The sequence below is a fragment of the Oncorhynchus nerka genome, linkage group LG23 (genome assembly GCF_034236695.1).
Source record: "Oncorhynchus nerka isolate Pitt River linkage group LG23, Oner_Uvic_2.0, whole genome shotgun sequence".
Lineage (NCBI taxonomy): Eukaryota > Metazoa > Chordata > Actinopteri > Salmoniformes > Salmonidae > Oncorhynchus > Oncorhynchus nerka.
Genome location: NC_088418.1, coordinates 46,069,005 through 46,190,900, shown reverse-complemented (window position 1 = coordinate 46,190,900; position 121,896 = coordinate 46,069,005). Strand labels below are relative to the sequence as shown.

The following is a 121,896-nucleotide window of genomic DNA, read 5'->3' as shown; positions in this document are numbered from 1 at the left end:
AGACCTATATCTATCCTACCCTGCCTTTCTAAGGTCTTCGAAAGCCAAGTCAACAAACAGATTACCGACCATTTTGAATCCCACCGCACCTTCTCCGCAATGCAATCTGGTTTCAGAGCTGGTCATGGGTGCACCTCAGCCACGCTCAAGGTCCTAAACGATATCTTAACCGCCATCGATAAGAAACAATACTGTGCAGCCGTATTTATTGACCTGGCCAAGGCTTTCGACTCTGCCAATCACCGCATCCTCATCGGCAGACTCGATAGCCTTGGTTTCTCAAATTATTGCCTCGCCTGGTTCACCAACTACTTCTCTGATAGAGTTAAGTGTGTCAAATCGGAGGACCTGTTGTCCGGGCCTCTGGCAGTTTCTATGGGGGTGCCACAGGGTTCAATTCTTGGACCGACTCTCTTCTCTGTATACATCAATGATGTCACTCTTGCTGCTGGTGAGTCTCTGATCCACCTCTACGCAGTTGACATCATTCTGTATACTTCTGGCCCTTCTTTGGACACTGTGTTTAAACAACCCTCCAGACAAGCTTCAATGGCATACAACTCTCCTTCCGTGGCCTCCAATTGCTCTTAAATACAAGTAAAACTAAATGCATGCTCTTCAACCGATCACTGCCTACACCTGCCCGCCCGTCCAACATCATTACTCTGGACGGTTCTGACTTAGAATATGTGGACAACTACAAATACCTAGGTGTCTGGTTAGACTGTAAACTCTCCTTCCAGACATCAAACATCTCCAATCCAAAGTTAAATCTAGAATTGGCTTCCTATTTTGCAACAAAGCATCCTTCACTCATGCTGCCAAACATACCCTTGTAAAACTGACCATCCTACCGATCCGACTTTGGCAATGTAATTTACAAAATAGCCTCCAATACCCTACTCAATAAATTGGATGCATTCTTTCCCAGTGCCATCCGTTTTGTCACCAAAACCCCATATACTACCCACCACTGCGACCTGTACGCTCTCGTTGGCTGGCCCTCGCTTCATACTTGTCGCCAAACCCACTGGCTCATCTACGAGACCCTGCTAGGTAAAGTCCCCCCTTATCTCAGCTCGCTGGTCACCATAGCAGCACTCACCTGTAGCACACGCTCCAGCATATATATCTCTCTGGTTACCCCCAAAACCAATTCATCCTTTGGCCGCCTCTCCTTCCAGTTCTCTGCTGCCAATGACTGAAACGAACTACAAAAATCTCTGAAACTGGAAACACTTATCTCCCTCACTAGCTTTAAGCACCAGCTGTCAGAGCAGCTCACAGATTACTGCACCTGTACATAGCCCATCTATAATTTAGACCAAACAACTACCTCTCCCCTACTGTATTTATTTTGTTTTGCTCCTTTGCACCCCATTATTTCTATCTCTACTTTGCACATTCTTCCACTGCAAATCTACCATTCCAGTGTTTTACTTGCTATATTGTATTTATTTGTATTGTATTTACTTCGCCACCAAATAAATAAATAAAAATTAAGATTTCCCTGAACTGGAACTAAGGGGCCTAGCCTAAGCCAACTTACTTTTAGCCAGTAGGGGCTCCTGAGCAGTGCAGCGGTCTAATGTACTGTATCTCAAGGGTCATTTTTCCTCTAAAGTAATAATGGAAATGACAATCTTTTCAAAATGATCGTTGTGTTCAGCCAAGACTTTCCTTCGAAATGGCTCTGCATGTTTTGACCTGAGACTTTTGCGTATATGTTTAGTTTCCACCAAAAGTTTGTCCATTTCATGTTACATCCAAAAATCTGCCTTTTTTGAGTATACATTCCCCCCAAGGGGTACTATAGACACACATACATCCAAAGTACAATTTATATTTTGTGTGCATTGTGCCCCCCAACCCCTCTTTTATGCTGCTGCCAATCTCTGTTTATCATATATGCATAGTCACTTTAACTATACATTCATGTACATACTACCTCAATTAGCCCGACTAACCGGTGCACATTGGCTACCCGGACTATCTGCATTGTGTCCCGCCACCCACCACTTGCCAACCCCTCTTTCACGTTACTGCTACTCTCTGTTTATCATATATGCATAGTCAATTTAACCATATCTACATGTACATACAACCTCAATTATCCTGACTAACTGGTGCCTGTATATAGCCTCGCTACTGTAATAGTCTCGCTACTGTATATAGCCTTGCTATTGTTATAGCCTCGCTACTGTATATAGCCTTGCTATTGTTATAGCCTCGCTACTGTATATAGCTTTGCTATTGTTATAGCCTTGCTACTGTATATAGCCTCGCTAATGTTATAGTCTCGCTACTGTATATAGCCTTGCTATTGTTATAGCCTCGCTACTGTTACAGTCTCGCTACTGTATATAGCCTTGCTATTGTTATTGTCAGGGTTTACCAGAATTGGACCCAGAAGCAGACCAGGACAAGGTGAGTATAAAGATGGTGAATATTTATTAATCAATGAGAACGTGGAGGTAGATAGTTCCGGGTGGAGGAGCGGGCAGCGGAGGTGGGTTGATGGGAGTGGATAGGCAGATCCAATGGATAACAACACACTGGCGACGAGCAGACAGGGATGGGGTATGGGTTCCGGGTGAATGGCTGTAGACAAAACAAACGGCGGTAAGTTAAAGGCAAGCAAGATGTACAAAACAATAAAACAAAACAAACTCTATAAACTGGAGGCTGGTTCGTGGGCACAACATACTGTTCATGGCTACGATCCGGCAGGGAATGGATGTCAGGTCAGAGCTTTTGAAGGGGAGAGGTGATGATCAGGACAGGTGTGCAGATTACTGATGGGATACAGGTGCGGGTGAACATCGATCTCCCAACAAGCTAATTCGCCCGGCAACCAGACAGGGTGCGTTCCAGGACACCGGAAACACACTCCAGGACAGAAACACAGGCAAACACAGACTCAGGAAGCTGGATTCGTGACAGTTATAGCCTCGCTACTGTATATAGCCTCGCTACTGTTATTTTTCACTGTCTTTTTACTGTTGTTTTTTATTTCTTTACTTGTCTATTGTTCACCTATTACCTATTTTTTACTTAAAAATTGAACTGTTGGCTAGGGCCTGTAAGTAAGCATTTCACTGTTGTATTCGGTGCACGTGACAAATAAACTTTAATTTGATTTGTCTTTTCTACAAGACATTAAAGTTGTGATTTTGCATTAAAATGTAATGTCCAAAACGCTGGAATCGCCCTTATTATTAAATTGATTGGACACATGCATTCAGTTAAAATATGTTTATTTCCTTAATGATTTAATTCGGTGCTGTCACATTTCATCAATTTCTTCTTTTGTCCCTCTTCTTTTGTTCCTTATTTAGCAACCCTAAAGAATATATCAGTTCCAACTCTAAGGACACAAAGAGACAAAGTAAGATTAATGATTTGTTATGAAATGCAGTGCAATTAATCATGGACAATATTAATTCATACACATTGCCTACTCAGACTAATAGGTGGGAAAATTAACTTTGTGGAATAAGCATATTATAGGAATTTCATGTCAAAAGATAAGAAATCTTCAGAAATTCGAGAAAGACATACACATGGTCAATAGATTAGACACACAAGCTAAACATCATACATTAATTGAATTCATACAGTACACCATCCTGTTATTCATTGAGGGTACTATCTCACCTTGTGGCCTCCCAGTCTTGAACGCGAGATGGCTCTGACGACCGCAGGATCCAGGTGGTTTTAATCATCTCTTGGTTATTCTCATTGAAATACTGCCCCGTGAAAGCGGAACAGGACCCTGTGAGGGGCAAAGAGAGAAAGAGGATGACAGAGAAAGAGAATCAGAATAACAGAGAAGGAATCAAAGACTGGTTGGTAAAGTAGGGGTATAGCTTTAAAACACCGAAGTGCATTATGGGTAACACAGTAAATTAACTTTTGTTTTTGATGCTATTGTTCTGTGAGCAACGCTCTATTATTTTGTCATTCAGACTACCTGACATGGTGTACAAGTTTAATAAATGTGAACTACTTCAGTGGAATTCCAGACCAGCTCGGAAGATAAGAACCCCAAATGTGGGAATTACTCTAGAGCACCGTCCCGACCACGGTCTGGAGGCGAGGAAGGAAAGATAATGACACTGTTGAAATTATTTGGCTGAGGCTGCGCGATTCAATGGCAACACCCCGTTCCATCCCCCTGGATGCCTCTTCCCCAGAGCTAAACAACCGCTCTGCACATGTTAATAATCTACTTTATGCACACTTTTTTTTACGCACCCATCACGTTTTCACTGTTAATCGTGAATGATGACTCTTCACATTCTACCAGTGAAACGTCCATGCAGTATCTGCATACTAACCATTTGATCTCAATCCGTTTCATGGGAATATAAATTGAGATCTTCTTGAATTATGTAGTGTTTTTTCGTGAGCAGATGGTGTTAACCTATACCCTACCATGTTTTGCCTAGTGTCACGCCCTGTTCAATATTGGCGGCATGAGAGAAAAATGTGACCGTTTGCACAATCATCCTAAAATGTCATGAGAAATGAGGTAGTTTTTCTTAACAGAAACATTATCTCGTGTTATTATAGTTGGTTATGTTTTATGTAGAATACTAATGAATCATTATGTGATCTAACTTTATTAAAGAGCACCCTGCAGGCTCTGACATGTCGATCAAGCAGCGGGGCGGTAAGTAAGAACGTTTTTGTGCAAAGTAGAGAATCCCGCAAAAGCGCAGAAGATTCAGTCGTTAGCTATCGGGAAGAGGCGTCCAGAGGATTCAGCCAAACAGCTACACCCATGGTTGTTATTCATTGTAGTAGTATTGGTGCTGACAGTGATATGTATAGAATAGTCTACTTCTAATTTGACTTCTGTTTTGTATCTCAAAATAAATAATTATTTTCTTAAATGGTAAAGACGTAGGCACATACCAATAATTCCCCATGAAATGCAGAAGGCGATGGTTGGCATTTGTGGTTCCTTTATGTTGTAGAAGCCCACCAATGGTTCATTGAGTTCTTTAGTGACATGCGGATGTTCTCCCACATTTGATTTGTACGTCCCACTGAGCGCCGAATTGGTTGGCTCAAACTTTAGAGTCATTATAGACCCCAGCTCATTCTCCCATTCTCCTGATAGGTGTTCAATCTTTGTAACCTACAATTATGGCAGTAAGAGCATTTATGGATGTTACAGCTGTTGAGATATAAGCAAATAGTTCCTTTCCAAAACGCTATATATCCATTTCCAGAAATGTTGGTAAATGAGCTTTTATTGTGAACTTATGAAAGAGATTGGTATTTATTTAAAAAAATCTTTTGAAATCATTTGTTTGAAATCGCTTGATGGTTTAATTTCAGAGAGACAAATAATTATGTTTTTTGATTTGCTCTAAACTTCTGCCTCACTATCAGATAAAATAAATAACTGTACAAATGATACATTTGTGACACCAATATGTATTTTTTTTAAGAAAAAAGATCAATTCAGTAGTATGAGATCTGTGTGTAAAACATTCACATTTGACATTTGAGTTATTTAACAGATGCTCTTATCTAGAGCGACTTACAGTTCATATTCAGTTCAAGGTAAAACTATACATTTAAAAAAATGTTAAGATATGTGGTTGTCTCATCAAGCTATCACAGTCAAATATACAGTATACAAACATTATATTCCAACTAAACAATGGATACATAGAGCTTTGCAAAAAAAATATCTACAATCTATGCATACAAAATCTGAGAACAGTAATATTTTACACACACACACACACACACAACGGTACCCATAAGCAATCATTTCTGGTGAAAAAACACAAATGTAATACATTTGAGCATATCGCGCTTTGAAAATACCCTTCAAATATTGAAACTATCAATTGCAGAATGGAAATCTTTTGAGCAATCCGTACAACTAACCTTATTTTATCCAGAATTATTTGTAGCAACGTTTAATCACCTCTTTCAATTTAATCAACACCTTTGCAAGATAATTGGATGGAATTTTATATTTACCTCGGCCATTGCGGAATTTTAGGAGGGAACAATGCTGAGCTAAATGGAAGAAACAAAATAACATTGTTAGGGTCACCTCAGCTACTTCTTATTTCTCACATCTTCTGGGTTAGTTTATATTGAAGGAAGAGTCAAACTTACCGTATCTGATGAGGAGTATCAGTGTAAATCACCCTAAATCTGTATCAATAAGTGCTCAATGAGCTGGCCTTTTTATTATGACTGTAGTGCCCTGAGGGTAACTGCTCTATGGCTACACTTCCCTGACACTCTTAGCTGAGGGAGGTCCTAGATAAGGAAACTGGCACTACTGAACCTTTTGAACACATTACTATGCCAACTGAAATGAACCAATAACCTGTTAGATCACATTCTTTACTGTTTTTCTCGATTGCTTCAACACTGTGAATGAAACTGTGTGTGAAGGAGAGTCTCCTTCAATATAGACATTGGACTCTTCTAAATATTTATGCAAGTATTTATTCAAGGGTGAGGTGAGTTTATTTGTTTGTGTTTCAGTCATTCACCATTGTGGCCAAAGATGGCACCTCGCTTCTAGTCCTTAGGAAACTTTGCAGTATTTTGTTTTTTTAATGTATTATTTCTTACATTGTTAGTCCGGAAATTTTTAAGTGTTATTACATACAGCTGGGAAGAACTATTGCATATCAGAGAGACGTCAACTTACCAGCACTTCGACCAGGAATACGACTTTTCTGAAGCAGATCTTATATCCGCACCACCCAGGGCATTTGAACAGATCCCAGAGGCCGACCCAAAACAACGCCGCTAGAGAAGAGGTAGGCGGAGCGGTCTTCTGGTCAGACTTCGGAGGCGTGCACACCACCCACCCCTTCCGAGTATATTACTCGCAAATGTCCAGTTCAGTTGACGAAATTAGGGCAAGGGTTGCTTTCCATGGCTCTCTCGGGATATGCTGTCGGAGTCGTTAAAGCCATCTGGATTCTCGGTGCATCTCGCTGACAGGAATAAACATCTCTCTGGGAAGAAGGAGGGCGGGGGTGTATGTTTCATGATTAATGGTGTAATTGTAACAAAATACAGGAACTCAAGTCCTTTTGTTCACCTGACCTATAATTCCTCACAATCAAATGCCGACTATCTCCCAAGAGAATTATCTTCCGTTATTGTCACAGCCGTGTATATCCCCCCTCAAGCCGATACCACAACGGCCCTCAAGGAACTTCACTAGACTTTATGCAAATTGGAAACCATATATTCTGAGGCTGCATTTATTGTAGCTGGGGACTTTAATAAAGCAAATTTGAGACCAAGGCTACCACTGTTACTCTAACTTCCACAATGCGTACTAGGCCCTCCCCCGCCCTCCTTTCGGCAAATCTGACCATGACTCCATTTGGCTCCTCCCTTCCTATAGACAGAAACTCAAACAGGAAGCACCCGTGCTAAGGACTATTCAAAACTGGCCTGACCAATCAGAATCCACGCTTCAAGATTGTTTTGATCACGTGGACTGGGATATGTTCCTGGTAGCCTCAGAGAATACTGCTGATCCGGTGAGTGAGTTTATAAGTGTATAGGAGATAAGTGTAAGTATATAGAAGATGATGTACCCACTGTGACTATTAAAACCTACCCTAACCGGAAACCGTGGATAGATGGATAGCATTCACTTCTGTCATCATGAAGTATGTTGAGACTAGTCAAGGATCATATCACCTCCACCTTACCTGTCACCAAAGACCAACTTCAATTTGCTTACCGCCCCAAAAGGTCCACAGACGATGCAATTGCCATCGCACTGCACGCTGCCCTATACCATCTGTACAAGAGGAATACCTATGTAAGAATGCTGTTCATTGACTATAGCTCAGCATTCAATACCATAGTACCCTCCAAGCTCATGATTAAGAGTGAGGCCCTGGGTCTCAACCCCACCCTGTGCAATTGAGTCCTGGACTTCCTGATGGGCCGCCCCAGGTGGAGAAGGTAGGAAACAACATCTCTACTTTGCTGATCCTCAACATTGGGGGCACCACAAGGGTGCGTGCTTAGCCCGCTCCTGTACTCCCTGTTCACCCATGACTGCGTGGCCATTCACACCTCCAACTCAGTCAAGTTTTCAGATGACAGCCTACAGGGAAGAGGTGAGGACTCTTGGAGTGTGGTGTCAGGAAAATAACCTCTCACTCAACATCAACAAAACAAAGGAGATGATCTTGGACTTCAATTGATGGGACAGCAGTAGAGAAGGTGGAATGTTTTATGTTCCTCGGCATACACATCACGGACAAACTGAAATGGTCCACCCAATCAGACAGTGTGGTGAAGAAGGCATGACAGCGCCTCTTTAACCTCAGGAGGCTAAAGAAATTTGGCTTGTCACCGAAAACTTTTACAGATGCATAAAGGAGAGCATCCTGTCGGGCTGTATCACCACCTGGTACGGCAACTGCTCTGCCCACAACCGCAGAGTGGTGCGGTCTGCACAACGTATCACCGGGGGCAAACTACCTTCCCTCCAGGACACCTAAAGCACCCGATGTCACAGGAAGGCCAAAAAGATCATCAAGGACAACAACCACCCGAGCCACTGCCTGTTCACCCCGCTATCATCCAGAAGGTGAGGTCAGTACAGGTGCATCAAAGCTGGGACCGAGAGACTGAAAAACAGCTTCTATCTCAAGGCCAACAGACTGTTAAACAGCCATCACTAGCACAGAGAGGATACTGCCTACAGACACTAGTCACTTTAATAATGTTTACATATCTTGCATTACTCTTCCCATATGTATATACTGTATTGCATATACAATATAGTATATATTGCATATACAATACAGTATCCGTGCCGCTCTGTCATTGCTCATCCACATATTTATATATTCCTTTACTTAGATGTGTATGTATTAGGTATCTGTTGTGGAATTGTTAGATATTACTTGTTAGATATTGCTACACTGTCTGACCTGGAAGCATAAGCATTTCACTACACTCAGAATAACATCTAATAACCATGTGTATGTGACCAATAAAATTTGATTTGATATTAACTTCGATATAATGGGATCATTTGTCACGAAAAGATGCTCGACTATGCATATAATTGACAGCTATGGAAAGAAAACAGTCTGACGTTTCCAAAACTGCAAAGATATTGTCTGTGAGTGCCACAGAACTGATGTTACAGAAAAAAACAGATAAAAATACAATCAGGAAGTGCCGCATTTTATGAAACCGCCTCATGGCAATGACTCCTTATATGGCTGTGGAGGAGCTAGGAGTCAGCTTACCTTTTCCACGTTTTCCCCAAGGTGTCTGCAGCATTGTGACGTATTTGTAGGCATATCATTGGAAGATTGACCATAAGAGACTACATTTACCAGCTGGTCGCTTGGTGTCCTCCGTCGCAATTATTGCATATTCTCCAGCTGCAGTACTTTTCCGTTTTCTACTGAGGAGAAACCAAACTGCCACGAATGATTTATCATTGAATATATATGTGAAAAACACCTTGAGGATTGATTCTAAACAACGTTTGCCATGTTTCTGTCGATATTATGGAGTTCATTTGGAAAAAAGTTTGGCGTTGTAGTGACTGAATTTTCGTTTTTTTTCTCTTATCCAAACGTGATGAACAAAACGGAGCGATTTCTCCTACACAAATAATATTTTTGGAAAAAATGAACATTTGCTATCTAACTGAGAGTCTCCTCATTGAAAACATCCGAAGTTCTTCAAAGGTAAAATATTTTATTTGAAGGCTTTTCTTGTTTTTGTGAAAATGTTGCCTGCTGAATGCTAGGCTTAATGCTATGCTAGGCTATCAATACTCTTACACAAATGCTTGTGTAGCTATGGTTGAAAAGCATATTTTGAAAATCTGAGATGACAGTGTTGTTAACAAAAGGCTAATCTTGTGAGTGAATATATTTCTTTCATTTAATTTGTGATTTTCATGAATAGTTAACGTTGCGTTATGGTAATGAACTTGAGGCTATGATTACGCTCCCGGATATGGGATTGCTCGACGCTAGAGGTTAAAGCGCTTTCAATCAGTATCGCCTCATGCATTATGATTCCAAGATGGCATAGCAGTTCAGACGTCTTTTGTCCTCGTCTTGGCCCGTGTATATATACATATATAACTTTTTTCACAAAGCTTTTTATATATATATTTTTAAATTTTCCATAAACTCATCTTCAAAACACTTTCCTGTAACCCGCCTCACCAATTTATATTTATAAAAAAAGTATTATTTACCTCAAATCTGTAATCCTCCAAGAAGCTAGCCAGAAGCTAGCCATGAGCTAGCCAGAAGCTAATCCAGAAGCTAATCAGCTTCTTTACTGGCTAATCGTTAGTATTCAGCTAACCACGGTTTGTGGTCATCAGCTATCCTTTAGCTCGAAAATCTATCGCCAGTTTTGTACGGCGCAGCGCGGCTCGGAACGGAACATACCGGACCAATTTTTCTCTCCATGTCCCTGGATTTCAACCGCTAACTCTGGACATTTATATCTGGATCTCACAGCTAGCTAGCTGCTATCCGTGTGAATATCGGCTTTCGTCGATTCCGGAGCAAACTTCAATTATTCCGGAGCTAGCCAGCTGAAGAGTTCCATCAATCACTCCTGGGCTACAATCACCTATCCGGACCCGTTTTACTGCCTACCCGGAGCCCCACCGGGCCTTCACAACTGGACTGCCGACGTTATCTACCCGAAGGAGTTATCCGGCTGGCTCCTCCATCGCGACGTTACCTGAACGCCCGTCTGCGGCCCGCTAACCGTTAGCTGTCTTATCGGCTGCTATCTGAATAGACAATCGGACAATTTATTTATTTATTTTTATTATTATTATGATTATTTTTCTTCTTGGGCCTCTATAACTATATATAGTTTTTTTTGTTGTTGTGTGATTTGGATTAATCCCCTCTACCACACGGAACCCCACTAATCTACTGACGCAAGAGGTGGCTAATAACAGACCTCCATCCTATGCTAGCTTGCTACCGATGTCCTAGCTAGCTGTCTAAATCGCCGTGACCCCCAACCAACCTCTCTACTCACTGGACCCTTTTGATCACTCGACTAAGCATGCCTCTCCTTAATGTCAATATGCCTTTTTCATTGCTGTTCTGGTTAGTGTTTATTGGCTTATTTCACTGTAGAGCCTCTAGTCCTGCTCACTATACCTTATCCAACCTATTAGTTCCACCACCCACACATGCAATGACATCTCCTGGTTTCAATGATGTTTCTATAGACAATATCTCTTCATCACTTAATACCTAGGTTTACCTCCACTGTATTCACATCCTACCATACCTTTGTCTGTACATTATACCTTGATGCTATTTTATTGCCCCCAGAAACCTCCTTTTACTCTCTGTTCCAGACGTTCTAGACGACCAATTCTTATTGCTTTTAGCCGTACCCTTATACTACTCCTCCTCTGTTCCTCTGGCGATGTAGAGGTGAATCCAGGCCCTGCAATGCCTAGCTCCACTCCTATTCCCCAGGCGCTCTCTTTTGACGACTTCTGTAACCGTAATAGCCTTGGTTTCATGCATGTTAACATTAGAAGCCTCCTCCCTAAGTTTGTTCTATTCACTGCTTTAGCACACTCTGCCAACCCGGATGTTCTAGCTGTGTCTGAATCCGGCCTCAGGAAGACTACCAAAAATTCTGAAATTTTAATCCCAAACTACAACATTTTCAGACAAGATAGAATTGCCAAAGTGGGCGGTGTTGCAATCTACTGCAAAGATAGCTTGCAGACTTCTGTCCTACTATCCAGGTCTGTACACAAACAATTTGAACTTCTACTTTTAAAAATCCACCTCTCTAAAAACAAGTCTCTCACCGTTGCCGCCTGCTATAGACCACCCTCTGCCCCCAGCTGTGCTCTGGACACCATATGTGAACTGATTGCCCCCCATCTATCTTCAGAGCTCGTGCTGCTAGGCGACCTAAACTGGAACATGCTTAACACCCCAGCCATCCTACATGATACTTGATGCCCTCAATCTCACACAAATGATCAATGAACCTACCAGGTACCTCCCCAAAGCCTTAAACACGGGCACCCTCATAGATATCATCCTAACCAACTTCCCCTCTAAATACACCTCTGCTGTCTTCAACCAAGATCTCAGCAATCACTGCCTCATTGCCTGCATCCGTAATGGGTCAGCGGTCAAACAACCTCCACTCATCACTGTCAAACGCTCCCTGAAACACTTCAGCGAGCAGGCTTTTCTAATCGACCTGGCCAGGGTATCCTGGAAGGATATAGAACTCATCCCGTCAGTAGAGGATGCCCGGATATTTTTTTAAATGCCTTCCTAACCATCTTAAATAAACATGCCCCATTCAAGAAATTTATAACCAGGAACAGATATAGCCCTTGGTTCTCCCCAGACCTGACTGCCCTTAACCAACACAAACATCCTATGGCGTTCTGCATTAGCATCAAACAGCCCCCGTGATATGCAGCTGTTCAGGGAAGCTAGAATCCATTATACACAGGCAGTTAGAAAAGCCAAGGCTAGCTTTTTCAAGCTAAAATTTGCTTCCTGCAACACTAACTCAAAAAAGTTCTGGGACACTGTAAAGTCCATGGAGAATAAGAACACCTGCCCACTGCACTGAAGATAGGAAACACTGTCACCACTGATAAATCCACCATAATTGAGAATTTCAATAAGCATTTTATACGGCTGGCCATGCTTTCCACCTGGCTACTCCTACCCCGGTCAACAGCACTGCACCCCCCACAGCAACTCGCCCAAGCCTTCCCCATTTCTCCATCTCCCAAATCTGTTCAGCTGATGTTCTGAAAGAGCCTGCAAAATCGGGACCCCTACAAATCAGCCGGGCTAGACAATCTGGACCCTTTCTTTCTAAAAAATATCTGCCGAAATTGTTGCCACCCCTATTACTAGCCTGTTCAACCTCTCTTTCGTATCGTCTGAGATTCCCAAAGATTGGAAAGCAGCTGTGGTCATCCCCCCTCTTCAAAGGGGGGGGGACACTCTTGACCCAAACTGCTACAGACCTATATCTATCCTACCATGCCTTTCTAAGGTCTTCGAAAGCCAAGACAACAAACAGATTACCGACCATTTCGAATCTCACCAATACCTTCTCTGCTATGCAATCTGGTTTCAGAGCTGGTCATGGGTGCACCTCAGCCACGCTCAAGGTCCTAAACGATATCTTAACCGCCATCGATAAGAAACATTACTGTGCAGCCGTATTCATTGATCTGGCCAAGGCTTTCGACTCTGTCAATCACCACATCCTCATCGGCAGACTCGACAGCCTTGGTTTCTCAAATGATTGCCTCGCCTGGTTCACCAACTACTTCTCTGATAGAGTTCAGTGTGTCAAATCGGAGGGTCTGCTGTCCGGACCTCTGGCAGTCTATGGGGGTGCCACAGGGTTCAATTCTTGGACCGACTCTCTTCTCTGTATACATCAATGATGTCGCTCTTGCTGCTGGTGAGTCTCTGATCCACCTCTACGCAGATGACACCATTCTGTATACTTCTGGCCCTTCTTTGGACACTGTGATAACAACCCTCCAGGCAAGCTTCAATGCCATACAACTCTCCTTCCGTGGCCTCCAATTGCTCTTAAATACAAGTAAAACTAAATGCATGCTCTTCAACCGATCGCTGCCTGCACCTGCCGAGCCTGTCCAACATCACTACTCTGGACGGCTCTGACTTAGAATACGTGGACAACTACAAATACCTAGGTGTCTGGTTAGACTGTAAACTCTCCTTCCAGACCCACATCAAACATCTCCAATCCAAAGTTAAATCTAGAATTGGCTTCCTATTTCGCAACAAAGCATCCTTCACTCATGCTGACAAACATACCCTTGTAAAACTGACCATCCTACCAATCATCGACTTCGGCGATGTCATTTACAAAATAGCCTCCAATACCCTACTCAACAAATTGGATGCAGTCTATCACAGTGCAATCCGTTTTGTCACCAAAGCCCCATATACTACCCACCATTGCGACCTGTACGCTCTCATTGGCTGGCCCTCGCTTCATACTCGTCGCCAAACCCACTGGCTCCATGTCATCTACAAGACCCTGCTAGGTAAAGTCCCCCCTTATCTCAGCTCGCTGGTCACCATAGCATCACCCACCTGTAGCACGAGCTCCAGCAGGTATATCTCTCTGGTCACCCCCAAAACCAATTCTTTCTTTGGCCGCCTCTCCTTCCAGTTCTCTGCTGCCAATGACTGGAACGAACTACAAAAATCTCTGAAACTGGAAACACTTATCTCCCTCACTAGCTTTAAGCACCAACTGTCAGAGCAGCTCACAGATGACTGCACCTGTACATAACCCACCTATAATTTAGCCCAAACAACTACCTCTTTCCCTACTGTATTTATTTATTTTGCTCCTTTGCACCCCATTATTTTTATTTCTACTTTGCACATTCTTCCACTGCAAATCTACCATTCCAGTGTTTTATTTGCTATATTGTATTTACTTTGCCACCATGGCCTTTTTTTTGCCTTTACCTCACCTCATTTGCTCACATTGTAAATAGACTTGTTTCTACTGTATTATTGACTGTATTTGTTTTACTCCATGTGTAACTCTGTCGTTGTGTGTCGAACTGCTTTGCTTTATCTTGGCCAGGTCGCAATTGTAAATGAGAACTTGTTCTCAACTTGCCTACCTGGTTAAATAAAGGTGAAATAAAAAAACAAAAAAAATACACACACACACTTGAAGTCGGAAGACTGCATACATTTAGGTTGGAGTCATTAAAATTAATTTATCCAACCACTAACAAACAATATTTTTGGCAAGTTGGTTATGGCATCTACTTTGTGCATGACAAGAGTAATTTTTCCAACAATTGTGTGCATGACAAGAGTAATTTTTTAAATTGTTTACAGACAGATTATTTCACAGTATCACAATTCCAGTGGGTCAGAGGTTTACATACACTAAGTTGACTGTGTATTTACTTCGCCACCATGGCCTTTTTTGCCTTTACCTCCCTTATCTCATCTCATTTGCTCACATTGTATATATACTTGTTTTTCTACTGTATTACTGACTGTATGTTTGTTTTACTCCATGTGTAACTCTGTGTTGTTGGACCTGTCGAACTGCTTTGCTTTATCTTGGCCAGGCCGCAATTGTAGATGAGAACTTGTTCTAAACCTGCCTACCTGGTTAAATAAAGGTGAAATAAAATAAATAAAAATAAAATAGTGACAAACTGTAGCAAGTTTTGATCCTGTATTTTAAGCCTTATCCAGAAATATTGAATTACACTAAAAATGAAAGAAATCACCTGAGGATGGTGGTGGACCATCTGACAGAAAAAGGAAAGGGGACACTTAAAAAGAAAAAGTTAAAATCCAGGCATGGCACATGATTTCACTAAACTCAGGGCCCTAGCTATAGGGAATTACAAAGGGCAGAACAAACCTTGTTCTCAACCATGGCTACTCCTGTCATGGTTTGTGAAATTCTCAATCTTCAACGAAAGTCCATTCAAGTTGAGGATAACACAGCTTCAAAGAACCTTACAGTACAATGATATATGCTGATAGATTTATGTACAATTATTCGCCTGTGTCAAAGAGCAGTGTTCTAAGTGTGGAAGAGCTGTTGGCTCTGGTAAGAATCTTACCTCTGATGTACGGGATTGTAGGTTCGATCCCAGGCTCAGCTCCTGTATGTAGTTGCGTTCACTCTGGGATAGTTAGAAGGCTGTCAGAACTCATGGTGGTAAATACCTGGACTCCCGCCTGTGAAAAGAGAAAAATTTAGAAAAACACCTGGAAAAAGTGGGCACTTAGTTTAAATGAAGACGTGCCTATATTTAAAATTAGTCCATTTGGAAAGTATTCAGACCCCTTCACTTTTCCCACATTTTGTTAAGTTATAGCCTTATTCTAAAACGTATTAAATCGGTTTTTCCCCTCACCAATCTACACATAATACCCCATAATGACAAAGCAAAACTGGTTTGTAATTTTATTTTGCAAATAAATAAAAATAACTGAAATATCACATTTACATAAGTATTCAGATCCTTTACTCGGTACATTGTTGAAGCAGTTTTGGCAGCAATTACAGCCTCGACTCTTCTTGAGTATGACACTACAAGCTTGGCACACCTGTATTTGGGGAGTTTCTCTTATTCTTCTCTGCAGATCCTCTCAAGCTCTGTCAGGTTGGATGGGGAGCGTTGCTGCACAGCTATTTTCAGGTCTCTCTACAGATGGTTGTGGCAGGTTCAAGTCCGGGCTCTGGCTGGGCCACTCAAGGACATTCAGAGGCTTGTCCCGAAGCCACTCCTGAGTTGTCTGGGCTGTGTACTTAGGGTCCTGTTGAAATGTTAACCTTCACCCCATATTGAGAGTTGTACACAAACGGACAAGAGATTTGTTTTGAACCTACATGCACGGCAGGGATTTAACCTGGGAGCCACTGAGACCTTTTACCGGTTCATATGTTTGACATTGACAGTTGTTGAATTGTACTTAAAAAGAGAATGTCAGATTTGAACCCACAATCTTTTGGTTTCAAGCCACTGGTTCCTTCACACTTCTACATGGTTATTTTGTCGCCTTCAAACATATGTTTGGCTTCGAGCTGAGTGACGAAGACATGAAAGTTTCAACAGGAACTGGAGAGGATTCACTATGGAATGGTGAGTCCAGAGTTCCAGAGTGTCTAGATGCTGACTTCAACCCCACTATCCTCTTTACCTGTTCTTCCCTCCTCCTCCTCACTGCAGGGGCAACAAGCACAAAGACTTCCCTCTGCATGCAGAGTACTGAAACCTCAGCGTGGAACTGGAGCTAAAGACAGAGAACGGACACTGACCTGACACCCACATTCCTATACTGTAGTGCCCGTCTTCCTGTCTGTGAAAAACACTGGGAACATACAGTAGTTGTATATAGATTCAACCAATACTTTGACATTGTTCTTGAGATACAGAAAAGTTCAGGAGGCAAACAGAACGTCCACTGATAATGTCAGTGTGTAATGTAATACAGTTGAAGTCGGAAGTTTACATACACCTTAGCCAAATACATTTGAACTCAGTTAACAATTTCTGACATTTAATCCTAGTAAAAATTCCCTATCTTGGGTCAGTTAGGATCACCACTTTATTTTAAGAATGTGAAATGTCAGAATAATAGTAGAGAGAATGATTTTATTTCAGCTTTTATTTATTTAATTTAATTTAATTTAATGGGTCAGAAGTTTACATACACTCAATTAGTATTTGGTAGCATTGCCTTTAAATTGCTTTACTGTTTCGGGTAGCCTTCCATAAGCTTCCCACAATAAGTTGGGTGAATTTTGTCCCATTCCTCCTGACAGAGCTGGTGTAACTGAGTCAGGTTTGTAGGCCTCCTTGCTCGCACACACTTTTTTAGTTCTGCCCACAAATTTCCTAAGGGATTGAGATCAGAGCTTTGTGATGGCCACTCCAATACCTTGACTTTGTTGTCCTTAAGCCATTTTGCCACAACTTTGGAAGTATGCTTGGGGTCATTGTCCATTTGGAAGACCAATTTGCGATCAAGCTTTAACTTCCTGACTGATGTCTTGAGATGTTGCTTCAATATATCCACATCATTTTCCATCCTCATTATGCCATCTATTTTGTGAAGTGCACCAGTCCCTCCTGCAGCAAAGCACCCCCACAACATGATGCTGCCATCCCAACATGGCTTCACGGTTGGGATGGTGTTCTTCGGCTTGTAAGACTCCCCCTTTTTCCTCCAAACATAACAATTGTCATTATGGCCTAACCATTCTATCTTTGTTTCATCAGACCAGAGGACATTTGTCCAAAAAGTAAAATCTTTGTCCCCATGTACAGTTGCAAACCGTAGTCTGGCTTTTTTATGACGGTTTTGGAGCAGTGGCTTCTTCCTTACTGAGAGGCCTTTCAGGTTATGTCAATATAGGACTCGTTTTACTGTGGATATAGATACTTTTGTACCTGTTTCCTCCAGCATCTTCACAAGGTCCTTTGCTGTTGTTCTGGGATTGATTTGCACTTTTCGCACCAAAGTATGTTCATCTCTAAGAGACAGAATGAGTCTCCTTCCTGAACGGTATGACGGCGGTGTGGTCCCATTGTGTTTATACTTGCGTACTAATGATTGTACAGATTAACGTGGTACCTTCAGGCATTTGGAAATTGCTCCCAAAGATGAACCAGACATGTGGTCTACCATTTTTGTTTCTGAGGTCTTGGCTGATTTCTTTTAGATTTTCCCATGATGTCAAGCAAAGAGGCACTGAGTTTGAAGGTAGGCTTTGAAATATATCCACAGGTCAATGTCCAATTTTCCAAGCTGATAAAGGCACAGTCAACTTCTGACCCACTGGAATTGTGATACATTGAATTATCAGGGAAATAATCTGTCTGTTAACAATTGTTGGAAAAAATGACTTGTGTCATGCACAAAGTAGATGTCCTAACCAACTTGCCAAAACTGTAGTTTGTTAACAAGAAATTTGTGGAGTGGTTGAAAAACGAGTTTCAACGACTCCAACCTAAGTGTATGTAAACTTCCGACTTCAACTGTAAGTGCCAAATAGTGTTGCCTTTACTTGTTCAGAGTTTAAACACGTTTATTATAAATGTTGCACAGTTGTAAGTGTACTTACATGTTGGAAAGTGCCTTTCAAATCATGGTGTCCCTGTGCGCCTTGTTCTAATATGAAATTCTATTCATCATTCCTTAGACAACGCTCTTTAGAGATATATCTCAAACAATATATTAACATTGACAATTTACACAGTAAAATGTGATTCATTCCAGAATTTATTGATGTTCTGCACTAAGATGTCATGTATTTCTATATATTTAAACTGATAACCATGATATATGAATATTTTCTTATCAACTGCACAATGACTGGAGCAAAGAATGCTTTATTGGTGAAAAAAAAAGAAAGGTTTTTAAACTTTCACAAAAGAAAACTGGGAATTTCACAAGTCTCAACCTACATCATGAGTCAGTCAATGAGTAGAAGTGCTTTATCCTGTTAGGCAAGGAGTGGGGATGACTATTTCTAGGGAAAATGGCTCCTATGAGTAGGAATTTGATGGAAGGAGTGTCCAACAAAATATCTTAATGCATATAGGTCAATGTACTATTTGGATAAGCTATGTCTATATGCCAATTTTCTACTCGTTGGCTGTTTTTATCCCTGAAACAAAAACCGATGGATTTAAATGAAAAATCTCACAGTTGATATGTAATACTGTACATCACATACACAATGTCCAGGTACCATTGTGATATTTCTGTAACTTACTTCAGTAAGACCAGGTATGACATACCCAGCTCCTATGGTTGAACTATGAATTCCTATGGTTAACATCAATTCTATAAAGTCATATGGGTATTATATGGCCTGTAAATGTGGATGAAAAAGTTTGTGAGAGACCATTGGAGACTCAAATCGAAAGAGACAAACAAACTAGGTCATGTGAGAAGCCACAAACACCCTATTGTGCGTTAACAGATCCTAGGCTCCAGATTTCCTACCAAACCCTCAAGCTTTTTTCAATCCTACCATTACCATTGTGCATTATGCTAGGTTAGCATTCTATAACATAGGTCAGAGTGTATATGTCATGAGAAATACAATACTGAAACACACAGATACTAAATCAGTCAATCGCTAGAAACTAGCTCAAGGATGGCTATTTATGCATATTGTCTTAAAGGGAGAAATAATAATGAATCTAAACAGAGAGAGGACAGACATCTCAACCAAGTCATAGCACCAGATGTAACTTTCCTTAAAATTCAGCATTGAAGGGGTAGTCCTTGTGCTTCATGCTCCTGGATGAAAAGGAAAAATAAACACCATTCAGAGAGACAGTACAGTTTTTCACATGTTCAGAAATCAAATAAACATGAAGTATATTTGCATTCAAAGAAAAGTAACAGCATAACACACATAGCTGTCATCATCACATTAAAATGATGATTTGACTGAAATTTGACTTCATAATACTTATTTAAACAGTTTGAGCCTCTGCAGAGAGAGTGTATACTGTAAAATACAGTACATTGGTCAAAATAAACCACGTAGGGCCTCACCCTGTCATTGGGCAGACTCTCCAGTTCCTGTTGAAGCCCAGAATGGTCTTCATTTCCTCGTCGCTCAACACAAAGTCAAACACCTGCATGGTTCAAAAAGACAATTACCCCACAGCCACACACGTGAACTAAATCAGATGACACACCTCTTCAAATAATGGAGAATTATGGGAGATAATACCTGGAAATTCTCCTGGATACGTGTGGGGGTGATAGACTTGGGAATCACAATCGTGTTCCGTTGGATATGGAAGCGGATCAGGACCTGAAGTGAGGATGACGGAGGGAGGAAAGCGGACATGTAAATGGGATCCCAGGTTAAAGAAAATATCAGTACGGTTCGGGTTGGCTCGATAGTGTGAAAAGGGTATTAGAGTAGGGGCTAGTGGTTAGAGCATTGGGACAGTAACCGAACGGTTGTTAGATCGAATCCCTGAGCTGATAAGGTACAGAATATTTCGTTCTGCCCCTGAACAAGGCAGTTAAAAAAATAAAAAAAATAATAATAATTTGTTTCTGGGGATTATTAGGTGACTGTGATGGTCAGATTGGGAATTCAGCCAGGACACCGGGGTTAACACCCCTACGATAAGTGCCATGGGATCTTTAATGACCTCAGAGAGTCAGGTCACCCGTTTAACGTCCCATCTGAAAGACAGCACCCTACACAGGGCAGTGTTCTGGGGCATTGGAATATTTTTTTAGACCAGAGGAAAGAGTGCCTCCTACTGGCCCTCCAACACCACTTCCAGCAGCATCTGGTCTCTCATCAAGGGACTGACCAGGACCAACACTGCTTAGCTTCAGAAGCAAGCCAGCAGTGGTATGCAGGGTGGTATGCTGCTGACCCACTGTTTCTAGGCCATCATTGTAAATTATAATTTTTTCTTAACTGACTTGCCTAGTTAAATAAAACATTTTAAAAAGACTATTGTACCTGGGCAGAGGTCTTCTTGTGCTTCTCAGCGATGGCCTTGATGTTGGGATCCTCCAGTAGGGAAGGGTCCTCTGGTTTGGCCCTGTTATTGACACAGTGTTACAATCTTTTCACAGGGACAACTGTAAATGGCTGTGTATGTTCAGAATTCATGTACAAGGTGAATGTACATGGACTTTACCAAACATTAGGAACACATTCCTAATATCGAGTTGAAATATTGGATTTAACAAGTGACATCAATAAGGGATCATAGCTTTCACCTGATCAGTCTGTCATGGAAAGGGCAGGTGTTCTTGTTTTGTATACTCAGTGTATTTCTCTCAGGTATCATTAGTTGAAGTATACGCCCTCACCATGGTCTGTCTGGGGAACCCAGGGGGCTGTAGGCTGTCACAGAGATGCCCTTAGAGTGACAGTAGCTGATCAACTTCTCCTGGTTCAGATAGGGGTGGCATTCAACCTGGCAGTAGAAAGAATGTGAGGTTATTCAACTTCACCTACAGTTCTTATTACAACACACGGGATGTACTGTATTATAAGAGAATTAGTGGTGGTATTTTATCTTGAGAAAGATACAGAATTCAATTATATGGTGGATTACAAATAAAAAAAAACATTTATTTTAATTAAGACCCTTTGTGTATTACGGTCAAATAAGCCCAATAAAGATTAGCTGTTTATTCGGGAAGCTGTTCAGTGTGGTGACAATAGAAAGCACAAGGGGGGTCTGTCCACTCAAATAACCAGATAGATATGTACCCGTTAATCACGATGTCTATTGGGATAGATGTGCCTGGAAAACAACAGGAATAGAAGGTCACCAAAGCATCGCTGCCTTGCCTCAGGGAAAGAGGCTGACTATAAAAGGCACTAAACAGGCCTTTATCTGACCAAGCGGTCACTGTGAATAAGACAATGGGGCAGGGATATTGACAATGCGGCCTCTGTCCTTTGAGGGAGGGTTTAAAACAAGCGTTGGGTGATCAGTGTCCTGAAAAGTCTCATTTAGAAGAAGGTTGAGGGATACAAGATACAATTAACGTCACATAAGAATATAGGATCAGCATTGTGTGCTTCACAATGTATTGTGTTGACCCCAGGCGTGCAAGCTTTTTGAGTGACTATCGCCATCAGTAAACACTCATTCAGTAATGAAGGAAAGTCAGTACCTGGTTGTTGGCAGGTTTATACTTGAGGCCTGGCTTGTTCAGGATGAATTCAATCTGGTCTTTGTTAAAGTTGGAGACACCGATAGCCTTGACCAGTCCAGCATCCACCAGCTCCTCCATAGCCTAGTATACAGGACAACATGGCATCCCCATTGTGTGATAAGATTACAATAAACTCAGGGTTGTATTCATTAGGGCACACAACGGAAAACAAAAATGAGCATTTCTTATTGGACCAGGTAGTCCCTGTTTCAGTCCGTTTGGTGTCTAATGAATATAACCCAGTTGAAGTGATGTTCAATTGAAGAGAACTGTAGTGTCCTATAGTGTCTTCGAGGACGCGTCCTCTCGCACTGACTCACCTCCCATGTCTCCAGGAATTTGGAGCCATCGTCGATATTATTTCCATTGCTGTCCGTAGGGAAGAGGTCCTCTCCCGGCTGCGCAACAACGATAGTAATTATAAAAGTCATTAGACACTCCTCTTACAGCACCATACACCTGGGGAATTCAAATCTGGACCTTGAAGCCAGTTCTACTGCTGATTTTCATTCTTCCGCTCGTATCGGGGACTGATTTAGACCTGGACATTAACAGGTAGAACAGAAAACAGCAGTACTCCATACCTAAAGGATTTGATTTGAATACCCCTGCCATGAAACAATGGCGCCTACTGGAGCAAAAAAAGCTATAAGTGTTAAAATGATATTAGTCTCACCTGGAAGCCCATGGGCCAGTGTATCAGGTAAAGATCCAGGTAGTCCAGTTTCAGATCACTGAGAGTCTTCTGACAGCCGTCTTTCACCATAGACTTCCCATGGAATGTGCACCACAGCTGCAAAGAGAACAAGCTTGACTTGCGTAACTACCACCCAATTTCCTCAATTCAATCTAAACCACAAATTCACTAGCCAAGATTTGATCATCTCAATCATATAGCCTTGATATCAAGTTCGTTATTTTAAATAGCATATTAAAAGAGTGGTTCAACTTCTCACTGCAATGCCAGTGGTACAAATTTGAGAGCAGATAACTGTACTGCAGACAGTGAATCTCACCTTGCTGACCACGAACAGTTCCTCTCTCTTCACCACCCCCTCCTTGACCATGACATGAATGCCCTCTCCCACCTCTGTCTCGTTCTGGTAGATGAAGGCCCCATCGATGTGCCTATAGCCTGCAGCTATGGCCGCCTTCACCGCATCAGTTACTTTACCTGGAGGGGACTGGTACAGAGGAGGGAGCAGGAAACAGAATGATTCATTCTTTCAAATGATTCAACTACAACATTATCAAGATCTTCAGTAGCCAAATCGGCAGTTGACGACATGCTTAGGACGCTGAAGGTGCGTTACGGATACGGTGGGGCGTTACTTCGCTCATCGCGCTCTAGCGACTCCTCGACTTTTGTCGTCAGTTTAACAGTATTTCCTCTGACACATTGGTGCGGCTGGCTTCCGGGTTAAGCGGGAGGGTGTTAAGAAGCGCAGTTTGGTGGGTCGTGTTTCGGAGGATGCATGACTTAACCTTCGCCTCCTGAGCTCATTGGGGAGTTGCAGCGGTGAGACATGATTGAAATGGTGAGAAAAAGGGGGTAAAGCACAAAAAAAAAAGAGGCACAGAATAAGTTAGAAGAAAAACAAAAAGAACTGGAGAAACGTAGTCAAGAACGATCATGTGTAATATAAACTGAGTATACTAAGCATTAAGAACATCTTCCTAATAGAGTTGCACCTCAGAACAGCCTCAATTCGTTGGGGATTGACTCTATTATGTGTCGAAAACGTTCCACAGGGATGCTGGCCCATGTTGACTCAAATGTTTCCCACAGCTGTGTCAAGTTGCCTGAATGTCCTTTGAATGGTGGACCATTCTTGATAGACACGGGAAACTGTTGAGAAACCCAGCAGCATTGCAGTTCTTGACACAAGCCGGTGTGCCTGGCACGGACTACCATGCCCCATTCAAAAGGCACTTAAATATTTTGTCTTGGCCATTCACCCTCTGAATGGCAGACATACACAAGACATGTTTCAAGGCTTAAAAATCATTTAACTTATCTCCTCCCCTGCATCTGCACTGATTGAAGTGGATTTAACAAGTAACATCAATAAGGGATGATAGCTTTCACCTGGTCAGAGGAGGTGTTCTTAATGTTTTGAGAACTCAGTGTATTACAAAAAACAAAACTGGATGGAAAAACGCAGCAAATTATTTTAGAATTGTCAACATAAAAAACATGAGCTGGCACACACCCAGAAAAAAGTAGTTTGTGTGGAGGTGCTGACTAAAGGCAAATAAACTATTAACTATCAAAATAAATATAGTCTCAGACTCCACATATAACCCAGTAATTTATTGGGTATTTACCAACGTTTCGGCATCACGGTGCCTTCTTCAGGGCAATGTCATGAGTACTTGAACCAGGTTATGGAGACAAACAGTGCAATTAGTGCAACTAATGACAATAGTGAGGGGTGTGTCATAATGATGACGTTTATTAGAATGAATTAGTGAAACTGTTAAAAAAAAATTTTTTTATGGCATATTAAATTAGGCTATTGTTATCATATAGAAACATAATTGAATATTGTACATAATATTTGCATCAACATACATTGTTTAATTCAATTTCACATATTTAGTTGTTTTGTATTTCATTTCATATTTGTTACATATAATCCTTTTGGTTCAACCTTAATGCATAATAAGCATCATCAACAGGGGGAACATATTAGGTTTATGCTAATAAGCCGTCAAATATATAATACTTGTTCATAAAATAAACGATTGTTTATAAGAAAGGCCTGAGATTAAAGTCAACATTCAGACCACTAGGGGTCAATGTTTTTAGATAGGATATCCAGTAAGCCTCCCATTGTAATAGTAGGATCTCAATGTCACCTCCGGGCTGACGAATCATAAGAGGGTGGTTTACAGAGATACAGTAGGTGGAATGGGCTGAGAGCAGCTGAGGGGTGGGTTCAAAATACCATGATCTATAAATGTTGTGACTGAAAATACTATATACAGTGCATTCAGAATGTATTCAGACCCCTTGACTTTTTCCACATTTTGTTATGTTACAGCCTTACTCTAAAATTGATTAAATAAAAACGTCTACACACAATACCTCATAATGACAAAGCTAAAACAGCTTTTTTGACATTTTTGCAAATGTAAAAAAAAAACTAAAACAGAAATACCTTATTTACGTAAGTATTCAGACCATTTGCTATGAGACTCGAAATTGAGCTCAGGTGTATCCTGTTTCCATTGGCCATCCTTGAGATGTTTCTTCAACTTGATTGGAGTCCACCTGTGGTAAATTTAATTGATTGGGCATGATTTGGAAAGGCACACATCTGTCTATAGAAGGTCACACTGTTGACAGTGCATGTCAGAGCAAAAACCAAGCCATGAGGTTGAAGGAATTGTCCATAGAGCTCCGAGACAGGATTTTGTCAAGGCACAGATCTGGGGGAAAGGTACCAAAACATTTATGCACCATTGAAGGTCACCAAGAGCACAGCGGCCTTCATCATTCTTAAATGGAAGAAGTTTGGATCCACCAAGACTCTTTCCTAGAGCTCGCTGCCCAGCCAAACTGAGCAATCGGGAGAGAAGGACCTTGGTCACGGAGGTGACCAAGAACCCGATGGTCACTCTGACTCTGAGCTCTTGAGTTCCTCTGAGATGGTTGTTCCAGAAGAACAACCATCTCTGCAGCACTCCACCAATCAGGTCTTTATGGTAGAATGGCCAGATGGAAGCCACTCCTCAGTAAAAGGCTCATGGCAGCCTGCTTGGAGTTTGCCAAAAGGAAACCAGATGAGAAACAAGATTCTCTGGTCTAATGAAAACCTGAATGCTAAGCGTCACGTCTGGAGAGAACCTGGCACCATCCTTACAGTGAAGCATGGGGGTGGCAGCATCATGCTGTGGGAATGTTTTTCAGTGGCAGGGATTGAGAGACTAGTCAGGATTGAGGGAAAGATGAACAGAGCAAAGTACAGGGAGATCCTTGATGAAAATCTTCTCCAGAGCACTCAGGACCTCAGACTAGGGCAAAGGTTCACCTTCCAACAGAACAACGACCTGAAGCACACAGTCAAGACAACGCAGGAGTGGCTTCGGGACAAGTCTCTGAATATTCTTGAGTGGCCCAGCCAGAGCCCGGACTTAAACCCAATCAAACATCTCGGGAGAGAACTGAAAATAGCTGTGCAGCGACGCTCCCCATCCAACCTGACAGAGCTTGAGAGGATCTGTAGAGAAGAGTCGGAGAAACTCCACAAATACAGGTGTGCCGAGCTTATAGTGTCATACCCAAGAAGACTCAAGGCTGTAATTGCTGCCAAAGGTGGTTCAACAAAGTACGGAGTAAAGGGTCTGAATATTTATGTAAATGTGATATTTAATTTTTTTATATAAATTAGCAAAAATGTCTAAACTGTTTTTGCTTTGTCATTATGGGGTATTGTGTGTAGAATATTAAGGGGGGAAAAAACATTTATCAATTTTAGAATAAGGTTGTAATGTAACAAAATGTGGAAAAAGCCAAGGGGTGGGTATATATATATATATGTATGTGTAATATCTCTATCGGATGTGTTTAGGTACTATGTATCCAGATGTAATGTGTCAAATAGCAAAATATAGTTATGCAACTACTGTGTAAAAAAAGTTTAATGTACGTAAATTGTACATGTAACAAAAAAGCAGTAAAAACTAAATTATTTTTGTCCTCCAAAGAGGGAACATATATATATATATATATGCAGTAACCTGCAAAATGTCCCTTGTGGATTCAAATGTATACAGACTTGATCACAAGATATTGCACAAAGGGGATGTGTGACTTTTAATGATACAGCTATGAGGAAATGGGTGCAGCCTTTCAACGACAAAATCACAAGACCAAGGCTAAGCAAAGCTTTATTGTAACAGAAACTATGGGGTCTATTGCCTGTTCCTAAAAACGTACAATTTCACATATCTATGGGGTCTATTGCCTGTTCCTAAAAACGTTCACATATCTTGACTAGCTAATATTTTGACAATATAGTAAGGCAGGCTATATAAAAAAAAAATCTAAAATCGAACAAATATCAGTGCTCATTTTATGGAATTGCAGCTGGCTCCTGGTTATTTTTTATCGTCGAGAGCTTTCTAAATAGAGAAAAGTAACGTTAATTGACAATATATTATAGTTCCATAACGGAAGAGAGAAAGCTACGTATTCATATGTCATAAATGCATACCATTCTGTAATTTCCAAAGTTGCTAACTAGCTCAAAGACCAAAGAACTCAAAAAGTTGGACCAAGCTAGCTAGATAGCAGTATAGCTAGCCTACTTGGCAAAATGCAAGTAAAGGGGATTACTTGCTAAATTTAGAACAAACCTTCCACGTCCCGAGACCGATAATGGGCATGTCTGCACCGGTGTTCAATTTCACGGATGTTGCCATCGTCCTCTTTGTTGCAAAATATATCTTTAGATACTTTTTTTGCAATTGCAGACGGTTCTAGTCCAACCTCAAGTGCAGCGACTACGAATGGTACAGCAGCCAGCCCATATTGGTGATCGATTGCTTACGCCTGGAATTCTATATAGCTGAACATCCTGGACAACAGCGCCACCCGGTGCCACCCTCACTCTCTTTATTAATGATTTTTACAATGGCACAGATGAGTCGCTTCATATAAACCTGCAGATGGATTTGAAATGTTTCCAGCATACGAATACGTTCTTTGCAAAACAGAATCCTGAACCAAAATAGTTTAATAGCATTTTCACAAATGGAATAATCATTGCTGCCCCCCCCCACCCCTCATACACCTTGAATTCAACATTTGCATCTTATCAATTTGTTTCTGAAACTTAATCAAAAACGTTTGCTTCACCTCAAGCACTAGAGGGAGACATTACCACACCGTTTAGCTGGCAATCAAACGCTAAAAGGGACAATTGCAAATGTTACGATTTTTTAAAACTTAAAAATACATATACCCATCGAATTCTTGAATAATATAACTTAAATGCCTTGTGAGTTTAGTTAAATTGTCTTACCGCATCAGAACCCAAAATATAAGCATGTTTTTACATTGTTTGTAAACACTATAATTGCCCCAAATATGGTTAAAACTATCACTTTGATTTATGGATGCTCAGTCCTTGCATTCATAGCTCTGTCTATGAATTTGAGAGTGGTCAAATTTCTCCAGCCCCAGCCCCAAATGCACTCCAAGGAAAAACTGAAATTATGCATTTAGTGATACACGCATGAAGTCAAAAGGTTAAATTCTAATATGGTATTGATACTAAGATTTTTATATTTGTGTGAAATGTGAGGAAGAGATGTGGTCAAGCAAGAAAAACAACCATTGCATTGCCATCAATATTCCTATTTTAAAAAATAAGAAAAAGACTAAGATAAAGCCTAAAGCATGTGATTTAGGGGGTAAAATATAGACTAGTCTTTAGTACACTCAACACAAATATAAACGCAACATCTAAAGTGTTGGCCCCGTGTTTCATGACCTGAAATAAAATATCCAGAAAATGTTCCATATGCACAAAAATCTTATTTCTCTCAAATGTTTATACAAATTTAGTTTTGTCCTTTTGTCCTTGTTAATGAGAATTTCTCCTTTGCCAAGATATTCCATCCGTCTGACAGGTGTGGCATATCAAGAAGCTGATTAAACAGCATGGTCATTACACAGGTGCATCTTGTGCTGGGGACAATAAAATACATCTCTAAAACGTGCAGTTTTGTTACACATCACAATGCCACAGATGTCTCACGTTTTGAGGGAGCGTGCAAGTGAAATGCTGACTGCAGAAATGCCCACCAGAGCTATTGCCAGAGCATTTAATGTTCAGCCATCTCCAACGTAATTCTGGAGAATTTGGCAGTACATCCAACCGGCCTAATGACCACAGACCACGTGTAACCACGCCAGGCCAGGACCTCCACATCCGGCTTCTACACCTGCAGGATCGTCTGGGACCAGCCGTCCGGATAGCTGATGAAACTGAGTTTACTTCACCGAAGAATTTCTGCACAAACTCTCAGAAACCGTTTCAGGGAAGCTCATCTGCGTGGTCGTCGTCCTCACCAGGGCCTTGACCTCTCTGCAGTTCGGCATCGTAACCAAATTCAGTGGGAAAATGCTCACCTTCAATAGCCACTGGCAAGCTGAAGAAGTGTGCTCTTCACAGATGAATCCCGGTTTCAACTGTACCGGGCAGATGGCAGACAGCATGTTTGGCATCTTGTGGGTGAGCGGTTTGCCGATGTCAGCGTTGTGAACAGAGTGTACCATGGTGGTGAGGTTCTGGTATGGGCAGACATAAGCTCCGGACAATGAACACAATTGCATTTTATGGATGGCAATTTGAATGCACAGAGATTCCGTGATGAAATCCTGAGGCCCATTGTCGTGCCAATCATCCGTCGGATTCACCTCATGTTTCACCATGATAATGCACGGCCCCATGTCGCAAGGATCTGTACACAATTCCTGAAATCTGAAAATGTGCCAGTTCTTCCATGGCCTGCATACTCACCAGACATGTCACCCATTGAGCATGTTTGGAATGCTGTGGTTCGACGTGTATGACAGCAAGTTCCAGTTCCCGTCAATGTCCAACAACTTTGCACAGCCATAAATAGGGGAGTTGGACAACATTATACAGGCCACAATCAACAACCTGATCAATTCTATGCGAAGGATATGTGTCTCCAGCAGATGCATATCTGTATTCCCAGTCGTGAAATCCATAGACTAGGGCCTAATAAATAAATAAATCAATTAAAATTGACTGATTTCCTTATATGAATTGTAACTCAGTAAAATCTTTGAAATTGTTGCATGTTGCATTTTATATTTTTGTTCAGTGTAATTTGATAACTTCCTATACACTATCTTGAATTTGAACCTGGTTAAAAATTCAAGAAACACAGTATACCATAAGATTTTGTATTTACTTACCCTTTGGTAAGGGCTGGATTCAATCCTTAATGCGGAAGTATCGCGAAAGATCCGTGTAAAAATGTAAAGGTCATTTTTGATTGAGCCAACACATGCATCGTTTACCTTGAATGCAGTCTCCACGAATGCGGAACATTGTCTTTACATTTCAATCAAGCTATAACATGGAACTTCCGTGATATGGATTGACTCCAGCCCTTAATTAACCAGGTTAATCCGGTGTCCCTTCCATGGGACGGTTGAGCTAATGTAGGCTAATGCGATTACCATGGTAAAGACATATCTGATATTGGCAGAAAGCTTAAATTCTTGTTAATCGAACTGCGATGTGCAATTTACAGTAGCTATTGCAGTGAAAGAATACCATGCAATTGTCTGAGGAGAGTGCACCATTTTGAAGATGAAAAGATATTAATAAACAAATTAGGCACATTTAGGCAGTCTTGATACATTTTGAACAGAAATACAATGGTTATTTGGATCAGTCTAAACTTTGCACATACACTGATTTCATCTAGTGGCCAAAATCTAAATTGCACCTGGGCTGGAATAATACATTATGGCCTTTCTCTTGCATTTCAGAGAAAAAAATACAAAAGAACGGTTTTGTTTTCTTTGTATTATCTTTTACCAAATCTATTGTGTTATATTCTACTACATTCCTTTCACATCTCCATAACCTTCAAAGTGATTCCTTTCAAATGGTACCAAGAATATGCATATCCTTGCTTCAGGGCATGAGCTACGGGCAGTTAGATTTGGGTATGTCATTTTAGACTAAAATTGAAAAAGGGGGTAATCCTTATTTTTCTAAAAATCTCTGTCTTGAAACATGTGCAATGTGAATGTGTGGAGCCTACTGTACGTATCGAGTAGTTATTCACCACCATGAAGAATAAGCCAAACCCCAAAAGGCAACCAAAAGAAGAAAAAAAAACACCACTTTTGTCAAAGTCAGACAAAACCTCACAGACCTTTAAATGAGCCGTTCAAAATTCTGAAAAGGACGTAACTGTAAGAAAAAATAAGAAAAGAAACAAGAAACAGAAAAGTTATCAGAGCCGCTGTCTGTGTATCTCACAATGGCTCTCGCTGAAGTTTGTGTCTCTTCTGATCTTCTCCCAGCTGGACTTCTGATTTCCACCCCGTCTCCTCTGATCTGCCTGCAGACATCCGACAGCCTTTTGCCAGCCGGTGAGCTGTCAAAGTACCCCTGGAATCAAACGCCCAGCCATCCCATCTCCATGCTCCGGCATGATCAAAGAGGCACAGGTAAGCCAGACATGGAGCCACATACAATTGCCATCTAAAAAGGTGGAACATTTTCATTTTTTAACGTTTATCTTTTGTGTAACTTGACTAGGCTGAGATGACACGGCTCCTGGAGAACAGAGTCAATGCATCGATCAGAATCAAGGACAAGAAGTTGATCAGTTTTGAAGATAAGAGAGATAAGATCTGACTGTCTCTAGGAAACTTTTGGACAAAAAGTTCAACACTGTAGTGAGTTGTCTGAACACTCGGAAGAATTTGAATTTAAGATGGAATTTTCATCACCTTCCGTCTAAAGCTCATGTTTAAGTCATTCATTAAATACATATATATACTGTCAGTCTCATCCATGTCAAGATATGGCTATATGCTTGATATGAAATACAATATACCTACTATTACCTATGTTAAAGTACAGGCAAGAATATATAGACAAAGAGAAATATGGACAGAGAACACACATGCACACACACACAGGCTATTGACCCAGTATTCCTTTCTGATGCCGCTAGTGATCTACTGATCTCCAAGTCTGGCCTCCCTGATGTGTATGGTTATAATGGGGTCTCTGTGGGCCGGTGGCCATGTTTCCCTTCTTCTCCCTGCTCCCTACCAGAGATCACACACTAAATCTTTGAGTCCTGACCTGTCCTGTGGAGATCAAACAGTATCTCTGTGCTCGGCTCGCCGGACCTCCTCTCTCTCTCTCCGACTCTGTCTGTCTGCCAGGGTGCACTGGGTCATCCCTGTCCACACAGAGGTAATACTGAGTGTCAGCTCCTGCTGAGTTCAACCACATACCATACATTCTGTCTACGGACTAAACACAACATAGGAGATATTGTCATCAGGCTTTTATTAAAAATCTCTACTGCAATCAATGGAAAATGCTTTTTATCAACAAAAAAACATCAAATCAAAATCAAATCATCTACATGATTTTAGTATAGATCTTCACTGGAAATACCAGGAATACTAGCAATCTCAACTGGGTTAAAAGACAATGAACACTAACAAAGCAGTTATCATTGAATTGGGTCTGATCAATGTGAATCAAATTAAAGCAGTGGATTATCATCTTCTGAGAAAAGTTATTTGCAGGAAAACACATAACAATGTAGAAACATAGAAACAGAAACATTGTAGAAAGTCAATGGTTCATGAAATATGAACGTGTCTCTTTCTTTAAGCGTTTGATGGAATTCTGGCTGGACAATCAGACCTTGATGATGATACTTGAGTTCTCAGAAAGAAGAGGAGAGAGGTCATGTAAAGACATGCAACAAGTAGTCTGCACTATCCACCTCACCATCACACAAAATAGCTCCTCTGTCCAGTGGGACACCCACTGCCCCTCTCAGAGCTGGACGACCTTTCACCTCTGCTGGGCACTGAGGCAGACACGAGCCTCTGAGTGTCTGCTTCCATCGTCTGCCCATTCCCTCCCTGTGTGTTTGTAATGCGGTGTGTGTGCGTTCGGAGTGTGTGTGTTTGTGTACGGTCCGTGGAGCATCCATAGTCACGGGCCTCTCCTGGCCACTCTTGGCCCCTCAAACAAGGCAGAGGCTTCAGCTTGATTAATCACTTAGTTCATCCTCTCAGACAGAATACTGCAGGGAGAAAGCAGAGTAATGAAGTGCTTCTCTGATGCCTTGATTTTTTGGGGTTCAATATTGCTTGCTCCCTGTGAATAATCTGAAGATGTTTCTTTTTCGTCAAAACAAGTGCCCACCCATGTCTCCCTCTCGTCAGCCCTAACTGGTGTAAATAAACATAATCAATATAGTACATATTTTGAGAGGGAATCGGAGGCTTTTCCCCTCAAATCACTTCTGAATGGCTGTTCGTCTTTCTAATTATATAGATTATACTGTGTGTGTCAGACATGGGCTCAACAGACGCGGAATAGAAGAGTGCTTTGCCTTTGTACCGGATGGAACAGAGTGTCAGAGTTCCACAAAGGTTGGCAATTACGTTCTCCCATGTGCTTCTTTGTTCATGGGAAGAGGAACTGCACTCGACAGACAGACATGGATAGACTGTCTCAAGAAGAATTGAGGATTGAGGAGTCAAGACTTAGTTGAAAGTCAAGTAACTGTGCAGAGCCGGCGAGTCGAGCAGTAACACTCGTGGCTAGACACATATGCCAATCCCCAGACCCCACTGTAAAACTGGGGTTCAATTCCCACATCCACCTTTCCTACTGTTCTCCTACTTGCCTGCCTCCCTCTGTCTCCTACTTGCCTGCCTCCCTCTGTCACCTACTTGCCTGCCTCCCTCTGTCTCCTACTTGCCTGCCTCCCTCTTTCTCTTACTTGCCTGCCTCCCTCTGTCTCCTACTTGCCTGCCTCCCTCTTTCTCCTACTTGCCTGCCTCCCTCTGTCTCCTACTTGCCTGCCTCCCTCTGTCTCCAACTTGCCTAAATTAAGTGCAAAATGAAAAAAGAATATCAAGTAACCGCTGTCAGTAATTCTCTTTCATGATATCAAATTGTCTCAATAAATGAGTTTTAGTATGAATGTAGGTAATGCATCTGACTTTCAGGACTTCAAATAGCCCCGTTTACTGTAAACAATATTCTGTTGAGAATTTTCACAAACATCCCTCATTGAGGAAATAGATGACACATCAAAAACGGAAAATTCACCTGAAGCTCTTACAAAGAATTGCGCTACTTTCGATCAGCGCTCCAAACGGCTCAAACTCCCTCTGTCCTAACAATTGCAACCCTCTTTGAAAAAGATGCTGTGGAGTGAGGGATGTGACACACATTCAACAGTACACGTAGCGTGATGACTTGTCAAAATCTGTGGGTGATTATTTCTGTCCAAGATATGTCCAACCAAGGATTTGACGCAAGAACTTCCCTTTGCACTCCGCTCCAATAGACACAAAAGAGGAAACAGGGTTTTGGTTAAATATCTAGGGCCTTTTCATTTGCCCATCCAGGGCTGATATCTAAATCTGAAGTTTCACTACTAAACTATAAGACTCAATTGACTTCACCTCCAGACTTGCTACCAACTCCAAACACAGGTAGGCTATTCCATATAAGGGCCAGGTTTCTTACTAATAACCAATAATCACAGATTTATCTGAACAGATATTTCTGATTTATAAATTGTAGCTAGCAAAGTTTTGTAGCAGTAGGCCTGTGTGATTTTCATTTGAATTGAATTTCATGATTTTGGATGATGATGGAATTCTGTCCCTGCAGACTTGTCTGTGTTGCTTGAAGTAGAGGAGGTACATCAAACCACAGATCTAGGATACTACCCTTGAGCATAAGGGAGGATGGAGTATCTGATCCTAGACGAGTGGTTGGATACAAATTCGACCTACTCTGGTCCTATCCATCCCAAACTTCTCCTCTAACCACATCCTGCTTAACAGGAGGTATCTTATTCAGCATGGATTGCTCTTTACAAACACAGGAAACATTTAAACTGTTGACACTTTTAAGTGATGGTTCTGATTGGCTATGCCATGTTGGGGAACTAAAATAACCCTATATGCTTTCTTTATTTAACCAGTTAAGAACAAATTCTTATTTACAATGACAGCCTACCGGGGGAAAAGTTCAGGGGCAAAGAACAGATTTTTATCTTGTCATTTAGGGGATTCGATCTAACAACCTTTCAGTTACTGGCCCAATGCTCTAACCACTAGGCTACCTGCTGCCACAATATAAGTTTCATTCTAAGTCTTTATATGCCCTCATTAAAATGGATGCAGCAATGCTGAGGTTTACTGCCATTTGATTTTCTACAAACAAAGAAAAAAAAAGCCTTCTCGTTTTGTGATTGAGAAGTATCAGGAAAGGAAATAAAAATGTGCAATACTGCATAGCTTTGGAAGTTCACTATTAATTCCTCCGTGCGTATTCGTTGTAAACTCAGCAAAAAAAAAGAAACGTGCGTTCCTGGTGTAACTCGGGCAGTTGTTGTTGCCATGCTGTATCTGTCCTGCAGGTGTGATATTCTGATCCTGCAGGTGTTGTTACACGTGGTCTGCCACTGCGAGGATGATCAACTTTCTGTACTGTCTCCCTGTAGCGCTGTCTTAGGCATATCACAGTCAGTATGGACATTGTAATTTATTGCCCTGGCCACATTTGTAGTCCTCATGCCTCCTTGAAGCATGCCTAAGGCACATTCACGCAGATGAGCAGGGACCCTGGTGTCTTTTGGTGTTTTTAAAAGTCAGTAGAAAGGCCTCTTTAGTGTCCTAAGTTTTCATAACTGTGACCTTAATTGCCTACGGTCTGTAAACTGTTAGTGTCTTAACGACCGTTCCACAGGTGCATGTTCATTAATTGTTTATGGTTCATTGAATAAGCATGGGAAACAGTGTTTAAACCCTTTACAATGAAGATATGTGAAGTTATTTGGATTTTTACGAATTGTCTTTGAAAGACAGGGTCCTGAAAAAGGGACACTTCTTTTTTTTTGCCGAGTTTAGATAGTTGTGTCGCTGCAGCCTTGCAGTTGTTTGTGTTTGTTCTTCTGCCCCGAGAACAGCATGTCTCATGTGCTGTGATTGTTTTTTTGTTTCAGTGAACTTCTAGTGTACACAATGACATTGCAAGAAAAGCCTTCCACGCCCCCCTCTTTTGGGGATTTCCTCTTTTGTTTGGTCACCAGATATTATTCTCAATATGTTTAGAAAAATCTCTTGGACTTCTGTAATTTGTCACGATCATTTGATTTTTATCATGTTATATGGGCATCCTGTTTAGACGGGATATGTATTGCTTTGCACCCAATAGTTTGCACACACACTGGTGAGGGATCGAGGGAAACAGTGTGAGTATTTAAAGGGGCACATGAGTCATTACAGAACGTGTCACTATGACTTAGTGAAAACATTTAAAAAAAAAAAAATGTTTAGAGGACAGAGAGGATTGCAGTGCCCACTGCATATGCGTACTGTGCATTATGGGTGGTGTGTCCACAATGTGAAAAGTGTTGGGTGTGCTGTCAGTGTGTTGTAATTTGTGTGGGAGTAGGCTACTGGATGAGTCAAAGTTCTTTCATGATTCATGTTATACCTAGGCTATTATAGGATTTCTTAATATAATTTAACCCAGCTGGATGGAAACATATAATAGTACTTTTGTGACTGGGTGTGGAGATTCAACAATGCATTCCTATAGGATGGCAAGAGAGGGGAACCACTAGGAGCGTAGGAAATAGACTGCCCTCTTGTGGATCATAGGGGAAAGACAACTTGAGCACGAAGTCAAGTTGAGCATCTTGGACCATCACCATCTTGGTGTTCAGTACTTCAGATATAACACAGATCAGATATTATACTAGTGTTAATGACAGTGGACTAAATAACATTGCCTCGTTAAGAAAAGGATGACTTTGGTTTGAGAGGACGCTACTCTTCTATCAAGTGCTATGTCTGGTGATGGGAGAGCCCTTCAGACACTCACTTTGCCGTAGAGGGGAAAAGAGTGGGCACTTCACTGCTCCACAGAGACTAACCTAAAATGCTGGCAGAAGGTTTGAAGCGAGAGAGAGAGAGAGAGAGAAATAGATCAAATAATGTACACATTGTGTTACGAATCCCTTTTGGCCCGACAGTCTAGGGGGGATGGTAATGAGACCCGTAACATAACTCATGCAAATTATTATTGTGACAAAGTAAAAGTGTGCACGAAATAACCACGACAACAGAAATCTACCGTCAAACTCTAGGTTTATTTATAAACACACGGTAATGGGGGGGAGCAGGAAAAGGGGCTGAGCTGGACCCAAGGAAAGAAACAATAAGTATTCAAAAACACCCCTAAGCTAGACTAGCCTACTTTAACAACAGCTAACTAACTAACCAAAAATACAGTGGGTGGTCCGCCCAGTTCTAACTAGTGTATTTAACAAAGTTCACCTACGGGTAGTGTATGCCCATGGGCGACTTGTCTTGGTTTCCCCCTTTTCCCACCAGCAAACAAACAAACACCATAACCCAAAAACAATACTCACAGGTGATGACAAAGTGCTATGGAGGTGCTTAAACAAAAGAGAGGTTAAGACACAAAGCGAGAGTGAAACACAGAGACCTACAGACATGGCATTTACAGAGAGATTGAGCTAGAGATTGCTACAGAGCAAACAAATGATGGGGTTTTTAAACCATGGGGAAGGAACTGTGATAGGGTAGGAAATAGGAGGAGGTGTGTCTTCTGATTGATGATTGATTGTTGACTGATTGGGGAGTGATGGTTTTCACCTGTGAGGGGAGAAGGAGAGAAAAGACACACACACAGGATACACACACACACAGGATAACTGTATCCGTAACACTCCCACCCTTAAAAGAGCAACCCTAGGGGTTGCGACTACAGTATTTCAATGAATACTCACAACAAAGCAACAACCTTGCAAAACATACAGAAATCATTTTCACACACGAGACAAAGCATCTGCCAACACATTATCAGAACCCTTTTTGTGGCGGATCTCCAAATTATAATTTTGTACAATCAGCACCCAACGCATAAGGCGCTGGTTCTGGTTGTACATTCGGTGGAGAAAAACTAAGGGGTTATGGTCAGTATATACAATCACGGGTAGGGCACTGGAACCAATATATACTTCAAAGTATTGCAGAGCCAACAACAAAGCAAGAGCTTCTTGTTCTATTGTCGCATAGTTTGTTTGACATTTATTAAATTTACGTGAAAAATAACAAACGGGATGATCCACTCCACTCTTGTCCTGCTGCAGTAGAACAGCACCAGCACCTCTGGCACTAGCATCTACCTCAAGTTTGAATGGTTGTTCAAAATCTGGAGCAGCAAGTACAGGTGTACTACATAAGAGTGCTTTCGCTGATTCAAAAGCTCTCTTACAATCAGGGGACGTAGCTAGCTCTCATCTGGTGGTAGGTGCAGGGAATGCAGTTATAGCCAAGACCTTGGCATCAACAGGGCGCACCTGTCCATGGCCAACCTCTTTACCGAGATAGGTAACAGTAGCCTTCCCAAACTCGCACTTTGCCAAGTTCAGGGTTAGAGAAGCAGCTGCCAACCGTTCACATACTACCCTTAGCGAGTCAACATGATCTGACCACTCAGACGAATAAATCACTAGGTCATCAAGGTATGCACTACAATTAGGAACGCCAGCTAATACGGAGTTAACCAGTCGTTGGAAAGTGGCTGGTGCATTTCGCATCCCAAAAGCCATGACTGAGTACTGTAGGAAGTTGTCTGGGGTCACAAAGGCAGAAATCTCAGAAGCACGTGAAGTTAACGGAACCTGCCAGTAACCTTTTAAGAGGTCTAACTTAGTTACATACTTAGCAGCACCAATAGTGTCGATACAGTCGTCCAGTCGGGGTAACGGGAACGAATCTGGCATTGTGACAGAATTTACCTTTCGATAATCCGTACATAACCTGGACGTACCATCAGGTTTAGGAACCAAAATGCAAGGAGAACTCCAAGGGCTTGAACTTGGCTTAGCCAGGTCATTCTCCAACAAATATCTCACCTCATCCCTCATTATCTTCCTCTTGGAAGCGTTGACGATATGGGTGTTGCTTGATAGGTGTAGCATTTCCAACATTAATGTCATGTTCCAACACATTTGTGCGAGTAGGAACGTCATTAAAGAGACATGGAAAACTGTGTAGTAGCCTCACAATATCATCGGCCTGTCCATCCGTTAAATGAACCAGACCGGATTGGATAGACAGCAGCATTTCTGAGTTGGGCAATCTAACACACTGCTGCTGAGTATTGCGCAACTCCAAGCCATCAACATCATCAATATGACAGTCCACTATCATAGCAGTAGTAGCAGAGGAGACAGCAGTACCTTCCTCTGTTTTTGAACTCTCTAACTGTGTGATGGGTCGGGTGTGGTAAGCTTTCAACATGTTAATGTGACACACACGAGATTGGCGTTGTCTATCAGGAGTTTGAAGCACATAGTCAGTTTCACTTATTTTCTTTTCAATTAAATAAGGACCCGAGAAACGAGCTGACAGTGAAGATCCTGGAACAGGTAATAACACCAGTACTTGGTCACCTGGCTGTAGTGGACGAGAAACAGCCTCTTTATCATAGTGTCTTTTCATGCTCCTCTGTGAGGAAGACAGAGCTTCCTTTGCGAGAGCACAAGCTTGGTGTAGGCGCTCACGAAAGTGACTAACCTAGTCCAACACATTCTCATCTCTGGTACACAACTCTTGGGACAAGAACTGTTCTTTAAGGACTTTCATTGGTCCTCTCACTGTGTGACCAAACACCAGTTCAGCCGGGCTGAAACCTAGGGACTCCTGCACAGTTTCACGAGCAGCAAACAAAACTAGAGGAACTCCCTCATCCCAATCTTTCTCGGATTCCAAACAATATTTACGTAGCATAGACTTCAGTGTCTGATGCCATCTTTCAAGTGCACCCTGAGACTCTGGGTGATAGGCGCTTGACACACGGTGCGTAATTGACAAGGATTTTAACACCTGCCTGAAGAGCTTGGATAGGAAATTGGTTCCTTGATCGCTTTGTACCACCCTAGGTAACCCGAATGTCGTGAAGAATTTTATTAAGGCTTTACTCACTACCGGGGCTGTAATCCTTCTCAGAGGAATGGCCTCGGGGTATCTTGTAGCCATACACATTATCATTAACAAAAACTGGTTACCCGATTTTGTCTTCGGTAACGGTCCGACACAATCAACCACCACATGCTCGAATGGTTCACTTATGACAGGTATGGGACAAAGAGGAGCGGGAGGAATAACCTGATTTGGTTTTCCTGTTATCTGACATGTGTGGCATGTCCGACAGAACTGAGCCACATCTTGTTTTAAACCCGGCCAAAAGAAATGTCGAAGGATCCGATCATAAGTTTTCGTGATTCCTAAATGACCAGACCACTGGTGATCATGAGCAAGGGATAACACATTTTGTCGAAAGGCTGTAGGAATCACTATTTGGTAAACAGCATTCCAATCTCCATCCGCGTCAACATGGGATTTCCATTTACGCATGAGGAGATTACCATCAATGAAGTAAGCCACGTTCTTCTTCTTCACATCTTCCAATGAGACAACACTAGAAAAACATTTAGCAAGCTTGTTGTCAACCTTTTGGTTAGCAATCAGCTGCTCACGAGTGACTGGTAACTGTATTGCATCAGCAATAAGTTCAACGTTCTTTGATTCTTTCCTGGGCTGTTTGTCAGAGGTGATCAGCTTCTCGGAGGTATCACACAATCCATCTTCTTGATCAACCTCTTTGAACAGTACAGTGTTCGACAAATCTATCTCGTCACCCTCTTGTAGTGCCTGAGCACGAGTGACAGCACAAGCGGGGAACACATGTGGATAACTCTGTGCCAGCTCATTCGAGAGAGAGTGGTCACTTTTATCCAATACTTCCAATACGGGTACTACCTTTCCTCCGGCAATATCGTTACCCATTATAAAGGTCACACCTTTCACTGGCAACATAGGACATACCCCCACTCTGAATATTCCACTGATTAACTCAGAGTGTACTTTCACAAAGTGCAATGGCACTGGGACAAAACCCATTTCAATACCCTGCACTAACACACTGGAACCACAGTATGTATCGTCAGATAAGGGCAACACATCAGACAATATAAATGACTGCGCCGCACCAGTATCTCTAAGGATTTTAACCGGTCGTTGAGACGCTTCGTCATTCGTTAGGGACACAAACCCCTCGAAAATGAATGGTTCATAACTGCGGTCGGGGATTGAGACTTTCAAACTACAGTTACCCTGAGGCACCTGTTTTGTTGCAGACCTCACAACCGTACGAATTAGAGCAACACCTGTTGGTGGCTTGGCACGAAGAGGCATCCCTTGTTTGCGTTTAAGCAGAAAGCAATCATTAATCATATGTCCTACTTTATGACAATAGAAACAAGGACGCTCATTCTTCTGGCGTGCTTGATATACTACTGCTGGCCGACTAGGGCTAAAGGTAGGAAACTCAGTGGCTCTACTCTCAGTTTGAGCCGAAAACACACTCTTGTGCGTCAACACAAACTCGTCTGCCAACACAGACGCTTCTGCCAGGGAGGATACTTTCTGTTCATTTAGGTAAACTACAATGCGTTCGGGTAAGCAATTTTTAAACTCTTCCAACAAGATTAACTCCCGGAGAGAGTTGAAATCAGTTACCTTACTAGCAGCATGCCATTTATCAAACAGATTTCCCTTGTCTCTAGCAAATTCCACATAAGTCTTACTAGAAGACTTTCTATGAGACCTAAATCTCTGTCGGTATGCCTCAGGCACAAGCTCATAGGCACGAAGAACAGTAGCTTTGACCACTTCATAATTCAAACTGTCCTCCAGAGGTAGCGCTGACAAAACCTCTTGGGCTTTACCAGTTAATTTACACTGAAGTAATAGGCACCATACCTCTTCAGGCCATTTCAATGCTACGGCTATACGCTCAAATACACAAAAATAGGAGTCAACCTCTGACTCTCTGAACAAAGGTACTAAGGCAATCTGCCTACTAATGTCAAATGTGTTTGAGGACACAGCAGGTGAGGACGGCTCACAAACAGGCACAGTAGGACGGGAGGCTAGCCTCGCTGTCTCTGCCTCCAGTTCCATCTGGCGCATTTTGAACTCCAACTGCCTTTGTTCTCTGTCTGCCTCAATTTTACACATCTCCAAATGTCGTTGTTCTCGTTCTTTTTCTGCCTCTATTTTACACATCTCCAACTGGAGAGTCTCTCGCCTAATTTGGGCTCTCTCTTCCACCTCCAGTTGGAACTGTGCTAAACGGACATCCCTCCTGGCATCACCATTTGACAGTGGGGAGAGTGGATCAAAACGGGACAATGTGGCTGGTGTTTTAGCCTCTCCCTCATTATCAGACACCAATGGGCTCACAGGAGCAGCAACATCCCCTACAGGGGTAGTAGGCTCAGGCAGCGGTAACACAAGCACCTGCTCTTCCAACAATACATTTAATACTAGTTGTTTAACCTCCGCCTTAACTAAACTCTGCGGAATCGATACTGAATAATGGTCAGCCAAGGTCATTAAATCAACTCTACGACATTTGTCAAAAACCTCCCACGAAGGGTTATCCAAAAAGGATCTCAAATCAAAAGTAGTCATGTTACACTACTTCACAAGTGCCAAAGAAAATAGCAAACTCTAATGCTACTTCAGCTATGACGCTCCACACTGAACTATACCACTACAACAATCTACATGAGCGGCATGGGTGTCAGTTATGACATATCCCGGACGAGCCCCCACTTATGTTACGAATCCCTTTTGGCCCGACAGTCTAGGGGGGATGGTAATGAGACCCGTAACATAACTCATGCAAATTATTATTGTGACAAAGTAAAAGTGTGCACGAAATAACCACGACAACAGAAATCTACCGTCAAACTCTAGGTTTATTTATAAACACACGGTAATGGGGGGGAGCAGGAAAAGGGGCTGAGCTGGACCCAAGGAAAGAAACAATAAGTATTCAAAAACACCCCTAAGCTAGACTAGCCTACTTTAACAACAGCTAACTAACTAACCAAAAATACAGTGGGTGGTCCGCCCAGTTCTAACTAGTGTATTTAACAAAGTTCACCTACGGGTAGTGTATGCCCATGGGCGACTTGTCTTGGTTTCCCCCTTTTCCCACCAGCAAACAAACAAACACCATAACCCAAAAACAATACTCACAGGTGATGACAAAGTGCTATGGAGGTGCTTAAACAAAAGAGAGGTTAAGACACAAAGCGAGAGTGAAACACAGAGACCTACAGACATGGCATTTACAGAGAGATTGAGCTAGAGATTGCTACAGAGCAAACAAATGATGTGGTTTTTAAACCATGGGGAAGGAACTGTGATAGGGTAGGAAATAGGAGGAGGTGTGTCTTCTGATTGATGATTGATTGTTGACTGATTGGGGAGTGATGGTTTTCACCTGTGAGGGGAGAAGGAGAGAAAAGACACACACACAGGATAACTGTATCCGTAACACATTGTATCATTGTACAGTCTAACAGTTCACTTCCAAGTGGAGACCATGCTAACCTTACCCCAGTGGGGGGTCTCATTGAGTTCAGTGAATGTATATGTTGCTGCCCAGACCTGACCAACCAGAGATGACACAGAGGATGGAGACGAGGAATCTATCTCCCCCCTCTGAGACCACTCCACTGTCTCTTATGCTGGGGCGCGTTTGTCTTTGAAGTAATGAAAGTGATCAGATTGACTTGTGAGGCATTTATTCTGACAGACACAAGTGCATTTTCTCTCTCATGGGTAAGGTAATGCTGTAATCGCTAGGCAGACATGTCTGTCTGTCTGCCTGTCTGATAACTGAACACAGGTGGCACAAATTTGTGATGAGATGTTCCTGCCAGTAATGTATTTAACCGTGTCAAGTTCAATCAACAAGTGTGACATCTTGATGAAGGACACGAGCTGTCTGCTACCTCAAAACAAATAGCCTGTGTGTCAACATGCCTTTCTCAAACAACAAGCCCAAAGAGTGATCAGATTGTCAGGCAGCGTCTTGAAACACAAAACGGACCGGTAGGCCTAATCTAGGCCTAGTCATTTCATAACTATGACCAATAATCTGAGTTCATTTGCACACATAACACACAGGGTGATTGTAGAGTGGCAGAGTGCTTACTGTTGGGCTGTACAGAACAGAATAGCAGTGCTGTGCTTGGAATGGGGCCTGCATCTCTCCAGTGTCCGTAGCCTCATCATTATCCCAGCTCAGTGAATCACATCCTAAGGAGAGAAAGCAGTCTCTCATGGCTGCCTGGTTCACAGCTCCATGGGAGGTGTGGAGGGACAATGATGGAGAATTAGCGGTGAAAAGAGCAAATAAATAGGTGCTTACTACTTGAAAGCTCTGCCACAAAGCCCCAGCAGCCCACTGAAGACAAGAGAGGGAAGAGAGAAGAAACATGTTTTTTTTTCTTCTCTTCATGTCTTGCCTGATGAAAATAAAAGGTTGAGGCTCAAAGGAAGACATAGAGGCAGTGGGGGATAGGAGGTGACGCGAGAGCAGAGAGCCTCACAGAGCGCTGGTGTCTATGGGAAGGGTTTTAATGAGGTGGAGGGTGGAGGAGTGGGTGAAAGGGGGTATTAGGGAGAAGGGGGGGGGGGGGGGGTTTGCTCGTCAGACTGTGACACAGACACTCAGAACATAACATCCTCCTGAGGAAACGATGCACTGACTACCTCTCTCTGGGGCTGAGAAGGACGTGTGTGTGTGTGTGTGTGTGTGTGTTTGCTTGCGCTATCCTTGTGGGGAGCAGAAGTCCTCACAAGGATAGTAAAACAAGGAAAATGTGGCCTGTCCCCACAAGGAAAAAGGCTATTTTAGGCTTAGGGGTTAGGTTTAGGCTTCCAATTAGTGTTGGAGGTTAGGTTTAGGGTTCCAATTAGTGTTGGTTTAGGGTTACAATTAGTGTTAGGGGTTAGGTTTAGAGTTCGAGTTAAGGTTAGGGGTTAGGTTTAGAGTTATGGTTATGTTTAGGGGTTTAGGGTTAAGATTATGTTAAGGGTTATGTTTAGAGTTAGAGAAAATAGGATTTTGAATGGGAATCAATTGTTTGGTCAACCACAAGGATAGTCAAACAAACATTTGTGTGTGTGTGAGTTCGGCAGAGGAGTGGCAGAGGGACAATGATGACAGCTGTCTGTTTTAAAAGGAGCAAGACAGAATAACATTTGCATGTTGCCCTCGAAAGACCCCGACTAAATAGCCTGGAGGCCTGTTGAATCAGGAAGATGTAACTGGGATCTGATTGACCCACTGACGGGGAATTACATTACATTTACATTTACGTGATCATACCATGCTGGGAAAAAACAAGTTGCAGGAGAGAACACAATACAAGGGGATTCAAAGCTTTTAAGCCTCCTGACATGTCATCTTGTGACGCAATCATTTTCAAACTTGATTTTGTGTGTGACAAAACTGCACATTTTAGAGTGGTCTTTTATTCTCCCCAGCACAAGATACACCTGTGTAATGATCATGCTGTTTAATCAGTTTGTTGACATGCCACACCTGTCAGGTGGATGGGTTATCTTGGCAAAGGAGAAATACTCAATAACAGGGATGTAAACACATTAGTGCAGAACAGTTGAGAGAAATAAGCCTTTTGTGTGTATGGAACATTTCTGGGATCTTTTATTTTAGCTCATGAAACATTGGACCAACACTGTGCATGTTGCTTTTATATTTGTGTTCAGTATACATGCTGATATAAATCATTTTAGTGGGCATACGTATATAGTCACATCCGTATTTTTCAATTCAACACTATCCACCCCTAACATAGGTGTCAACTGTTTAGCCGAGTATAGAAAAAGGCAGTCACTGCTAAATGACTTTAGGGCCATTTGACCTCTAAATAAGACTAAGTAGTGTAATGGGTGCAACTGGCAACAAAAGCCTGGTTTAGTGACATTACCTTGCCCACAAGTGCCCATTAGTATATTACCACTGGCAAAATGGACTCCTTGTCTGAGAGGGCAGAATGTCCTCTACCCAATAGAGGGACCTACACACAAACAATTGCTGACACAGACCCAAGTCAAGTGCAGACAAGGCCAATTGTTCAAGATGGGCAGGCTAAAACAGGCATCACCCGTGGAATGCAGACATGTGGACAACATATATTTTCCCCGTCACCCAACTTCATCCAACACATTTGTCCTTTGTCTGAGATAGAATGGGCAATTATCTAGCACCAGTGTTCTGCAATGCTGGCGGCAGAAAAAAGAAGGGGCAATTACATAGTGTTTGCGTTATGCGCAGAGAGAGGAATAGGGAGAGAGAGGTTAGGGAGGGGAGAGAGGGGGAGAGAAAGAGAAGGGGAGAGAGGGAGAGAGAGGCAGCCAGAACCTCGCTAATTACCTCTCCGTGTGAAGGGATGAAGAGGAGAAGGGCCATTGCTTAGGGCCAACACACTTCTCCTTCCCTTCCACCTCACTTCCACCTCTCCTTACCTCCCTATTAGAGGCCCCTTCCCTTCTAGTCTCTGCTCTGTTTATTTCTCAAAGCGGTCTCTCCACTAACTGATCTCTAACGGAGAACACATGGGGATGACACACAGACATTCAGACAGGCATGGGCCAGGGCAGCCGATGCTGGCTGAGGGGTCCTCATTTGTGCCACAGGTGATTCACACCGTGGGCAGAAGTTGCCCGTCTCCATATCTGCACAAAAGCACAAGGAGGATGAAAAGTGTCAACTTGTACCAGTGGTTGCGGACAATTCTTTGACGCATGTGTAAAATAGACTACTGAGAAAGGCCCCGAATTGACTTATTGAGGTACAATCTCTCTGTGGGACTATACAACATAAAGTAAACCATGGCATTGAATTGTGTTCCACTGTTTAAGGACAGGCCACACTGTGCTGAAGCATGATTTGGATGGATTCACCCCAATATGTCACTTTAGGTCATTTACATTGGTTTATTGGCAGACTTGTTTTCCCAATTTAATTGCCCAGCTTGATTTGGTTTATGTATCAACTGAATGCAGTATGCCGCGGTAATTTCAATGGTTTATACAGAACATGATGCTCCCTATTACTACAGTGACACTCATTATCTCCTACTAGAAGAGACAAGGACATTACCCAGCATACATGACCCCATTGGTCCCATGTGGGTATTTGGTGGGCAAGGTGGGCAGGGGCTAGCCCACACAAAGCCCACACCTGCACAAAACAGGCTAGCCTACCAGCCCAACACAGGACAGCCCACACCAGCCCAATACGGGCTAGCCTACACCAGCCCAACACAGTCTAGCCTACACCAGCCCAACATACAGTAGGCCAGCCCACACCAAGCCCAGCTACTTTATATAATGTAGAGGCATGGGCTAATCATAATATTTGGGGGCGTGGTTTACAAATAGCCCAATTAAAGTTGTTAAGTAAAAAAATAACAAAAGATACAAATTGTTGACACTATTCAAACCAATGATGGTTTGGAAAATTAAAGACAATTATCTCAGAATCATCTTGTTTCAGATAGGACCGTAGCTCTAGGTTTACAAGTTATTTTTGTGCAACCATTACTGAGAATGACATTCCAGTAAAACTTTTGTGTTGTGCTATGTCAATATTGTACAATGTGAATGATGAAGTCTGTGAAAGGACTATGGTAAGTGCATGTGACAAACATTTCTCTGGTTTAAATATATGTTTCAGGACCCTGTCTTTCAAAGATCATTTGTAAAAATCCAATTAACTTCACAGCTCTTCATTGTGAAGGGTTTAAACATTGTTTTCCATGCTTGTTCAATGAACCATAAACAATTAATGAACATGCACCTGTGGAACGGTCATTAAGACACTAACAGCTTAGGCAATTAAGGTCACAGTTATGAAAACCTAGGACACTAAAGAAGCCTTTCTACTGACTCTGAAAAACACCAAAAGAAAGATGCCCAGGGTCCCTGCTCATCTGCATGAACGTGCCTTAGACACATTATTCCATTTCTGTTAGTCACATGTCTGTGGAACTTGTTCAGTTTATGTCTCAGTTGTTTAATCTTGTGTTCATACAAATATTTACACATGTTAAGTTTGCTGAAAATAAACGCAGTTGACAGTGAGAGGACATTTCTTTTTTTGCTGAGTTTATATATATATATCTGACAGCAACAACTTTATTGTTCAGATACAATGTAAAGGGCAGCCAATCCAAAAGGGTGGGCTTTATTTCTAGCTGCCCTTGAGGCCAACGAGCAAAGGTGGATCGGCCTAATGTGGGCAGCCTTTGTGAGGCCAATATTTTAGTCTCGCATTGCACCCACATCATGCCAATGTTTGCTGGGTACTTTTTTTATAACCCTTATTTGACCAGGTAAGGTGACTGAGAAGACATTTAAAGCAACAACCTGGGGAACAGTTACAGGAATGAGCCATCTGGAAGCTAGGGATGATTTGGAGGCCATCTTGGGAATTGAGCCAGGAAACTGGGGTTAACACCCCTACTCTTACAATAAGTGCCATGCAATCTTCAGGGTACCACAGAGAGTCAGGACACTCATTTAATATCCAATCTGAAAGACAGCACCCTAAATCACTTGGAATATTATTTTAGAATGAGTGGCTCCAACTGGCCCGCCAACACCACTTCCAGAGGTATCTGGTCTCCCATCCAGAGACTGACCATGACCAGGACCAACCCTGCTTAGCTTCAGAAACATACATGTTCAGGCAGCAGCATACCAACCTGCTTGCCGCTGAAGCTAAGCAGGGAAGGTCCTGGTCAGTTCCTAGATGGGAGACCAGATGTTGCTGGAAGTGGTGTTGGCGGACCAGTAGGAGGCACTCATATATATGCAACACATATATATGAGGGCCAATTCCAAGAATAAACTGTTCAACAGGCTGCTGTCATCAGGCAAAAGTTTTCAGAGGAAGTTCCTTTGCAAAATCCTTTAATTTTAATAGGAATCTCATGTGGTTAGAATTAGTGGGCACCTACAGTATCATAGTATGTTTTATGACGGGTTATTGTGGGGAGTCGTAACATTACTGTCTATGACAGCCATCTTAATGATCAGTCAGTCAGACAATAGATTGTTAGCTCAACGAGCCAAACATTACATTGGCTTAAAACTTTTTAGGGCTGCAATCCCGATCGATATGACAACAGCCAGTGAAAGTGGGGGGCACCAAATTCAAAACAACAGAAATCTCATAATTACAATTCCTCAAAAATATATGTATCTATTACAGTTTTAAATGTAATCTTGTGTCCGATTTCAAATAGGCTTTACAGCGAAAACACCACAAATGATAATGTTAGGTCACCACCAACTCACAGAAAAACTCTGCCATTTTTCCAGCCAAAGAGAGGAGTCACAAAAAGCACAAATAGAGATAAAATTAATCACTAACCTTTGATGATCGTCATCAGATGACACTCGTGGGACTTCATGTTACACAGTACATATGTGTTTTGTTTGATAAAGTTCATATTTATATAAAAGAATCTCAGTGTTACGTTCAGTAGTTCCAAAACATCTGGTGATATTGCAGAGAGCCACATCATTTTACAGAATTACTCATTATAAATGTTGATAAATACAATTGTTAGACATGGAAATATAGATATACCTCCTTAATGCAACCGCTGTGTCAGATTTCCCAAAAACTTTACGTAAAAAGCAAACCATGCAATAATCTGACTCTGCCATGGAGTCAACAGAAATCAGAAATCACATTATAAATATTCCCTTACCTTTGATGATCTTCATCAGAATGCACTCCCAGGAATCCTAGTTCCACAATAAATGTTTGATTTGTTCGATAATGTCCATTATTTATGTCCAAGTAGCTACTTTTGTTAACGCATTTCGTACACAAATCCAAACGCTTGTGCAGGTCCAGCCGAACGTCGGACGAAAACTTCAAAAAGTTATATTACAGGTCGAAGAAACTTGTCAAACTATGTATAGAATCAATCTTTAGGATGTTATCATAAATCTTCAATAAAGTTTCAACCGGAGAATTCCTATGTCTGTAGAGAAGCCATGGAACGCAGGTCGCTATCATGTGAAATGTGCGTGACTGGGACCTGGCTCTCTGCCAGACCACTGACTCAAAGAGCTCCCATCCTGCTCCACAACACAGTAGAAGCCTCATTCAAGTTTCTAAAGATGGTTGACATCTAGTGGAAGCCCTAGGAAGTGCAACTTTATCCATATCCCACTGTGTATTCAATAGGGTCTGGGTTGAAAATCAACCAACCTCAGATTTACCACTTCCTGTTTGGATTTCTTCCTAGGTTTTTGCCTGCCATATGAGTTCTGTTATACTCACAGACATCATTCAAACAGTTTTAGAAACCTCAGAGTGTTTTCTATCCAATACTACTAATAATATGCATATATTAGCAACTGGGACTGAGGAGCAGGCCATTTACTCTGGGCACCTCTGGGCACCTTTCATCCAAGCTACTCAATACTGCCCCTGCAGCCATAAGACGTTTTAATGACTGTAAAGGCCATTGTCTGTCCTGTTTCTCTTTGACCCAGACAAGACCATCCGTGGAGAGGAGAGCCATGTTCGATTCTCAGACTGACCTGCCTGTGATGCAGCTGCTGAGGGGTCAACTAAGGGGACAGCCTGGGGGGGTGACGCAGGAATACTTGGGCCCCCCAGGACCACACCGCCATCCCCATACGTGGCCCCAGCAGCACCGGCCCTACCCCTACCCTCCTCACCCTGCCTGTCCAACCCGGCCTGCCCACCCTCCATACCCATACCCGGAGGACTACTACACAGAGAGGCAGCCTCCAGCCTGGTATCAACCACACAACACATTGAAGGTATGGACAACCTTCTTGTTTAATTTCTCACATGGGAGATAAACAAATATTTCCTTATGTGCAGCCTATGTGATTGATAGACAAATCTACTGTACATTGTAAAGCAGTGGTCCACCAAATCAACCAACCTTTTCTGAGTCAAGATCACTTTCTCAAGTCAAAAACGTAAGCCTGTGCAGCATTAACTAATTAAAAACAGTTCTGTAGCAATGAGGTTTGTGCAGTAGGCTATAGGCCCATGGCATTATCACTGTATACTGGCTTTGGTTCAATTGCCCTGCCAATGCATTGGACATTTTTTTACAATCATATTTCAAAATTTGAGGTAGGCTATATGATCACACCGGTAATAGATTGATCAGTTGTTGTATTACTTCTGAGGCACAGCTGAGTGAGCATACATTTAAATAATTAGCTTTACATTTGTGTTTTACTGTGCTGATGGTGCCTGCATGTGATGGTCAGTCTAAGCAGAGGGAGAGAGCAGCAGACCGACACTCGAATTGCGAAATAAATGTACACGTTAATGTTATTCAATCATTGCACCCACACTGCTCGCGGGCGTCTGCGTAGCAAGGCACTGAAATAGAACTTGGTTCAAATGTTTTTTCATTCAACCTTTATTTAACTAGGCAAGCCAGTTAAGAACAAAATCTTATTTACAATGACAGAATACACCAGCCAAACCCAGACAACTGTGCACTGCCCTGTGGGACTCCCAATCACAGCCTGTTGTGATAGAGCCTGGATTTGAACCAGGGTGTCTGCGGTGACACCTCTAGCACTGAGATGCAGTGCCTTCGACCGCTGCGCCTCTCGGGAGGCCACTTGGGAGCCCACTTGGGAATCCTATTTGTGACACTAGACAAGTCCCTCCTTTCCCATCTCCTCATTGGTTTTTAGGTGCATATACCCACGTGCTATCTCCTCATTGGTTTTTAGGTGCATATACCCACGCGCCATCTCCTCGTTGGTTTTTAGGAACATATACCCATGTGGGTGATTGAAAGATTAACTGAGGTCCACATGCCAGTTCAGTTGGTGGTGGTAATGCACCTTAAAGTTGGTTGCCAACAGCCATATAAAGTCCAAAGAAAAAGAAGCCTGAAGGAGAAGAGATTGCTAGAAACGAACACAGTTGACCCTTTTATCTGTGAATTAATTGTCGGAGTAGAGGACTTGTGGATTTCAGGGAAAAGAACAACCCAATGTTTACATCCCAGGACAAATGAGTTAGCAACAGCACGCTAGCTAGCTAAATTGCCATAAATGTTTAATGCTTTTCAACTTTTCCCCAAATGAATATTGTTGGTTCAGAGTTCGCTTTGATATTTCAATGTGCTTGTACCGATCATGGGCGCAGCATGTGATGGTCCATCTCTCAACGTTCCTCCACTCGCCCTTTCTTTCATTGACACTGACCAAAAAGGGACACCAAAAAATAGCCAAGCCGCTAATAATAACAACGCAAGTCTACCGATACACTTTCCTACTCGTTCATCACAGTGCTTGTTGTGGCATATAAAAGTGTTGAAAAAAAGTGTTGACAGTGCCGAGCAAGAACTTGAACACGAACTCCCTCATAAAAACAAAAGCTCTTTGCTGTATTCGTTGACAGTCTCTCTCTAGTCATGGTTTTAAACATTTAGAAATCTCACAGTATCAACTTTGCTGTAGATTTGATTTATGCCTGCTACTGTTGCTGCCAACATGGTACCTTCGGACACATGAAGTGGTTCAAAATGGGAACACTTCTCCTACCCGGCGCGCAGGGCAGCTGAATCGAGTGCACCTACCGCCAACAGCAAAACGAATTCAAAATCAAGAAAGTACATTTTTCGTTGTTTTTTTTCCCCAGAATGTTTGGTGATCGAATAGGAATGCCTTGGAGATCGACCAGTTGTGATCTGTTGTAAAGTTTGGGTGTTTTTAATTTTAAACTGTATTTAACCTTTATTTAACTGTATCAACGAAGGCACACCAATTCATAAATCAACAAGGTGAATGATGCTCATTGTTGATCCTGTCACATTCTGGAGCTCATATGGCTGTGTATAGTAGGCAATTGAGGTGAGGCACCTATCTCTGTTCAAGGGCAGTGTTGTTACTGTCCCTGGCCCGGTGGTGGTGGTGGAATCTGTATTTTGATTAGATTAGACACACCATATCAAACAAACCTTTGAGAGGAAAGCAATGGATGAGTGTGTTGTGTGAGGCTTGGCTGAGTGTGTGTGTGTGTCTGTCCATGCGTTTTGCCTGTCTCTGCTCTGCCATTGATAGTTAATCTCATGATGTGATTAAAAACGAATGCCGATGTCCGCACATTTGAGCCAGGAACCACCCAAAAAGGTTCTTTGTGTTTCAAGGGTAATTTCTCTGGAATTCTGTCCCACAGGATTTGGCCGGTATTGTCCTGAGAATAAGTCCTCCTCACAAAGTGCTGATGGACCACTGAGCCAAGACTGTCACTGGAATTATAGGGTTAAGATGTGTGTGCTTGTCTGTGTTTATTTTGGTTGTGCTAACGCTATGGCGTAAATCCAGTTTCTTTAGAGTATTCCCCCCTGCCCCCTTCTCTCTCTCTCCTCCCCTAGCTTCTAGCTATGCAACTGAGAGTTTATATATCCCAGTTTGGGGATGTTGGGGCTATAGTCTATGAAGTACAATAACTCCCAGCTCTGTTGCAGTTGGCCCAGACAGGTTACCCATAGCAAGAAATGAATCAGACTTGCGGCCGGTGTTGGGGAGAAGTCAGGGAAACTTCAAAGCAGCAATTCTGTTTTCTCTGGTCTGCAGGAGGCCTTTCATGTGTTAAAGTGTGTCTGGTTCAGGGGAGCTAAGGCCTCACTTGTGTCTCGGTGTGTGCCATTGAGTGTGTGTGTGGGTGTGTGTGTGTGTGTGTGTGTGTGTGTGTGTGAGAGAGAACGAGAGAGAGCGATAAAGAGTGTGTGTGTATACACCTGTGTATTCATTTGTGTTTGTTACTCACACATGTGTTTGCCTGTGTGTGTGTAAGTGATAGCAAGAGGGCCTATCCTCTCAGAAGCAGGGTATCCTCTAAGGTTGCCGGGTGGCATGAGGGACGGATGGATAAGAATCCAGATTGTTTATGCACAAGCAGCCCCTGCTGTGAGCCTGGTGATGCCTGATGTTGACTGTCTCAGGGAAGTTGGAGGTGGAGGGGTTGGTGGGGGGCCCAAAGCTGACAGCCCTATAGACCCCACTGAGGGGCTGGGTATAGGAAAGGGGGGAGGTGTAGTTAGGAGGGATAGCTAGGGATTCAGGCAGTGATCGGGACAGACCACCCATCTGGGCTGGCGCATGAGGGACTCTATCTATGTATCTATACACTCCAGTCCAGACCCCATCTCTGCTGGGATGAATCCAGAGACGGAGCCAGACGTTGGATATTGAAGCCACACAACCAGTGGGCTCCCGAGTGGCGCAGCCGTTTAAGGCACTGCATCTCGGTGCTTGAGGTGTCACTACAGACACCCTGGTTTGAATCCAGGCTGTATCACAACCGGACGTGATTGAGAGTCCCATAGGACGGCGCACAATTTGTCCAGCGTCATCCGGGTTTGGCCGGTGTAGGCCGTCATTGTAAATAAGAATCTGTTCTTAACTGACTTGCCGAGTTAAGCAAAACTAGGGCCTCTGTGGTTCAACAGAAAGGCTTTTATAGTGCAGGCCTACACACACTCTGAGCCTGCCTGGGAGACCCGAGGGCCAGTTGAAATGACTATACAGTACTGTAGCATCTGTGAACTATACCTAGGCTACTCAGCTTTTTTTTTTAGGTTTCTTGTCTCTGGCCAGAATACAGTGTCAGGGAAATAGTTCATCTACCATATGGAGAGACACTGTCGAGCACACGATTCTGATCCAATCCCTCGAAGTGGATAAAGGGGAAACTAAAATATATGTAAATGTACTTTGTTGTATGTGGCTCGAGACGAACAACACTGTTGCCAATATATCCTCCAAACACCGGCTTCTCCGGCATAATCACTTAACTGTACATCTAATTGGATACTTTAGCTCTTTGCCCTGTGCGGGTTAACCCCCATTGAATATGCATCTAGGTGTATTTACCATGACAAGACTACAAGGTTGGTTAGTTTAGTGGTTTAATAGTGTAATTACAGTATCTCATTCACCCTGCTCGAGACAGCCCTGGGATAGTACATTTATCACTAACTACGTTTAGCCAGATAAAGATGGCCTCCGTTGAACTGTATTTAATGGCTAGCTACTGTGTTCTTCTTGCTGTGTATCAGAGACGGAAACAAATATGAAAATGAATAGATGTAATATCGCTGGGAGGAAATAAGACATTAACACCAGCGAGGATGCCAAACAGACTGTATTGAAGAGACTAAATAAGGCCCTTGTCAGTTCATGACCTCGCAAATCATCACGGTCATGATAGGTCAATACGTACAGTACCAGTCAAACGTTTGGACACGCCTACCCATTCAAGAGTTTTTCTTATTTAAAAAAAAAACAATTTTCTACATTGTAGAATAATAGTGAAGACATCAAAAATATGTGTAATGAACCTCGTCCTCTTCTGAGGAGGAGAAGCGAGAAGGATCAGAGGACCAAAACGCAGCGTGGTAAGTGTCCATAATGTTTATTTTAAAACATAACCTGAACACTACGAAATACAAAACAATAAACGTGAAATGAACGAAACAGTCCCGTGTGGCGACAAACACTGACACGGAAGACAAACACCCACAACCCAAAAGTGAAACCCAGGCTACCTAAGTTTGATTCTCAATCAGGGACAACAATTGACTGCTGCCTCTGATTGAGAACCATACTAGGACGAACTCAAAACCCAACATAGAAAAACAATCGTAGACTGCCCACCCAACTCAGTCCTGACCATACTAAAACAAAGATAAAATAACTAAGAACTAAGGTCAGAACGTGACACTATGAAATAACACATATGGAGCCATGTAGTAACCAAAACAGCGTTAAACAAATAAAAATATATTTTATATTTGAGATTCTTCAAAGTAGCCAACCTTTGCCTTGATAAGCACTTGTTGGCTGCTTTTCCTTCAATATGCGGTCCAACTCATCCAAAACCATCTCAATTGGGTTGAGGTTGGGTGATTGTGGAGGCCAGGTCATCTGATGCAGCACTCTATCCCTCTCAAATAGCCCGTACACAGGTCAAATAGCTCTTAAACAGCCTGGAGGTGTGTTGGTTCATTGTCCTGTTGAAAAACAAATGATAGTCCCACTAACCGTAAACCAGATGGAATGGCGTATCGCTGCAGACTGCTGTGATAGCCTTGCAGGTTAAGTGTGCCTTGAGTTCTAAATAAATCACAGACCATGTCACTAGCACAGCACACCCTGGAATGAGTAGGTGTGTTCAAACTTTTGACTGGTACTGTATATCTCATACTGTACTTTCCTCCCCGATGGTTAAAAGAGGGAAATGCACTTTAAAAACAAAATGTACATGTAAAAATACACATGAATTCATTCCAGCATTAAAACTCATTAAATACATTAAAGTAATGATCTTGTTTGACATTTGGCAATTTTCAGATGTGATTCATAACAGCATTTAAATGCTGGGGCTTGAGACAGGACAGGGACGGCCTTCTGTGTGTGTGCCAACTCTCAGATCCCTGCCCCATCATCCACTTACACACAGGGCCTACGGCACACTGGAACACTGGCCCCCATTAAACAAGCAGCCCCCCACATACTAGACGTTATGAGATGAATGCAGTGCATGTAGCAGGTGTCTGCCAAAATTCCATTCCTATTTAAACCTCCCGGCCCATACCAGCGGTTAATCCTATTACGGCTAATTGAGTGAAGTCGTCAGTCTTTTTCAGTTAAACCAAGTTCAGCCTCTAATAGGATTCAAAAGAAAAGCTACAATGGTACAATGCATGAAATAGAATAAGCAACCAGTTAGTCCAGTAGTGTGTGGCTGGAGCAGTGAGCGGTGAGCGGTGAGCATGGGCTAGTATGGCCTGAGAAGATCTGCCCCCCTCCCCTCCGCTGATTTGGGATCTGTTTTATAATGAGAGAGGGGTGAGGCCGGGGTCTCCGGAGGCTAGAGGTGCTGAGAGGGGGGATCAGGACTCAGTGGTGGGAGGGTGTGGTGGTGGGTTGAGGTGCTTATGGTACTAGTGAGGGGTTTGAGGTGGGGGATGTTTGTGGTTGGTGTGGGGAGGTTTGTGGGCGGTGACGTTGCTGTCTGATTATTGGATTGATCCTTATCCCACTGTGCTCATCAAAGGGACCACACAAGGGATAAATGCTCTATTATTTGTGTCATGTTCACGGACAATATGAACCTGGAGTCCATTTCACGCGGATCATATTTGAGAGAAATAGGAATTGCTTCAGCAAAGCCCTTAACATTTCATCATTTCCCTACGTTCTAAGCGGCGAACCAGACAAATTGTTCCAAAATTCGTTCGTGATCTCGATTTTGTTAACACCACCAGGTCAAATGCATCAGTGGCCTCGCGAAAGACCCTAGTGGGATCTTATCTTGTCCTTCCTAGTCACCTATGACCTGCTCCTATCTGAAGAGGATGAGATGCGAGAGAAGACTGCAACTCCTTCAGACAGACCCACTGTGCCCTGTCCTAATTTGATGTAACTTAGCCCCCTCATCCCTTCATCCCCATGTCTCTTCTCCGGCAACCAAGTTAGGCCAAACTGGGGCACCTATTACCAGTGGCGTCAGGAACGAACCTTTGGAGAGGGAAAAGGGACCAGTCTGAGACCAGTCTTAGTTAGTGGTGCTGGGCTGCATGTACTCCCTTTGAAGCGCACAACCATGGAGACCAGGCTAGCAGTGACTACCTTTAAAGAGCACAGCCATGGAAACCAGGCTAGTAGGTGACTCCCTTTGAAGTGCACAACCATGGAGACCAGGCTAGCAGTGACTACCTTTAAAGAGCACAGCCATGGAAACCAGGCTAGCAGGTGACTCCCTTTGAAGAGGACAACCATGGAGACCAGGCTAGCAGTGATACACAGTCACATGAACTAGACCACTATGAACACAGTAGGGGTGAGACTAGAGACACGTCTGTCTGTTCATGACATACAACTATTAGTCTCCCTAGGCAGACAGGCTGTTGCCAGGGTGGCAGGTAGCCTGGCGGTTAAGAGTGTTGGGCCAGTAACCGAAAGGTCGCTGCTTTAAATCCTCGTTTCCGACAAGGTGGAAAAATCTGCCGTTGTTAACCCCCACAACAACTGCTCCCCGGTGTGAATTATGATGATGATGTGAATTAAGGCAGCCCTCCGCACCTCTCTGATTCAGAGGGATTGGGTTAAATAAGGAAGACACATTTTGGTTAAATGCATTCAGTTGTGCAACTGACTAGGTGTCCCCTTTTCCCTAGATCTGAGATTTCCATCACTAGACAACTTAGGGAGCATTTAGAGGACTAGCTGGCATAGAAAGGCCACAGTCACACATCGAAAATAAATACAAATCTTAATTTGGTTTCGGAGATGCAATAAACTGAATTAAAAACCAAAAATACAATTAATGATAAGATATGCAGTATGAGATATGCAATATCTTATACATGTATATTTCAATTGTACGCAACTAAATTCAATTTTAAAATCCCTCAATAATTGGGCTCCCGAGTGGCGCAGTGGTCTAAGGCACTGCATCTCAGTGGAAGGGGTGTCACTACAGTCCCTGGTTTGAATCCAGACTGTATCACACCTGCCTGTGATTGGGTGTCCCATAGGGCGGTGCACAATTGGTCCAGCGTCATCTGGGTTTTGCTGGGGTGTGCTGTCATTGTAAATAAGAATTTGTTCTGAACTGACTTACCTTGTTAAATAAAGGTATAAAAAAGACTGAAATAATATAATAGGTTAAAACAAATGTGAAATTTCACTAAGATTGGCCCAATATAGAACTGTAAAATTCACAACTCTCATTTTCTACAGTCTACTTAGAACAATCCCTTAAGTCCTCTAAGTGTTTAAAGAGCTAACAGGCAAAAAAACAACAGCAATTACTGAGCTAATTCAAATCCTCACACTAATTCCATCGGTGGATGCTGTACTGTGGAGTATCTTGCTGTCCTGTATACTTTATACATATAAATAAAAGTACATTATCTATCTATAGAATCACTGAGGGTGTATGACTTGCCCTGCAGTAGTAAAAGGGGAGTCCATATCATTGGATCCCAACATGATCAGCCACAGTATAATGCCGAATCAGTGCTTCTTGTTGGAGGTGGTCTCTCTAGCAAAAGAGACGTTATCTCAATGAGACTGTCCTGTATAAATGAGGGTTTAATTCAATTCAAAATGAAAGGGAGTAAGAAGAATGTCTCTCAGTGTTTGCAGTCCACTGGGTATTTTCCAGGCCTATTCTATTCTAGCTTGGTTCCAGTCTGATTTATATTTGGCAACAGAGGAGTTTGAGGAGTTGGCTAACATACGGATCTGAGACAAGGCTAGTGCCATTCTTTATTGGGCCACATACTTCTGAAGTGCACAACCCATGTATTGTGGGGTTTAGTACCTTACTTGGTAGGATAGATAGACAGAAAGACAGACAACAGCGTGATTGACTATACTTTATCTATACTATCTATCTATACCGTAAATCACGTGTGGCCTTTCCAACAGGCCGTTAAACTGGCTCAAGCTGTGACAGAGCTCAGGGCGGTTAACCCTTCATTCAGCTGTTGGACATTTAAATGGAAAGCGCAAGAAAAGTCCACTGTGGAGGGACAAAGAGAGCCGTGTAGTTTTAGCTGGGTTTGACTTGTGGGAATCAAGGTTAGGGACAGAGAGTGTCTTCAATGGCTGGTTGAAGCAGGAGTTGTGGGTTTGAATATGTTACATAACAAGCTAAGTCACTTTGGATAAAATTCTTTAAATACTAAAATTGTCATGAATGACACAGAGAGTTTATCCCTCCTGTCAAAGACATGCTAGTTGTGCCACTAGAGGTTCTTGGTTCGAGTCCAGGCTCTGTCGCAGCCGGCCGAGACCAGGAGACCCAAGGGGCGGCACGCAATTGGCCCAGCGTCGTTAGGGGAGGGTTTGACCGGCAGGGATGTCCTTGTCCCATTGCTCACTAGCGACTCCTGTGGCGGGCCGGGACAAGACTGTAACTACGATGAGACAAGACTGTAAGAGACAAGACTGTAACTACCAATTGGATACCATGAAAAAGGAGTAACATTATTATTTTTTTAAACGATGATGGACCTATATATTGCCCTTTTTCCGGCCTGGACAAAAATAAAAATCAGGCCCGTGCTAAAAAGTTTGCCCACCACTGGTCTAAATGGTAAATGGTTCCCCTGTTAGCATCACCAACCCCAGCGACCCCCAAATAAGTGAGGGGGGAGAGGGGTGTTGGTGTTGTGGAACGTACGAACCAAAAATATTAAGAAAGAGAACCCAAAAGAAACAAAGGGGGCCAGGAGAAAAAGTAAAAGATAAAAAAAATAAAATAATTGGATTAATTGGCATAATGCAAGGTGGCTAGGCACAGCGAGGGAGAGTGTCAGTGTTACTAGGCAGAATCCCCACCATCCTCCAAGTAAGACAGTCTGCACAATTAGCCGTGCGACCCTTGACCCCGGTCAGAATAATTAATGAATAACAGAGGGGATAAAGACAAAAGACGTGGAGCGGTTTGGGTGAGGAGCACAGGCGGCGTAATACATCAAAGCGGGCCGGTAATTGGCCCGGTGGCTTTCATTCTTTGCCCTATTTCTTTCAATTCATTGACTCAAAATAATGGGTTCAGGTTCATTATCAACAGGTCGTAAGCTCTGGGAGTGCAAAACTTTCAACAGTGTAGTGGCTAGGCTGTGCTGAGCTGGGCTGTGCTATGTTGATGGGTGAGTGCTAAGCTAGCTAGTCCACCGAGACCTGACGGCATTATTAGCCAACAACGTCCAGGGAAAAGTAAAGAGTTGGACAGATACAGAAGCGAAAAGTCATCATATTTTAAGAACAGTTGAAACTGGAAGAAACACTGCTACGATCAAGCGATAGCCATTATGCTGGAATATAATTGGTACGGGCAGGTAAGTCAAACAGAAATGCTGTTTATAGTTGTGTATTGTTTTGTGTCACTCATTTCAAAGTAAGATTAGAAATAATGTCGAATAAATAACAACAATTATCAAACGGTACAAATATATTAAATAATATGGCATCACTCTTTGAGAATTATGGGCATTTGACCAATTCACCGATAACATTTTCAATAGAGTACACGAATGGACCATGTGCATGTAAAGTTGTAACAATTTAATTCACTTTTAGATAATACAACAAAGCCAGGAAAAGGATCATCCAAAGTTTGATGAACTCGGATGACTAGATAGATATCCCTTTGTCAAGGCCCAACCACTTGGTCTACAGATAATCATCTCTGGCATGCTCTTATCAGGACCACTCGTCTTTTCCAGCGGTGTGGTTATCCTGTAGGGTGAGACGCGTAGTCGAGTTAGGAGAACAGGCTACGAGATTGACAACACGTGCACGGGAAGGTCTGGTGACGTCAGCAATGTTATGGCTACATGATTACTGTAATATTATTATTATACACTAATAGTCTAATGACCATGTAATACGCACATGGTCATAGAACAAGTAGAAGGGGAGGAGAGTTGTGGCATTTCAAATTATTATTATTATTTTTTTTAAAGGTGAAAGCTATAGTAAGGACAGCAACCTGAGTATTTAACAGGTTTTCTGAGGTTTCTCCCTTACACTGAGTGTCACGATCGTCGTCCTCCTCGTCCGAGGAGGAGTAGTTGGAAGGATCGGAGGAACAAAATGCAGCGTGGTATGTGCTCATCGTGAATTTAATGAACAGAGAACACTTGAACAAACTATACAAAACAATAAACGAATAACGACCGTGAAGCTATAATAAGAACTGTGCTGACACAAGCCACTAACATAGACAATCACCCACAACCCACAATGACAAAACAGGCTACCTAAATATGGTTCCCAATCAGAGACAGCGACTAACACCTGCCTCTGATTGAGAACCATATCAGGCCAAACACAGAAACAGACAAACTAGACATCCAACATAGAATGCCCACTCAGATCACACCCTGACCAAACAAAACATAGAAACATACAAAGCAAACTATGGTCAGGGCGTGACACTGAGGTCCAAAGACAATCTTTTGAGACATGGCATGCAAAGAGAATTATAGATAGGATAGCCAAGTGGTTTTAAGAGCATTTGGCCAGTAACCGAAAGGTCGCTGGTTCAAAACCCCGAGCCGACTAGGTGAGAAATCTGTCGATGTGCCCTTGAGCAAGGCACTTAACCCAAATTGCTCTGGATAAGAGTGTCTGCTAAAATGTAACAATTTGAAATAGGCCTGTTATCAATTCAAACTGAGGACAACATCTTGAGACTGATACCCTGTGTTGCCTGATCACAGACAGAGCTGTCCTTTGAGCATTCCATGTCAAAGGACACAATTCAGAAGGAACTGAAACATGTGTAATTAGCCCAACTCACGCTACATACCACGGCGGAGAGAAGAGTGTAGGAGAGTTTAACTCAATTGCCTTAACCCGAGCTTTCAAGCGGAAGACACGTGATTGTTGTAAAATAAAAACACCTCCGCACTTGTTATGGTTCCTATCTAACCTCTTACAACTCACTCTTCTTTCTTTTATTTTAAATTGTGCTTTAATTGCAATTCATATCCTAATAAGTCTAAAGTCAGTCTTTTGGTCTGGAGCGCACCCCGGTGTGATGAAAAGACGGGTGTCGTGTCACATTAGCCTCAGACAGGTGTTCACTCCCTTTCTCTCGCTCTCTTTCCATCTCTCTCCGCTGCGCATCAGATCATAGTGATGCTGAGCCCCCCAAAAAGGGGGAGAGAGGTGGGGGGAGGGGGTGATTGGGAGAGGTGAGAGAAAAGGGGGGAGAGGAGAGGTAGAGAGAAACATCTCAGGAATGTTAACACTGGGATGATTAGCCGTCTCTCGCTACATTAAAAAGACCAGGCTGAAACAACTGTTGGAGCTCTTTAAAGATCGCTATGTTACACCTTTAAAGGGCTTAGAGGCCTGCTGCTGAGCTGACCCACTCTGACATCACACGGAACACCGTTTGAACTATCATGGCAGTTAGTACTCGGGGTTCAGTGAAGTCAAAAACATCTAAACTGTTATCCTATTCTGAGATGAAGATTAAAGAGATAATTGATTGTTTTTGCAGGTTAGAATCCCTGTGATCGTTCTTGTTCTCGACCAATGGCTATAGTATAGATCAGTGATGGGCAACGTAGATGGGGGTGGGGGCCACCCAAAAAATCTGAACTCTGCATACCCCCCCATCCATACCCACACATGCAGTAAGTGCCAGCCCTGCCATTTGGGTGCCTCTAACCAAAACATTTGAGGGACCCCCCTCCTCCTTACGATTACATTTTTTTTTTGGGACCGTGGAGAAAAAGTTTTAGAGTTACATTCCTGCTATTCTACACATTTTTGCCATGGGGCAGAGAGAAGATGTTGCAGTTTTAGAGCAATTGGGTGGAGAGAAATGTTTGGTAATTCAACCATAATTCGAGCAAATTTAGATAGCTGGACGGTAGACTAATTTACCAATCTAAACAAATTTAGCTGACATGGGCTAATCGAGTGGCTGTCTGTGACACAGAAAAACTGCTGTCACACAACCACATTTCAAAATTGCATCTTGTGTATTCTCAAGTGTATTCTCAAGTGTAAATTGAAACCCTCAACAGTTTTTAAATGTGTTTTTCGTTTTTTGAGGGGGGGGGGAATTGACCCACGGGAAACCAGTTGCCCATCCCTGGTATAGATTGTGCTAGCCTACACCTGCTACTATTTTCATGCAAATTAGAGTAGATCAGCTGGTCATCAGAGGGTTTTAGAAGCGAGGAGAACTTGGAAGGAGGAGAGGCTTCACATGCAGACAGGCTAAGAGTACAGCTGATTCGTACATTTCCTCCATGACTGTCTTGGTGCTCGATCCTGGCCCAGGTCCTAAAGAGACAGGACTGGGATGGGGGACTGGGACAGAGACCCCTGGACAAGGGGAGACAAGGCCCCTCTTTGACAGGCCGGCTAAGGGAGGCTGGCACAGTGGTGTACTTTGTACTCCCCGCTCTTGGGGCCTTGTCTTCTTCAATATCAAATTAAACTCAGGCTGAGCTGATTAATCAATTAAGAAATGAGGGGGGTCCATTGATCCAATTTAAACAGACGGGCCTGGACAATTAATGTATTAATCTATAAAGAAATGATTGAATATTAAAATCTATTTGATTAAGTTAAAACAGTACCGTTATGAACTCTAGTAGAGTACTTTGGGGGAAATTTCATGGTTCTTTGCATCCCTCTGTCTGTTGTCAGTGGAAAAAATACATTTGCTTTGCTGGCAAGCCAAATTGTAAGTATTTATAGAACTTTAGTAGACAGTAAAGTAAAATGAAAGCCAGTTAAACAAACAGAATACGCAGGTCAATTACAGTGCCTTCAGAAACTACTCATACCCCTTGACTTATTCCACATTTTGTTGTTTTACAGCCTGAATTCAAACTGGATAAAAAAATTAAAAAAATTCACTGCTCTACTGAGGGACCTTACAGATAATTGTATGTGCGGGGTACAGAGATGAGGTAGTCATTAAAAAAATCATGTTAAACACTGTTATTGCACACAGAGTCCATGCAACTTATTACGTGACTTGTTAAGCACATTTGTACTCCTGAAGTGATTTAGGCTCGCCATAACAAATGGGTTGAATACTTACTGACTCAAGACAATTCAGCTTCTCATATTTTATTAATTGGTAAACATTTCTAAAAAAAATTATTCCACTTTGACATTGTGGGGTATTGCGTGTAGACCAGTGACAAAAGAAAATGTCAATGTAATCCATTTTAAATTCAGGCTGCAACATCAAAATATGGAAAAAGTCAAGGGACGTGAATCCTTGTGATGATCTTGTAAAACGTATATCCAGTCATTATTCCCTTGGGTAAGACATTTTTGTCACAGTATTTGTCTGACACATGGCATGTATCAGATTTAACAAGGCTAATAGAAGTGTATCCAAGTGACCGTGATGTATGATAATGCGTAAACAACACTTAGCTGGGCCACGCAATGCCAGCATTGAGAGTTGTGTGCTGTTGTGTGTCGGAATGTTGAGCTGTTAAGATGACATGGATCTTTTATACATATAACGTATTCACATTATCTGGTTACTGTCAAACAGTGTCTTGTGAGCATAACCACAATAATGATTTTAATTTATGATCTGGCAACTTTTCTTAAATCCTAATTGCTTTACACTGTATGTGGGTTAACTTACCCCCTTGCTTCTACTACCAGAGCACAGAAAGCACCAGACTGACCCCGTAACCAGAAAGGGGACAGTATTCTACCTCCTCCCCCTTCTCCTTCACTCCTCAGGTTTACGCCCGGGTGCCTCTGGGTAGCACAGGTCCTCTCCTGTGTGCGCGTGTGCTCTGTCGCCCTCTCCCCTGTCCCCCTCTGTCAACATGCAACTGTGTGACGACAGGGGACCAAAGACGCTCAGGACAAACGCGCCTTTGTCCTCCACACACAAAGCACATATTATTTGTTCCTGTAAGGTCAAAGTTGATCAAATGTTCTGCTTAGTTCTCATTAAACAGCTATTGCATTATTTGATTTCCCACAATCAGATTACGGGGGTGGGGTGGGGGGTGGGGGGGGGGGGGGGGTAATGAATATATCGAGTGAAAGGTTTTGAACGGTGGCTTTCAGATTTATCCCACATATATACTTAATGTGCACTTTCAAAAGTTTGGGGGCGAATTTTACTCCAGGGAGATCCAAACGGTCAGCTGGAGGAGGAGGTAAGGCAGGGATGCGACCAGTGTAGATTTTTATCTCCAGTCTGCACGTTCTAAGCCAGGCAGGGCTGCTTTTAGTAACTCTGATATAGGAGGAATCAATGAAAGATGATTCACAACACGCAGTAAATATCACCCTGGTCGGAATGAAACCATTTTTCTGAGCTGTCAGCTTTTCTCCCTCAGTCACAGAGTAGAATATAAATCAAAACAATAGGAAAGCAGCATGAGCTTCCCAGAATCAGACAGCCATGACAGGCCAGCTAATAGTTCCCTCTCATTTCATCTACCCTGACATTTGGTGCAAAATGGACCAATTGTTTTCCATTATCTCACCTCTATCGGATCGCTTTCTGCTCTGAGCGGAAGCTAGGATGGTCGGCAGTCATTGTTTACCTAAATGTTCCTGAAATAAGACAGACCAAGAAGGCTTGGTTCAAACCTATTGATGATCAGGTTTGAAACCATTCATGATTAAATATAAGGTTGGAGGTTTACAGTCGGTATGGTCTAGGCAGCTATAAAGTGAGGGGTAATTGCATTGTGTTCAGCCTGACTATCAGCGTGACAATGTAAAAACTGAAGATATACGGTAGGCTATAGACTCTAGACATAGAGAAGATCATAGACAGTTCAAGTCGGAAGATTACATACACTTAGGTTGGAGTCATTAAAACTCATTTTTCAACCACTCCACAAATGTCTTGTTAACAGACTATAGTTTCGGCAAGTCTGTTAGGACATCTACTTTGTGCATGAGACACGTCATTTTTACAACAGTTGTTTACAAACAACAGATTATTTCACTTATTATTCACTGTATCACAATTCCAGTGGGTCAGAAGTTTACATGCACTAAGTTGACTGTGCCTTTAAACAGCTTGGACAATTCCAGAAAATGATGTTATGGCTTTAGAAGCTCCTGATAGACTAATTGACATAATTTGAGTTAATTGGAGGTGTACCTGTGGATGTATTTCAAAGCCTACCTTCAAATTCAGTGCTTCTTTGTTTGACATCATGGGAAAATCAAAAGAAATCAGCCAAGACCTCGGAAAAAAATGTAGACCTCCACAAGTCTGGTTCATCCTTGGGAGCAATTTCCAAACGCCTGAAGGTACCACATTAATCTGTACAAACAATAGTACGCAAGTATAAACACCATGGTACCACTCAGCCATACCGCTCAGGAAGGAGACGCGTTCTGTCTCCTAGAGATGAACGTACTTATGTGCGAAAAGTGCAAATCGATCTCAGAACAACAGCAAAGTAGCTTGTGAAGATGCCAGGCAGAAGCCGCTGCTCCAAAACTGCCATAAAAAAGCCATACTATGGTTTGCAACTGCACATGGGGACAAAGATCGTACTTTTTGGACAAATGTCCTCTGGTCTGATGAAACAAAAATAGAACTGTTTGGCCATAATGACCATCGTTATGTTTGGAGGAAAAAGGGGGAGGCTTGCAAGCTGAAGAACACCATCCCAACCGTGAAGCACAGGGGTGGCAGCATCATGTTGTGGGGGTGCTTTGCTGCAGGAGGGACTGGTGCACTTCACAAAATAGATGGCATCATGAGGTAGGACAATTATGTGGATATATTGAAGCAACATCTCAAGACATCAGTCAGGAAGTTAAAGCTTGGTCACAAATGGATCTTCCAAATGAACAATGACCCCAAGCATACTTTCACAGTTGTGGCAAAATGGCTTAAGGACAACAAAGTCAAAATTCACCCAACTTATTGTGGGAAGGCTACCCGAAACGTTTGACCCAAATTAAACAATTTAAAAGCAATCCTACCAAATGCTAACTTAGTGTATGTAAACTTCTGACCCACTGGAAATGTGATGAAAGAAATAAAAGCTGAAATACATCATTCTCTCTGCGATTATTCTGACATTTCACATTCTGAAAATAAAGTGGTGATCCTAACTGACCTAAGACAGGGAATTTTTACTTGGATTAAATGTCAAGAATTGTGAAAAAATGTAGTTTAAATGTATTTGGCTAAGGAGTATGTAAACTTCCGACTTCAACTGTATTGACTGCCTATATAGAATCAATTAGACAATGTTTGTACCATGTTTGTGCTGTAGCCACATGTTGTTGTCATGTTGTGTTGCTAACATGCCGTGTTATGTGTTGCTGCCACACTGTGTTGTTGTCTTAGGTTTCTCTTTGTGTCGTGTTGTGGTATCTCTCTTATAGTGATGTCTGTTTTGTCCTAAAACATTTTCATCCCAGCCATGTCCCCACAGGATGCCCTTTTTGCCTCTTGGCCGTCATTGTAAATACGATTCTGTTCTTAACCGATCTGCCTAGTTAAATAAAGGTTCAATAGAAAATGCAAAAATGCTTACGACCCCAAAAAAATCTGGTATGTGAGGTAAAAATAAGATAATTAGAACACTCTGAGCGTGGTAAAATATGAAATCAAGTAGAACAATAAAATGGCGGTGGTTACGATAAGACATAGTATTTCATTTTTTCCCTTCAAATTCAATCAATTTGTGAAAATAGATTTCGCCAATAGAGAGGCCATCAGTGAAAATATCATTGCGTTAGGTATACAGTACTACAATGACAGTATTCAGTCTGCTTTTGACATGCATTCTTTTCAGACTACCACTTTGCTATCGGAACATCTACTTAAGACAATATCCAATATATCATGCCGCAGTGGAGGCTGGTAGGAGGAGCTATAGGAGGATGGGCTCATTGTAATACCCGGAATGGAATTCATGGAACGGCGTCAATGTGGTCTGCATGTGTTTGGTCAGTTTGATACCATTCCATGTATTCATTCCAGCCATTACAACGAACACATCCTCCTATAGCTCATCCCACCAGCCTCCTCTGTAGGCTGGTATCTTCTTGGAAGTGAAAAAAACGTGGGTACATTTGTCCTATGAAATTGTACTCTACTTGAGCTACGTTATAGACATCTCTTTACTGAGTGCATATCTTAGGACCTCAATGGTACAGAAGTGACTGCTCGGTACTCCCCTTCCCTCTCTGCCAAAACACAGATTAAAGTAGCCTGCAACGCCACTTCTCCTAACCTCACCCAGAGGATGACAATAAAGAGGATCCATTTAGTCCCAGATCAGTGGTCAACCTAGTGGTCAGCCAAGGTTAGGGACAAAGATGCCCTTCAAAACCGCAGACACAGACACAGCAGTTTACCCATGGGCCACTGCTCTGCGGCGCTGGGCAGCTTTGTGTCTGAGGGTCAGGGAGGATGGAGGAGTCATGTGGCAGGAGATGGCCATTTGGTGATTCAGGGGGAGGTGAGGGTTTCGTGAGTGCCTTCACGAAAGAAAATATTATTTTTAGATGAAAAATCTGTTAATGTACCCTTGAGCAAGTCACTTTACCCTAAGTGCCCTGGATAAGAGTGTCTGCTAAAGGTAAGCTGGACACAGGGGACATTCTGAGCTCTCAAATTGCATTGTTGCAGTTGATCATGCTTCTTGAATCAGTAACACTTTATTTGGATATCCCGTCTGCAGATACTCTACAATCTATCTAAAGACCATCAGTAACATGTCAACTGCACGTCTATTGACTGAATAAGAAAGTGTCTGTCGTTCATCTACAGGTGGTCAACAAACTACTTGTAGACTATCAGCAGCTTTTTAACAGCATTGCCTTTAGCCTTTCAGTAGCATCTCAACATCTCATCATTTTCAACAACATAGTGAACAAAACACCTGAAAACACAGGGAGAACCTTAGAGGCACCCCTCACATTGGCACTGCTAGCTTCTAATCTCTGTCATTTAAGCAGGAGCAAAGAGAAGGACGCAGGGAAGGAGGATGATGACCTTAGATGCCTTAGCTCCCAGGTGTCCCTGTGAACAGCCTCTTGTCATCCATGACAGGGAAGGACCGGGCTAATTGATTTAAAAGAGTGAAAATCGCATTACTCCATTTCGCTGTAATTGCGTCTCCTGCGAAATGACTAAAGAAGAACTGTGTCATTCATCACCCCTCTCCACCCTATGAACCTATTAGAAGTGTATGAAATAGTTTGTAACGTTGCTGCTCCTCTTATTGAAAAGTCTTGATTTGTGTGTGTGTGTGTGTGTGTATGAGCATGTGTGTGTGTGTGTGTGTGTGTGTGTGTATTTTTTATTATTTTCTACATTGTAGAATAATAGTGAAGACATCAAAACTATTAAATAACACACATGGAATCACATAGAAACCAAAAAATTTTAAACAAATCAAAATATATTTTATATTTGAGATTCTTCTAAGTAGCCACCCTTTGCCTTGATGACAGCTTTGCACACTTTTGGCATTCTCTCAACCAGCTTCATGAGGTCGTGGCCTGGAATGCATTTCACCTAACAGGTGTGCCTTGTTAAAAGTTAATTTGTGGATTTTTTTTCCTTCTTAATGCTTTTGAGCCAATCAGTTGTGTTGTGACAAGGTAGGGGTGGTATACATAAGATAGTCCTATTTGGCAGAAGACCAAGTCCATATTGCGGCAAGAACAGTTTAAATAAGCAAAGAGAAATTACAATTACAAATTTTCAAGAAGTTTCTTCAAGTTCAGTTGCAAAAACCATCAAGAGCTATGATGAAACTGGCTCTCACGAGGACCGCCACAGGAAAGGATGACCCTGCTGCAGAGGATAAATTCATTAGAGTTAACTGCACCTCAGATTGCAGCCCAAATAAATGAATGTCAGAGTTCAAGTAACAGACACATCTCAATATCAACTATTCAGAGGAGACTGCATGAATCAGGCCTTCATGGTCGAATTGCTGCAAAGAAACCACTACTAAAGGACACCAATAATAAGATGAGACTTGCTTGGGCCAAGAAACACGAGCAATGGACATTAGACTGGTGGAAATCTGTCCTTTGGACTGATGAGTCCAAATTTGAGATTTTTGGTTCCAACCGCCATGTCTTTGTGAGACGCAGAGTAGGTGAACGGATGATCTCCGCATGTGTGGTTCCCACCTTGAAGCATGGAGGAGGAGGTGCGATTGTGTGGGGGTGCTTTGCTGGTGACATTGTCTGTGATTTATTTAGAATTCAAGGTACACTTAACCAGCATGGCTACCACAGCATTCTGCAGCGATACTCCATCCCATCTGGTTTGCGCTTAGTGGGACTATCATTTGTTTTTCAAAATGACAATGGCCCAAAACACACCTCCAGGCTGTGTAAGGGCTATTTGACCAAGAAGAAGAGTGATGGAGTGCTGCATCAGATGACCTGTCCTCCACAATCCCCCGACATCAACCCAATTGAGATGTATTGGAATGAGTTGGACAGCAGAGGAACTTCTTCAACACGGTTGGAAATGCATTCCAGGTGAAACTGGTTGAGATAATGCCAAGAGTGTGCAAAGCTGAATCAAGGCAAAGGGTGGCTACTTTGAAGAATCTAAAATCTAAAATAGATTTTGATTTGTTTAACACTTTTTTGGTTAATACATGATTCCATACGTGTTATTTAATAATTTTGATGTCTTCACTATTATTCCACAATGTAGAAAATAGTTAAAATAATGAAAAAACCCTTGAATGAGTAAGTGTGTCCAAACGTTTGACTGGTACCATATGTGTGCATGTGTGTATGGTACTGTTAGTTCGTCACATGGCCATTCAGTGTTCGATGACCTCTTTAGCCTATGGATGATTTAAACAGAAACTGAAAGATATTAACGTTGGACAGAGAGATTGACACTAATCAGCTAATTATAGGTTTATCTAGAGTAAAACATCTGTGCACTTAAAATGTTATATGGCATGCTCATACTGATTTAGAGAAATGCAATGATATTCCTAATTCACTCATATCAGAGTTTACAATATCTATTGCATGCTGTCGGATTTTTTATGTTGTACAGTAGATATGGTGATAGATACGGACAAGCGAGTCTTCATTCAAACCAATCAACACTATATCCATCTACACAGTACACACCCCTCTGTTCCCCATATACCGTAGGCTACTGTACATGCGTATTGTAAAGAAACGTACAGTATGATCGTCAACATTTCCAGTACAGGCACATACCACCCCTATACCAACATCAAGCTCAAGGTAACAATTAGGCACACATATATAGCACTGATGTTAAAGTGGCTGTAATATTTAATTTCTATATGAATCATTAAAGTGAGGTGCAGCGGCTATTATGCATTCCTTTTCTAGCAGGATAAAACAGCCCTTAGATGTGGGAGCAGGACTTTGAAGTCTTGTCTCAGAAGCAGGCCAACTCTTACAGGAAGTACCTTGCTCATGTTTTAAATATACCTGCTGTGGTGTGTGGGACTAACAAAGGTGAGCGTTCTGGATGGGCCCCAAGATGAATGGAAAATGGTCAGCCAGGACACACACACACACACACACACACACACACACACACACACACACACACACACACACACACAGTGAGAGAGAGCTGAACAAGCACTTGTCTGAGAACTCCAACTTCCTTCCCAGTTGAGAACTTCCTCGCCACAAAATGTGTCCACTAAACGAAGAACAAAATGACACTAAAACATCGACTAAAGTGTCATTTAAATTTGACTGCTCATTTGTTCAGATAATTAAAACAGTCAGTCAACACAACAACTCCACTAAGGACAGTAGCCTAACGGTATCAGCTTAAGGATTTCCCACAATAATAAAACCATGAACCATTAAGGCCCAGAGACATGTGTGTTTATTAGGTCACAAACAAGCATCCCACCAGAAAAAGAATTCACAACAATATGCCTCTTTCCGACACTGCGAGACATGACTTTAATGGAGCCTTTAAGTGTCAAGTTAAGCATGCACTCTAAAGACAGCATGCACTCTGGGGCGACAGGTAGCCTAGTGGTTAGAGCATTGGGCCAGTAACCGAAAGGTTGCTAGTTCAAATCCCTGAGCTGACAAGGTCAAAATCTGATGTTCTACCCCTGAACAACGCAGTTATCCCACTGTTCCTAGGTTGTCATTATAAATAAGAATTTGTTCTTAACTGACTTGTCTAGTTAAATAAAAGACCATGCTTTTGAAATGTAATCATTGTATTCAGCTATACGTTTACTTATCTGCGTAAAGTTATTTGGGAGTTCAATCATCACAAGCATTGATTTGACTGAGGTAGTGAACATGTTTTTGCAGAATATTTGGCAGAGAAAGCATTTAAAAAAAATACTATCAGTCTCATTCCTCCAATGCTTCTGCTGAAATGTGGAAGAATCCATTTCCCAGACTAGGTGTTTGTTGGCTTGGACATTTCGCTGATTGTTTTGACATGATCTGATGCTTCAGGGTCAAGAGGTTAAGTCACACAAGCTTCCACTTTGCTGTCCTCAGTATTTCTGGTACAGAGAGGTTCTGGTAAGCACAATGCCTTCTGGATGACCTGCCAAGGGCTTCCATAGTAAACTCTCTCAGACTGTGTCCTTGGGTTAGAACAGTGACCTGTCCTCTGTGTGTGTGTGTGTGTGTGTGTGTGTGTCTTGGAGACCCAGTGAGACCTGTGTGTGTGTTTGTGTGTGTAGTAAAGGGATTGCTGAGGAAGTGAGTGTCAGTGAGATAACCTGGGGGGGAATGTGCTAATCAGAGCTGAAAGTGTTTCAGGCAGGAACACAGAACTATCCCCCCCTGCCTGCTTCAGACCAACTGCCATCTGTATTTCTGCCACAGTCAGGCCTTTTCCTAACGAATGTTAGGGTTTGCAATGAGTGCTTGGCTCACGCAAGCCCACACACACTTGAAGGAAGCGGACCTGCTCTCTAAAAAGCTGATGTGTCATACCTTCCTTTCCTGGAACAACATGGCAGCACCTCTCTTCTTCTCCTTTCTCTGTTTCTGGGATCCTGACAGGCAGGCAGTACGGTAGCGCTTCTTCTTCTGTTGCCTGAGTCGTGTTCGTAGGGGTCGGCCGTCACTCTCGGAGCCATGAGTCGATCCTGTGTGGTCAAAGTGATCACTCTGACTGAGATCCAGATACTGCCGGTAGGTGACATCAGCAGGCAAAAGAGAGGGGGATAGAGAGGGATGAATAGGGAAAGAGAGAGAGGGTGAAAAAGGGAGGAGAGAGGGGGGAAAGGGTCTCTGCAGTCTCACCCAGGATACTGTATGTATATGGAGGTACTCGCATCGTTTGGTTGATGGGGTGTCTATGTATGGGGGGGGGGGGGGTATTGTAATGGCATTTTCTGTGTGACCTATATAATACTCACTTACTACTTACACACACACACACACACACACGCACGCACACACACACACACACACGCGCACACACACACACACACACACACAGCTCCAAAGAGCATGCTCTTCAAGACTGACATTCCAAAAAAGGGCAATTCTACTCAGTGTGGAATTATCTCTCCTCCCTCCATACAATCTCAGATGTGTGGTTACAGCTATGAACTGGTTAGCTGCCTCAGCATATCCACAGGAACCATGTCTGCGAACATATCTGTCTGTATCTACACCACAGAAAGAGCATTACTGCACAACATTACTGTAGTAGTATTACTTCAAAATACTTCATGCATTTATAAGTTGGTCAATATAACACTAAAGTTTGGGATTCATAGTAGAAATGAATCCCAACAGTTGTGAGGTTATAAGGTTATGTCCAGAATTGCCAAAGCCTGTCCAAGTGAAATAATAACCCTGTGTTTCGTAATCCAGATTTTTCTGAAGTGAAACAAGAACTTGTGTAAGAGTGAAACTGAGTTAAACAATAGCTGGCCGTCTAGAATAGTGAACAGTAGCTACCTGGGAGTGAGCTCTGTGACATGCAGAGGTGTCATCAAAGACCATAGATCACTGTGCTACTGCAGGACTTCACTGTCTGACTTCAAGGAGAAAGTACATACCGAGGTAAATCAGCGCAACTTAGTCACAGTTGAAAGTAGATTTGAGTATGGATATTATGTCTAGTTCGTAGAGTACTTTTATATGTTAAAAACATCAATTAACGTCTTTGATGTTTAAAGTGGATATTAGGTTCTTAGTTACTTTTGCACTGTCTTACTTGATGTTGTTAGAATGTGAAGGGTTTATCCCTTCCCCACTTTATCCCAACTTTTTATGACCGTCTTCAGCATAAAAGCTCATTTAATGGGATGCCTGAATCTGTCCGTACATTATTTGTGTTTTTTTTGTTGTTGTTGACTTTGACGTACTGCTCATGCCATTTAACTCTCGTTTATCATAACTGACAGAAAATGTCATAAGCGTGATGCACTTTCTTTATCAGCGCCATCACAGCTACGCTGTGTGAAATAATGCGGCATGTTATACATCAAAGTAGGAGACAGACAGTAAGTCAGTCCTAGAGTGAGCCATGGATCAGATCAGTGAGTTGTCTCTCTCTCTTCTCTGCCTGTGAGACATTCCTCGTTTTAGTGGCTTAAGCAGTGAAAACAAGGAGAGGACACAGCTGCCGCCCTAATAGGAGTCAAAGCTCACATGGATGTTCTCCCCACCAGCCATTAGAAAAACAAACGAAACAACAACACATTTATGCTCTGATTCAATCATAAGCAAACTGCATTGGGAGTACACAATATGTCTGCCGCAGGCATTCATCTACAGCGCCAATGTCTGTTCGAAATACTGTTTGATGATGTATATGCTAGTGGAATGACATGGACAGCATTCAACTATGTATTTTGTACAGTGGGACAGAATAGTGGCATGAGTCGAGTGCACAAACAAACATGATTTTGGGTCATTTTGACATAGGAGGAAATAATTCTAAGCGATGTCCAAAACCAATAGAGGGTGTGGGTGCGTCCTCCATTCATCACAACCAGACCCATATATTTGGAGAGTCTGGCCAATGCGGTTTCTTCTTAAGTGATAATGCCCGAGAAGCCACTGTTTGGAGGACACTTTGTCTCGGGCCAGAAAACCATGCTAATATATCCTCCAATGTCACTAGGGTGTGTGTGACTAGGGTGGGTATGTTAGTTTTTGTATTGTCTAGGGTTTTTTGTATAGCTAGGGGTTTTGTTAGTCTAGGTATATGTAGGTCTATGGTGGCCTGAATTGGTTCCCAATCAGAGGCAGCTGTTTATCGTTGTCTCTGATTGGGGACCATATTTAGGTAGCCATTTTTCCATAGGGTATTTGTGGGTTCTTATTCTATGTTTAGTTGTCTGTCTTCACTTCTCATATTAGCGTCAAGGTTTGTTATGTTGTTAGTTTGTTCAGTGTTCTTTCTTTATTAAAGAAGAATGTATGCATATCACGCTGCCCCTTGGTCTCCTCCATACAACGACTGTGACATCCAAACACCGGCTTCGAGGGCATTATCACTTTTATACAACTGGTTACCAACATATTCAAATAATGATGGATGTATTATTTTCATTAAAAAATATATATTTTGATGAATTTATTCAAACTATTTCACGAGATATAGTCCCGACACAAATCTAAGGTTGCTACCCAAGCCGGCTGGTCGTTCGTTCTATTGGTTCGGTTGTCAGAGACGCGACCCAGTCGTTCTGTCTTTTTGTTCTGTATCTATGGATGCGACCCAGTTGTTCATTCTAAATATTCCATTGCCATACTGTCTGGCAACGTTCTTATACCTTGCTTGCTAGCTAGCCATCTATGGCTAACTTACAGTCACGTCAAACAGCAAAGTAGCTGCACTTGCATTTCTTCAAGCTGTTTTTTAGTTACATTTACTAGTTTGTATACATCCATAACAATGAGCTAATGATGCACGATTTGGCCGGGCATAGAAAATGTGCTCTCTCGCCAGGACACTTTTGTTCAGAGGAGATAACCTACAACACATCTAGCACAATCACTTTGTTTTCCATTGACATTTCATTGTATATATCCATAAACATTATGCCAGCTGATTCATGATTTTGACTGGCTGAGATAAACTGTCTGCCGGTCTGTCTCGTCCCGACTCCTGACACATACATTACTATGGGACAGATGGAGATTGAATTTCAATATTGAAACAATGTTTCAAATGTTGGAGAGAACGAGAGCAAGGTTTATAGAAATCTCTTGTGCAGTGAGCTGGAACAGAGTAAATAGGCATTTCAACATCATTGCTTTAGCTGGTGGTAACTTGTGGAATAGACACCGGTTGGAATGTGATTTTAACCAATCAAGCAGGATTAGACCCAGCCGTTGTATAAATGATGATGCATTTACATGACACTTCAACATTCTATGGCAGCCATGTTAGCTCCCCATTAACATTACTTGGGGAATATTTAAACAATTTGAATTAGAACAATATTCACAATTCTAAAAGTTGGCCTAACTCCTCTTTAAATATATGGCTCTGATCACGGCAATCCAATGAATGAAAGAAGGGACGTCACAATCAGTTCCAACAAGTGGAAAAGAATAAACACAAACTCTTCCATTTTCAAGAGTGTCAAAGTCATTTACCAATGTCTACATCGCCGATTCTCCAGTCATGTCTTATTCTGTGCCTAGTGAACTGCAGCGTGTCTTGTCTTCATGCACAGTCCTGTCATTGTCGTGCCGCGCATTAGTGACAGAAGATACATTACTTGGTAGGAATCTAATTAGAGGTCCCCTAACGACCTAATAGGCGTGTCTCCTGCTGCATGTACAGTAGAGAGAAGGCTATTAATCCAAGGACAACCTCTGTCTCTTCAGACAACAAGCTGAGTGTAGTCCGCTGGCAGTCTTTCCATCCGCTCTTGAAGAATGTTGATTGAGTAACAAATGGCATCTTGTTTAGCCCTTAGCTGCCAGCGATGAGACTTGCTCTCTCTTCATTGGTGACAAGTTCAGTATTGTCGTGCGTAAGTCCATTCTGAGCGGGGCCAGTCATCTATGTGAGCTATGTGGACGACAGACGACAGCACTGGTGTTGAGCAAAAATGCTGATTCTATACTATCGTTATGTGCAAAGTGTGCATCTGTGTCTGTGGTCAAATCAGGTGCTTCTAGGACTTTTGTTTTGTAGTACAGACCTCTTTTTTTCTCTTACAACCTCAAGATGTTGTTACTGGTATTGGAGTAAAGGGGAGCAAGCGTTTACAGTTGTCTGCTGCGGTCCTGGAGCAACAAAAAAAAAGTATTTCTGAATGTTCCTGTGTGACGACGAGGATTCCAACTTTACAACTGTGGTACCGACCTACGTTGACCTGAGTTGTTTCTTCTCTGTATTGATTAAACGAGGAATGATGAAGAAAGCCAGAAGCTACTGCTAAAAGGAGACAAACATCTACTATCAGGAGTTCAACCAGCATGGCAAATGGTTTATGGTAAAGTCATGACAATCTCATGGGAATTCACTGATAGTAGAGAGGAATCAAACCCAATGATCAATCAACCAATTCTTCTCAAAATAGTTAAGCGACCGTAAACCAATAAAAAAAAGGACGACAATGATCCCCTTTATAGCCCTAGACAAGAGTGAAACATTTTTAGGCAAGAGGACAAAAATAGGGTCACGATAGTTACAGTACTAAAATTAGCCCCCAGAATAGTCCATCTCTGGTTATTCTTAGAGTAATTGACAGAATATGAATGGCCAAAGGAGGGGTCGTGGTAGAAATGGCCGTCCAAAATTATTTAAAAAAGAAGAACAAGAAAGAAACAATTGTACTAGAGTCAACTACTAGACCCCCCCGAAGGAGATCGTAGAGAGTCCGGACTAGGGGTCAATTGTGATTGGCCGATAACTCCCAAACAGAAACAGGGCGGTCCCGTTGAATTAGTCAAGATATAGGCAAAAGCCATGGGCAGATATCCTGTTGGGATCAAACCCGGGGGTAATCTGATGAGTCTCTGTTTGAAGTGATTATCACGCAGGGAAACTAAGGGATAGCCCGGCTTCTCGCCTAATTAGCGAATTTAGTGCAGAGCCTTAAGAAGTTTATAAAGACACTGGCTGAGGACAGGAGGGGACAGTCCTCAACCTATCAACTCACCAGGACAGCCACCGGATAGCAGCCTCTTAACCACAATCCTACTGGTACTTTGAGCAGCTCTACAGCTAGTACACCAGACCTGAAGACAGTCTATCTGACCGATGAGAATGCCACACTTAAGTGACTGTAGTTACTACAAGATGCGAGACGGAGCCCGAGTTTCCAATGTAAGGATTCATGTTTCAATAGCAACAGTATACATACTCCAATGAAGTCAACTTGGGGACTTTGTTGAGATATTCATAATTGGTTTAGTAAGTTGGTTGTAGTTGTATGGTGTGTGTATACATTTAGGGCATAGACATTTGAAGGATACGGTAGTACATTGGAACATCTGCTAATGCTGTACTTACTGTTACAACATTTTACACTTGCGGTAAATCATCTTCTTACTTCCTGTCTAAAGTTTGATTGGTTCGTCATTTGCTTGAGAAGTCAAGAGGATATGTCTTGCATTCAGGGGTAAAACACGATGAAGAAAAATTGGATGAAACATGACTCATGACTTGCTGCACTATCTGTGCTCTCTCTGAGACTGCACTGAGCAGCGACTTTTATTTTTTTTACGTCTATCTGAGATTGCATACTAACACTGAACTGTTATTTGAGACTACATAGTAACCGTTGCCTGTTGTGTTACCCAATAACTGATCTTAGGTCTGTATGGAACAGGTCCAGAGCCACCTGGAGGGCTCTAAGTTCCACCTACACCAGGCCCAGAGTCAGCAGGTCAAGCAGTACCTGACACTGGGTTCCAAGGTGGCTGGGGGACAGGGGGGCCACCCTCACCCCACTGGGCAGGGAGGGCAGCTCCTGGGCACCGTTCCAGTGATGAGGAACAGCCACCTGGCCCCCCTCAGCGATGGCAGCACCCCCAGCAGCCCTGTTACACTGCTGACCCTGGCATCGAACCATGACAGTGAGGTGAGTGAGCGTTTTGATTTTCAGTATGTGTTCATCGTGGTACAGTTGTCAGAAGTTTACATACACAGCCAAATACATTTAAACTCAGTTCCTTACATTTAGTCCTAGTAAAAATTCCCTGTCTTGGGTCAGTTAGGATCACCACTTTATTTTAAGAATGTGAAATGTCAGAATAATAGTAGAGAGAATTATTTATTTCAGCTTTTATTTATTTCATCACATTCCCAGTAGGTCAGAAGTTTACATACACTCAATTAGTATTTGGTAGCATCTTTGTGATGGCCACTCCAATACCTTGACTTTGTTGTCCTTAAGCCATTTTGCCACAACTTTGAAAGTATGCTTAGGGTCATTCTCCATTTGGAAGACCCATTTAAGACCAAGCTTTAACTTCCTGACTAATGTCTTGAAATGTTGCTTCAATATATCCACGTAATTTTCCATCCTCATGATGCACCAGTCCCTTCTGCAGCAAAGCACCCCCACAACATGATGCTACCACCCCGTGCTTCATGGTTGGGATGGTGTTCTTCAGCTTGCAAGCATTCCTCGTTTTCTTCCAAACATAACGATGGTCATAATGGCCAAACAGATCCATTTCTGTTTCATCAGACCAGAGGACATTTGTCCAAAAAGTACGATCTTTGTCTCCATGCGCAGTTGCAAACCGTAGTCTGGCTTTTTACGGCGGTTTTGGAGCAGTGGCTTCTTCCTTGCTGAGCGGCCTTTCAGGTTATGTTGATATAGGACTCATTTTACTGTGGATATAGATACTTTTGTACCTGTTTCCTCCAGCATCTTCACAAGGTCCTTTGCTGTTGTTCTGGGATTGATTTGCACTTTTCGCACCAAAGTACGTTCATCTCTAGGAGACAGAATGCGTCTCCTCCCTGAGAGGTATGACGGCTGCGTAGTCCCATGATGTTTATATTTGCGTACTATTGTTTGTACAGATGAACGTGGTACCTTCAGACGTTTGGAAATTGCTCCAAAGGATGAACCAGACTTGTGGAAGTCTACAATTTTGTTTCTGAGGTCTTGGCTGATTTCTTTTAATTTTCCCATGATGCCAAGCAAAGAGGCACTGAGTTTGAAGGTAGGCCTTGAAATACATCCACAGGTACACCTCCAATTGACTCAAATTATGTCAATTAGCCTATCAGAAGCATCTAAAGCCATGACATCATTTTCTGGAATTTTCCAAGCTGTTTAAAGGCACAGTCAATTTAGTGTATGTCAACTTCTGACCCACTGGAATTGTGATACAGTGAAGTATAAGTGAAATAATCTGTCTGTAAACAATTGTTTGAAAAATCACTTGAGTCATGCACAAAGTAGATGTCCTAACCGACTTGCCAAAACTATAGTTCGTGAACAAGAAACTGGTGGAGTGGTTGAAAAACTAGTTTTAATGACTCCAACCTAAGTGTATGTAAACTTCCGACTTCAACTGTACCTTGGATTCAATCAATCCCGCTATTTGTTTGTTTTATCTCAGTGTAGTTGTTTAGTAGGTCCTTGCAGTGCCAAAAATAATTCTGTGAGTTAATAACACAACGCAGGTTTGATTACAGAGTCCTAAATGCTGTGTGAACCACTCAGTTATCTCTAGTGACCCGCCCATTCTCTCTAAAATGCTCATCAATAACTTCAGAGATTCAGTTCCTAAAGAGAATCTCTGTTAAGGTTGAAACTAGTTTGATAACAAACATGTTTTTTTCCCACCATGGCGACTGATCTCTTCCAGCATGGTGGTGAAGAAATGTCTGTTATTGGATTAGGATCCTAACGGTCCCTCCCTCTGAATGATGCAAAAAAGAAATGCTACATTGAATTACAGTGAGAGCATTAGCTCACCTAGTGTTCTTATTACCTGTTGTTATGTATCTGAACTGAACTGAGGCTGGTACAATATGACTGTTTTCTTTTAGTTTCCAATGGATGACGTCATTGATGACTTGATTAGCCTGGAGTCCGGGTTCAATGACAGGGGCTTGGATTGTATGGATCCCAGCATCATAATGCAAAACAACGTAAGTATGAATGATCATATTAACTATTATATCAATCATAAATGTAAAAGGAAAAACACTCATTTGATTTGCAAAACTAAGGGTAAAAACAGAAGAAATGAAACAATGCTATCGACATACAGGTGTTTCTGTTTATCGACTCTTGCTGACATGATTCCTTGATCCAGAAGTGATTCCCAGAATATCCTTAATCTTCTTGACACTCATGAAGAGCAGATATTGAGTAGTCAAGTTCAGCTTTAAAGTTAAGTTGCATAACTGACTTCTTTAAAGGGGGATGTGAGAACTACTTCCTCTGCCAAACATGAACTTTCAGGCTTGACTTGCTTGGGAAAAAAGGAGCTGGCTTTGTGTGAAGTCAGATTAAGTCCACCGATGAGTCAAAGTTCATTTCACCAGGGTTGAGGCTTAAAGCATTTCTCACATTTCTCAAGCTGCCGAACAATACAGATTAATCCGCAAGTGATGTCAACACACGTAACTACCCGGTAAATGATGACAGTGTGAGAATAATGTGATAATTAGTATAAACACTAAGTCTGTGACTCCTCTTTTCTCGCTGAAAGCCCTACATGGTCACTACCAGAGAGTTTGGGAATGGTAGTCAAGAAGACATGGGGAGAACGCCGAGACTATGCTAGATATCTACTACCACAAAAAAATATCTTATTCAGACTAGGCATTCCATTAGAAAGAAAATGCCTGGATGGCAGCAGAGACCAATAGACCCAGTGCAAATTATATCTGGAGTGGAATTGTAAAACTTTGAGCCGATGCTCGGACAAAGACTCATTTGAGTAACGATTATAACCACACCTGAATCCTGAACAGAGGTATGTGGTACTTAAGGAGAATGTGTCCCCACAGCATTGAATGTGACAGAGAGATGGAGAGAGATGGAGAGAGATGAAGAGAGATGGAGAGAGATGGAGAGAGATGAAGAGAGATGGAGAGAGATAGAGACAGACAGAGGCAAGCGGACAGGCATGCACATAAACACACACATAGAAACAGAGAGGAACAACAGGATGACAGAAAAGCGGAGGTGTGTGTGTGTGTGTGTGTGTGTGTGTGTGTGTGTGTGTGTGTGTGTGTGTGTGTGTGTGTGTGTGTGTGTGTGTGTATGAAAGACAAGATAGGGGGAGGGGGGTGTAGAGAGTGAAGATCAGAGCGACCGGGAAAAAAAGGGAGAGGAGGAGAGATTTAGCGTGAGGCAGTGAGGCATTGGATTGGGTTAATGCCTACACTCCCGGCGGGCTTGTTCTGAAATGATAGCGCGCTTAAATGGATCAATTCATTTTAATTAGTCATACAGTACGATGCATCACGTCGTTTTGCCATGTCAACATATCCCAGGAACACAGATGGGAGCGGATTGAAGTGATTACGATGTGAGCAGTCGGGGGACTGTCGCTATCTTTCATTTTGATAAGTACCCCCCCCGTTAGAGATAAAGAGAGAGAAAGCCATCTACAGGCAAAGCAAACCAACTGCAAATATTGAAATGTCTGCCGTTCCTTATTTTCCTCCCACCCCCTCCTTCCCTCCCTCCCATAACTTGACCTCTATTCTTATCCCTCTCTACACCACTCTAGGAACTGAATTTCACACATGCACAGTGACAAATTGTCTTTTGCACAGCTTGTGGCGTCTGTGCCGGCTTTTGTAGGATTCCTAGAAATACACAGCTCCCTAAGATTGGACATGCATACAGTGTGTGTCAGAGGCCCACAAACCCCTCTGCATTCCAACAGAGTCCCGAAAAGAGACTGTCGTTGTCCCGCTTGTTCGGAAAATATATGCCTATTTTCTCACAGTGGATAAGCAGCGTAGAAAAACAGTTTGGTGTCTGTTTGGGCGGGTTATGACCCGGCTTTCATCCAGTGGGGTGCTATTTTGAACACACAGACGCCTCTGTGTTCTGGGGCCCTTTCAAGCAGAGTAGCCATAGTGGTCACTGATAATGGCCATTTTAGGCTAGTAAACGGGGGCATGGAGCGAGGTCGTACTCCCAGAGGAGGACCTGAGAGGGCCTTAGGGGACCCAGACAAGGCTGTGGTCAGGCAGGCCACTGGTGGGGAGACATGGAGGCCCCTAGCCTCTCCTGCTGGATCACACAAACGCACTGCCCTGAGGGCTGAGAAGCAATAGGACTGCCAACGGTGCTGTGATTGCCCTCACGCCCAACCTCATCTGAAACCGTACAAATTCCCGTTACCCGTTCAAAGCTTTCAAATGAGCCGAAGTCAACCTGCTTCCAAAAGTTTCAATGACTTTGTGAACTTGAGGTCGCTGAGTCTGAATGAAATGTTCTCTCTGTGTCTGTGTGTCTGTGTTTCAACCATTCCCATCTCCCTCCTCTCCTTCCCTCCTCTCCAGGTGCTCAGCAGCAGCATGCTGGACATCTATGGGGGTGAACCAGGTATGACTACAGCCCCTCATGGCCGAATGACACCCACCTCACGCCCCACTATGCTCACTACTGTAAAAAGGGAAGTGACAGGTACGAACACACTTCATAGCGCTGAAGATTATCAATGCGTCCAAAAATAATCTATGCATGATCACATCGACATGTTTCAAGAGGATAGAAGTGTGAAACTCAAGCACATACTGTAGCATAAAAATACAACACTTTAGGAAACACATTCCTGACAAATCATGTCCGTTACTGGCATCTCATTTTTATTTTTAAATGAATGAATACGTTTAGCTTTTTTTTCAAGGTGCATGACAACAGGAAACGAGAAAGAGTAATCCATTTAGCCATTTTTCTTCTTTGGCTGACTAAATGCTGTGTAGGCGGCATGTCCTAAATGCACAAATCCTAAATCTGGTGGCAGGATTAACCAAAAACCGAGCCTTCCAGTCTAATAAGGTGGTCCCACAGTCTATTACCGACCAATGGGAGACTGCAGTAGAGGTCTAGAGGTCTATAGAGTAGCATGTTCTACTGGGAAAGCCCTCTTCTTTAGCCCTGAATGTGTACAGCATTCATCCTATACAAGCTATTCTACACAAACTACTGTTTCCATGTAGCAAATAGATGTTTCCCTTAAATGTGTAGTGTCTGGATTACAGTTGTATCACTCACATCCCTAATTATCCATGGCCTCGGTTCATAATCTATGGATGCACCATGGATTATTTTGTGTGCTGGTCCCCAACACAAAGGACCTCTGAGAAGCGGTTTATGGATGCCATGCATCAAGTAAAGCTAATTGAATTAGCTCCGCCGAGAAAATAAGTGAATCAGTATATTTTTCATATAAGTGTGCGGTCGGGCAACGGGCAGTTACAGAGGTCTAAATGACCTTATTGAATCAACGGAGACGAATTGAGAAATCCAATCACAGGTTCTGATTATATCATTTGGGAGAAATGTGAACGTGAATATGAACGCTATGGCATGCCTTTCCCCCTCATGGGTAGATCAGCAAATTTGTTAAGCGGACTTAATTGCCAGGCTGAGTGGCTTAAAAGAGGACACAGATTTTTCACAATGAACCAAAGAGAAGAGACGATGCTATGTATGCCAGGCGGGCTGGGAGCGAGCTGGATAAATCGTGTCCTTTCACTGAGTGCGAGTGTGCTTGTGTGGAAGGTTCAGGCTCTGTGGAAGGTTCAGGCTCTGTGGAAGGTTCAGGCTCTGTGGAAGGTTCAGGCTCTGTGTCTGTGGTCTGAGCTTATTTTATGCTCTGTGTGCGTTTCTTATAAGCCTGTGCTCTTTTTTGTGTTTCACAGAACATGAAACGAGAGTGATGGCCAAAGAACGACAGAAGAAAGACAACCACAACTTGAGTACGAGCCGCTCCACTCAATACAAAGTACCTTCAGAAACATTGTGTGGGGCACTAAAGTAACTTCTCTCTCTCTCTCTCTCTCTCCAGTTGAAAGAAGAAGAAGGTACAACATCAACTACAGAATCAAAGAACTTGGAACAATGATACCAAAGTCGAATGACCCGTAAGTTTACCTGACTCAATATTGCAAAGCAACTCCCCATGATCAAGTCTATTGCCATGAATAGATGTACACATGCCTGGCTGCTGTTAAGCATCTCAAAAACTAAGCCCAGCCCGCTAAATGTTGTTCATTGAATTCAAATTAATACTCAAGAGCACATTTCGCTCCTATTTCAAGGGTGTACTTGAGTAGCTATTGTAGTCTTCACGCTCTGCAAAGTAGTGAGTCTGAATCTTCTTTGGGTTCTTAACAGTAGACTACAGCTTAGAGCTCAATGATGAAGATTGGGGTCAAACGCAAAGAGGGCCACCACCCATTTAAATCAAAGTTTGAGCACAATTGGCCCACTAAGGTGGAATACGGAAGCCGGAATTGGAATCCGACTGGCCCAACCACAATTGAACTTTTGATAGAATTTAAATGGAAGGTTACCGCTGTCGCCGTGCCATTAAGACAAGATAAAGAAGATTATTAGCTGTGGAGCAGACCAACGTCTTGTTCCAAAGAAAGGTGCATTTTACAACTGTGTCCTGCTTTTAAAAAGTAATGGTATCAGGGAATGGAGCCTGCACTCTTGGCTTCTTCCAAAGTCACCCCCCCCTTCCAATACCTATTTTTACTTGAGGATTCATTTTACCATACAAGCGGTTCCAGAATGGACTTTCTGTTGACGTACTTATACTTAACTATTCTATTAAAATTCCCATTCAAAAGCTGGATGTAATGTCCGAGAATGAATAATTGGCCATGTAAATCACCATTTCTTATTCATATATAAAAAAAATGGGTTCCTGCATAAGTTTTTGTACAGAACATTCCGCTGAGGCGGTGAATAAAAGGTTATCTTTTATGTCCCTCTGCCGTAGTGATATGCGCTGGAACAAAGGCACCATTCTCAAGGCGTCGGTGGAGTACATCAAGTGGCTGCAGAAGGAGCAGCAGCACGCCAGAGAGCTGGAGAACAGGCAGAAGAAGATGGAGCAGGCCAACAGGAGGCTACTGCTCAGGATCCAGGTATGGACTATGGAGAGAGAAAGACAGACACCCTCAAAACTCGGCCCTCCGACCACTACAGATCCCCAACCCAGCGACTTCCTCATCCTTAACACCATGCCAATGCACACCATCACGGCCCTGATGCTCAATAGAGACCACCCCACCCCTTCCCCAGCCAGCTCAGTGCTCTATACCTACCTAACCCCCATACCCTTACACCCCCACTCCCTGGCAGAGACCGGCCCTGCTCGTATTGATGTTTGTCAAGCAGTTCCCCATCACCTCTCTTCTCTTCCACCTCTCCTCTCTTCCACCTCTTCTCTTTTCCACCTCTCTTCTCCAAGACACAATAATGACCTGATTAATAAACAGAGTGTTAGACTTCGGCTCCATCCGTCCGGAAGGAGGAATCAGGTCAGAATTAGATTGTGAGTCATAATATAATGCCCAGAGTCATGCCTCTCTCCCCCCACTTTTCCCTCACCCTAAAATGAATGCGTTAAACCGGGGCGACTAGGGATTGACATGGCAGCAGAGCAGAGCCAAGCAGACAGCGGAGACGTTACCACAAGTCCTTCAGCCACTGAGACGTCGCAATTAACCACCAAATGAATCAGCACATTCACGGCTCTGTCTCTTACGCCGAACTCAACAGTCAAGCTGAGCTTCTCAATCTAACAGTGTCACAAGGATGTCGAGAGCAACAAAACACACGAAAGTCAAAAGAGGCGTAAAGAGACATTTCATGTGGAGGGAGCTAACTAAATCCTTTAACAGAGTAGAGTGATAGCTTCACAGTGTTAGCCCAAATAAGTGCTGGTGACCGTTGACTGTGGGGAGAAAGACGGCATCAACGCCACGCATCACCCACAGAAACGTCCCAGCTAGTCTCACTTAAATACACTGTTGGAATCCTGCAGAAAGATGCTTAAACGGAGAAAAACAGATGGTTGTAAACTTTGCACCACGTGACGTGGGAACAGTGATGCTTCCAACTGGCATCACATTCCTCGACACTTTTTTTCATCCCCCGTGTTTAATTTTTTTTTTAAATAATTTGCAAAACGACATGCTAGGTTAACCGTTACCAAGGCAGACTGACAACAGACTATTATCCATATTGTTACTGCCAGTAGAGCGCCGATGGGGAGACGTGAACCATATTGCTGACCTGCTGCTGATTGATGAGGTTTTGTCATCGGTTCCTCCCTGTCATGTTTATGACACAAACCCCCGAGGGCCCTGGCTGCTTCCTGAGAGGGGGGTCTGGAGACGAGTGGTAGATGAAATGGATTGGCCTCTGCTACATTAGAGTGCTATTAGAATCCTCTTAAGGATTGCCCCCTTTTTTGTTTTCAATTTTCGCCTGAAATGACATTCCCAAATCTACCTGCCTGTAGCTCAGGCCCCGAAGCAAGGATATGCATATTCTTGGTACTATTTGGAAGGAAACACTTTGAAGTTCATGGAAATGTGAACAGAAATGTAGTGGAGTATAACACAATAGATCTGGTTAAAGACAATACAAAGAAAAAAAAAACGTTATTTTTTATTTTTTTTGTACCGTCATCTTTGAAATGCAAGAGGAAGGCCATACTGTATTTGTCCAGCCCAGGGCAAGTGTAGTTTTTGGACACTAGATGGCATCAGTGTATGTGCAAAGTTTTAGACTGATCCAATGAACCATTGCATTTCTGTTCAAAATGTTGTATCAAGACTGCCCAAATGTGCCTAATTTGTTTATTAATAACTTTTCATGTTCAAAATTGTGCACTCTCTTCAAACAATAGCATGGTATTATTTCACTGTTTAAGCTTTTTGCCAATATCAGATATGTCTATGTCCTGGAATTGTTCTTGTTACTTACAAGCTCATGCTAATCGCATTAGTCTACATTAGCTCAACTGTCCCCGATCCCGAAGAAGTTCTAAAGTCAATCCATAATAATCTACCAGACTATGAGGGATGTGTGCGTGTGTGTCAGGGGGGAGTGTATGTGTGTAATGTGTATGCACCCATGTGTGTGTGTGTGTGTGTGTGTGTGTAAGGGTTGCCAACTCGTACGGAGCTCATTCTGAGAAAAGTAATCTCCTTCATTAAAAGTCTTCTTCTTCAACACTGTTCCCATTCATATGTTTTTGAGAATAACACTGTCCTGATCCTTGGTCCTTTTCTGTGCTTTTCAGGAGTTGGAGATCCAGGCCCGTGCTCATGGCCTCCCCAGCATGGCCACTGCCCTGGGTACTGTAGAGCTCTCCTCCCACCTCCTCAAACAACAAAAACAACAGCAGCAGCCCTTGGCTCCCCAGTCACTGCAGGGTCTCCAGCCACCCCGGTACCAGGAAGAACTGAACAGGGAGTACCTCCAGAGGACCTCCATACCAGCCATGGTCACCGGGGTTACAGACCAGGGTCAGGGGGTGGTTGATGACCCCACCACTTTCTCCGACCCGCTGTCTCACTTCACAGACTTCTTTAGCTCCACGCTCAAAGAGGAGCAACGGCTAGACGAGATCCTCATGGACAACCCGCTCTCGCCTTTCGGCACCGACCCACTTCTCTCCGCCGGCTCGCCCGACGCCTCCAAGGACTCCAGTCACAGGAGCAGCTTCAGCTCGGACGATGGCGACGATGACCTATGATCCCTGACCCCTCCGCGACCCCGTGTCAAAGGTCAAAGGACAAACAGCAGTTGGTCACCCTCACAAAGTGGTGCAGGGATTTGTTCCAGCCCAGCACCAACACATCCGATTCCACTGACCAGCTCGAATCATTGAGAGCTCGATTCGTGGGCTCAGGTGTGTTAGTGCTGGGCCGGAGCCTGCACCCCCTGTGGCACTCCAGGACCAGGGTTAGTTACCACTGGCACTCCCACTTTTTGAAAACTTGATTGAGAGTGCATACAGCACCTCTGCCTCGCAGACAGAACCAGACTCATGAGAAAAAGGGAGAAAGACAATCGGTCCATACTGATCATATAGCAGTGCATTGGACACTGGGGTTGTCGAACACCACTGTAACCTATGCAGACTACTTCACCGTACCTATCATGTCTCTTTGTGACATGCCAAAAGAGGATTGTTTCCTTTTCAGAGGTATAGTATTACTGTTATTGTATAAAAGGACTTTAAACCATTGAGATTCACTGATGGGCCCTATCGAGAGCTAGTTACTGGTGGTTCCTCTTCCAAACAGAAATTAAAATGGAACAGTGATACTAGCCGAAAAAGCCTAACACGTCCTTCGTTCATCTTTACATTTATTTTTATAAAATGTTTTATGTATTTATATGTTTTAATCCATGTATTCCCAAAAAACATGACATTATCTAACATGCTCTCTTTTCTATTGGTGGGGGTGGGGAAAATATAATAAACCCCTTTTTTTTTATAAATCAGACTTGGCGTTTTGTCATTACAATCACACATGCGCACCACATACCCAACACAAAACCTCTCGTGTTTAATTTGTAATATTACGCCCTGCTCTATCACCAAAAAAAGTATGGACACCCGTCAACTTTCATCATTTCCTATCCAACAGGAGCAGTTCAGTTATGAACCAGGAAGAGTGACAGAAAGGTTGATTATCACAAAATCAGAGGAGGCGAGACCTCTGAGGCTAAACGGATGAATAAAGGACCATACAGGGGAGCTGTGTCTGAACAGAGGAAGGTGTGGGTAAAATGAGGGATTCACCCAGGCTGACAGACAGTAAATGAGTGACAGAGAGAGGACAGAGAGAATGGGAAAACGAGGAGTGATGGTGCTGATCCAATTAAGGGCTCTTTAGGACAGGGAAAAGGCCGAATTAAAGGCGAGTATAGAGTAGGCTTTAAAGAAGCTTGTCCGTTAAAAGTTCTCTGAAGAAGCTAGATGACTGGTTTTAAAGAATATACTGTCCAATCATTCATTGAGAATTAAAATAGTTGCTTAAAATAAAATCTAAACTTCACTCATAAAAGTTTAGTCACACTTGTTTTGGATCCATATAACGCTGAAATAGACTAAATGTTTAATTAGTGGATATTTTCTAATCATATTACATTTCTGCATTAATAATACAACAAACCGTCCAGATTGGGGGGGAAAAGCAACATTTCAATGTGTTTCAGTGGATACCCTGTGTTCCTCATCAAAGCTCTTCTAAATGAATGTTTGAGAACGTTTTAGCTGGTGTGTTTCTCCCATAATGAAATTGAAAGATTCCTGCTTGCATCTCCTCTCTAGATACAACATCAAATTGAACCTCCAATCATTATTCAATATAGACAGCCCAACTACAAAGCGATGAGTGATGTTTACAGGTAATTGGCCAACGTAATTATGGGAATTAAATGTGGATTTTCATTAAGGAGAAAACATGGAGGGTCTCAGAGAATTTTGATTGATTTAAAATCCATTTTCCAAAGGCACATTTTGATGTCAATATGATTATCTCCAGATACTCTCCTATTGCAAAAAATATATAAAATACATCATTTGTATACACAACCTTATCATTATGCGACTAAAATAATCAACACATTTCATAGATTGAATGCATTTCAACCCTGTCCAGAATCCTTGCTTCATCAAAGATAATATTGAACAAAGTTCAAGGGCTTCTACTCAAGGGCTTCAAACAGTGATGTGGCCTAAGGCAACGGTGACATCAGAACTTGGAAGTTTGATTTGGAATATCATTAAACCACAGCTTTGGAAACTCAGGGGCAGGACAGGGATACAACCTATATATTGACAAAACAGTCATACATTATTAAGAGTATCCGATAACAGTTTAATATAGAAAACATTAACCGATACATTCAATAACTAAAGATGAATGTAAAGATGTAAAAACAGATTTTATTTAAAGATGTAAAACAGATTAGTATATAATATTTAAATCCTTCCTTGATATGGTGCTGCCATGCCCTCTGTCTAACCTTCTGCATACGACAGAGATTATAATTATTCCTCTACTAGAATAACTGCCAAAACTGTGTGGTTTGTAAAACAATCTTTCCATTGCTTTATTGTATAACTTCTGTGCGTAGCAGAGCATAACCTCACCACTTCCTGAAGCAGGAGTAGTTCAATGCCACAGTTCACCAGTAGGTGGCAGCAGTATGCTGTGTACTCTGGTCAAATAACCAAAGCTCTCGTTTTACCAATCCCAATACAAACACAGAGTTATTGTGGTTGATTTAACCAGCGAGGCAAACGAACAAACCCCAAAAGGCTTTCATGTTAATGTTAATTAACTCCTTCCGTTCTACTTTATTAAAAAAATAATTATGAACATATCATTTTAACATTTACGCCAGTAACATTACAAGTACATTTGAGTTTCTTCTAGATGTACAGTATATGGACTCCAATAAAGACCAGTCTTACGAACCCAATTGATGTAATGAACCTCCGAGGTGCTAGCCCGGCTAACCTTTTCTCACCCCTTTTCCCACGGAGGTTGACGCGGATGCTGCAGAGCTGTCACCTGTACAGCATGCCACAGCTGCCAGCGTAGCGTGCTACACTGCTTCCCCCTGCTGAAGCTGTCAATGGCAACTCTGGAACACAACGAGCACTCTGACACACATCATATTCTCACCTCCTCACCTGCCACACCAATCCGAGCAGGAGGGGAGAAAAAAATACATTTTTACAAACGGTCATCATCCTCTGGCCTGTGACAAGGCTTGTGCACAAAGTTCAATGACATTTGACTGTGAGAAACAAAGTGACAGCAGTGTCATATGTATTTTCAAGCCTGGACTCAGAGTTGCCGTGTGGTAAACAACATGCTGATTTTGATCCAGAGATCCTGGGTGCTGGATACATATGGCAAATTACACTCCACTGATAATCTAGTACAGTACTTTTGACCAATGCCAAATAATACCGTATTCCCTATAATATAATATCTTACTTTTGACCAATGCCAAATAATACCGTATTCCCTATAATATAATATCTTACTTTTGACCAATGCCAAATAATACCGTATTCCCTATAATATAATAGCTTACTTTTGACCAGAGCCAGAGTGTCATTGGATATTTGCAGATACTGTAGCGCCCCTCCGCCATGCTTTACAGTACCACCACAATACATCCCATGATCCTTCGGGGCTGGGCCTCCAATCCATTGAGCCTTTACGAGGCGAGACCACACCATGACCAGTCTCTCACAAACTCCCACGTCAGATGCCAGAAAACCATCGCATTAACGACGGAACACAAATGGATGAAAAATAACCAGCTGGGCTTCGAAACGCTATTAAATTAATGCCATTTCCAGAGGTTTTTATGAATCGAAACAGATGCCAAAACATAACTTCAAACAAATTGACTTCCAATTATTTGAGCCACACAATTCCAGATGTTCAACAGATGGAGGCGCGGAGGGGGGGGGGGGACCAAAGGTGTCTCGAACCGCAGTTTTTGTTTTATTCTGACAAGAAAGGCAGGCGGTTACAGTTGTATGTGTTTTAAATCAGTGGGCGGGGCTGAGAGGTGAGTGGAGGGACATGGAGGAGAGAAAGAAAGCACATCATTAGGAAAATGTCAATCCAACCACCGACAGAGAGAACAGAACACTGTAGCATTCATGTAGTCAGTTAATATCTCCGTGCAGGAAGCCAGGACAAGCCGTATCAAGGTTTCTCTGAAACGTTAATGTGATCCCTCTGCATATCTCTCTTTCAGTGTTCAAATTAAATGAAAAAAAAGAGAAACAATTACTGAACTCACTATTTTATATGTGTGTTCACATGAATAGCCTAGGCATATGGTCATGCGTATGGACATACATTCAATTACATGGCCAGATGTCTATATGCACGTCTATGAACATACCAAGAACTACACTATAAGAAGGAAGGTACTGATGAAGTAGTTGCAGCCGGCAGCCTCCTTTATGCCACAGACTCGGCTAATAGTGTGTCTAGCTGCACTGTGTCCAGGCTGGGTCCTAGCTGCCTCTGATCCCATTACAAGGAGGGCCTGAGGGAGCCATTGGGGATCCACCAGGGATCCAAGATGTCCGCGTTATCCAGCCTTGGCCCATAGAGGAGCCATCCACTGGGGCCCAATTGGGGTTCAATTGTGGCTCCCTGATTCGGCCTCGTTCTCCACACTAACGGGTTGCCTTTAGCACCTCCGGCCCAGCCTCTGATCTGAGGGGGCCAAAATATCCCTTCTCCGACTCCCCCTCTCCATCCATAATATCTCCGGCTAACGTATTCTAAATGGAGCAGAAAAGCAGGTCCGTTTTGTTGGGTTAGCGTCTAACTTTCCCCGTTTAATTCCTCCACTATTGGGAACTGCTATGCTAATCCTCCCATCATTGGCCCCCTCTCCCACTCTTCCTCGTACTCCCTCTGGTAACCTTCTGTAATCTGGGTGACCTTGATGGGGCAGTGGGGTTGGTGGGGGGACAGCGGGGGTGGCTGGGGGTGGGGGCGGCGGGGCCGTGGCCATGGAAGGCCCTGATGGATTTGTAATTCAAAACGGGAGCGACAGGTCTAAGGCTATGACGGTCGCTGCTTTAACCTCCAACACCAGAACCCTTACCGCCCCGAACCCCCCCAAACACCTGAGGGGGAAACCAACCGAGCAAAAAATATTCTGTAAAAAAAAAAAGTTGAATCTAACAGTGGAGAGTGCAATTGGACAATGTGCTGTAGTGTGTGTGTCTGTCTATTCTCCTGCGCGTCTCCGGCGTAAGTGAGTGTGTGTTAGTCAAGAGAGAGACGAGGTGAGGCGAGGTGCAGGGTGTGACGTGTGGGTAAATGTCAGCCAAGTTTGGGGTTGATATGATGATCATTACCACAGTGAGATAATTGGCTCTAGCTGTGTGGGCCGAGGCGTTTGGTGGGCGCCTCTTCTCTCCAATGGGCATCTTTCTACTCGTCTACATTATTCATCCACCTCTTTATCTCCCTCTCCTCTCCTCCCTCACCCAGGAATCCAGGCCATCGCTGGGCCTTCATTCATAATTGATGGGTAATTGTTTATTAAATGCAAGACCTGACACTATTATACCTATTACCATGTTTGCAGAATAGTAGTGTGTGCATTTTTTTTTGTGCATATTCTAAAGATCTTAGGAGATGGGATCGTATGCATGAGTGGGTATGGATGGATGGATGGATGGATGGATGGACGCAAGGGAAAACAGAGGTGTAAGGAAAGGGGAAGAAAACGAAAGAGAGGAGGCCGGCCGAGGGAGGAGAGGAGCGAGAGGAATGATGAAGAAAGAATTCAATGTGATTGGCCCGTGTGGAGTTTGTGAGACGTTAAGTCAGTCTCCATACAGAGTGAGAGGAAAGGACGAGAGACAAAGGAGATAAAATAACCTCTTTTGCTCTCATTACATTGACTCTTAATCTCTCCACGGCCCGTCGTGGGCAATCCCAGCTCTGGGCGTTTGGAGGGTAAAGCCAAAGCGGATTCGTTACCTGAGATGAGACACCGTGTTGGGCTATGGTCAAAAACAGTGCACTATATAGGGGAAAAGGTTGCCATTTGGGACACAGAGTGAGTGTCTCTCTGGCCACCACTGAGCCCAGTTAAATGTAATACCTCTCTATCAGGGAGGGACAGAGACGCAGAGAGGTCCTGATTGGGACCAGGCACCACTAGAGGTCAGTGTGGCTACAGATTTAAAAGGTATCTCTAAATGCCTGACAAGGCTGAGGCTAAAGCTTAAGATGCAACCATCACAAAAGGGAGGACAAAACATAATTCAGGTGATGGAAATGAATCAAAATGAAATGATTAAGTTCAGTTAATTACTCGGTAGCTTAGGCAAATCAGCTTAACTTATATCGAAATGATTATTTCAGCTAACGCATCGCCAGGCAGGCAGAAGATATTTAGCCAACATGTACTTAAAACAGCCTATATCAGTGTATATAAAGTAGGAACTCGGTTAATGGATTAGATAGCATACTGTGTGCTACATGTATCCTAACACATATTAATGTGCCATTAAGTTATATTAAGTCTTGGGGAAAATAGTTTTTTTTAAATCTATGCATATCCGCAGATGCCTGAGTGTAAAAGGATGCGGGGTGTTTCATTTCCTATCGTACTTGGTGTCATATCACACTAAGTGTTTGTATCGTCGATGTGACGCCACAGTGTGATTGACAGTCTTGTTCAATACAATTCCCTTTTTACACACATTTATTAAACAAAAGCCCTCATTGAAATACCACACACACACACACACACACACACACACACACACACACACACACACACACACACACACACACACACACACACACACACACACACACACACACACACACACACACACACACACACACACACACACACACACACACAGAGAGAGAGATGAAATGAAAGGAGGAAATATTGTGTGAGGTGTAGTGTGTGTAGAGATCTGTATGATGGAATGTCATTACCTTGGCTGGGTTCAAAGTGATTAACATGGAGTGTTGATTAAGAGATCGTAGCCTGAGGAGTGGGTGTGTTGCTATTCTAACGACACAGTTCTGAGGAGTTCGCTCCTCTCGACACATAAACACACAGTAGAGATCCAGCTACCGCTGGCTTCTTTTAAACAAAATGTATTAAAACAATAACACGGTTCACAATAATAGTCTAAAATAGACTCTGCATGAAACATTTTGTATACTGAGTTAATCAGAGTTAACGTATGCTGTGATAAAATAGCACAATTTACGACATGATAAATACATAATAATATGACGAATAATTGAAACATTTGAAATGACACACACAATGTTGTGTAATACATTTGAACTGGAGACACTGCACTTCAGGCTCAACCTAGTGTTGTAGAAACCTTGTGGGAAAGTGCACTCTGCCTCAACTCATAATCACTAAACGCAGCCTGGATAAAGAAATGGCTACTAGTGAAATCAACTATAGGTACATGAGAAACAACAGAACATACTATTCTGAAGTTTAAACATTTTTTGGGAAATGAAATCAATTACAAAAACAAATAACTATGAAAAGGGTCCATCAGATGTAGGTCTCAAATAGCCGCGACCCGATCTAGATACAAATCTCCTCACCCTTCCAACAAGATGTACACTACTGAACAGTAAGGAAACAGAAGATCCACAGGCAGACCCTCTCAACGCTGTCGAGTTGATTAACTGAACTAGAGAGAGAGAGGAGTGAGGAGTGAAACGCCCATCTATCCAAAAGCCTATTTATACCGCCTGACGGTGATTATACAGGGGTAGAGCAGGCTAATGCCATCCAAATGAATGAGCAAGCCAACTTAAATGAGCTCCTCTGTTGTGCTATGGATAACATGCGTCGGCGTTCTGTAAATAATACCACAGCAGCTGTCACCCCCCAGCACAAACACATCGTACGGAGCAGCTACGTAGCTGAATGCCATGTTAGGATTAGCTAACACAGATGAGTGAATACATCATGAACTGAGGAGAAGTCCAACAACAGTTTACAGTACAGAAGGATTCTTCTGCAACAAATAAAATGTAATTAAGGAGTGGGGAGAGAAGAGGAGAGAGAGGTGGGGGTGCGTGTACACACACACACACACAAGCGCACACACACAACATGCAAATGCTCCTTTGTTACTTGTCGTTTTGCATCCTAATACACAGAGATTAAAATACCTTTTTTTCGCATTATGGAATTTGTCATGTTCAGTTGGAGCTGTCATATCTAGGAGTGTGTGCGTTAATGTGTGTAATCTGCTTTGCAACACATCAATTATGATGGCTATTCCTCCAGCGCCTGGGTTTTGATAGCAGCCTTTATGGTAATCAGTCTTCTCTTGTTAGGCAAGCAACTTGTTTAGTAAATAATGATCCACTTTGGCGGAGGCTGACTGCTGTTCTATTATGATGCTGGCTGGCTGGCTGGCTGGTGTGTGTGTGTGTGTGTGTGTGTGTGTGTGTGTGTGTCTGTTTGCCAAGGAGCAAGGATCAGGCAGTGGACACCAAAAAATGCTTTTGGTTATAATTCAATCAAAGCCGCAGCGTGGTAAAACAAATACATATTTTACAAACTCTTCCACACAAACGTTCACTGTCTCACCCAAGCAGGCCACAGAGTGCATGTGTGCCAGTCTGTTGCTTGCCCCTTAAGTAGGAAGCAGGTAGAAAGAAAAAAGAGAACCTTTGAAAGCTTTCCACCTTCTCTCCAGCTTCCTCTCTCTCTCCCTACCCCCATGCCTCCCTCTCCCTCTCTATCCTATCCCCCTCCCTCTCCCTCCCTACCCCCAAGCCTCCCTCTCCCTCTCTATCCTATCCCCCTCCCTCTCCCTCCCTACCCCCATGTCTCCCTCTCTATCCTATCCCCCTCCCTCTCCCTCCCTACCCCCATGCCTCCCTCTCCCTCTCTATCCTATCCTATCCCCCTCCCTCTCCCTCCCTACCCCCATGCCTCCCTCTCCCTCTCTATCCTATCCCCCTCCCTCTCCCTCCCTACCCCCATGTCTCCCTCTCCCTCTCTATCCTATCCCCCTCCCTCTCCCTCCCTACCCCCATGCCTCCCTCTCCCTCTCTATCCTATCCTATCCCCCTCCTCTCTATCCTATCCCCCTCCCTCTCCCTCCCTACCCCCATGCCTCCCTCTCCCTCTCTATCCTATCCCCTCCCTCCCTCTCCCTCCCTACCCCCATGCCTCCCTCTCCCTCTCTATCCTATCCCCCTCCATCTCACTCCCTACCCCCATGCCTCCCTCTCCCTCTCCCTCTCTATCCTATCCCCCTCCCTACCCCCATGCCTCCCTCTCCCTCTCTATCCTATCCCCCTCCCTACTCCCATGCCTCCCTCTCCCTCTCTATCCTATCCCCCTCCATCTCACTCCCTACCCCCATGCCTCCCTCTCCCTCTCCCTCTCTATCCTATCCCCCTCCCTACCCCCATGCCTCCCTCTCCCTCTCTATCCTATCCCCCTCCCTACTCCCATGCCTCCCTCTCCCTCTATATTCTATCCCCCTCCCTCTCCCTCCCTACCCCCATGCCTCCCTCTCCCTCTCTATCCTATCCCCCTCCATCTCACTCCCTACCCCCATGCCTCCCTCTCCCTCTCTATCCTATCCCCCTCCCTACCCCCATGCCTCCCTCTCCCTCTCTATCCTATCCCCCTCCCTCTCCCTCCCTACCCCATGCCTCCCCTCCCCTCTCTATCCTATCCCCCTCCATCTCCCTCCCTACCCCCATGCCTCCCTCTCCCTCTCTATCCTATCCCCCTCCCTCTCCCTCCCTACCCCCATGCCTCCCTCTACCTCTCTATCCTATCCCCCTCCCTCTCCCTCTCTGGGGCTGGGGCCTCGGGGAAAGGGGAGCAAAGCCACAGTCCTAATTCGTGCTCTCCCTGCAGCGAACGTAAGATAACAGCAGGGCTTAAAACGCCCGGCCCCTCTCCCTGTTCCTTCTCTCTCCCTCAACAGAGGCCTGTTTGTTCAAACTGCCACACCTGAGACTGCTGGAACATCAGCGCACAGCCACATCACCGCGAGGGCGTCTTCAAAAATAAATATGTTTAAAACAAGGCCCTCCCGTTTTGCTTGGCTCAGATCCTCCTCGTAAGTCGCTCTGGATAAGAGCGTCTGCTAAATGACTTAAATGTAAATGTAATGTAAATGTATCCCCCTCCATTTTTTCACGCTCTTATTTGGTGTGGAGACGGAGAACGGGCCTTGAGAGGCTGGTGATGGTGGGGGGGTGGGGGGGGGGGGGGGCTGATTACAAACACACCAACGGGCTCTGGAGGGCTTTAGCTCCTGAGGCCCATCGGGAACTGCATGGATCAGATGGAGGTTTCTGTCAGACCCAACACTTCAGTCAGGCCTTCACTCGATTCCCCCAGCATCGGCACAAACCCGGACTGGGCCGCCTGGAAATCACTCACAGACCCAGGCGTGCAAGTGCTGCATGAATATTGTGGTGCAACATAAAGCACCGTAGACAGCTGCATTGAAGTTACTAGAAGTGCTGAAACAAATTCAAGCCTTATATTGCCAATCAACGGGGAGAATTTGGGGGAGAGTGAAGGGGAGGAAAGAAAATGGCCGCCACCTACGTACTTATCCCCTCAGAATCTCCAGTTAAAAGAGTCCTAAAGCATACCACTTTTAAAAGCAATCAATTGGCATTGACAATGAAGGAAATATATATAATATCAGATACTTTCATTGTTTGTTGATTGTCAATATATTCAGTTTACTTATATTGTCAATATATTACATTTGCACTGCCTCCCTTAGTTCTACCCCTAGAAGTCATTCCATCAGGGTTGAGTGAGTGAGAGAGAGGGGGCTTGAATCCCATGACAGAACAATGAGTACCTAGCTACCGATTCTCAGCGCATTCAGTGGTGTGAAATGGCTTTATTTATGAAGTAGTACAGGCAGGTTGGCAGGCAGGCAGGCAGGCAGGGAGGCAAGCAGGCAGGCAGGGAGGCAGGCAGGCAGGCAGGCAGCGCGATAATGCAGTCAGCCACACACTACAGCCAGTAGCTATGCAATCCTCACGCATTTTAAAGATGGATGCTGTTTTGCGCGAGGAATGGTCCATCATGTGAAAGGCAGTCAGGGGGACTGAGGTAAAATGGTGCTGGGATAAAAAAGAAGGCCAATATTTCTGTTCCGTAGCGGTATTCTACAAGGGATTGTTGGTGTTGAAACTATTTCAAAGATATGATTCCGCATGATCATTATTCATCTGATTTGAATGTCGTTAACTGGAGGCAATCACGTGTGAGGTCTGCAGATGGAGGATTTGAATAGGCCGGAGAAATGAAAAAATGACCTTGAGATGATCTCCTCCCTCTGTCGGTTTGCTTGATCATCAAGTCGGACTGATGGACAATTAAAAATCACACTGATGGTGACATGGTCATTACATTTAAATCAGCAGCATCAGTAGTTACAGCGCAGTATTCACTGACTCTTTTGACGCGTGTTGAGTCTAATTCTTGGAATTGTGTGAGAAAACAGTTGCTCTCTAACTGGCCATAAAAGCATCACTAGATCCCTTTTTGCCGACACCTGGGGAAGTCAGGTGATCAGGAAATCAGGAAATCTCTGCAGCACTGCCCAGAGAGGAACAACTCCTCACCAAAATGAATCCATTACACTCATTGCAGATACACCCACCTGTGGAGACAGATGCAGACGGGGCGGCCAGGGTCTCCTTCCTTTCCACTCCTTCCTCGCCTACCCTCTCCCTCTTCCTCCTCTACCACCACCACCCTGTCTTTCTCCACTTCTGGATTCCACTCATACCACTCCTCAATTTTCCTCCTCTTCTACCTCTGTTTCGTTGCCTCCATTTCCACCTCTCCCTTTTCCTCTCTCTCATCCCTCCCTTGGCTACCTCTTCCTCCCCTATCCCGCTGTCAGGGGGGAGAGCTAGGTGAGGTACTGTAAGGGGTGTACGTGGGGGAAGGTGGCCTATTTTACCTCAGCTTAAACCTGACACACCTGTGGAGTAGTGAAGCATCAGGAACACCCCCCCACCCCCCTCCCCCATTGTTTCTTCACTTCATTCTGTTACCAACTAACTGCAATCCCCGTTTCCCGAGGGCCACGTAGTCCCAGTGGTGTTTACCGAGTAGCTAGGGTGAGTTACATTTCCTTTTAAACAAACTCAACAAACGTAGCCAGGACAAGTCAAAGTTACGTGATACTTGATTAGGCTTGCCTGGAACTGCACACTCCCAGACACATTTTTAACAGCATGACTTACATGGTTAAATGGAAACCAAATGCCAAAATAAACGCTCCAGAGGAGCATCTGCCGGCAAGACACTCGAGAGGAACTTAAGGTTGTTATCATCAGTATCACTGAGAGTGTGTACTGTATCATATAAGTCAGACAGGAGAGGAAATATTTTTTCCATCTCTTCACAACCCTTAAAGACTAAATATAGAGTCTGGTTTTTGTACCGTTGGATCACATATTTCAGTCTGACCCTGTTTCAACAGACAAAGAAAGCACTCAATGTTTTTTCCTTTCCCCCCCCCTTCCTCTCCTTTTCTCAACACGTCTAATATCTCACTTCTTCGTCTGCGCGAAGCGATAGGATTTACAGCTAAAACAACAGTGGGGGCTCAGATGCGTTCGCTCAGTAAACTGCTCGTTTGTTAAAAGAGAGATGTTATACTCAGGTCACGTTGGTTCCCATCTTGTTTTGCCAGGTGGAGCCGCCACAGTCGCACTGTTTTGATACAACCCAGCTGGCAGAGGCCGATACCAGTTCAGTCTGAGGAATTGGCCTGTGCAAACAAACACACGGATCCCCGCTGCATCTGCCAACCATTAGCTATGTATCGGCAGGGAGGGACGGAGAGTAACAGAAAAACAGAGAGAAAAACAGAGAGAGAGATGGTGTGCGCGAGAGAGAGAAACGGAGAGTGGGAGAGCGAGAGATTGTGTGTGGGAGAGAGGGATAGATAGAGAGAGCGAGAGAGAGAAAGGGAGGGAGGGAGAGAGAGAGAGGAGAGAAAGAGAGGGAGCGCTGAGAGAGATGGAGGACGAGTGAGAGGTCCTTCTAAATAAGTCTGATCCTGTTTCAGAGCGAGCAAATCAACAACAGCCCCAGCATCATTATTCATTAGAGATGAATATGGCCAAGGAGGTTTTAAAAGCACACCTGCTCTGTGTGGGAGGGCTGCATGCCCACTCACTGACTGACTCCCCCATGCACTGGTCCTCTGAGAGGAGTGGGCTGGCCTGTCGTCTACATACCTCAACCCCCCCATGGGAGATACCACCTAATTCTTACAAGTGGGGGGAGTTACCGCCACGCAATGTGAAGTGCTACGATGGGGGTTATTCAAAGTGAATTTATGCCACTTATTCATTCTTCATCATTCTAAAAGTACAATTCAACAGTGCAATATGAGTAAGTAGGTGAAGTGAAATCCAGAATTGTTTTTATGGAGAATTCCTGGTTTTGCGCCAAGTACACGTTCCCTGCAAACATGGGATTCTATTCTCAGGCAGTCCAACACAATGCATGAAACTGATGAAACATTTGCTCTGCTAAGCAATTCCAGAGTGTCAGAACGATTGAAGCTTTTACTCGTAAACACGCACTTCTCCCGGGAATAGTAAATTGTTACAAAGCAAGGAAAAGCTTTCGTGTTGATGGCAGAGAAGTGAAAGCCACTCACATTGGTTACAAACCCTTACCGTGTGTATGGATGTGCTTTTCTGCTTGAAAACATCTCCAGTGCCAGGGGTAGAGTGTGACTGAGAGAAAGGAGGGAGAGAGATAGAAAGAGAGAGAGAGGGAGAGAGGGAGAGAGAGAGAGAGAGAGAGAGAGAGAGGGAGAGAGAGAGAGAGAGAGAGAGAGAGAGAGAGAGAGAGAGAGAGAGAGAGAGAGGGAGAGAGAGAGAGAGAGGGAGGGAGAGAGAGAGAGAGGGAGGGAGAGTCAGAGGAGGAAAATGGAGAAGGGGGGGTAGCGGCGGAGTTGTTTTCATTGGCGCATCTGCGTTGAAAAACTCCCGCTAACAGGAAAGTCTAAAAGTAAATGACATCACCGGCGAAGCCAACAAAAATGTTTGTCATTGAAGTAACTTGACAGTGATATTAATTATGCTGACACTTATAAACTCATAAAATTATTGAGCACTGATTGCTGCAATAATGCCACACCGGCTGCCTGTGCTTTTTCAACATTTACTCTGTCACACCCAGTTCTCTTCTAAATACACAAAATGAAATAAATGAACACTGGACTTCCTAGTTATGGTGAAGTTAATAGTTCAGGATTTTTATGTCCCTGCATCCAGTATGAAGGAGGTAGTTTCGCGAGCCATTGCTAATTAGCATTAGCATGCTCGCTGCACCCAAAGACTTCCAGATAGTTACCCCTCCTGAACTACTGTATTTGATCAGAGCCGACTGTGTGTGTGCATTTCTCTGTATCTATCTTCACGGGGCTTTCCTTTCGCCCCCTGGCTCTGTTCATTAGCTGAGACTTGTTCCCCTGCCCCGCTCCACAGCACCGCTCCTGGTGCTAGTCATTCTTAATTTCAGAGGCCCCTCAGTTCCCCCACTATGCCCTCCCAGGGCCCCAACACAACCCCCTCACCAGAGCCTGGTCCTCCAGCCTCCACACACATTAACACTCAACACAGAGTGGACCACATCATGCATAACCTACTATAGCACCACCCGGGTCAGGCCTGGTCAGATATAGAGATAGATACTGGAGTAGTTTCAGTCAATCTACAATAACAGACAAGGGCTAGACTGTGGGGTCTAAAGGTCTGGAAGACTCAAACCAACTTTATTGGTAGGAGAGAGAGAGAGAGTTCAGAATGCTAACATTGACACTATTCATCTCAGATGAGTGGCGCGTGCATGCTGGCTGACTTGTTACCATAGAAATCAATTCCATAGCACACCACCCTTCACCACCCATGATTGTCTCACTGTTTGGGAGGAGAGACTGACATAGCTGTATGTATGTTAAATGGTTGAGTGGACATAATTAATCACTTGGTGCTGAGGGGTATTTCGCGGAGGAATGGCGACGGCGTAATTTGTTCCAATAAGGCGTATCTGAAGGAAAGGAAAACGTGCTCAACCACGTTGCAGTCTGAGAAAACATTGTGGAGGAGAAACAGACAGCATGGAGCACTGAGAGAATCCTCCCTCCCCACTATGTCAGACCCGGCTGGGCTGCTACTCAGGCAACCCTCCCCTGGCTGGCTGGGGCTGCTCACGCTGTGTGGGAGGGACTCTGGAGACATCATCAGCAACTCCACCATGAGAAACCTTGCTGCCTTCAATCACGTTGTCGCCTGTAATTAATATTAATCATCGTTCCTCCATTTCAATCCTGCTGCTGCTGATAAATATTGATATGGTGCTGTGATGACGATGAGCAATAACAAAAATAATGTACTGCTACCATTGGGCGAGGTCGTGAAAATGTGAGAAATTGCAAGCACATGCATCTACACACACACAAGCCCCCCCCCCCCCAACCCCCCCACTACCATTTCTCTGTCGACTTCAGATGATACGGTTGGCATGTACGCTGACAGTGAGGTCACGACCCTATGATGACCACACCCACAGTAGCCCTGACCAGTCACGGCTGGCTCCTGGTTCAGGAGGAAGTGACACGTTGACACCCAACTGCCCTCTACTCTCCCCCCGTGTGGACTGCTCCTCTCTACTGAGGGCCTGTTTCAACCGCCTGTTTACAATTTAATTGTCCCTAATCACTGTTGAAGGTCAAAGCCGCTCAGTGAAACAGTGCCTCGGTCTCAGCACACACATGTACACTCACACACACAGGAAACTTCCAACTGTCACTGCCAACTGGGAATCAGGGATTGGACAGCCATGCGTTGCCCCAGCAACCACCTAGGCTAGCTACACAGCACTGTACTGTACTACTGTCCATTATGAATAGGTTATTTTGGAAATACAGAAAGGGAGTGAAAGTAGTAGTCTCATAGGAAGTCATCGGGAAGCTGAAAATTAACAGTGAAAACATACATCGCTATGAAAATATCCACATTTCTGCTATTACACAGCACAGACACACAGACAAAGACAGAAAGGGAGAGATAGAGAGAATATATAAAAACAGAAGTAATCATCTGTTGGTGTTGGTGTGTGTGTGTGTGAATGTGTGTGTGTGTGTGTGTGTGTGTGTGTGTGTGTGTGTGTGTGTGTGTGTGTGTGTGTGTGTGTGTGTGTGTGTGTGTGTGTGTGTGGACTGGAGCAGAGGATGGTGTCTGAAGGTCAGCGAGACATTGAGGCAATCACCCTAACGATAACAAACGAGGGAAAGAGAGGGGACCTGCTATGCCTCCGTGTAATCACACGCGCGCTGACACACACACTCAGTCTCACACACGCAGCATTGTTATTTTATTTACTGTACATGCGCGTCTAGCCTTTTGAGGCCTCACCAGCCACTGAAGACACTATCACATGGAAATAGAAAGAAATATGAGAAGGTTGATCCTGAAGGGATGTTTATACAAGGAGAGCTAGAAGCAGGTGGCACTGCACACGACTGTGACATTCAGCCTAAAGAAAATGATTAATGGCCCAGTGCACTACAATATCATCATATAGCATGGAAATATACATAGTACTGGTCAACTGTTTGGACACACCTAATCATTGGAGGGTTTTTCTTTATTTTGACTATTTTCTACATCGTAGAATAATAGTGAAGACAACAAAACTATGAAATAACACATATGGAATCATGTGGTAACCAAAAAGGTGTTCAACAAATCTAAATATATATTGGTTGATGGGAATAACCAAAGTGATGAATTATTGCAGGGGCGAATTACTTCATGAATGTGTATCGTGTGACATAAAGTAGTTATGGCACAGATTATTGAAGTGTGTGTGTTGATGTAAAATGTTGCTTATGATGTTATGTCTATGGGAAATTATGCATTTATGGTAGTTTTGGGGCTATCATTTTACCTTTATTTAACTAGGCAAGTCAGAACAAATTCTTATTTTCAATGACAGCCTAGGAACAGTGGGTTAACTGCCTGTTCAGGGGTAGAACGACAGATTTGTACCTTGTCAGCTCAGGGATTTGAACTTGCAACCTTCCGGTTACTAGTCCAACGCTCTAACCACTAGGCTACCCTGCCGCCCCAATGATGATGGAACATTCCTAGCTGAAGGGAGAGTACTTAAGGTGCTCAGTTGGGTTTTGCCTGGGGGAGAGCAGGTAACAGGTTGGCTAGAGTAGAGTAGTCTCTACACCTGAGGTTTGTTAAAGGCAAAGAGTTGTTGCCGGAATAGTTTATACTGAGAATGTTTGATTTATTCAAGTCTTTGTCAACATCCTGTTTGTTGTTTTCTGTACAAGTTTTATTAGCCAATTAGTCCTGCACCTGTTAATATTGTAAATACAAGCCTCTAAGATTGGTGAGCACCAGAACATCCTGTCTGTCTCCTCACTGTCCAATCCGCTGCTTCGGTTACTGCTTCACAAAGACCAAGTCCAAATTATGGCAACAAACAGCTGTAAAACAGCAAAGAGAAACGACATCATTACTTTAAGACATGAAGGTCATTCAATCTGGAACATTTCAACAACTTTGAAAGTTTCCTCAAATGCAGTCACAAAAATTAATCAAGAGCTATGATGAAACTGGCTCTCATGAGGACCGCCACAGGAAAGGAAGACCCAGAGTTACCTCTGATGCAGAGGATAAATTCAGATTGCAGCCCGAATAAATGTTTCACAGAGTTCAAGTAACAGACACATCTCAACATCAACTGTTCAGAGGAGACTGCGTGAATCAGGCCTTCATGGTCGAATTGCTGCAAAGAAACCACTACTAAAGGACACCAATAAAAATAAGAGACTTACTTTGGCCAAGAAACACGAGCAATGGACATTAGACCGGTGGAAATCTGTCCATTGTTCTGATGAATCCAAATTTGAGATTTTTTGGTTCTAACCGCCGTGACATCGTGATACGCAGAGTAAGTGAACACTGTCAGTGATTTATTTAGAATTCAAGGCACACTTAACCAGCATGGCTACCATAGCATTCTGCAGCGATATGCCATCCCATCTGGCTTGTGCTTAGTGGAACTATCATTTGTTTTTCAACAGGACAATGACCCAACACAATGACCCAACCCAACACAATGACCCAACCCTCCAGGCTGTGTAAGGGCTATTTAACCAAGAAGGAAAGTGGTAGAGAGCTGCATCAGATGACCTGGCCTCCACAATCACCCGACCTCAACCCAATTGAGATGGTTTGGGATGAGTTGGACCACAGAGTGAAGGAAAAGCAGCCAACAAGTGCTCAGCATATGTGGGAACTCCTTCAAGACTGTTGGAAAAGCATTTCAGGTGAAGCTGGTTGAGAGATTGCCAAGAGTGTGCAAAGCTGTCATCAAGGCAAAGGGTGGCTACTTTGAAGAATCTAAAATATATTTTGATTGAACACTTTTTGTTGTTGTTGCTTACTACATGATTCCATGTGTTATTTCATAGTCTTGATATCTTCACTATTATTCTACACTGTAGAACAATAGTATAAATTAAGAAAATCCCTTGAATGAGTAGGTGTGTCCAAACGTTTGACTGGTACTGTACATGCTCACTGACTGTACAATACCTTGACATGGAACCGTCTTACACGACTCTTAAAGGTCCAATGCAGCTGTTTTGATCTCAATATCAAACCATTTCTGTGGGAACAATTAAGTACGTTGCTGTGATTCTTATTTTTTTTTTTAAAGGTCAAAAAGAAGAAAAAAAATTCTTATTAGCAAAAAGCAATTGATCAAGCAAGAATTTAGCTATTGGTTTATTATCTAATCTACCATTTGGCGATGTCACCAGGCAGGCCAAAACGTCATCCCAGCGCAACAGGCAGACATTTCAGGCCGTCTTTTTCAAATAGCTCTTACACTAAAAAGAGCATTATCATAATTTTCACAATTTCACAGTAGTATTCCAACCTCATAGTGTGGAAACATATAAAATAGGGATGTAAAAATTTAATGGAACATTTCTAAATGTTTCCCCAACATCAACATGAAAATTGCGCGTTTCTATGTTTTCAATTGGAACTGTTTTCAAGTTCAATTGGAACTGAGAGCATTTTTTCGCAACACTAAATCTTCTTAACATCTGTTTATATGCACCCCCAGGAAGAATATGACACTTATAAAAAAAGGCACTGAGATATGGTCATTTTCACGTTTTCATAAATTCTTAGATCGTTTGGGAATTGCGTATATGAAGACATTTGTGAATCTTCTATAGCAATACAGGGGTGGGAAAGCGGCTGTGGTTTGGACAATGAATAGAAACTGCAGTAAATAAAACCTAATAAAAACATCTGTCTCGTCCAGGACCGGAGTCTATGCAGACTGGTGCACAATAGCCAATCAGAGATACAATAGGCCTTTATTCAAACAAGCCATTGCCACACAGGCCTGCCACCATTCACTTTGAACTGGACTGTGTGTTTACAGGCAGTTGCAACAGCGCGACTTTAGATCATTACAACGCATTTGCCAAATGCCACAAAATACACCTGAATGGATTTCTGCAAAAATGTAAATACCACTGGTGTCCTCTTACATTTTTTGGAATTTACAGTCCTATTGATCAAACAAGCATGAAAAGGTAGGCTCTCTCTCAGGCCGTCAAAATTGCACTGATAAACAATGGGGAATTGTAGCCTCCACGTCCTTCTGCAGCTTGCCTGCCTGCCTAAGGTTTCCTAGCTTGTGTACTGGGGGTACGCGCAATGCCGTCGAGGGTACGCCAAATAGAAATGGTATTCACATTTTTTAAAATTCAATCTCTATATATTTTTTAAACATTTTTTTCTTTTTGACATTTTCAGACATTTATATGTTCCAATGGGGGAGGGTTTTTTTCTCACCTGAGTAGCCTCCTTTCACTGCCAAAAAATAAAATGAAACCATCTCGTGTTGTCACGCCCTGACCTTAGAGATCCTTATTATTCTCTATGTTTGGTTAGGTCAGGGTGTGACTCGGGTGGGAAATTCTATGTCTTCTGTTTCTTTGTTTGTGGCTGAGTGTGGTTCCCAATCCGAGGCAGCTGATTGTCTCTGATTGGGGATCATACTTAGGCAGCCCTTTTTCCCCACCATTAGGTTATGTGTCAAATACAGGTAGCCTAGTCAAATAATTCCAATCACATTAACCGTTACTCTCTCGCGGGAATTCCACTAACTGCTGCTCATGTTGGTATCTGTACTGATGGTACCATGAAACAAATAAAAGCCATGACAGGGAGACATAGTGGAGTGGTAACGCGTGTGCAAGCAGTTGCTCCTGACGCCACTTGGGTACACTGCAGCATCCACTGAGAGGCTCTTGCTGCCAAGATAATGCCTGACAGCTTGAAAGGCGTTTTGGACACTACAGTGAAAAAGGTTAACCTTGTTAAAGCAAGGCCCCTGAACTCTCGTGTATTTTCTGCACTACGCAATGATATGGGCAGCGACCATGTAACGCTTTTACAACATACAGAAGTGCGCTGGTTATCAAGGGGCAAAGTATTGACAGTTTTTTTTGTATTGAGAGACGAGCTTAAAGTTTTCTTTACTGACCATCATTTTCACTCGTCTGACCACTTGCATGATGGCGAGTTTCTCACACGACTGGCCTATCTGGGTGGTGTTTTTTCTCTCCTCAATGATCTGAATCTAGGATTACAGGGACTCTCCGCAACTATATTCAATGTGCGGGACAAAATTGAGGCTATGATTAAGAAGTTGGAGCTCTTTTCTGTCTGCATTAACAAAGAAAACACAGGTCTTTCCATCATTGTATGATTTTTTTGTGTACAAATGAACTCAAGCTTACGGACAATGCCAAATGTGATATAGCGAAGCACCTGAGTGAGCTGGGTGCACAATTACGCAGGTACATTCCTGGAACAGATGACACAATCAACTGGATTCGCTATCCATTTCATGCCCTGCCTCCAGTCCACTTACCGATATCTGAACAAAAGAGCCTCATCGAAATTGCAACAAACGGTTCAGTGAAAATTGTATTTAATCAGAAGCCACTGCCATATTTCTGGATAGGGCTGCATTCAGAGTATCCTGCCTTGGCAAATCGTGCTGTTAAGACACTGAAGCCCTTTGCAACCACGTACCTATGTGAGAGTGGATTCTTGGCCCTCACTAGAATGAAAACTAAATACAGGCACAGACTGTGTGTGGAAAATGATTTAAGACTGAGACTCTCTCCAATACAAGCCAACATTGCAGAGTTATGTGCATCCTTTCAAGTACACCCCTCTCATTAACCTGTGGTGAGTTATTCACCATTTTCGATGAACAAATAAGGTTTTATATGCAAGATAGTTAAATAAAGAGCTAAATTATTGATTATTTGAACATCTTGGCCATGTTCTGTTATAATCTCCACCCGGCACAGCCAGAAGAGGACTGGCCACCCCACATATGCTCTCTCTAATTCTCTCTTTCTTTCTCTCTCTCGGAGGACCTGAGCCCTAGGACCGTGCCCCAGGACTACCTGACATGATGACTCCTTGCTGTCCCCAGTCCACCTGACTGTGCTGCTGCTCCAGTTTCAACTGTTCTGCCTTATTATTATTCGACCATGCTGGTCATTTATGAACATTTGAACATCTTGGCCATGTTCTGTTATAATCTCCACCCGGCACAGCCAGAAGAGGACTGGCCACCCCACATATGCTCTCTCTAATTCTCTCTTTCTTTCTCTCTCTCGGAGGACCTGAGCCCTAGGACCGTGCCCCAGGACTACCTGACATGATGACTCCTTGCTGTCCCCAGTCCACCTGACTGTGCTGCTGCTCCAGTTTCAACTGTTCTGCCTTATTATTATTCGACCATGCTGGTCATTTATGAACATTTGAACATCTTGGCCATGTTCTGTTATAATCTCCACCCGGCACAGCCAGAAGAGGACTGGCCACCCCACATAGCCTGGTTCCTCTCTAGGTTTCTTCCTAGGTTTTGGCCTTTCTAGGGAGTTTTTCCTAGCCACCGTGCTTCTACACCTGCATTGCTTGCTGTTTGGGGTTTTAGGCTGGGTTTCTGTACAGCACTTTGAGATATTAGCTGATGTACGAAGGGCTATTTGATTTGATTTGATTTAGACAAAATAATGGGCAACTGGGTGTTTTTATACATGACCCTAAGCATTATGGGATGTTATCTGCTTAACTAACTCAGGAACCACAGCTGTGTGGAAGCACCTGTTTTCAATTGACTTTGTATCCCTCATTTACTCAAGTGTTTCCTTTATTTGGGCAGTTACCTGTATATATATATATATATATATATATATATATATATATATATATATATATATATATATATATATATATATATGCCCATTTCTTATGTACCATATATATATGCCCCTTTTCTTAATTGTAATGGCTTGTTAAACAATACTTTTCTTTATTCATCAGAACAGATTAGAATTACAGTGATTAAGAATGTGATTTCAACTGCACAGTTCAATTTTCATATCAAAAGCCTTAACAAGTTAGAACATGTACTAATAAGAGAAAGAGAGAGAGAGAGAGACTTCTGTCTGTGATAGAGAGAGAGAGAGAGATTGAAAGAGAGTCACATTGACTTGCAACACACATCGACTTTGAGTGAATGGACCCTGTTCGTTCGTTGTCTAGATTAATGTAAAGGCCATGATGTGGGGCCTTAATTAACAGCGCTGCTAATTAACAAGCATTTGAAAAACAGGGGGGGGGGGACACACACAGCGGGCCGCCGTAGTAATCACACGCTTCGTTGAGGCCGGTGCCAGCCCACTACTCAGTATGCAGCCCGCCCGGCAACCCCCCCCGTCTACCAATAACATGAGTGGGAGATCATTGAGACATTAACACTGGTCAATAAATGGAGGCCCCACTATTGCATCTAAACAGCCTCAGGCAGGGTAGAGAGAAGAGGAGAGTAAGGAAACGCCTCAAGAGAGAGGCAAGGGCAGAGAGGGGAGGGATGGGGAGAGAAAGGGAGAAGGGGTTGAACAGGAGAGAGAAGAGGGGAAGAGGGAGAGAGAAGGAGAGAGGGGGGAGCGAGAGGGAGAGGAAGAAAGAGAGGAGAGAGAGCCCCTCACATCCTCTCTGAGCAGCAGGTGAGCGATGGGTTTTGACATTTACACCCACACACACTGCTAACTTTAATTAAGACGTGATTGTGTTGTTTTCTCGAAGTGAAGTGGCTGCTACAGCAGACAGGCCGTGGTGGATGCTCTACCTACTGTACGTCCACATATCCCATAACAGATTCTCTGAAGCTATAAATCCAAACAATATGCTTTTTTAAAACCAGGAAGTAGAAAGCTGATCAATTCAACTACTCATCGAAGTCCTATTTACAGTGAGAAACGACACTTTGAAGAGCCATGGTAAGTCGATCTAAGAGCGCAGAACAGCTGTTGACCCAGCAAGACCTGTATTCACAAAGCCTCTCAGAGCAGGAGTGCTGTTCTAGGATCAGTTTTGTCTTTTAGATCACAATGAATAATATTATATGGACAGATCCTAAATAAGCACTCCTACTCTGAGAGACTTTGTGGATACAATCCCAGCACCTACTCTGAGAGGCTTTGTGGATACGGGCCCTGGTGTGCTACACAGACAGCCTAGTACAGTAACCATGTACTGACATCAACCTCTCTACTGTACCAGTTGTGTGAATCTGCCAGCCAAACAACCTGACTCAGCATCTCTGTCTCTCTCTCTACTGAACTCTGTTGAACCGTGTTCATCCATTCTGTCTCAGAGAAAGCCTGGTGGTTTAGTTTTCATTTGGAGGTGGATTTAGTCCCTATCAAGCATCAGCAGACCAGTATCAAACGCATATGAACACTGTGCTGTGGGGCTTGTAACCTTGTAAACAGCAGCTGGCAACCCTCCAGACCCTCTCCAGTGGTGTGGAGTTGTGACACTGATCCCAGCAATATCGCTCCCTCACAGCACACCCACACCCCTGTGTAATAGACCCTTCAAAGCTCACCTCTATCTATATTTTATTTGCGTCTGTGTGTAGTGTGTGTGTGTTTTCTTCCCTCCTCCGCCTCCTTCCTTCGCCAACCTTGGCTTCTTTATTGCTTGTTGTTGACATGGATCTCTTTAGCGTTCATCAGGAGGCAGCGGGGGGGGGGGGTCTTCTGCTGCTAACCAGACGCCTGCCGCCTGCTACCACACTACCCATGGTGCACTGCTCTGCCAGGGCAACAGACAGAGTTATTATTGAGCGGGTCAGGACTCAGGCTGAATCCCAAATGGATCCCTATTCCCTACATGGTGCACTGCTGTTGGCCAGAGCCCTATAGGGTACCCTATGGGCCCTGGTCAAAAGTAGTGCACTATACAGGGAATAGGGTGCCATTTAGGACGTATCCTCGAACAGCGCAGCCAGTCAGTAGTGCTTGAGGCAAAGATACACACACTGAAATGATGTTCTCAAACAGACTCCATGTTGTCCTCTTTATTCTGACAGCGAGCGGCGGAACATCCACAAACCAATAAGCAGCTTGGCCAGACGTGACTGCTGCTGCCATCTCAGGCCTGGAGGGGCTGGAGAGAAAATGATTGTTTTTATTGTGGGATGGTGCTGTCTGTGTGACAGACTAAGTGCTGTGTGTCTGTGCCACTCCGACAAGGGCAAACGGGTGAGATGAACAGTGTCTAAAGGGTTTTCGAAGGACACATTGAGAAGGGTTATGGTCAGTTCTGAGGGCTGAATGGTTACGACAAAGGCCTGGTATATACAGACACATACTGTGTATAATATGAAGAGGAATCTATGATGCAAGTTCTGGAAATCAACAAGGTCTTGGTGGCGAGGGTAGTTTAAGAATGCATACAGAATGTTAAGCATCGTTATGAACTGCCATTTTGTTTTTGCATTTTTGCCAGAGGGAATATAATAGATTTTTGTGTTGACGCCGGTTTATTTAAATGGCCAGAGCAAAAAAATATCTTAAAATGCTGCTGATGATAATGAAAAGAATAAAATAACTCCCCAGCCGGCTTATAAAAGAAAGCAGACAGATGTGTTTGAAGGTCCTCCTTCAAAGCCCGGCTCGACACCATGGCCGCGTCGGGGGAATTTCTGTTATTAATTGAAGTTAATTTTCGGGGATATCAGTTTTCCGGGCACGTGGGAAAGATTGATAGCCCTTGCCACTGTGTCTCCCGAGTGTTGGGGAAATGACACTGTTTCTTCACCATTGAGCCTTCACTTTTATCATCACAATTCAAATGATAAACATCGCAGACCAACCTTGCTGGGGATCTGGCTGGAGGAGATTTCCATAAGATTAATTACGCTCGCCAGCCAAAGACAGGGATGGGCGGAAGGGGCACATTTTCTTTTTTAAATACGATGGGAGGAGGTTGCATAGAGGGGGTGGGCGGGAGGCGGTGGGAAGCCATTCGAATAAGGGAAGTCAATTGGACAACAGCTAATTAGTGTGGACTAGCATGGATTCTCAAAGACACCAGAGGACACGGGACCCTCTCTGGGCCTGTGATGTGGAGGGCCACGTGGCGAACCCCACATTTAATTAGAACACTTTGATACCCACAGGAGTGCCTGGCGAGCCCCGGGGCATCCTAAACACTGACTGACACACGGCACACTCCGGCCGCTCCCCGCTCTCCAATTAGAGAGGCGCCACGCTGCGCTACCACACACTCCACACACACATCTAGAACCGTACCACTACCACACACTCCATACACACATCTAGAACCATACCACTACCACACACTCCATACACACATCTAGAACCGTACCACTACCACACACTCCATACACACATCTAGAACCATACCACTACCACACACTCCATACACACATCTAGAACCGTACCACTACCACACACTCCACACACACATCTAGAACCGTACCACTACCACACACTCCATACACACATCTAGAACCATACCACTACCACACACTCCACACACACATCTAGAACCGTACCACTACCACACACTCCATACACACATCTAGAACCATACCACTACCACACACTCCACACACACATCTAGAACCGTACCACTACTACACACACACACACGCTCTGCAGTACATCTACGCACAGCCGCCAGTTGCCAGACCAAACAAGCACAGCCTTAACCCGCCCGTCAGTATTTGCGTGCCTTTCCAATTTGGCATTTGGATTAAATGGTTCCTAAGATGCCCCGAAGGGTGTCAGAGAGAGAATCTCTCACCTGAGCTGAGGTACAGAGAGACTGCAAACCCAGTGATTAAAACAAGGATTATTTTTTTTAGGGGGGATAGAGAGAGAGAAAGGAGGCATTGGTGTGTGCAAACTGTCTGGCATGAGGAACAGACACACAGAGTTTGGTTGGCATGCCGATGTGCAATCTGCAATATTAATGTGGGTTGGGCTGAATAAAAGATAACAATGTGGGGAGCTTTACTGTGTTACACTGGTGTATTTTTAATGTGTAGGGATAAACCTGGCACCACAACATTTTACAATGCTTGTCTTACGTGAACAAACACTGGGTTCATGCATTATGCAAATCGGGATGCTTTCATCCAACAAGTGTTTAGTAAACAAACTGCTTACTCTTTAGCTAACAAGATGTTGCCGTAAATAATAGATCTTCAAATCTGCTCTCTGTCTTTCTCTCGCCAGATGGAGAAAAGAGGAGAGTTGTCGTGTCATTTCCTGTATTATTTAACACGTTCCCCTCGCCGCCGCTTCCCCCGCTGCTCAACGACAAACAAACACAAGCAACGAGAACATCAAGAGAGGCCTCGGCACGCCGTTGTTGTTCTGTCACAGAACACAGCCCTGTGAAAACACGTCCTTTTGCATAACAAACCCCTGCTAGAAATGTATTATCCAGCTTTGAAATATTAATAACGTGAATCTGACATACACTTCTCTCAAAGAGAAAGATGCGTGACTGTCTCCACCGCGACGGGAGAATAGTGTGCTTAGAGGTTTTAATCAAAAGAAATCAATAGGATAAATATTTGATCTCGAAAGACAACGGCAACTCACAGTAGCGAACGCCATCATAGACTTTGCATGCGTCTGTCAACGTTGATTCTTCCAGAAGCCTGTCATATGAAAACATACTGCATATGTCAGGCTGTGTGAGGAACCAGCAGAGAGACTCTAAGACATTGCTGTAATGGTGTTGCTAGGACATGGGCCTCATCTCAACACAACAAGCCTGTCCTGTGTGTTAGTCTGTTTATCCAAGGTTCAGTCGGTTGCAGTGTTTCGTCAATAACCTTGTTTGGTCAGAGATGATCTTTATCGATGGAGGAAATCAAACAAACAGAGAAGCACTAATGGTTTGATAATCACTGACAAGGACAGGGCTCCTCTTAACCACTATGAGCTGGATGGTAGGCTTAGAGGAGGAGCGTTTTGTTTCCCACACCCACACCCCCATCCCCTAACCCCCCCTTCACGGATTATAAAACCCTATTACCATACCCCTCCTACACTCAGACACTCTCCCCCCCCCACACACACACACCCTGCCCCCCCCCACTCCCAGAGGTGTTGGGTGTCCTTTCCCTCACCACACAACCCCCCACCTGCCCCCTTACACCCCCTGCCCCCCTCCCCTCGGTACATGTGGGGCCCTGGGACCCCAAAACACCCCCAGATGGGTTCTCATTTCCCCACGCCGACACCACTCATACGCCTTTTTAAGCATAGAACCACGTTGTATACATATAAATGACATATGCCTTCAAAAGCCAGGTCCCATACATATAGATGTTGCTAAAACTCAGCGTGACTGGCTGAAGTGAACTCTGATTCATGTGGAACTCCAACAGCTGTCAGAAATTACGCCCAATCGTCTTTCCTCTAGGCACGGATTGGGCGGCGAGCCCAGACTGTGAGCGCCAATGGCTTTATTGAGCCCGACAAATTGAGCGACTGTTAGAAAGCCAGTCATTTGGCCTTATAATGCACTTTGTCATTGTTTGCCTAGATTTTGGCGGTAATACCAGCAGTATATCACTTTGAGGTTGAATGTGGTGTATGGTGTACTCGCCGCCGAGGTGTATAAGATTTACACCCCTCTCAGTTCTTCTTCTCTCCTGTTTTCAGTTCTGTCTCCTGTATCAACGTGCCTCTCAGCACAGCGTGTGTTCCTTTCGAAAGCGATTTGTCAAAACGTGACTGAGGGAGACGCATCTTTCTCACGCTCACGTCAGTCTCTCCGTCTTCCCGCCCTTTTAGAGGTGATGTGAGCGAGATGGAAGGGAGCTGTCAGAGGATCCCGAACGTGTATCAATCAACATGGATTTGTTGTTGGAAACCGACGTGTACTGTATAAATCAGGTTACTGACTCTGTCTGTACATTTGTGTTATATCCCAGTAGTGGATTCATACATATGAGATTATTGTTTTGATTTGTTTCCGCCACACTCGGTATGTATAATTAAGGCCTGGGGGCTTTTAAAAATCACCATTCCCTTTGCTATACTATATCAAGTCAATTTGATGACAGGCATAAACATGCTATGGTGAGTTAGCTATAGGGACCTCGACAGTTCATGTAGCCAGTGTGATCATGGTAAAAGTGAATAGGGGCCAAATACTGTAGCATACACAGATAAAAAAAAGAAGTCAAGGTCTCTCTAGGGTCAGACTGGCTGCTTTTATTATGTTCTTTTTCATTTCTTCTTTTTATTTATTCAATAAAAGGTTTGATTTCCTCCCAAAACTCTTATCACCATCACTTTCCACCTGGGAGAAAAAAAGAAGAGTTTTAAACAATATAACAGTTGAACTTTTTGAATACCTCTACCAGAAGCCAAATTGAAAGTTAATCTTCAGCCAAGTCTGGTGCTTTCCAATGATACACTGCCTGCCTCGTACTCACTACAGACTACACACTTGATATGCTTCTTCTTCTTCTTCTTCTTCTTCTTCTTCTTCTTCTTCACTGGAGTGTTTATTACTCCAAAACGGGAATGGAACAAGCCGGTCACAAAACCCAATCAAAGGTCTCAACATGGAAACGGTTGGAACTGGTACATGAGGTACTTCTTAAACATCTCCATAATCACTCAGGCCAAGCGACCAAAACATATAACACTGCTGAGCTTCATCCATTCGGCAGCTGCTATCCATTACCATATGATATATATTCTGTATATCAACAAGGAAAGCATGAAATAAAGAGTTCCATATGCTTTCAAAATGCCATTTGTGTGCAGGACGTTAAACGGTTTTGAGTAATTTAACATGATCCGCTCAGAGAAAGAATCTCTCCCCCTTCCAGCAAATGTTCCTCCACAAAGGTGGAAGGCATGCAAGTACAATAACATTTACACTGGAAATCACAACCACATTGTGGGCTTGTGTTGTGTCAGGTAAGCAGCGCCATCCAAACCAATCCACACACTGTGCTGTGCTGCTGGGCCCTCTGCTGTCTGCTGGTGGGTGTCGGACCTGTTGCTGCTTGGCTCACAGACATACAGTGTTGGCAGGGGCCCAGGATAGCCTATTAAGGGGAACGCCAGCCAACGCCGAGAGACAAACAAGGCTCGTCTCCGCTCCGTGACATTGTGTTACGCTAAGGCTTTAATCGGTGACAGTTCGCCGCTAAACTGTTGTAAACACCCCTCGTCAGCGTGGGCGGAACTGTGAGAGAAGAGCTAACGGCAATCTGTTGGTAAATTGATGAGGAGGGGCTTTTCCACTCCTCCTGCCCCCCGTTGGCATGATGCCAGGCCTGGCGTATCAACAGGCTGGCAGGGAGAGGAGGAGAGAAGGACTGGGGAGAGGAAGGTGGAGGGGAGTGGAGGGAACGGGAGGGGGTGGGAGAAGAGCCCTCGGGATCCAGCGGAGGAGAGGAGATGGGGGTTTAATGTGAGAGGATCAAGAAGGATTCAAGGTTTCCCCCTAAAAATAACTCCCAGTCTCCCACCACCATATTCTATCCAGTATCCACATCCTAGTCTGGAGCTTGCTCCACTCTCTGTGAGTTCAAAGTGACAGTTCACATTGAGCAGGGTTGCCCTGCCTGTGCCGGAGAAGGCTTTTAGCTGCAGCTAATTTACAAAATGGCTTGTGTGAACAACCTCTGGCCTCACCCCACCCCCTTTCCTCACTTCAAAGCAACTTTGTCAGGGGAGAGATTAGAAGACACTTAACCCCTAACGAGCCATATGAGGGACAGAATAAAAGGTTTCTTCGCTGCACTTTTATTTGATGGTTTCAATATGAGCCACGGGGTGGGGAGGGGAGGTCTCGAGCTCTTGATGGCGTCATATATAAAACAACCTTCTGTCTCCGACCGGCACGACTCATACATTTACATTTAAGTCATTTAGCAGACGCTCTTATCCAGAGCGACTTCATACCCACCTCCTTTTGACCATACACAGCTGTTTGACTGTACACAGCTGTTTGACCGTACACAGCTGTTTGACCATACACAGCTGTTTGACTGTACACAGCTGTTTGACTGTACACAGCTATTTCCTCACTCTCTCTCTCTCTCTTCTTTTTGTTGTTGTTGTTGTTGCAAAATAGGCCAAAGTAACTCCCAAGGGTTTCCCCCTGGGGTTTATGTGATATTTAACTACGGCCACAGTGGCATTTACTCATTTTATATGCGCAGAATTGATGTCAGAATCTTATTCACAGATTTCCGGGACGCGGAGCAAAGGTGGCCCGGTCTCTGTCCCGCTGTGTATACAGTGGTATTAAGTGAACTATTCACAACCCGGTACGGTGACATGTGCATCGCTATTTTGTCTATAACTCCGCTGCCTCTCCTCGCCTCGCGCCACAATTAAATGCGAACCTTAGCATTTGGAGAGGGTGACCCTGCAGGAGCCAATTTGTTGTCCACTGCACCTCACCTTCAACACAGAAGAGCCGGCTAAACCTCTCTGAGGGGCCATCTTGTTGACAGGGACATGGGATGAATCAAACAACACGGACACAGAGACGCACGCTGTGGCTTGGTATAGAGTCACCCTGGAAATAGTCTATTAACAAGCTGCGTCTAAAATTACACACTGTCATTTCCTCCAACAGTACACTTCTTTTCACTACTAGAGCCACATAGGGCTCTGGTCCAAGGTAGTGCACCATAGAGGGGGGAATGAAGTGTCATTCGAGATGCAACTAGAGTCCAGAAAGACACTTTCAGCATCCCAAGCTTTAACCAGTGGCCTCTGCATATATATATACAACGATTAAACCAGAAACTGTCCTGAAAGACAGTCCTTCACCATATAAAAAAAAACCCCGTCAATATTGAAGTCAAGTCAAAGTTACAGTATGGAGAATTGGGGGGGAAATGAAAGAACGATAAAAGAAAATGCCTGAGAAAGGGTTCAGAGGATTGACCCGCGGGGCTTAAAATCAAATTGCGACGGTATTGTATCCCCTCCCATTTCCAGTAGTGCCGGTAAGCTCCTTATTGATACACGTGATGAGACCACCCATACCTGGGGCTCATCCCCCGGTCATTGTACAGGACGGAGGATAGGAGGGGGAGAAGGGGAGAAATCACAGGAACCTTTTCTTATTCTTAAAGCTAAAGTTAAAGTTAAATCCCCTGGGTGGTGGGATTCTGTCTCACTCCTGAATCAATCAAATAATTACCTTCTGGTCTGCATGCTCGTTCATCAAGTACTTTAATGTTTTATGCAAAACATAAAAAGTATTAATCTTATCCCCCTTTTTTTCCCCGACTGGTGGATCGGTCGGTACCCACTTTTATCTCTGTAAAGTTGCTGATGTGCAGTTTTGAGATTTCTATAAAACATACTGTATCGCACAGATTGCTTTTTTAATTTGATGTTTAGTCTACAGGAACCCAGATTATTGCACTCAGCGGACTGGGTTGAGAAAGAAATTTGAGTATCAGCATAACTGTTCGGGTGAAAATAAATCTGCTCTTGAGCCAATGAGAGGGCAAGTCATGTAATGGTTTTGTTTAAATAAACAAAATGTGCAGTTTTTCCTGAGATTCCTCTGTTTGTAATTGTCAGTTATAACCGTTAACATCTGTTTGGCTCTGACGTCCCTTTTACAAATGGCCCCAACAACACCCATTAGACAAATAGGCAGGAGCGGACATGGCGAAAGACAATGTCAAACTAAAAGTCAGATGGAGATTTGGGAGTAATTCTTTGGAAGCAACCTGATGAGGACCATAATGCCAAAACATGTTTTAGATTTAAAAAATCAAACAAATGTTTTACTTTTATTTCTCTCCAAGAGCGACTTGAGTATCTTCTCTTCATTACATTTGATTATTGTCTCCACAAAATGATCTAGGCCCAGAGGGAGTAGGATTCAAATCTCTTGTTGTAACAATAGACTTGATTGCTCCTTGAATCGAAGCGACGGAGAACAACACCTGTGAGAAAAGGAAAGTGTTAAAACGGTTGGAAGGGTCGTGGGTGTCTGACACCAATGTGAGTGTCTTCTGTCTGTTGGCGATGGGTCTAAAATATGGAGCGTTAATTCAGGTCCTGACACGTCTTCCTGGTTTTTTTCTGCTACTATTACATTTCTTTGCAACATATCACCCTTTGAAGGGAACAGAAATATGTTTTAATCAATGGTATTTCACCTATGACGGGCACAGGCTGGGCTTTACTTTAGCTCGCAAAAACATGCAGTAGACCTACTACTATATTTGTATAACCATACAAGTAAGAATTGATTCAGAGCACTATCTAACAGTATCTATCTACTCTAACCAATCAAAAAAGCATTCCATTCAG

The 121,896-nt window shown here is 43.2% G+C and overlaps 3 protein-coding genes across 10 annotated transcripts; 1 reads left to right on the top strand and 2 right to left on the bottom strand.

Annotated features, from left to right (window-relative positions):
* Positions 1 to 2,432: 2,432 nt before the first annotated feature.
* On the bottom strand, positions 2,433 to 6,289 carry LOC115106247 (avidin-related protein 4/5-like). Of its 2 annotated transcripts, none has more exons than XM_029628810.2 (5): positions 6,148 to 6,289; positions 6,007 to 6,045; positions 4,921 to 5,146; positions 3,658 to 3,775; positions 2,433 to 2,601 (listed from the first exon to the last, which is right to left on the bottom strand). In XM_029628810.2, exons 2-5 carry the CDS (start codon positions 6,013 to 6,015, stop codon positions 2,454 to 2,456), a joined length of 501 nt encoding a protein of 166 aa, XP_029484670.1. In that variant the 5' UTR covers positions 6,016 to 6,045; positions 6,148 to 6,289; the 3' UTR covers positions 2,433 to 2,453. The 2 variants fall into 2 exon arrangements, with proteins under 2 accessions (XP_029484670.1, XP_029484672.1); XM_029628812.2 differs by having other exon boundaries at positions 2,433 to 3,367; positions 6,148 to 6,286.
* Positions 6,290 to 18,939: 12,650 nt separating this feature from the next.
* Positions 18,940 to 27,832, bottom strand: LOC115106928 (aldo-keto reductase family 1 member B1-like). The gene is made up of 10 exons (XM_029630146.2): positions 27,651 to 27,832; positions 23,303 to 23,470; positions 22,963 to 23,079; positions 22,607 to 22,684; positions 22,245 to 22,367; positions 21,429 to 21,535; positions 21,073 to 21,154; positions 20,317 to 20,400; positions 20,136 to 20,218; positions 18,940 to 19,874 (listed from the first exon to the last, which is right to left on the bottom strand). Exons 1-10 carry the CDS (start codon positions 27,714 to 27,716, stop codon positions 19,832 to 19,834), a joined length of 951 nt encoding a protein of 316 aa, XP_029486006.1. The 5' UTR covers positions 27,717 to 27,832; the 3' UTR covers positions 18,940 to 19,831.
* Positions 27,833 to 34,489: 6,657 nt separating this feature from the next.
* On the top strand, positions 34,490 to 90,013 carry LOC115106927 (transcription factor EC). 7 transcript variants are annotated; one of them, XM_065008153.1, is made up of 9 exons: positions 34,490 to 34,554; positions 50,575 to 50,868; positions 79,377 to 79,628; positions 81,560 to 81,661; positions 84,041 to 84,083; positions 85,406 to 85,462; positions 85,552 to 85,627; positions 86,467 to 86,641; positions 88,810 to 90,013. In XM_065008153.1, the coding sequence occupies exons 2-9, from the start codon at positions 50,602 to 50,604 to the stop codon at positions 89,263 to 89,265; spliced, it is 1,428 nt and encodes a 475-aa protein (XP_064864225.1). In that variant the 5' UTR covers positions 34,490 to 34,554; positions 50,575 to 50,601; the 3' UTR covers positions 89,266 to 90,013. The 7 variants fall into 7 exon arrangements, with proteins under 7 accessions (XP_064864225.1, XP_064864224.1, XP_064864226.1 ...); XM_065008152.1 differs by having other exon boundaries at positions 34,491 to 34,554; positions 84,041 to 84,164; positions 86,494 to 86,641; XM_065008154.1 differs by having other exon boundaries at positions 34,495 to 34,554; positions 86,494 to 86,641.
* The last annotated feature ends 31,883 nt before the right edge of the window (positions 90,014 to 121,896 follow it).

What these genes read in the sequence shown, in the direction of transcription:
- LOC115106247 (XM_029628810.2), bottom strand. An exon ending in CATTTCATGGGGAATTATTG is followed by an intron (nt 3,776 to 4,920) that starts GTATGTGCCTAC and finishes TGCCCCTCACAG; the next exon opens with GGTCCTGTTCCGCTTTCACG. An exon ending in CAAGACTGGGAGGCCACAAG is followed by an intron (nt 2,602 to 3,657) that starts GTGAGATAGTAC and finishes TTTTGTCTACAG; the next exon opens with CCATTCACCCGGAACCCATA.
- LOC115106928 (XM_029630146.2), bottom strand. Translation starts at nt 27,716, where the DNA reads ATGGCAACATCCGTGAAATTGAACACCGGTGCAGACATGCCCATTATC. An exon ending in ACTGGCCCATGGGCTTCCAG is followed by an intron (nt 22,685 to 22,962) that starts GTGAGACTAATA and finishes GTTGTTGCGCAG; the next exon opens with CCGGGAGAGGACCTCTTCCC. An exon ending in AATTCCTGGAGACATGGGAG is followed by an intron (nt 22,368 to 22,606) that starts GTGAGTCAGTGC and finishes CCTGTATACTAG; the next exon opens with GCTATGGAGGAGCTGGTGGA.
- LOC115106927 (XM_065008152.1), top strand. Translation starts at nt 50,602, where the DNA reads ATGTTCGATTCTCAGACTGACCTGCCTGTGATGCAGCTGCTGAGGGGT. An exon ending in AACCACACAACACATTGAAG is followed by an intron (nt 50,869 to 79,376) that starts GTATGGACAACC and finishes TGTATGGAACAG; the next exon opens with GTCCAGAGCCACCTGGAGGG. An exon ending in ATACCAAAGTCGAATGACCC is followed by an intron (nt 85,628 to 86,493) that starts GTAAGTTTACCT and finishes CCTCTGCCGTAG; the next exon opens with TGATATGCGCTGGAACAAAG.